The sequence below is a fragment of the Aythya fuligula genome, chromosome 16 (genome assembly GCF_009819795.1).
Source record: "Aythya fuligula isolate bAytFul2 chromosome 16, bAytFul2.pri, whole genome shotgun sequence".
Taxonomy (NCBI): Eukaryota; Metazoa; Chordata; class Aves; order Anseriformes; family Anatidae; genus Aythya; species Aythya fuligula.
The window spans coordinates 439,499-581,886 of record NC_045574.1 but is presented as its reverse complement, the minus strand read 5'-3'; the positions used below and the strand labels follow the sequence as shown (position 1 = coordinate 581,886).

The 142,388-nt window shown below is 46.9% G+C and overlaps 1 protein-coding gene across 1 annotated transcript; it reads right to left on the bottom strand.

Annotated features, from left to right (window-relative positions):
• Window positions 1–26,439: 26,439 nt before the first annotated feature.
• Window positions 26,440–140,556, bottom strand: KCNB1 (potassium voltage-gated channel subfamily B member 1). Its single transcript, XM_032198089.1, has 2 exons — window positions 139,840–140,556; window positions 26,440–29,772 (listed from the first exon to the last, which is right to left on the bottom strand). The coding sequence occupies exons 1-2, from the start codon at window positions 140,404–140,406 to the stop codon at window positions 27,751–27,753; spliced, it is 2,589 nt and encodes an 862-aa protein (XP_032053980.1). The 5' UTR covers window positions 140,407–140,556; the 3' UTR covers window positions 26,440–27,750.
• Between the last annotated feature and the right edge of the window lie 1,832 nt (window positions 140,557–142,388).

Genomic DNA, 142,388 nt, shown 5'->3' with positions numbered 1-142,388 from the left:
TGAATTATTTGGACAACTGGACTCATATGTGGCTAAGTCTGAAATATCTGAAAGCTGTTCCTACCATTATGAAGAGAATCAATAGTGTTTTTTTTGTATGCTGCTTGTGAGACACCAACGACACTACGTCAGTAAGCATAAAATCATCTGTTGCTATGGTCAGTGACTTGTTGGTCAGGGCTTCCCTTGCTATCGCCTAATCCCTGAGAGCTGGGTAAAGGAGGACCTAACAAGAGCCAGTGATGGTGGCATGGTGGAACTTCCAGTCTTCTGCTTCTGTCACTGTAGCCTAGACATGCAGGCGCATGAAAGAATTAGCCCCTGAGAGACCCTTGTAGCAGCTCTATTTCTACCTCACTTGGTGAAACAAGACATTGCAGATGTCTCAGTGCATCAGCACATCCTAAAAAAGGCAGTGCAGTGTGCTGGCTTCCCCTCCACACCTCAGGTAACAGCAAACAAATTCTATTACTGAGTTCCTGGGGGAAGAAAGGAAAGATGCAAGTGTGTGTGAGAGAGAGTAAGAGTAAGCCTTTTAAGTAGAAGGTAATGAAGCTATCAGGTCACTTTCCAGGCAAGTGAAAATTAGTTCATGGTGTAGACAAATACTGAGCACTGCCTGGTTCCCTCTAGGGACTTTATCACCATCCATCATTATAATCTCTGTAATTTCTACAGCCTGGGTTTTGGGAAAGATAAGACTAATGGAAACCCAAGGCAAAATACTCCTGAAAATGGCTTTGTACAGCAAACCAGAAAGGCAGCCTCGCACAGTGAGGCTGTTCCCCAAGGATTACAGCTGTTCCCATGACAACGCCAAAAACCTCTCACCAGCAGGCACCAGCAGGAGAACATCACCCATGGCAAGTACATGAAGCCAGGAGCTCAGTCTTCATCTCTCAAATCATCCTGCTGGACACCGTGGGTTAGGATCTGCCAGTTGTGCATGTGCAGCTCACCTTTCTGGCTCCAGCCTGGCTTCGGATGAAAGGAAGAGCAAACAAATTCCAAGCACCAGTGAGCTGCATTTCTGTAAAAGTAAAATTAACCTCTACTAATGTTGCTAGAGGTCCCTCTGCTCTCCAGCTGAGGGATTTCAATTTTAATGATGAAAAAACAAGCAAAAAATCCCGGACATTTTACAAATCGTTTAAGAAGACCTTTGAAGAAGCCACCTGATTTGACTCATTTGCAGGGAAATCTCTCATTGTCTTGGGATGGAGATAGAGGGACGCCCTGGGAGAATTCTGCTTTTCTTCACCCTAATCCTTTAGTGTCTAGCTTCTGACTCAACCAGTTTTCTTCTGCATTTGAAGCAGAAGATGGTAAAAAAACATTTTTCACCATGTCATGTTCAGCGGGCTTGTCGGCTCCCTGAGTGTCGTGATATGTGGGGCTCAGCATCTGCAGTTATCTGAATGTATGAGGATGTGCTTCATTTTTAAGGAAAATGCCCTTGGGCATTTGGAAAAAAAGATATAAAATGTGCCCAGAAAGTTCAGGAGTCCAAGGTAAAGAGTGCCACCAGCAATAAAAATATTAATTTTATTAAAATTTTTGCTCTAAAGATAATGTTGGTTTTTTTTAATTTTGCTCAGTGGCCAGAGTAGTGGAGCATGTTCTGCTTGAATGGTAGCAGTTAGCAATGCTTTTCCATAAATGCTTTAGCTTTTCAGAGCCTTTTTTTTTTGGTCCTTCATTTGGAATATTTTGAGTAGTTAAATCACGGACTTCTCTGTTTTACTTATTTATTTTTGTTCTTCTTTTTAATTGTTTTGGAGGAAACTTCCCCAGAGTCCTCTCCAGATACATTAATTACTTGGTGACAGTGTGATACTGCAAGCGGAGGAGGAGAGGTGAGAAAGGAGAGCAGGTTCTGAACCAGCGGAGGTGATTCTGTTCCGTAAATATGCTTGCTGCAGCTTCAAACCACTAAAACAAAGTACTAGCAAGAGGGTGCTTTCTGGGTTGTTTTTGTCATTTTAAACACCGGTTCTCCCATTTCAGGCTGGGTGAAAAACATGCACTTATACAGGCTGTTCTGTGGGTCCCCACATTTTTAAATCCAGAAGGATTTGGAGGGCCTCCAGCTGCCAGTCTGTGGTACCCCTGTTTTGTTGTCCTGTGAAGGCCGTACTCAGTCACTGTGGCGTTAGTTGGGACCAAGACATGTTCAGGGAGGGATGGGCATGGCCTCATCTTGTAAACATGTCAGATGGATATTGAAAAGAGAGAAAGCTGGAACCATGGTGCAATTTGTGCACATCTGCTGGTAAATATCACAGTATTGCTCTTTTTTTGTAAGCACACACACAGCATCTGACCCCACGCTCTCCCTAAGCCATGACTTCCATACCTCGGCCCATACTGGAAATGGGGCATGAGGTTTCTCTTTATCCCCCTTCCCTCATCCTCAGGCTGACGAGCTGCTCCTGAACATGGCCCTGTTTCTGTGTGTTGTTTTCTTGCTGTTCCTGGATGTGCTTTGGGCTCGCTCTACATGAGGCCTGTCCCAGCCCCTCTGTGCCAACAGCCGTGTGCTCCTGAATTGCTGGAAGGATGTACGGAGGTGCCACTGCTACAGGCTTCAACATTCCTCTGTTTCATACCAGTCCCCAAACTAATGAACCAACTCCTGGGTTATTCCTTGTGCTTGCTTCACCCATTAACCCTTTACAGACATAGCAGAACCTGTCTGAAAAACAGGAATTGCTCAGCCCCTCCTGCTGGCGAGGAAAGCTGATGCTTCTCCGGCTCCTCTAATCCTCTGCTTTTCTGCTTATTTGTGAGCTGAGGCTGTTCTGTGAGCATCAGAGCTTGTGTCGGAGAGCACATCTGGACATCCTCCCCTCAGGGTGCAGGTGTGTCTGCAGCTGTCATGGGCCCCCCTGAAACAGAGCCTGTTACCCATGTCTGCATTGTGGGTGCTGGGATGAGCAGTCTGATGGGAGAGCATTTCCAGGGACAATTGCTGATTGTGTTAGAAGGATGCTAGCTGGAGAAACTCTGGGTTTCTCTGGGGTGTCAACAGGATGCTGTTATTGTTTGTGATTTTTTTTGCCTCTCTGTTTTAACACTGTCTAGCAGCTGGATGTAATACAGAAACAGATCTCTGAAGTGCTTTAACAAGAAGGGTGGCTTAAGGCTCGGTTGCAATTCAAGGGGATAAATGAGTGAGTAGTTTCACAAATGGTGCTCAGGCACAGTTCTGAGGCCCGTGAGTTACTTCTCCCACTCAGCTCCCTGCTGTGGGCATTGACAGGGCTCATTTGGGCACAGCAGTGTGAAAACTCAGCCTGTAAGCACAGGTGGAAGAGCTGGTCACGTGGAGTTGTAAAAGCCATGGAGCTTGTGTCCTGCCTGCCTTTTCCTGCTCTGTTTATCTGTCTGAGAGTGAATCCTGACAGGTACGTCGCTCTGTGTGCTCTCTGCATGCTGCCCTCCCAAAATTAATAATATCTGCTCAATATAGGAACCAAGTCATGAGGCATTCAAAAAACCAGGAAATTCTGGTTCCAAAACCAGAAAAAAAAGCCTAAGTATTTCCAAGAAAAGCACCACTGTTTATTATGCTGGGTAGAAGGGAAAGTTTTAGCTACACAGTGTCCTGAGGACTGACAGACAACCCAAAAGGACGTAAGCACATGGATGTGAGCCCGTGGAGCACTGCCACCACCCATGGTGACATACTTGTATGGCAGGGGACAAGTGCAGCACAAAAGCTGCCTCTTCTTACCTTTAACAAGGGAACAAACCTTGTTGTGAGAAAGGGAGAGCTCCCTGGGTACTGGGGGGAATATCAGGGCTTGATGCAGGAATAGGTTCCCCTGGAAATGAAGTTGTAACTGTCTGGGAGGTTGCCAAAATGAGCTGCAGATTTCCATGCTGCTTGAGTGTCTGTTGGACTGCTGGCACAGAATGACCCCTTACAGCCGCACGGCTGCTGCCAGCAAGGGGCTGTGAAATAATCACGCTGCTGGTGTCTATCAGTCACTGTTACTTGTTGTGTTCGGAGGTGCCATGCTGCTGGGAGGACGCGTGAAACCGCCCCTGTGCCCTGCCAGAGGTGCGGAGCTGCTGGCTGGCCAGGGCAAACCTCCCCAGCAAGCCCCTGCTGTGTGAGGCATGGTTCAAAGAGAAAAAGGCAGAAAACAAATGGCATGGAAAAGAATCTGCAAAATTTCCACCTTCTGCCATGGAAGAGTGGAGTGGGAGCTGCAGGACTCGGTGAACATAAACATCCCGGCTTCCAAAAACTGGTTAATCTTTTGCCATCAAACAGAGAACGTCAAAGCAGGGAAGTAAGTGTATATGGTAGCACAGGCAGCTCTCGCAGTGCCCCTGCATGTGTCACTGCGTCTTTGTTACCCACTTACACTCTTTCCTTATATGATCATTTTCTTTGAAAATACAATGTACTTGGAGAACAAGCAGGAGATCAGCTCTGTGTCCTATAATACAATGCTTGCCCTTGCGTTGCTGCTCCACTCCTCGCTTTAACAATGCCGTAGCTCTTTCCCCATTCTTCATTTTTGAAGGTCTCAGTGCAAATGAGTAGGGCCTCAAAACTGTAAGGAATTTCTAGCTACTCTGAAAAGTAGTCTTCTTGCCTGTAACAGGACAGCCCATGTTGGTAAAGCTGACTGTGTATCAAGCTAGCAGCAGCAGGGACAGGAGGTGGATGTGTTTGAAGGTCAGGTTGGGCAGTCTCTAATGACCATCAGTTATTCAATATTTATATTACCCTAAATCCACAGTGTATGGGTAGAACTTGCTGTGTGCTTCTCATCTCACAGGTAGCCTGCAAGTCAGTGGCAGACTTGAAAGATGGATCCAGGAGATATGTCTCCTGGTTGAGATGCTGCAAGTGGCAGAGGAAAGGCTGCGTGTGAGCCCTGGGGGGGCTCATGTAGGCGAGCTTTTTTTTTTTCTTCTTTTTTTTTTTTTTTTTTCCTTAAAATGCATTTTCTTCAAATGGTTTGATACTATCCCTCATGAACAACGGACCTACCTCTGTAAAATCATAACCAGGCCTTCGGTGCAGGTTCACAGGGCAGGTGTGGGTATTTCTCCAGCATGCCAGCTGTGTGGCTCTGTTTGCGTTATGACACAGCAATTGACTGATGGCAGATGGGAACTTTGGGGCTGAGGATTCAGTCTGCTCCATTAAGTTTGTTGTTTTTTTTTTTTTTTTTTTACATTCAGGCCTGCATTATTAATGGTGGATCACGACGTTTCCTGGAAACAGAGATGACAATTAAACACCACAGTACAATAAAATTGATATGGTTGTGGGTGTCAGAGGAAGGGGAGTGTTTACCATAACTGGAGTCAGTCATTGATGGTCCTCACATAAAAACGACAATGATTGACGTGTTGTGGTGCACTGCAGCTGCCCTCAGCTGGAGTTTGCAAAAAGCAGTGTAGTGCCAGCAGACCTGAATGCCACCTGCATGTCATCTGCGTGTTACCTGCATGTCACCTGCCTCCGCAGAAGAGAAGGGAGCACAACGAGGGGAGAAGCAGGGTTCAGGGTTCTTCACCACGGAACAGCCACATGAGCCCTGAGCTCAGCAGGGCACTGTAGTGCCCTGGGAGATTTGGGCACTGTCCTGTTGGGTGGCCAGGCAGGGAGGATAGCTGGTGGAACAGGCAGGCAGGGAAGGGCAGGGAAGGAAGTGTCCTGCTAATAGGGACAATGAGAACTGCACTTGAATATGGTGTATTTCCAAATGCATTTCCATCCGGCATTTCCAACAGCCAGAAATGGCTTCCAAAGCAACAATGCAGGTTGGTTGCTACATTTATGTGTTTGGAATGGTTTATTAAACAGCTGTAATAGTGCAAATGCAATGGCAAATATGTTTGCTTTATGGTAGCACATTGCAGTAAAAATGGCTTAATGAGTGTATTGGAGTCCTTCACTGGGAAATGTGGAAGCCATGCAATTAAGTAAATGCATTTTCCAGGATTATGATCTTTTTTTTTTTCCCTGTATATACTCAGTATGCCTGCACTGGATTCATTCACTCCTGTGTACCTTTGCTAAGAAGTGAATAGATGCAGCATAAATACAGCATTCTCCTTCTAGCTCATGGATATGCAAAAGCAGTTCTCCCTGTCTTCAGCCCAGAAAGTAACTTCACTTATAAGCAAAGATGTGTGAGAGGTTTAGATTTCTTTAAAACTACCCAAATCTTTTAACCCTCTCCACAAATGCACATCCTGGGGCCAAACTGCAGGGCAGTTGCATGGGCTCAGCAGCTTCTGTGGTGCTGGAAGGGAAAACATGGGTGAGACAGACTGCTGCAGAAGAGGCACCTCATTTATTTGTCTCTTGGGCTCTTCTCATTTGCTGTTTTCAGGATTTGATGAAAAAGCTTCAGTGTGTTTAGGGGCTCTGAGGGAAGCTTGGGGGGAGATGATTAGGAGAAGCAGTTTTTACCTAAGATAAGGGAGGAAAAATGTCTTGTGTGGAATTGACAAGTAATGTTCAAATTCCTTATTAGCTGCAGAGGTCTCTAGAATGGAGCAGTTTCTTCTTTCATGCTCTGCGTTCTGCTGTGGATTTCCATTTTAGATTGAATCCCACCGTTCTCAGAAGAATCCAAATTGCTTGGAGCAAATTGCTTGGGAGTGGATTTTCCAAAGGTGCCCAAAGGCTTTGAGGCAGATCAGGCTAAGCCGAGCATTTTGTTGTGTTCAGTGCTTTGAGCAGCCCAGCGCTGTGCAGACAGGACCCCAGAGGGAGGCACTGCTCTCCCCAGGGGCTGCGGCTGGCCATGGGTTGAATTGCAAAGGTTGTCACCTCCTGGACATGGAGGCAGCTGCACAGTGGGGTCAGCTCTGTCCACCCTGGATTCACAAGGGGTCTGGAGGGATATAACATGGCTAGATCCACAACAAAGCTGTATGTGCCTAGGATTAGAGAGAAATGTGACTTAGGGAATGGTTTTGTTGATGTGACTCTATCACCTGTTGATCAGAAGTGAATGAGAAGGGGCTCAGAGGTGATTTAGGATTCCCAAACTGCAATGACATCTGCTTGCGCTCTGATCCCAGTCCCTTGAGAACAAAAGGATGGGAATCCAAAACAGTTCTCCAAGCAACTCATGTTCAGTCTCCATCTTGCCCTCTGGCATGAGATGGTAAAGGTTAATAAGCAAATTACTTTTAGACAAGATCCTGGGCCTGTAGATAGCTGCGTTATAATTGACTCTGTTAATCTCTGTGCCTATTTTGCTCCTTTTTTAAATCTTTGAGTCTATTAATTATTGTGGAGCAGTTCTTACTGATAACTCCCCAGCAGTTTGCACTGTTTTTCTAAAATTATGAAACGATATAGTTGGCAGAATGGGTGCAGACATGCACAGTTAATTGGGTTTTTGCAGGAGGAAATTACACAGTATAATAACGTGCCTGGGGTGCCATGGGAAGTGCAATTTCTTATTGCTGTAGTAAATAAGATTGGGAGAATAGGATGTCTGGATCGTAAAGTGCCTTGGGATTTATCGTAAAGGTGCAGAGGGTTTGAAAGCCCCATCGTTGAGCTGCTCCTGTCCCTGTCACCACAAACCTATTGCTTCCCCACTGCTGCTAGGCCCCTGCAGTTTTTTTCTCCAGTTCACCAACTTGGGCAGTGGTTTCGCTGTGGAGTCCCTGGGCAGCAGTTTTGGTTGGGTGCTCACTGCCTGAAGTCACAAGAATCACAAAAAAAAACAAGTCATGGTCCTAATGAGAAGTGGGCTATGAAAACCCAGGGCTTTGTGGGGTGAAGCTGAGAGTTTCTGTTTCTCACCTCTTTTTTAGGAAGTGGGACTGGATAGAAGCAGTTGAGGACACATTTCTAAGTGAGAATGGTTGGTGAGAATTAATGTTTTTCATTTCCTGCTAAATGCAATTCTCAAAACCAAGGCTTTGTTGTTTGTTTCTTTTTGCTTTTTCTTCAACCTGAATGCACAAATTTGGGTCAACTTGAAAGGTATTGCACAAACTGGGTAGCTTTGGTTTCTGCAAAGTCTTTATTAAAAGTGTGAACAATTTGAAGACTAAATAGAGATTTAAAGCTTATTTCTAGCAAAAAGACATTTTCATTGAAAAGAACAACTGCCCCTCCCAGATTTTGAGTAGCAAATCTTGATTATCTGTTACCTTTGCTGGAAATAGCAATAATTTGACAGCTGCCTCAGCACTTGGATGTCTCATGAATGTTTCCAGCTATGGCAGGGCTGGGAGCTGGACCCCAAGTTCAGCTCCTGGCTCCTGCTGCAGCTCTGCTCCTCCCTGCTTCAGCTTTTCAGCCAGGGGGTATATGAGGGGTTACAAACTTTGCCATTTTTGTGAAGGGGTCAGAGTTCCTCAGCAAGGTGCCCTGGATGCAGGCAGCACACTCATTTCACCCTGTGTATACAACGTGCAATCCCTTCCAGCCGTCTCCACTAATCTCATTAAAGCTCTGTTTTTACGAGTTGGAGATTTGTAATGTTGTTGTTGTTGTTGTTTCTGCTACCACCGGTGCCTTGCATCAGTGCTCATTCTTATGATTAAAGTGACAGCTCTTGAACTAGGACGTCAAAACAGCACGACTGAGGCAGAGAAATGCTGGGAGGATCATCTTTAATCAGACAACAGTGATTCACGTTGAGTGGGGTAGATGGTAAGTCCTGTGGCTGGCTAGCTCGCAGTGAAGTTTCCCCAAGGACAGGGGGTTGTTAGAAGTTTTGAACAACTGCCAAGGCCCCACCACTTGGGCTTTTTGATGGAAACTCTTTAATATGCAGTTTCTTTCAGCATGTCAGCACAATAGCTGGGGAGCTGTGAACCCTAGCAAATCTTTTCAGACTTATTTTCTAGAAGCTGTATGGGAAAAAGAAATGTAAAGGAGGTGATCTTGGTTTGAAGCTCCCAGTGCCAAGCCATGCCAATCAGTTGGAAATTCATTGTTTTTTGGGAGTCCCAGCTCCTTGATCCCCAGAGTCTCCGTGTCCCACAGCCAGGTATGCACATCCAGAGCATCCCAATGAAGTCCCAAATGCTGACGATGTTTATGGCCGCAGCGACCCTGCCTCTTCCACAAGAATTGTGCTGTCATTCCCATGCTTGGTGCCTGCTCTCATTCTCTTCCCACTTTCTTTGCTGTGTGCTCCCCTAGCACTAGCCCATAGGCTGTAGATACTATAATATACATATTTATGTATACCAGGTTTACCCCTGTTCCCTGCCCCAGTCTTGTCCTCCTTTGCAAGTCCCGCTGCTCAGTGTGGCTGCTTTCCTACAAGGGTTTCTCTTTCCTCCATGCCTGGATGTGGGGCTGCAACCAGACAGCTGCAGTCCTTAATGCTGCATTATATTCCAGCTCCAAAGCAGCTGGTAGCATCCAGCTGAGAAGTATTTACCTTCACCTTTGTACTCTAGGGGGGGAGAAGTCCTGTCCCCACCACTAGGGAGCTGCTGTAAGATCCTGGGGCAGCTGGGGACAAATCATGGTACTGCTAAGACACCACAAGGGCTTGCTGAGCCTTTGGAGACCCTAGGTCTGAGGATAGGGGTTTAGCCTTGGGGCTGACACAGGGAAGACCATAGTCAGCTCTTGCTCTTTGAGGTTCTTATGTCTCTCAAGGTTACTAATGCTTCTTATTATGGATTTGCACCTGAAACTCTCCCCCTCCTTTGAATTTCTCTATCTTTCTGCAAAGGCTTTGTGAATGGACATATGGAAAATACACAAATCCCTGTGTGTTCAGCTGGGCCTGAGTAACTGATCTTTAACACAGGCCCATGGGAACTGGGAGTATTTTCACTGGACATTTAAGATGCTTTCTGACTCTGCACAGAGCTAGCACATACAGGCAGCCAGTATTTGGGGAAGCTTTTAAGTTTATCCGTCTAGTAATGGCTGCTCTCCAGATTTCTGTTTTTTAGGGTACCAGAACCCTAGATTAATGGTAATATTTTTATATTGCCATAAATAAACTTTTATTCTTGACCAGAGCCCTGTACTTCATTGCATTGGTATGTTAAACACAGTATTTATTGGCTGCACTATTCAGCCTTACAATAATAAGATCTGATGCTGCTTAAGATTGAGGATCTCAGGTTTCAAGAGCTGAAAGCATTCCTAGCTGGCAGGAATTGACCTGCCAGTGCTTAGATACCAGAGCACCAACCTGAGCTAAGGGTGCCCACTGGCACTGGAGCAGCACTGGCACTGGAGCAGCACTGGAGCTGCTGACCTTCATAAGAAGAGCATCGGGGTGTTTAGCCTGGCATTGGGCTGCCACAGCACCTTCTGTGTTACTTCCAAGACCACGCTCTTCCTCTCTCACTCTATACACATGAATGAAATCTTTGATTTCAAAAGCCCCCAAATACTCCTGTTTGGTAAATCTGTATGGTTTAAGTGAAAAAGGGGTGTAAGTGGGCTGCTGCTCTTCCTTATGCATGTGCTGCCCTCTGAAGGTGACTAGAGCGGAGTTTGGTCCTCAAGTGCAGCAGCTGGAGCAGTGCAGTGGGTGCACGGGAAAGCTTTGGGCAATTTGAGCACTGCTCAGATTGCTGCCAGAAGAGAGGCGAACATACATGCCACACTTGTGAATTGCTCGAGGAAATTAGTGGGTGGGAGGGGAAAGAGAAGCAGGGAGGTGGAGCGGCCTTTTTCTACTGCACTCATACAGTGGAAGCTGATGACTGGGAGCTATTAAATGCTTATAATTGTCTCATTATGGACAGAAAATGTAATTAAAAGGGACAGCAATCTTTCTCCAAATTCAAAACACTGCAGTCTATCTTTGAAAGCAATTTCAGCCATTAGCACAGGTGGTAATGGCCCAGCAATTGAACCCAATCTAATTTCAGTGTCAAATCGCTAAGGGGAAAAAATGAGTTCTCTTCCTGATGCCACCCAGCACCGCCACCGGGTCTGGAGGGAGGAATGGGAGAAGAGGCAGGGCGCAGAGCCAGGCTGGGAGTGGGGTGGGCAAGACTCCAAGACAAGACAAGCCTCCAGCATGGGGTGGGCACCCACCAACGAGCAGAGCACCTCATCTCTGCCGGGTCTGTTCCCCTGCCCTGGTGCTGCATGGCCCCAAGATGAGACTACCACAGTGGGCACGCCAAGCAGCGCACACTGCTGTCTGCAGATGGCATCCATCGTGCTGTTTTTGCTGGGGATGAGCCACGTGCTCTCCAGCACAATGAGCTAAAATCACTCTGGTCTTTCTTTGTCTTGCTTTTCGTAGATGTTAAAGCAACTCTGTGTCCTGGGAGAAAGACTGTTCCCTGAATTGGCCAGCAAAGCTGAGACACTCATGGGAGAGGCAGCTGGGTGGGAGCACGCACTCTGTGCTGTTTTAATGCGGTGGTTTCCCTCTCCTGCTAGGAGAGGGCTGGCTTCAGCTTTGTCCCTTCCATGCAGAAACAACATACATTTCTGCCAAACCCCTTTCTGTGGGCAGCCACTGAGACGTGGGGAGCACGCCTCTGGAAGCCAGAGGCCACTGCTGCAGTTTACCTTCTGCTCCTCAGTTAGGTAGGGACTGGCATTTCAAGAAATGTCAGAAAAAATGCCCATACTGGAGGAAAGTATTGCTATGGGAACTAGTGGAAGGTACCAGCTGATGGTACCTGGCCAAAACTCCTCTGAAATGTGTCTCCGAGGACTCTCAGATGTCGTGTCATGTCTTTGCAACCTGAAGAAAGGATGGGGGTGGTGCTGGAGAAGGCAGTGACTGGAAGGAAGAAAACAACAAGAAAATTAAAATAGCTAATTTTTTTTTGTTTATTATTATTTTTTGTTTCGTCTCCCAAGACTTGAAGGAAGATTTTTGCAGCTAATGAATTATTTCTGAAAACACTAGTAATAGCTGCAGGCAACATTAACTTCACGATTCCCAGTGAGCAAGCATCATTTATGAACAGATTTAAAATTCTAATGTATTTTCATTTGCAGTAGCTCAACTCCAACACGGCTGGGGTTCTGGATGGAGGCCAGAAGAAGTAGCCACATTGCTGACAATTCGGTAATCTCCTTAGATGCAGCAGTGGCCAGATCCTGTTGAAGCCTGGGGCAACCAATTATCTCAGCAGAGAGGTTCCTGAGCCCTTCGTTAGCACTGGGGACATAGGAAGTTGCTGCAAGCACAATGATGTTTTTGAGCTATGCAAAATAGAATAAAAATAAAAATAAATCAGTTGTGTCATAGGCTAAACAGCTCTGCTGCTGTTAAAAACCCAGGGTGGAACCCCAGTCCTGCTGAGAGTAGTGGAGGTTTTGCTCATGACTTCAGAGACACGAGGTTCCTGCCTTGTCTTCAATAAAGTCCCGCTGCTGATCTGGAATTAAAACCCAGCCAGGACCATGGACCGGAATACATCAGGCCATCGGTGTCTGATTCCCTCGCTGTCCCCACATGGGGCTGTGTTGGTTTGAAATCTCACCTCACAGCTGGAGCTGAGCTGGAGGTGATCAGGGGCACGGGGAAGAGAGAAGGAGCTGCTCCGACTAGTTCTCCAGGGTTTAGTTGGCATCTCAGTGGCACTGCTCAGTGACTGAGGGATGTGTCATCCAAGAGAAAATGGGAAACAGATGGTAGAGGGAGTTACAGTGGGAGGAAAACCCAATTAGAAGTCCCAGCATGGTTTGTGGTAGGGATATGGATCTTATACCTTGAGTAACAGCCAGGAAAAGAGTGGCACCCAGCTTTTTCACCCATGGCGGAGAAAATTCTTGTTCCAGGCAGAGGTTGATACTGAAGAAAAGAAACATTTGCAGAGCTTTTTGAGGTATTCTTCTCCACAGAGAGAGAATACAGGCAATACAATACAGAAAATGACAGACTTAGGTCTGGAATGCAGGTTCAGGATTCCAACACAGGTTGGTTTTATCCCCCTTTTTTTCCACCCTGGAAGGATGCTTAATATTTGAGACAGCAGCCTGGGAGCTCGAAATCTGTATTCCCAAACCCTTCTGACACGAACACCCTGTATCTCTGGAGTCCTTTGCTCTAGTTTGGCCACTAGGCCGTTCATTTTAAGAAGCAGTGAGCATTGGCCTGAGCTGGAGGTGGACAGCCAGCACCTCTGGGCCTCAGTTTATGTAAAATACCCCATCTGTGACAGTTTTTGCAATGGCCAGGTGCCAGGCACAAGCTGGGAGGTTGTCACAGTGCAGTTCACAGCCTCCAGTGTGGGTTGTGACCAAGCGAGCCCCACGGGCTGCCCATGGTGGGAAGCCCGCAGGGTGCTGCTGGTATACAGGCAACGCTCCTCCCAGGAGAGGTGGCACAGCAAATGCTCAGCCTCTCAGAGTGCACGGGCTGTGAAGAGACTAAAGAAAGCACAGTTCGTGCTCTCAGCACACACTGGGGGAAGCTGGACTCAAAAACCAGCTGGGATAGTGGCTGTGTAAGGAAAACTGTTGTGAACAGGGGCTCCTGAGGAGGTATGTGTACTGGGAGGAGAAACAAAACCCAAGCCCTAGCCAGTTGTGCATCTCAGTGTTATTTAAACTGCAAAATCCAAACCTGGCATTTCAAAAAATACCCACCCTGTGTCCTCCTGTGCAATTCTTGCCTTGTCATCGCCTTGCTCATGCATTAGGATGGAGCACGGCTGCTGCTCCCTGCCTCCAGCCACGCCAAGTGGCCGGGCAGGGGGAGGTACAGCTGCTGGAGGGAAGAGTGTCTGTCTGAGGGTAAATGGTTCTGTCTAAGGATAAATGGTAAAGGGTAAATGTTCTGTGAGCAGGCTGCAAATGAGAGATTGGGTGAGGAAGAGAGAAACTCTGCCAAAAGGGCTAGGGAATAAAGTTAGAAAAGTAATTCCCCAAAAGCATGAAATACAGCAGAAGTCTCATACGTTTGTTTATTCTTTATCACTGTGATAATTGCTTTCTTCCCATGAAACTATATTCCTTCTTGGTATTGCACTCCTAATTATCTTGCTGAATACATTATGCATTTTTTCTTATCAGATCAATAACTAATGTTAGCAAATAACTCCTCGCAATACTCTAATGAAATAGATATGGGTTTCCTTCCTACTGAAGAGTGCTCAGGAACAAAGGGTCAGAGTTAAATATAGGACTGGAGCTCAGGCTTCATCATTATGCTCAGGCCATCAAGTCATCCTAGATGCTCATAATAGCAGCAATAGTGGAAATGCATGTCCACACTTAAAGCTTTTTTGCTTTACATAAAGTCCAAGAAATGCTGTTCTGCGAGTTTATTCTGGAACTCTGTGAGAGTACCAATGGCACAGATTACTCGTTGATATAGGCATATATTAAGAAAAATGCGATACAGGATAGGATACTCTCTGTCCTGGAAATCCTCTTTAGGTGCCCAGTATGTCTGTAAAATCTTCTTACAGCTCTGGGTATGGTCCAGTCTAGCTCAGCTTCCATTCATCCACCCTGGCTCCAGAATGCTGAAATCATTTAGTGAGGAAACAGGCACTTGCAATATCCTTCCTTCACTTTCTTAATTTTTGTTATATAAATTCTATATATCCTGGAACAGAGGCTCTGAACTGCTGAACTCAGTCTGAAGTCAACCCAGCTAATGAGCTCATTTATGATAATAGGAAATCAACTGTTCCTTTCTGCTGGATTCCCAGGGGAACAGCTGGTGGTCTGCTTTTTTTCGTGCTGGTCTTCCTACTCCGTGCTGAAGTGCCTCAAAAATATTTGTTTGCTAGAAAATTTTAGTGGAAACCAATATCGCTGATGTGAAAAACAAGCACATGGAGAAAACCACAGATTCTTCTGGTCAATTAGACCTTTGGAAAATGGTCTAATCTTTTGTATACAATTAAACAGCTCTTAATAGCTATCTTCCAACAAACAGCCTCATGGCTTTTGATGACTAATCATTAAAAAAAGAAAAAGAGAGAGAGAGAGTTAGAGCTATGGTCACATTATTTGGCATGAGCTTGTTTTTAGGAGCTTGGGTGTAGCTGCTGAAGCATATCAGTCCAAGTTTTCTTCTTATCTTGCCCAGCTGGTCAGCACTAGCTCTTTGGGGATGACGTATAAGAAAGGCTACACTGGAGAACTTACAGACTAATTTATTCTTGGGAATTAATCATTTTTGCCTTATAGCAAAGGGTTTATATACTTTCTAGTTTATTGTCCTGTACTGTGATTCACTTCTCCATTTAGTTGCCTTTTTAAGCCCTTCCTAGCTGGGGGACACCCAGACCTGCCAGTGAGTGGGGACCCACCCAGACCCTCGTTACTGTTGTACAATGCTGGAAATCAGCCACGAAGGTTAGGGAACAGGCCATAGAGTAGCTTGGGTTGGAAGGGACCTTAAAGATCATCTAACTCATCTTCCTCAGCCTTGAGCAGGAGGTGCTCTCTTGGGCCTTGTTTCCTGCATGCCCAAGGCACTGTGCTGTTAGGGGGTCCTCGGGCTACCAGGTGGGGTGGCAAACTCAGTGACCCACTCTTCTCTTTGCCTCAGCTGTGATCACCTTCCTCGATGGCTCAGCTGAACGCCCGGCGTCACCCACATCATGTTGGCTGCACAGGGGCTGGAGCAATGCAAGGCAGCTGTTTCTATGTAGCCACATGAACACTGAGTGTTTCCAAAGGTTTGGAAGGTAAGTGCACTTTTCTGTAGCATTGTAAGTGTTTTGACAAGCTCTGCCTCACACTCGTGCACTTTGGGGACTTAAATTATTTTTTTGGCCTTGTCAGTCTCTCATGAATCAGAAAATAATGTCTCCAATTTATTGTATCATCTGGCTATTAAATATCCCTGTAAAGAGGAATAAAACTAGACCATGAACATCTATGGGAATTCATTTTTGTTAAATAATTTAAACTTACACTTTCTCATGCCTGGATCAATCTCATCTGAACATCCCCTCGCGTTTGCCTCTCCGCCATTCCAGATAATGCTAGAAGCTACCACATTACTGAGGAGGTTGTTTTTAGACTAATTATTATCAAGGCATGAAAGCAGCATTTTACACCACTTTTTTTTTTCTGTTCGGCACATAGACCAATTCATTTTAGTTTCTATTACTGTTAACTACATATCTGCCAACACTACAAAATGCCACTGGGTATAGCAAAGTGTAAGCCTACATTTAGATTAGAGATGCGGGTTCTTTGTTCAATTATATAGGAATTAAATTGCATGATGCTATGTTGTGCAAATTTGCTCTTCTTTTCTACAGCTAAGGTTAATGCTCAGTGCTTGTGTTTCTAACCAGAAACCACAAACTTTCGTTGCTGTGACACATTAGTCTCAGCTTCTGCTTGGATGGTTGCAGATGATACTTGAGGGCAAAGTTACCTCTAAATGCTCTTGCTTGCTGAATAATAATGATGTTGCATTTCTTAGTAACTCAATTTCTGTATGGAAGGTAGGAAGGAAGGTAAGTAAGCAGAATGAGACAGTATGGAAGAATCTACTCCATATTTTATAAGCAGAGATTTTCCTACAAAAAACCTTGTAAATTATTAAAATAATTACTGACTTTTCTGTAATGACCGAAACACTGAAAACCCGAACCTTTCCTTGTGTTCATCCGTGCTGAAATGCCTGAGTGTCCTCCTAGGTTTCAGTGATACAAGGTGGAGGTACATGGGAACAGAAGTTTCCCCAGAGAAGGCAGTGACATCTGCTTAGGGACATGGTTTAGTGGGTGATGGTTGGACCAGATGATCTTGGAGCTCTTTTCCAGCCTTAATGAGTCTGTGACTCTGTGATCCCTAGGAGAGAGGTCCATGCTGTTTCAGCTGTATTTTCAGCAGCCCAGCTTCCAGCACTGCTGGCCAAGTTAAACTCTGGAAAAACTCCACTGGCTTTATTAAGGAGAGAATTAAAAATAACATACAAAAGAGCCTGTGGCCAAAGCTCCACATGTACTTACTAGAACTTTGCATAGTATACATTTAGTACTTGTGCCAGTGGTTGATGTAGAGCACCCCACAGCCCATGATACAGGCCTTGGGGACCGCTGGTGTATGCAGCAAGGTGCCACAAGGAGGGTGCCAGCAGCACAGGGTCCCCAGCAGCTGGGCTGTCCTTCTGCACCACTCTGCCCTCGATGAAAAGAGCTGGATGAGCCCCACAGGTGTTCAGGGGGGCTGCTGGGGCCCTGGGACCCTGACTCGGGGTGTGTGCTCCTTTGCCAGATGGTTTTGTTTGATTAACCTTCGGGTTTATTGGCTGACTCGGTGCAGGAGGATGCAGGCTTGCTCTGGGTGTTTAGAGAAGCAGTCTTCGTTAAACAGATACAGTGTTGTCGTTTTTTTAATAGGATCAGAGGTTGGTGTGTAACATGGAAAGAAACAAAAACCCTGCTTTGTTTAACATATATAAGAAAAATCACAGGAAAATCTGCAGGTGGGGAGAGAGAGTGAGGTTAATGCCAGTGCAGCCAGGGATGAAGTGGGCTGGAGGCGATGGAGGACATTTGAAACGTGACAAAGCTGCTGTATTTCATTAATCTGTGTAAAGTGACACACTCTGTTGTTGGTAGACCAGTAAATCTGCTGCTGTTAGCCATGGTAACTTCGGGTTGCTGTGCCTGAAGGCTGAGGGCAGTGCTGAGCAGGCAGCAACTGCTGAACTGCCACAGGTCACCTCGCAGGGAGGGACCCTGCTTTCCTTGTGGTGCTTCTGTCTTGGGGTTTGGTTCGAGCTGCCAGCACATTGCTGGGGCATGAAGTATGTGCAAGTAATGGCTGGGAGTGATGTGGGCTAGGGGTCTAGGCAAAGCAAAGAATAATTTCTATAGTATACTTTAACTAGGACAAAAATATTTAATATCTGAATGGCATACAATAATGAAGCAGCACGCCTGAGGAGATAGATAGGCATTATTTTAATTTACTTGATAAAGTAAATCACTTCATAGAGAAAACCTCCTTGGACAGTATAATTACAGATACTGGATTATAATTCAGGAGCTTGCATGCTCAGTCTGGCAGGCAAATAACAAAAATCTCATTAGTAGAAAGTGGAAGAGGAAGACATATGTTGTAGGAATTTCTCCACTTTCTAGTTCTTCATTTGTAAACTTCCCTTCAAGTTCAGTGCCTTAATCTTATTAGATGTCATTGTCACTGCTTGTTATGAAACACTCAGGTGATCATTTAGATTTTCTGAAAAAGATCTTACTAAACTGAAAATGAACACAAGTAAATGCAGAAACATGCTCTGAAGAGGCTGTGCATGTATTTCTGTGAGGTTTGCCCACTTGTGCACTTAACTTTCCAGTCTCCATTTGCAACCATGGTGGCTATATAAAATAAGATGTATAACTGCATTTCTTAGTCTTTTCCATTTGCTTTGTATATGCAGTTACTCTGCGAGGTTGTGCAGCTTGCAGAACCACGCAAACAAATGGCCAGTCCACGTAGAAACATGTGCTTGCTTGTTCTTTCTACATTTTTAAATTAAAGTGTTTGAGTTAACTCCGAATGTCTCCATAAATCAGGGGGTTCAGATTAAAGCTTTGAGGACTCTTACATAAACTGAATTCCAGTATTAAAAATAAAAAATAAAAAATTATGTAATCAACTCAAAGAAAATACTCCTGAGCAGTTCAAATTACTTTTGCTCTGATGACTTTCATAATTTAACTAGCCCGCTACTTAATCTAATAGAGAAGAAAACTGCAGTGGCTCTATCAGAAACTCCAAGTTTTTGCCTCAAGCAGCAGCAAAAGCAGCCTGTTTATCTACTTTTCACACCCAAAGCTCTTTGTCTCCAAACCTCGGCTGTTCTCCCATATGTGTCTGGTTCTGCATCTGCACGCTCTCACGCCTGAGATGCCGAGGCAAAGGCGCCCTGGAGGTGATGGGCACCTCGCCGCGGCTGCACGGCACAGGGCAGCATACGGGGGGCTGGCAAATTCCCCTGTCCCCGAGCCTGGCCGCAGCCACGGTAGGTGAGGGTGGATCTCGTCCATGCAGGGTGAGGGCTGAAGCACACAGGTTTGTGCACTGAATCCATCAGACTTAAAACAGGCGGTGTCTAGCTCAGCACTGCTTTCCTGAATCACGGCTTTATCCGTGAGCAAATAACATATGTCTATACCTGCTGTCAGCTGCAATGAGCTAAAGCAGAAGCTCAGTGCCAGCTGATGGTAGTTATATTTTTGGCCAGCAAATATGACCATGAAACAGAGCAAATAAAGGCTTTGGTTTTATCCATACCTTTTTATTTATTTCTGTAGTCTGTAGTAAGGGGACCATTGCTTAAAATCCTCAGACATTTGGACATATTTTACAAGACAGTACAGTTTCTGAATGTCACACATTGATCACAGTTTCGTACTACTACATGCATATAAAGACATTGATTTTTTTTAATAATTTGTTTACGGAAACAACTGGAGAGGTCAATAAACTTCAACAAAGAATGACTAAATCAAAGTTACAAAAAATGTAAGACTCTAGGTACACTAGTATATGGCTAATGTTGCTGTAATCACCCCAAAATGCCAGGGGATTGGAAAATTGCTTAAATGAGGAGAAAACATCTGCCGATGCATTGCCCCTTGGGTTGATCCAATATAACCCAAAGATGAGATTGTGCAAGATGTGCAGGATCTGCTGGGCTGTAGGCAGAGGCAGGAGGCTCTGCCCATCATTATATACAAGCTGAACTGGGTTCCCCATTGCTTCCCCATTGTGCAGGGTAAAACATAAGTGAAGTGCGAGGCAATGGAGAAAGCTGTCATGTATTCTGCCCTTTCTCAAGCTGGGTCACAGTTGGTTTCAGCTTCCAGATACAAAAGCAATTCGATCCACACGTACTAGGAGAGTCACAGGAAACCTGCATTTTCCAGTTTTCTATTTGTTGCTGAATATCACATTTCTCTTTGAAAGGAACCCCACAGCTTTCTTACCCTTTAGCAACTATGGGTGCTCTGCCCTTTGGAGCTTTCACTGGAAGCACTGGCTGGGGTTCGAGGGCTGGTGGGGCAACGCACGTCAAGCGGCCGTCCTATGCTTTTGGAGAAGGAAGAGCTGAGGCTGCTCCTCAGCGCTGTGAAACGCCGAGCAGCCATGATGTGCAGCACGCAGACAGCCCGCCTGGCACTTGTCTGTGGGCACAGAGGTGTCCTGGAGCAGCATGCGCAGCGCTGCCTTGGGTGGTGTTTTCTCCCCACTTAAGAACTGTTTCACTGGCCTGATGAAAAAGCAGACTTTTTCTGCATTAGTCGGGGCTTTTTTTTTTTTTTTTTTAATGCTAATCTAGTAGAAAAGCGAGTTTGGTTGGTAGCTGTGGATGGCCTTTCTGAGTGCAGTATCATGGCTTCAGAGTTCAAAGGAAGATGGAGATGCTGCCTCCCACCCCCCAAACTCACCAGTGGGGAATGTTTCAATGCAAAAACAATTTTGTGCGCCCACCACCAAAGAGCCAGAAAGAATGGGAAAAAAAAAATGTCCTCTGTCTTGCTCACAAGCCAACAAAATTGGTACAAACAAATCCCGTTGATAGCATGAGCCAAAGTGTGGCTAATGGTACTTGGGAGTAGTGAAAAATAAAAGGATGAGGAGGCAAAATGGGCAGAGATCCTAAATGAAATGCAGTGAGTAGAGGAGAACCGATGGATCCTAAAATGGCCTTAACTGCAGATTGCCGGTAAGACCAGAGGTTGTGACACAGTTGAAGGATGGCCCCTCAGCCAGTATTATCCTCCCAGCATCAGCAAGTCCCTGACTGAGGGCTGCCAGGGTTTGAACTGTGGCTGAGCTTGTGGTGCTGCTGTAGGGACAGTCATCTGTGAACCTGGGGCACTGCTTGCGGTATCAAGCCCACGAAGAGTGAGCTGATACAGAAGGCTGCTCAGTCAAGGCCAGGATGATGAGGATGGTTATTGTCCTCCTGCATGAAAGGATTTCCTCCTTTCCCAGGCTTTCACTGACCTGGTCTCTGTTCCCCATTCCCTCACCCCACCATTTTCCTCTTAGGTGCTGTGGACAGACACCTCCATCCCTGAGGTTCTGCAGAGCCTGTGGTTTTCCATTAGCTTTTAAAGATAAGGGTCCAAATTCTTTACTGGGCTAAATTGGGCACAGCTCCATTGACCTCAATGGGCATTTATTTATAGCAGCAAAGAATTTGGCATTTTTTTTGCAAATTTGGCTCCCTGGCTTCTCTCAAGGCTCTAGTTTGGGCAGATCTTTGCATTGAGCCCAGGTGGATAATTATTTTTTGAAGGTAGCATCACTACAGTCTTGAAAAGACCCCTTTAAAAATGTTAAAGGTTAATACTTGCTCAGTCCTACTGAATAACAATAGCATTATTTCTGTTTAAAAAGAAAAATGAAGCTTTATTTTCTAAGTCTCTAGACTGAAGACTTCTTGTGCGATGAAACCAGAATCAAGCAAAGCAAAATTCTGAGTAGTATTTACAGATATGAACACTTGTGGCACCCTACCATTGGTGTCAAAGGACACTTATTTGTGGCTCGGGTAACACCAGCAACTAAGGGAATACACATCCTGAATGCAAACGTTCAGTTTCCCTAAGGTTTCCTTTGTCTGGCCAAGACAAAGTTTCAGTGCAAGAGCCTACCTCTGATCAGCATGGGGTGCAAAACATTCTGAAAAATGATCATCTCTTCTTTGATGGGCTGGTTTGTATTTGGGGCATTTCTGTTGTGGTAGGAGGGCTACCTACGGGGGCAAATTTAAGACTAACATGATCAGAAGGTTTCTGTGGTATTGTTGAATATGCTCAGACAAACTTACTGATATGGAAGGTGCCTTTTGAAGAGACTTATGGGATCCTTGCTAATAAATATCATGAGCTATTGCAGTAATTGTGTTAAAAATAAAGAAAATAAAAAATAAAAAATCCCACCCAGTTAATAACCTTGTGTAAATGGCTATTGCTGACACGTAATCACATGCATACCAGTGTCTGCTGCTTACACTGCTCATTTGGGTGGTATCCAGACTTTCTGAACTACGTGTTTCCAAATTAATTCCATTTCAGATTTACTGGCTGGTGTTGTGAGCATGTAAGAAAATCACATAAGGAAATTGCTTTGGGCTAAGAAAAGGAAGTGGGACCAAAATTCCATCTTTGGGGAAAAAAAAAACAAAACAACACCTTGTCACTGACCAGACTGCTGGGCTGAATCAAGCTGCAAATCTGATGTGGAGTTTCAGGAGAGTCTGAATCTTTTTGTCATGCTAGACTTCAACAGGCCATAAGATAGCTTCAGTATGCATGTTTGTCTCATGGATGTTTTATTCAATTTATGTGACGGATCAACTATGAAGGAACAAGAGAGATTACTAACAAGGTACACAGGTAGTATTTACCTTAGCCAAATTCAGATCCCGTCCCTTTCTGAATCTTTTGTTTTGTTTTGTTTTTAATATTATTTTATTCCCCGATACTTTTTTTTTTTTATCATTTCCTGATTTTATCTGGGACTGAAAGTAGAAATAGAAGTCTCGACCCTTCTGTTTTAACCCAGGGAAACCTCCCCTGGATGTGGGAGCTTTGGATGGACCTTTGCTAGGTCACTGCCCTTAAAATAAGAGTCTGTCTTTTCAGTTTTGATGTTTATCCCAACTCCAAATAATTATTAGGACAGTCAGATTCAAATCCCGTCTCTTTACACTCTCAGCTTAATTGATGTAAATCTGGAAAAACTCCACTGAAGTCCAGACTATGATTAATGCTGGAGCCAGTGGCACTGGCTGGCATTTATGCTGCCATAACCAAGGTCAGAGTGTGGCCCACTTCTTTGTTTCTCAGAAAGAACATCTTAATTTCCATAACCAATCCCTGGTTATTTTTAAGTACCACAAACAGGAAAATACAAAAACACGACAACATCAGACAAACTCAGTGACCTTTCACAGACACACTTCCAGGAGGGATGTTGCGGGTGTTTTCAGAATGAAGGAAAATAATGACAACAAAAAAGTCAGGGGATCAGCTATGTAAATGAATAACAAGAAAGCATCTAATATATTATTCTGTAATACAAAAAGAAGAAATCTGACTTGATTGCCCTATTATAAATTTGCTAAAAATACAGATATATATTTATATTTATATATATATATAATTTTTTTTTATCTGAACAGAAAAATAGACTACTCTGGAATGCATGAAAGTCACATGACTTTTCCATACATCAGATACTTATAAAGCCAACACAATGGCAAACAGAAGGTACAGAGGTAACTAAAACATCTGTACTTTATTCAAGAACTATTTAAAGCCATATTCTCCCCAAGTGGGTGATCCTAAAACAATCTAAGGTAACACCTGTTCAGTTCGATTGCCGTAAGCAGAAGTGACTGGCCAAACATGAGCGCTTTGCTGAAGAAGTTGGAGCTAATTTGGAGTTGCCCCAGAAGCCCACCTCCCCATCTCGCTCCCTACTGAGCTGCACGGAAGGGCGCCAGGGCCACACGGTCTCCATCGCTCTGCTGCTTTACTCAGTAATTCTACTATTTGCTTTAAAATGAGGCGTTAAAAACTATTGGAGATCATGTTACGTGGAGCTTACCAACAGAGAGAGAACTTGGCTTTAGAAACCTTGTCTTTGTAATGAGTTTTAAATACCCTTGTTATTTACTATAAACTGTACCAGTCATAATTCTGTCAAGACATAAATATACAATAGGTACAAATATTAACAATACATTACAATTTTACAGAATTGTTTTCCTTAGAAATGTGTATCTTATTAGCTGCAAGGGAAGAAAAGGCTACAGTTTATCACAGCCATAGTTGCCAAAGAAACCAACCGCCTTGGATTCGTTCCTGCATGCCTTGCACAGACATATATTCCCTGGCATTTGACACACGGCATGTTCAGAAAGGGAATGTGCGTTCCACGGGTTTTCTTTTCCTCGTTTTTCTTCTTTTACCTTTAAAGACTCTCAAACCTTTCAGTAAATGTGGATTTCACAGGAGACTGTTTTGTTTTGTTTCATTTTTCCGTAAGTGTGCTTAGGTGAAGTTTCTAAGAAAAGGCACTGAGAAATCTACTGCATTAAGTGACTGCTGTTTTCCTTTGTTCAAGGCTAAAACTCAAAGTATCTTTGCCTCCTGGTTAAGAAAACTGCACCCATTCCTTCCGCAAATATATATATTCTGTATATATATTTATATATATATATTAAAAATGGTGTTGATGGCGTAAGATACAAGCAAGAGCAGACATCACATGTACATAGTCCTTTCAGATACGATGTCTTCTGCAGCAGCAGGTGGAACTGTCAGCTTGCTCGATACACGATACACAGTAAGTTCACAGACCTGAATGCCAAATATCAGTGATTAAACTGCATACTTTAGCTTGATGCAAGAGATATTGCATATTTTCCCCTACTTTTATGTGTTTTGGGAAACATGTACCAAAAGAACTATAAAATGAAATTGCCTTCTATTATCTATAGGATTTGGTGAGCATTATGTTTTCAAAGCACTGCCTTTCCTTTTGTAATGAGTACAGATTTAGTCTACCATAGCTTTATTTTTAGAGTAGATTTCCCAGTGCTTACATTATATATATGTGTATTATGTACACACACACATATATAGATACATACTTCATATTCAGACTTTATTTCATTAAAATAAATTAAACATCCTTTTTAACTGGGCACAAAATGAGAGCTACATCTTCATACACAAATAAATGCTCTTCAAGCATATTATATGCTTAATTTTAAATTATTTGCTTTCTATAAGAAATCTATAGGACTTTGGCTATTCAGACTTAAAAGGTAGATTTTTAATGATACTTTTGAATTTGGCTTTCAAAAGTGACTCAATAAAATGCTACTTTAAAGGTAGGACTAAATAGATGATATAAGATGTGTGTCGTAAGTGATCACACAAGGCAGACAGAGGACCTTTGGTTACAAGGAGAGTTGCACCAGTTGATTATCAGATAAAAAATGATAGAATTGTCGATCTATACATTTTTGTCAGTGCCATCTATAAACCAAATACATCAATTTGGATGAAAAAGTGTGGTAAGTACTATACTATATGGCTATATTTAAATATGCTCACTTTTGTGATATGTAAAATATGACTTTTTTCCACATGAAAGCATCAGCTTTAAAAATATTTAACTTGGAAATCACTATTACTTACTTTATCAAAAAAAAATTCCCTGATTTTTTTTTTCTTTTTACATTTGTGCTGATGGCAGACATGAATGATCACCGAAACATAGAGATTATGTTAAGACTGTTCTCTTTAAAATTTCTCATTGCCGCTCTATGGCCTTGGGAAGCCATAGAATAAATCAGTATTTAAAGCTTATCTGCTGGAAAGTCACTTTACTTCTTCTTAATGACTCAATCTTAACTAGCATCTCAGCAATATGTCAGTTCCTCTAAGTACACTTGTATTTACTATGGCCAAATCCTTAAGTCCTTTGCCAGGCAAAGAGCTCATTTGGACGAATGGTGGTTTTGGCTGAGTGAAGACAGAGTAAAAGCTGAGGAACCTCAGGAATTGGCCCTGCGTAAATACTCTGGAGAGTACAGTTTGCTCGCACAGATACATCTAACTGATTTTGAGTATCTTCTGCATAGCTCTCTGCATGACATGAGGTCTCTTCTGCTGCCAGCGGGCGAATTCGTGAGGTGGTGGCTCAGGTCTCACTTGCGCCTTCCCCAGGGCCTGGCCTTGCAGGAGGCAAGGAGGACTTCTGAGCAGGTGCCTTGGGCTGTGTCCCACTGCCAGAGGACCAGCGGGGACCACTGCTTCAGCATGTGTGCAGGTTTGTGCCAAGGAGAGACCTAACAAAGCTATCATCATAACCCATAACAGTTCCTAAAACAGATATGTGCTTATTGCTTTTGTCCGTACATGCTGCATTCACTATTACGGATTACAGACAGAAGTACTGTACAGCGTGGACGGAGAGACAGTTACATTTAGGACTAACCAACGGCTTTTTCACAGGGGGAAGGAACAAAACGCAGTGGACTCGCGTGGTTACGGTCTTCCTCCAGCGTGCGCCTCCGCTCCTGAGTCCCGTGCCTCTGCACACCCCAAGACCTGTTGCATGCAGGTAGCTACACGCCCCGGCAGGTACTCCAAAATAGGTCAGGAAACGCTTATTGACAGAGTTATTTACAACTGAGTTTTACAGTAGAAACGGATAACAACAAAAAATATTACCATCACAGTTATCACAGGACAGGTTGTGACTTGCTACCAGCGTGTAACAAATCACAGTCATGACAGGAGGCACAAATTAAAATAGTGCTTTGTTAAAGTGCTTGATTGTTACACTCTGCTATCCTACTCCAGCATCGCAACAACAACAACGAAAAGTCAACGTAAAGTGCTTTTCCCCCCCAATATTAAAAACCAAAGACAAATTATTTCCTACACAATTTGACATAACTTTATTGAAACAATAATATTTTAAAAACCTAGGCTGGTGGCTGCTAGTTCTGTTCACTTAAAATGTTTTTCCTCGTTTCGCTTAAAAATGAGTGGATGCTATTAAAACATCAGGCCTGATCCTGCTGTCTCTGGCAGCCGCCCTGTCCTGCCACCACGCGCCAGCGTGGCAGGAGCTGCTCCCGCCCGACCTCCTCACAAGAGAGAGCACGACCAGGCCCGGGATGGGTAGCTAAAGAATCCCTCTTTTTGCATATTTATGTAACGCTTGCATATCTTTCACCACGCCATGTGGGCGCGAAAAGCTTCAGACCAACTGGTTCCTCTCCTACGCCAAGGGCGAGACTTCGGCCGAGGCCTGAAGTCGGGGCGCGGGCGGGAAGGGGAGGCCTGAGGAACAGGCCCATGCCTCAGGGCTGGCCGCTGCGCCGGGCTGTCCCCGTGGGGCAGAGAGCTGCCACGGTGCAGAGGGGGGAAAGAAGAGGAGCCGAGCTCCCCTTTCAGCCCCGTGCTCCCCTGCTGCGGGAAGGGGCCTGCGATGCCGCCGGAGATCCCTGCTTCTGCATGGCTCCTTCACACCTTCCCAGGGTGGGCTGTGGGTGCCCCGAGGGCCACGCGCTGGCCCAGGGGCAGGTTTCAATTTTAGCAGAGGGTAAGTGCGAGTTTCACTACATCCTAGGGGGTGTTTGGAATTAGATACAAGTGGTGCAACTCACCCTGCTGATGTTTCAAAAGAAAAGGTCAGGTCCTACAGGATATTGTATTGTTAAACACACACAGAGCATTTTAATAATTGGTCTCTCTAGACTGCTATTTGTTTTAAATGGTTTTCACTTGGATTTTCCAATAATGCAAGTGTTCCCTGTTACCTTTAGACATAATATCCATCAGAGAAAGCTGTAGATGGGGAACAGCTGCCCTGAAGCAGAGAGCATTGTGTTTTTGATAGCTTTATACCAACCCCAGCAATTTATTCCAGAGTTCAAATCTGGCTGCCTCGGCATCCTTTATGGAACTAATGCAAATCAGGTGTTAGTATTTCCAAAAGGAGCTCTAGCGTTCAAGGGGAAAGGATGGATATTTGGTCACATTGGCTTCACTGGACAACATGAAAGGAGATCAATGTGTGATCATGATTTGCAATCCTTATTTTTGACTGATGTGGGCAATGTCTTTAAAGTTGTTTCAGAGAAGGACATTTTCACAAACCCACACTGGACCTCCCCTCAGACTTTTAGAAACATGTGGCTTGTTTCAGCCAAGTTCATGCCATGCAGAAGCTCTTTTTTTTTTTTTTTTTTTTTTTTTTTTTTTTTTTTTGTGTTGACTGTAAAAGACACTCCTTTAAACTTTCAGTAAGTTCTTTTGGAGCCTGTCTCAGATGTTTTGATCATGTGTGTTAGCATGTCCTCCGCTGCCTGGTAATACATGGACTTCTGGAGAAATGTGATTTTCTAGTCTGACAGTCTCCTGATGGCCCTGGGTTCTTCCAGTGATACCTTCCATAGAGTAAATGCAGTTTTGCCCTATCAGCTTAGGGGAGGTGGGTAAAGCAGCAGCTTCTAAATGGTTCTTCTCTGTTCTATAAACATTGTCCTTTTGCTTTAGATAACCACTGTTTGTAACATTGTACTTGGGACTCACATTTCCGGGAGGACTCGAATCGTAAAGCAGCTGACCTTCATCGTCAGTGTCAGCATCTATGTATTTGTGAATACCAGCATCGTGGAAGTTGAAAGCTATGGCTGTCTGTGTCTCTGGTGACTTTGGGGGTGTTCTCGCACTCGCCGTTGTGTAGATCGAGGTTTCTGGGCTCATGAGAGATCTGTCAGAGAGTAAGGAAGTATCTGTGGCAGCAGCAGCAGCTCCCCTGCCCTTGAGAGTGTCTGGATATATTCTCAGGACATTTGATGCTGGTACCAATGTGCTGGTGTCCTCTTCCATGAAGTTGACTTTCAGGGATCTTAGTTTTAAAGGGTTACTGGCCTTTATGGAGCTTTTGGGACTTTCTATGAAAAAAGCAGAATGGTGGCTGCCTTCAGAGCTTGGGTTTATTTCCACAAATCGGGTACCACTTCCCTCCCCTCTGCTCTGCTCCTGAATCACATTAATGCCACCTTTGCAGGGAAGGGTAGCGAGTGGGCTGTGGGAAAATCTCCCAGAGTCGGGGAACTCGGCAGCACAACTTATGAAGCTGTCGATGCTGGACATGCTCCTCATGTCAATGATCCCATCAGCACGAGTTGTCAGCAAGGGCACCATAGGGCCAGGAAGGGTCTCCATTTCTAGCTCTTCCTTTTGCTTTCCAGGCTGATTCGACTCTTTAGTGTTCAGGTTTGGCTGCGACTGAGTCTTTGCCATTTTGTTATACATGTCCTCTAGCTGTTGGACATTCAGGTGCTGGGGACTTGACGATGACCTGGCTTTTTCTGGAGATCCTTGTTCCTTGGTTTCAAAAGATTTACTAGAGCTAGTTTCAGAGAGTGTTCTCTTGGTCCATTTCCATTTGCTGGGAGATAAATGATTGTCCTGAACCTTATCCTTTTTGGCTATGCTTTCTCCATTCTTTTCAACCACAATGTCCATGAGTTCTATACTACGGGCAAATGCATCCTTCATGTTCATGGAGACAATACTACCATTCCTTTTTGCTCTTTCAAGAGCTTCTCTGCGCTTAATGGCTTTCTCCTGCCTCTTCTGCTCTTTGTAGAACTCAGAAAAGTTGTTGACAATAATTGGGATAGGAAGAGCAATCACCAGCACTCCAGCAATACAGCACAGTCCTCCTACTATTTTACCTAAAAGTGTTTTGGGGTAGATGTCTCCATAGCCTACTGTTGTCATGGTGATTGTTGCCCACCAGAAAGAAGCTGGGATGCTCTTGAATTTCGTATCGTCCTCATCCTTTTCTGCAAAAAATACTAAACTGGAAAAGATCATAATGCCCATGGCCAAAAACAAGATGAGTAAGCCAAGCTCATTGTAACTCCTCCTCAGTGTAAACCCCAAGGACTGTAAACCTGTTGAGTGCCGGGCGAGCTTTAGAATCCGAAGTATCCTCATAATCCGAAATATTTGGACCACTCGTCGTACATTTTGGAACTGAAGTACACTTTTATTGGATTCTGTGAGGAAGATAGTGACATAATATGGTAAAATAGCTAGCAAATCAATAGCATTCAGTGGGCCTTTGAAAAACTTCCATTTCTTAGGCGAGGATAGGAACCGCAAGAGGTATTCCATTGTAAACCATGCAATGCACACTGCTTCCACGTGGGCAAGTTGGGGATTATCTGTTGTCTGCCCAAATTCATCCATGCCTTGTAGTTCAGGAAGTGTGTTAAGGGACAAGGCAATTGTAGATAGTACAATAAACATGATGGAAATGATTGCCAAAATCTGGAAAGGAAAGAGAAGACAGTGAGTTCGGCTCAGAATATATTACACTATCTACTGTCATCATTAACACATGGCTTTATTTCCATTTACACATTTCAAGAGTTATTCTGCTCTTAGTACCTGGAAATCAGATGACCAATGCATCCTGAAGTGATTTTATTTTGGAAGCTACTCTTAGTTGTATCAGATGTATAGAGCAGATAAAACAATTACTTCAGCTCCTGTCCGTTCCTCTCAGTGTATTCAAGGAACATGTACCAAGCAGCTAGGATGCCAGGAGGACTGTGAAGCAGTTCACAGCAGGAGCTTTTGATTTGCTGCTAATTAGGTGCCCAACAAAGCCCATCTGGACAACAAGCTCTAAAATCTAAGCAAGAAGGAGAGCAATTGCAAATGCAAGATTCAATCACAGCAATGTTGACCATTTAATGTATGGCTATATCTATAAAATGGGGTGCCTTTGGCTAATTATAGACAGACATGTACAATTCTACTACATATAAGCATACAAGTAATACACTCTTTCTGAATGACTCATCTCTAATTTGAAACTTGACAGCTATGAAAGACGTGAAAACTTTCCTAGACTTTCTAAAACATCTTGAACTCTGAGCTATTCTGCATGTGACCAGCTGGCCATCCCAGCTCCTCAACACAGCCAGGAGAAAAAACAAACTGAAACCAAATTGCACAGTAGTGAGACAGTCAAGGCAGGGCAGGTCCAGCCACTTAAGAGCTCAGACACCATTAGAAACCAGGTCTTCCGATCCAGAGTGCAATGAGACAAGAAGGGTCTGCAGTGAGAAATTTAAACACATAAATCTGATCCTGGGCCACTGACCTTATGCAGAGCTGGAAAGCATAAAGTGCTGGATTAGTGTATTTGCAGTGTTAGATGCTGTAGGCAGGCTGTCCTTCCATATCTGTTTTATATAGAAATTAATTCTATACTTTCCAGCTTCCCTAATTACATTTTCTTTTAAAGTCATTTGAGGGAGGTTTTGGAGCTGACAGACACTTTGAGGATTTTTTTTTCCTACTGGTGGATTCTTTCTCGAGCTTGTTAATTGGGTAGGAATATATCTAGTTTCTTAGGTTACTGCCAAAACACAGGAATGATTTCAAAACACATGTATATGTGACTAATGTATTATGTATTCATTGCAGTGTAAGCTGGTCCCTTATGCTTGCTTTTTTCTGCTTGATTGAAAAGAAGCATAAAATCAATTGCAACATGTGTGTGAGATGACTAAATACACAATATGCAGCAACGGATTATAAAATGTATGACGAGTTCTGCATCGTGAATTGCAAATCTGACATGCTCTGAGTCCATGTCCTTCCTTGCCCATGTAACTAGATTTTAGCTTTCCTCACTGTGATGTTTCTCAGCCAGTCTCACAATACCACTATATTCACTGTTACCACCTGGGGCACTGCAGAAAGAAATTCTCACAGGACTTCTTTTCAGCCAAGCCCAGCACTCATATCCTAACAGAGCTCTGAAGGGACAGTCCCTACAGTGGAACAAGCCTTGCTTCCTGCAAGAGAAGCATAAATATCCAATATGGTTTGGAAACAGCCTGGTCTTCTCTGGAAGAGTCTCAGCTCTGGAAAAGCTGAAAGGCAGAAGTATTCTGCAAAGGTTGGAAGCTTCACTTGAATTCATATAGTAAGCCTAAGCTATGGTTTTAGGAGAGAAGCTTGCTCATACACCTTCAAAAAATCCAAATGTAATATAAGAGTTTCAACATTGATATTTTGATTTCCAAAAGTGTTTTAAAATCTACTTGCAGTTTAAAACAACCTTGCAAATCAATGTAATAAAAACATTTACCTTCTAACTCACTAAAAGTGTACTATATAACTTTGATTTACACATGACACTGCAGACATAGTAATTTAATCTGAAGAATGAAATCTAACTAGAAACAAACATTACCTCCATTAACAGTCTGGTTTCATTGCTTAAATTGGATTAAATAGAAAAAGTGAATGGTGTAAATGGCCTCCTGTGCAATTCTCTAATACTAGGATTTTTAGAATATCATCACTTTCAGTTACTTAATTCTTACTAGGAGAAATGCTGAGAAGATTCCCTTTCATTTTTAAAGAGATTACTTAAAAGAAAGTTTATTGTTAGCAGTATAAAGAAGCATTCACAGAAGACAATCCACTGATAGGAAACAAATAACCTCAAAATGAAGCTCTACATTTAAGTGAATTGAATGTTAGAAAGAGGTCATCAGAAATACAATCTGACTCATGAGCAATCAGAAGAAACAACCATTTAAGCTTATTCATGGATTCTGTATTTATTTGGCTGAAGGGAAAGGTGAAAAATGAGGCAAAACTCACAGAGATATTTTGATATGGGACCTAACCCTGTTGGCTTGCAAAGTGATTAGGAAATGAACCCCTACTGATAGAGAAGCTGTTACTTTTCCCTGTCATCCCCTGCATGAACTAATGGTTTCAAAACCAAGAGAATAAAATGAAAGTAAAGTGTCTCATGCTGAAGTGGTGGGAGAAATTTAGCTGTTTTCAGCACAGTTGGTTGTTTTAGAAGATCATCTGAAAACTAGAAAATATCCCCCAAAGCAGGGAGTCTGATTTGCTTTCCTAGAAGGCTCTTTCAGTGTTTTTTGCTGTGATTTTGTTTACAACCCAAGATGTCTGAAGGTGTTTGGGATGTTTTCAATAGTGATTTCCAATTTCTTGGTGGTTTTTATCTCTGCCTGCTATACACAGAAGGGCTTATTTGTAGACTTAGATGTACCTAGTGTGTTTTATCTCCTTCAATTTCAGTGTAAATATTAACACTTCATCGTTATTCAGTGGATGCCATCCAGCAGCAGTAATTGGTGTCAAACCTTCTGTTTCCTTTGATATACTTTACTGCTTTGAAGATCAAGGCAATGCCAGATGAACATAAATTTGAAAACTAGTAGATCTGAGTGTAAGTTTTGTTTTTTGGTTTAGCAGATCTAGCCATGAAGCTAAGCAATAAACAGAGAGAAACGTTTATCATTTCTCCTGCAAGTTGCAGCAAGATGTCACCTGTGCACCTGAGGTACAGATTTTCCCCCTTATTGATCTACTGCAATCATACATCTTTAGAAACTTGTCAGGTTAAGAAAAACTTCTAAATGTGGGTTGACTGCCCTCAAGTACTCAAATCACTTTTCAGTTGGAAAGTTCCGAGATGACGGAGGTAAAAACATCCCCACAGGGTGTTTAGAGGGTCCTTCTCTAAGGTATGTCTTATCCTGGTAGCATCCACCACCCAAAAAAGCCACTCGAGGAGCAGTTCTTTGCAGCAAACTGCACCCAGCTGCTGTTGTTGCTGGGCACTAGCAGTGCATTCAGGGGCACAGGGCTCTACTCTGATGTATTTACAGTCTTGGGTTTCAGATTACAGAAATCACCGTCTGTCCTTCTAATAGGGTTTTCTATCAGAGCCATACTGATTCTCTGCCTTGGCAGCTTTTGTGTTTTCCACTGGTGGTAATGAGGGACAGGAAGCTGCAGGAACGACTCAGACTACCAAGAGCACCTCCAGAGATGCTGGGTGCAGGGGGCAATCTTTCCATTCGATTCCCAGCCCTTCCTCCTTCCTTTGCTCTTCCAGGCTCACTTGTGACCTGTGTGCTTCTGGTCCCACGGTCCTGAGAGCCGATACCCTCTGTCTTCAGCAGGGATCCATCAGAGCTACTGACAGGAGCCCTGGCAGGCCAGGCCTTACTGGGCAGCTATCCACAGCAGAGCACCACACATGCTCTCTAAACCACCATAGAGCTCATAAGGTTTAAGACCGGTTATCCCCTGCCCAACTTCCAGACCATTTCTTCTAACAGATTGCGTGAAAGTAGCTGGGTAAGTTCTCTTTCTCTGTTTCGGCATTTGCTCTCACGTTTCGCCTGCAGCAGCACACCATAAATTGTGAAATTCCCCCTCAGGTGCTTTTCCAGGTGCCTTGCAGAGGATATTGGACTGGCTTTGAATGACAGCCCTGGCTTGGAGCGCACGCCTCAGTATGGATAGGCAGGATTCCAGAAAAAACTTCTCGTCCACCAAATCGACTGATTCGCAAAGATTTGTATTGAGTGAATCTGGGTTGCTGGTATGGTTCCTTTGTGGAAGCTAAATAACCCAAGGGCAGGCAGGGCAAGATTTTGAATGAATTTAAAGCATTGCCTCGAAGTGATTAGCATGATTGTACATACAGCCTGGTTATTACATATGCAAATGAGACAAGCAAGCTGATTATGTGAGTAAGTGTAGCCAGTTTGTGTGCAACTGCTGCTTCCTGAGGCAGGATGGATGTGCCAGGCTTGCAAGACACTAACTCCCACCTCCTCCAAAACCCCTCAGATTAGGCAGGTAACAACCACCTTGCAGCAGGAGCTATGCTCCTGCGCTGGGCCTGATCCTGCTTGGGGGATGACAGTGGCCCTGCGAGTCATCCTTGGTGTCAGCAAGGTCTTTGCTTGCCCGTGGACAGGAGAGGGCTCCACAAAGGAGCCAGCATGCTCAGGAATCTCCTGCCTCTCTTCAGAGCGTGACAGCAGAATTCTGTGGGCAGCAAAACTGCGCATGCTACCTCCCAGACAGCTCAGAGTGGGGTAAGTTTAAGGCAGCATTCAGGGCTCGTAATAAACATTACTTGATTTTCTGTTCTTTGCACCGCTAAAGACTCTAACTGAGGTCAAGGCATAAGACTGGAAATTTTCAAAGTCATTAAAACTAATAAGAGTAGGCCGTTCAAATCCCATAGATGGCTCTAAAATCCCAGTGTAAGCATCTGAGATCTCTCTGCTGATGGCAACATGCCCTATACTTTTTCTGTCTTCATGCTCAGTAACGAAGCCGATATAGCAAGGAGAAGGGGTGGTGTGTGGGAGAGAGTGGGAGGGTGTTTGAATATAGATTCAATATTCTTGGAAATACGATGAGGAAATTGTTATGTAATCAAGAAGTTCAATAATGGTTTTGTCTAATGCACTTTTTTAGCTCCATCAGGGTCTTAAGAATAAACTTGGCATCAGCACCAGGCTTCATTCATATGCTCCATTTACCGAGGGATTTTTCCTTCAGCCTTCCTATTTCCCTGAGTGAGCAGTATGCTTTGAGTCAGGCTGTCCAGCTCCCTCCTGCCATGCCTGAGCCATCCCATGTCTCCCCAGGCCCCGAGGAACAGAGCACAGTTTATTTTGAGCACTATCCCACGTGCTGTGCGGTGCAGAAACAGATGGAGGGTTCCTTAATCTCCTCCCCGCTTCCCTGCACGTGGGGTAATGGCTCCCACTCATGGCAGGTATTTATTGACAGGGACTGGCTTTAGGAAACACCTCCTCACTAGAGAATGCCTATCTATTCATAAACTGAAGCAGTCTGCAGAAAGTAGCCACTTCTGATGCTGTGATTCTGACCATTTGAATTGTGTTTTTTTTTTTTTTTTTTCTAGAGGCCGTAGTGAAATGTAGCACTTCTTGGATCATGACAAGCAGATGAGACCTAACTTGGGGATAAAGAGGCACAGGATGCACGCAGAACCTTTAGTCTGCTTTTTTTTTTTTTATGGGGAAGGATGCTAACATGCAGCCAAAGACCTTGAATCTCCACAGCCCCAAACCAAACACCAAGTTCCCCTAATTTCTGTGGAAGGTAAGGCCATGCACAAGAGTTCCCCTGATCAGGCACTTTCCGCGCCACTTCTGCACCTTGGCTTGAGGAACCCCTTGAGACCAGCTTGCACCAGATGATCTCTCAGGATCATCTGAGAGGAGATCATCTCAAAGGAGAATCTCCATCCTTTACTGGATGTGGGGGGAAACTTAGTTACAAGAGATGAGGAAAAGGCGGAGGTGCTCAATGCCTTCTTCGCCTCAGGCTTTAGCGGCAATACCGGTTGTTCTCTGGATACTCAGTACCCTGAGCTGGTGGAAGGGGATGGGGAGCAGGATGTGGCCCTCACTGTCCACGAAGAACTGGTTGGTGACCTGCTACGGCACTTGGATGTGCACAAGTCGATGGGGCCGGATGGGATCCACCCAAGGGTACTGAGAGAACTGGCAGAGGAGCTGGCCAAGCCACTGTCCATCATTTATCAGCAGTCCTGGCGATCGGGGGAGGTCCCAGTTGACTGGCGGCTAGCAAATGTGACGCCCATCTACAAGAAGGGCCGGAGGGCAGACCTGGGGCCTGTCAGTTTGACCTCAGTGCCAGGGAAGCTCATGGAGCAGATCCTCTTGAGAGTCATCACGCGGCACTTGCAGGGCAAACAGGCAATCAGACCCAGTCAGCATGGGTTTATGAAAGGCAGGTCCTGCTTGACGAACCTGATCTCCTTCTACGACAAAGTGACGCGCTGGGTGGATGAGGGAAAGGCTGTGGATGTGGTCTACCTTGACTTCAGCAAGGCTTTTGACACTGTCTCCCACAGCATTCTCCTCAAGAAACTGGCTGCTCTTGGCTTGGACTGGCGCACGCTTCGTTGGGTTAGAAACTGGCTGGATAGCCGGGCCCAAAGAGTCGTGGTGAATGGAGCCAAGTCCAGTTGGAGGCCAGTCACTAGTGGTGTTCCCCAGGGCTCGGTGCTGGGGCCGGTCCTCTTTAATATCTTCATTGATGATCTGGACGAGGGCATCGAGTGCACCCTCAGTAAGTTTGCAGATGACACCAAGTTAGGTGCGTGTGTCGATCTGCTTGAGGGTAGAAAGGCTCTGCAGGAGGATCTGGATAGGCTGCACCGATGGGCTGAGGTCAACTGCATGAAGTTCAACAAGGCCAAGTGCCGGGTCCTGCACCTGGGGCGCAATAACCCCAAGCAGAGCTACAGGCTGGGAGAGGAATGGTTGGAGAGCTGCCAGGCAGAGAAGGACCTGGGAGTGATGGTGGACAGTCGGCTGAATATGAGCCAGCAGTGTGCTCAGGTGGCCAAGAAGGCCAACGGCATCCTGGCTTGTATCAGAAACAGTGTGACCAGCAGGGCTAGGGAGGTGATCGTCCCCCTGTACTCAGCTCTGGTGAGGCCGCACCTCGAGTACTGTGTTCAGTTTTGGGCCCCTCACTACAAGAAGGACATTGAGGTGCTTGAGCGAGTCCAGAGAAGGGCGACGAAGCTGGTGAGGGGCCTGGAGAACAAGTCCTACGAGGAGTGGCTGAGGGAGCTGGGTTTGTTCAGCCTGGAGAAAAGGAGGCTCAGGGGTGACCTTATTGCTCTCTACAGGTACCTTAAAGGAGGCTGTAGCGAGGTGGGGGTTGGCCTGTTCTCCCACGTGCCTGGTGACAGGACGAGGGGGAATGGGCTTAAGTTGCGCCAGGGGAGTTTTAGGTTGGATGTTAGGAAGAACTTCTTTACTGAAAGGGTTGTTAGACATTGGAACAGGCTGCCCAGGGAAGTGGTGGAGTCACCATCTGTCGTGGTTTAACCCGACCGGCAGCTAAACACCACGCAGCCGTTCGCTCACCCTCCCCCCTCCCTCTCTGGGACGGGGGAGAGAAATGGAAAGTGAAGCCCGTGAGTTGAGATAAAGACAGTTTAATAAGACAGGAAAAAAAAAATAACAAAATAATAATAACAATAATAATAATGATGATACAATGGTGATAATACGAAAGTAATAATAGTATGTACAAACAAGTGATGCACAATGCAATTGCTCACCACCCGCTGACCGATGCCCAGCCTAACCCCGAGCAGTCCGGCCCCCTCCCCCCGGCTAGCCACCCCTATATATTGTTTAGCATGACGTCAGATGGTATGGAATACCCCTTTGGCTAGTTTGGGTCACCTGTCCTGGGTCTGTCCCCTCCCAGCTCTTACTGCACCCCCCAGCCTGCCCATTGGCAGGACAGAGCAAAGGCTGAGATGTCCTTGGCTTAGTATAAGCACTGCTCTGCAACAATTAAAGCATCGGGGTGTTATCAGCACTCTTCTCATTCTAAGCCAAAACACAGCATTCCACCAGCTACTAGGAAGAAAATTAATTCTGTGCTAACTGAAACCAGGACACCATCCCTGGAAGTCTTTAAAAGACGTTTAGATGTAGAGCTTAGGGATATGGTTTAGTGGGGACTGCTAGCGTTAGGTCAGAGGTTGGACTTGATGATCTTGAGGTCTCTTCCAACCTAGAAATTCTGTGATTCTGTGATTCTGTGATCTGCTCTGTGGAGGGGCAGGACCCTGCACACACCAGCTCACTCACATCCCTGCAGTGCCCCAGGTAGCTGCATCCTCAGGCTGGGAGAGTTCAGATTCCTGTGCTCCTCTGTAAGCATCACTGTATAGCAGGAAATCCATAAAACCAAAACCATGTCTATTTTGCTTTGTAATGCCTGAGATCTCAGTTTTGTCATTGCCTGGCAGGGCCCTGATTGAATATTGGTTAATTATTTGATTTTAGTTATAGCTGTAATAATTTTATCTGCTGGGAGAGTAAGTCTATTTGGTCTAAAAGGGAGTACAATACTTCTGCTGATCATATGCCAGTGCTTTGTTTAGCTGAAGGCACCCAGAAAGCTGCTGCTGCAACGGCTGCTGACTAAGCTAAAGTGGGCAGAAAAGTAGCCTTCAGGCATGGCTGCCTGTAAATTCCTTGGTGCTGTAAAGAACATGTTCAGTTGTCAGAGAGCTATCAAGCCTCGTTAAATGATAAATGGTGTCAGTCTTCCTTCTGAGCAAAGCCCAGATGCAAATGGTGCACAGGAGAAGAAAATGATAAATGAATGAAAACACTGAAAAGGCAAACTTCAAAGACATACACTGCCTTGAGACATCAGCACAGTGATAGTGCTCAAGAATGGATGAGAGGGGAGCATCTGTCCTATTTCTGCTGCTGGGGAAAGTTAAATAAGAAAACAAACACATGCAAGCTCAATGTTCCCATTTTTTTCCTGGCCTTGCCTTTTGTCCGGAAAGACTGCAACGCAGCAAGCAATGCTTGTGCAAGATGCCCAGCCCCAGATATCATCGGACAGACCCAAACTGTTTGCACATCCAGACCTCCTCCCCAGACACAACCATCCCTGGAGCTTCATGCTCCCCTTTCAGGTACCTCTCCCGTCCTGTCCCGTCCCATCCCGTCCCGTTTCTATCTTGTATTCAGTTGCCAATGGTTTGAATTTGGAAAATAAAATAAAATAAATAAAAATAAACAAATCAATACCGTAACTCTGAGCAGCAGTGAACACCTGGGAACTGCTCCTCGAGGTGCTTTTGTGCTTTAACCCTGCACTAGGGAAACAAATGCTCATGCCCAGTGTCCCAAGCAGTGTGCTCAGCCTCAGGCACTATTTACAGAGTGTGCTGAGCTTAAATTGTTGGTGTTCACTAGTGTACTTGTGGGAGGTGCTTTTTATTTTATTTTAATGACTGAATTCAATCAGTAATGTGCCAAGATAGCACAAAATCAACAGAATGTAATTAAGCAAAAGCTTGATTGCTAAACTAGTCTTCCTCTCATGAATATGCATGAGAATAATTGATATTAATTCTTTTCAAATCTCTGACACATACCAGAGTGTGGAATTTTTTTGGAAGACCAAACCACCGCCACTTCCTCACCGAAAGGTATAATTAGTTGTGCTGCAGGGCGATACACCTCGTCACTGATACCACACTGGGTTATCACCTAGTAAGGAAATTGGAACGGTGCTCAAGTGATATTTTAGCTGCAAAAACTTAACAATTTTTCCAGAAATGCATAAGAAAAAGCAGCAAATCTGTTTTTCAGCATCAGCCATGCTAATAACATGAATAAACAGAGTACCCTTCAATGAACAGCAAATCCCTGCAGATAAAAAGCCGGTGGAAATATCCTCTGCAGCGGTCAGCAGGTGGTGAGCAGCTGTAATCTGCATCACTTGCTTTGTTTATTCTTTTATTTATTTTTTAACTCATTTTCTTTCCATTTTCTTTCCTCCTCTTTGGTATTAAACTGCCCTTATCTCAACCCATGAGCTCTTGTTCTTTTCAATTTTCTCCCCTACCCCACTTTGGGGAGGGGACAAAGTGAGCAAACGGCCATGCGGTGTTTCACCATCTGCTGGGTTAAACCCAGCTGGGCTCCTCCTGCAGCACACGGGAGACTTCTCCATCAGGTTTCAGAGCCTTTTCCCATTCAGTCTTGGGACAAGGACACAACATTCAGGCTGAGGCATTTCTGCTGCCTTACAAGCTGGGGAAGATGATAGACTTCAGCGAGACAAAGCCTCTTGTACGAGGGCTGCAGCCCTAGCCGAGGCTGCCCAGAGCTGCCCACACACTTACAGCCTGATGTAAGAGGAGCTTTAGTTGCATCTCCTGCCTCAATGAGTAAGCTTTGTGCTCACACAAGGGATTACAGATGATAAGCATTTATTCCTTGCCAGTAGCCTACAAATAAGTTGAATACTAGTGCCCTTCTTTTTGCAAGAGGGGCATATGAAGGCCCCAGGTGATAGAAAATATCACTGCAGGAGTTCCTCCAGGCTCGCAGCACCTTCCCCATTCTCAGTCCTTTATTCTCTTGTTTTCCTGATCAGGTTCTCTGCTCTGCCTCACGCCCACCCCCACTTTGTGTTTGCAGAGAACAGGGCTTTGCTGTGGACACACATCCACGTGGGGGTTCATCCCTCCCAAGCCAGGGCTCCCAAGGCTTCCCTTGGGCAGCAGCAGAGCACACAGCCCTTTCAAACACTTCATTCAAGTTGTGTTTGCAGTCTCCAGCACAGATGATTCTTCCCTTTGCAAGCGCTAAACACTGGATTAGATATCACATATTTAATAAAGAGCAACAACTGTATACAAATCAAAGCAGCTAAAAACTAATCCTTGGCAATTATTCATTCACATCAATCTAAGATTAAGTAGTAAATAGAGACAGTAGATACAGAATCTGTTTGAATGCAAGAGAAAAGACAAGGCAGCTGCACATCAGCATCTCAACAAGAGAGTTTGATCTCAGCTCAGTGAGACAGTTTTGATGCATTCAAGTTATAAATATAGGAAATGGATCCGAGGTGCGGAGATGTATATATATATATTTAAAATTCTCTTTTGAGCGCAAGAAAAAGCTCGAGCTCTTTGAAGTGTCAGCTGGCAGTCTGGAGGCTCTCATTACTTCTGTGCTCACTGACTTCTGGGAGCACCGGGCATGACACTTACACAACAGTAAGCCTTTCCTAACCAGACGAAATAAACATCTTCCAGTTTGGATAGCCCTAGGCTTCCTGATAGTTTCAAAATCTCTATTCATAGCCTTTCCTGTGCTGCTCCATCATGACATACCCCCAGCAGAGGCAGTCCAGCAGCACAAAGCACTGTGTCCTTTTTGGATAAGGAGCATACTGTTCCTTAGGGATTTACTTTTTTTTTAATGTCTGTTTTATTGATATTTTGCCCTTCACACTAATAAAAGTCACCTGAAACTGTTTGAAAAATGCAAGTGTGCTGCCTCTTAGTGAATGTCTATTGGAGAGGGGTAGGTGGGAAGAAGAGGCAAGGTTTGCTGTAAATGGCAGCAGAATGGTGCCAGGTGGTCCATCGTGTGTTAATCCACTTGCAGAATAGCAAAGACCGACACTGAAGATTAAGGGGAATGATGCACTTCACTGTTTTTTAGCATGTTTTCAGTTGCCTGTTCCTGTTCAGGATCTCTATGTTAATATTGGATGATACCACACTACATACTGGCTGGCAGGAATTAATCTTGTCATGAGTGTACTTCTTTGAGTGGCTGAGCCTTCCTGAGCTCTTAATTTGAGCTGATTTGACTGTTCCATTATCATAACAGCAGATTTTGGAATAGCAAAGTTGAACCTTACTCGAACTTGTTGGCTACATGAGCAGTTTTCCCTTCTCCTCCCCACCTCCAGCCATGAATAATAATACCAGTATCACTTTTTTTTTTTTTTTTTTTTTTAAATGCTACTGAGGCCTCCTAGTAACTGTTTGCTAAATAAATGCAAACTAAGATGGTGTGCTGGGGGAGCGGTGTACTCAGCGGGAGTCTGACTTCTGTTCACCAAAGATAGAACTTGGCATTCCAGGGAAATGCTCGCTTTCAATGTCCTGCGAAACTTGGGCTTTTCTGTCAGGCATGCGGTGCCTTTATCTCACACGTCGACTGGACTGTGAGCATGACAGCTCCATGGTTTGCAAAACACATACCACGTGTGGATGAGGGCCAGGTCACTTTGTGTTTTTTGTTTTTTGTTTTTTGCTTTTTTTTTTTGCCCTGTTCTGAAGTTTGGTTGCAGCTGAGCTGAGCCGTCCCTGCCTCAGTCTGCTGTTTTCATCTCTCTGCTTGCCTCAGCTGTGCCAGCTCCCTGCTCGCTGCTGGGCTGCAGCCCTGGGATTGTTTGGATGTTTCCATTAGGACTGCACTTGGCCAGCAGAAAACAAGCTGTCCCTGTACACACATGGCCCATGACTTGTCTAACCATGCTGGTTCCTGCAGCAGGGGCATCCGTCCTGCCTCTCCCCGATAACGCTCCTTGGCTAGAGTGCGAGCGGCCGAGAGCTGCTGTGCAGAGCCATGCCTCCGAGGGACACCCTGCGATCCAGTGCAAGGTCAGATGAAAGCCACCCCGTGGGCTCATTTAGCCACTGGATAAAGCTCTGTTTCCGATCAGGCTGCATTATCCCTAACAAGCTCTGGCAGACACTTCAGCACTCTGCTCTTCCAGGGAGACAGAGCGGTAAGACCCACCTTCCCCAGGGCAGCGCTTAACTCTTTCCATGTACGCTTGCTGGCCCATGGGGAAGCCCAGATGTTAGCTGGGTCCTGAACAAAGCTCCCATGTGGCTCATGCCAAAATGCCAGAGCAACACAGCTGACTGCTGAACTGGGGATTTACCCCATGGACAAGTGTGAGCCATGGTCTGGTTGCTGCAAGAGGCATTCCTGGGGTCAGCGAGAGCTCAGCATGTCTGCAGAAATGGGCACCTCCTCTTCTGCTTGGCCTCTTGATGGCTACAGCACAAAGTGACAACAATCCCCAACAGAGCAAGGTTTGACAGACATCCCAGCTTGCTCCTAAGTGAATTCAGCATGTTTAGAAATGATATGTGGAAGAAGCCCAGCCCAAGGAGACACACAGTGCAAAGTGGGAAAAACAAACCCAACCTACACTGAGAAACATTTACAAAGGACAAAATACTGAGGAAAAAACCTCCTCAGTATGCCAGGTACATATGTTTACAAGAACAACCAAGGAGATCTAGGAATAACCTTTAAATGGTTGAAATCAGGCACAGAACAGCTGTGAATGAAAGTCCCCAGCAGCTGAGGCTCTCCATGGAGTGAGCTGGCAATTCCCAAGGCAGTCCCGGCCAGCCAGCCTCATCAGGGAAGCTAACATTGCCTTATTGTTTTCCTTTTCCTCTTAGAGAGGAAAAAACATCCCAACAGTAGCTGTACTGGAGCCGTGTGTCCCAATTAACCTGCTGCAGGTAAGGTCAATCTGCTCTCTCCTGCGTCCCCTTCAGAGGGCACAGAGCGTGTCTGTTCCCATGGCCACTGTCCCCTGGGAAGGAGAGGGAGGAAGGAAGGAAGGTGCTGCTCTATTTACGAGATAGTTCTGCTTTATGGCGCTGCCCTTCCTGCTGCCTGGCTGAACGGCCTTTCTATTTTTTTTTTTTACCCTTCTCTCTCATTTCTCTGTCAGTTGATTGCTTGCTGCCAGAGGGTATTATTGGCTTCAAAAGGTTCATTTTCTGTTTCCTGAACTGCTCATCTTCTCCTGGCTCATTGCTGCTCTTGGAGGTGAGATCTGAGTCCCGGAGTCATTAGGCTGTTTGGGTTTGACCTTGAGAGCTTCCTAAGCTTGCCCCATCACATGAAGAACACCTTTGACAAGCCACTTTGATCACTTCAGACACACAAAATAATCTGATGACCAGAGACTACTTGATTATTTCAGTGGTAGGTAGAAATAAGCTGGAAGCACACCACTGCAAGGCAGGTTTCAGAAATGCCAATGTCTGGGGAGCATTTGTGCACAGCACACAGCTCAGCTTGCTGTAGAGCTCGGAGGCTCTGAGAGCACCCCGACATCCCAGCACATGTGGAAAATGTGATTCAGCACTTACGATCTGGTCCCAGCTTTTGCTATGGGTTAATTCATTGGTTGCAAGGTGCAGCCCTGCAGTTTGCATGAAACCACAGCCTGTCCTGATACAGGCCTCTGGGGATGGATTTCCACCTGGACTGGAAATTCCCAAATTCCCAAACTGCAGCATTCAGTGAGCTTCTATTGAAAACACAGAGGAAAAACAAAAAAAAAAAAAAACAAATTCTCCATCGGATAGCAACCTTGCTGGCTATGCAGAATTACATCAGCATGAGGGAGATGACAAGCGGGTACGAAACACTGATAGAGCCTCAAAGAAAAGTAAGAGAAAAGAGAAGGGAATCACCAAGTGGTGACAGGTTACCTCGGCAAGGATGTGGGTCTGTTGCAAGGTGGATGGGGAAGAGGAGGGCCCTGCCCCTCACTGCGGGGGGAATAAAGTGGCTGCAGAACTGCTACCACTGCAGCTACGCGTGGCTGAAGATGCGTGGTTTGGGTTTGTCACTGTTATCTCATTTCCTCTAATGCTGTGTACCTCTGTAGAAAGAATAAATAATGCTCTGCTCTGGATGGTCTCATCCTGTGCCACCGCAGATGTGCCAGGCAGGATCCCAGCTGGAGGCTGTTAAAAGGAGCCCCAGACAGGTCGGGTTGGGTGTGTGCTCCCACTGAAGATGGAGGTGTGATATGCACTCTGTGAACAGTGGGGCTTCAACATCCCCCTCCCCACAGGCTGCAGATGTTAGCTCAAGAAGGATACTGAAGAACTAAAGCCACGAGAGAGACTGTTCTCCTAGGAAGCCTTTTATTTTCTACCAAAGCAGATTTAAACACTGGATCCTGCCTTTGCCACTGCCCTGCCCCACCACCCTGCCCCACAAGACCAGGGAAAACTTTCTGTTTGAATTCTGTTTTTGGGCAAGTTGGATGCCAAACCAGACAGAATTAGGACATCCTGGCTGAAAACCTGCTCCTTAAAGCACAAAGAGCAGCTCAGGCTGCGTTAAAGCTGCGTGTAAGATATGATGCTATTGAAAACCAAATAAAAAATCACAAGTACTTGGTAAGCAGCAGCTGCTTGCTTTTACCCCGGGCAGTTTGGGAAGGGAAGGAATGGCTATTTAAAGATGCCTTAATCAAATCCCATCCTGTCTACACCTCTAGATTTTGTTTCAAAATCCACTTAAACCACTCAGCTAACAAAGACCCCAGTTAGTAAAGAGAGAAGAAAACGAGCCAGCAACCCCATGCCTCTGGATTATTTCACTGCTCTGCGGAGGAGCACTGAAATGCTGACAGTTTACCTTTCAAATCCCCCGAATAAAACAACTCTTGAAAATTCCTAAAATACTATCAACAGCACCAGCAGCATGTCAGCAGGGTTGCTTTGTCAAAGTGGTAGCAGGGGCCGTGTCCCTGCTCACTGCCAGCAGTGGCATCTGACGGCCGTGCCGGGAGGGTTTTGCTGGGGGCAGGGGGCAGAGCCTCCCCGTGCCACTGCACCCCTGTGGGTGGGGGATGGTCAGCCTGGCTCCCACACTGAGCATGCCACAGCCTGAGCAAAACTGGGTTAAACACGGGATTTTTCAAAGATTGTTGTATGTGGTGCAGCAGATCTCCACCTCTCAGTTCGGTCTTTGCACCAAAATTGCACCAAAAAATAATTCTGAAAGCTTAACAAGCTTAAAACTGGTGTGGGAGCATGATCCCTCTGAAAGACAGCATGGAAAAAGGGGTCTGGAGTGCCTGTCGTAGGGTTCACCCATCTCTTCCAGCGCTTCAGGTTTGGATGCCCAGAGGAAGACACGTCGGACCCAGTATCCTTCCAAAATTGCCGTTCACAGAAAGTCAATTTGGCAGCCAATTTATTTTTATGTGAAGATGGTGCAAAAATGTAGAAGAAATGGGGAATTCAGAAGGAACTATACTCAAAGAGAAATGACAAGTATAATTGCTAAAAAAGAATCTTTTGAAGAAAAAAATAACAATCCCCAGCTCCCTGTGTTTGCAGCACATTATCTGCTGGTTCAAAATCAGGATCTAGCTGATGTTATTTTGGGGGATTTAAGCCAGACTCTTGCTGTCACCATCTCAACGTTCTTGGCCTTGTTGCTGTTTCTCTGTTTTATTATTCTGAAGAAAATAAGTCTTTTAGGGTGTTCTTTTTTTGGCAGATGAGTGGCTGCGTGAGCACCGAGTGGACAGACTCCAGGTGGCACAGTGGCTCAACGCATCGGTTGCTTCCCACTGCTCCAGTCAGGTGCAATGTCACGGGGATTTCCCTCCCGCAGCATGGGGCTTTATGGGCTCTCAGGGTATATCCCCGCATTAAGCACCTGCGCTGAGCTCCAGGCCTGTGGCCAAATCCTGCCAGCAGCTTGTGCAGCCTGGATGTGGCCCCAGGGAGAGGGGAGGTGCACAGGAGCAAGTGCCTGGGTGCACGTCCCAGCCATCCCTCCACCCCTCGTGGCTGGCCAGCCTTCATGAGACCTAGATTTCCCCCCAAAACAGACCCTGTGTCACATCTCAGGGTCCCTCCGTGTACATGCACAGGGCTGCTGAGCCTCTCCCTCACCTCCCACCTGCACAGGGCACTGCAGCTGCTAGTGGGAGCAGAAACTGTGGCTCTGCATGGTGCGAGCACATCCCCGCAGCAGATGGGACTATCCAGAGAACAGGCTGCAAGCTGACCTGGCTCCAGCAAGCTGCTCGTGGCATCACCTGTAAGAGCCTGACGGGGAGCCATGCATGTCCCCTCCCTTGCAGTTTCTCTCCTTTAAGCCCTTATTAGCTGCCCACTGCTGCAGCATAGACCAGCGGTGTTCATGCGCCTGCCTCCGAGCATGCCTTAATTGCCCCCTGAAAGCCTCAGGCCCCACAGGTACCTGGATAATTTACAGGCCGGGTTTCCATGCCTATATTTAAAAAAAGTGACCCTAGTTTGAGAAAGCATTTTTTGGGGAGGAAGGCAATCTGTAATTTGGAAAGGTTTAAACATGTTTTTAAGCAACCCTGCAAAATAATGTGCTGCCAGGCAAGAGCTTTGGGTTAAATTATACCTCCACGAAAATCACAGCATGTAAAGCCAGCTGCTGGAAGTTGACAGGGCCTTAATTATGGCAGCCCCGGTGGGCGATCCAGCAGCAGAACAATCAGCTGGAAGACCTCTGCTGGGAGGCCACTGGTTAACCCTGCGTGCCTTGCACACCTCTGCCTTGCAGCCATGCTGCTGGGGCTGGTCGCCGGGCTCCCACCTCATCTTTGAGGGAAACAGCTTCAGAGAAGCCTAAGGTGCCTGTCTGCTTGCTTGGGTAGGCTTCTGTGTTTTTTTTTTTTCCTTATCCTAGTTCAGGCTGCTCCAAAAAATAAACACAGAAACTGCTCTGCTCAATGTTTCTTGACACAGAGCCACCGCTCTGCTGTTTTGCTTTGCGACAGCAGCCCTGTGAAATGCATGCTCCGTGCGCTGTTCTGTGCTGACATGCCCAGCTTGTGACTTAAAAGTTGACATATTCCCCCTCCCCAGCCCTCTCCCACACCATCTCCTAGGGAGCCAGGAGTGTAGAAACACTGAGGCTCATTGCTAATGGCCCAGGCAAACGATTTAATCACAGTGATGTAAAAGGAGTGAGGAACATGTAGGATGGAAAAAATGCTGGGTAGACAGTAAGACTAATGAGGTAATGTGTAAACCCTAGTGCTTTCTAACAGACAGAACGTGGTAGAGCTGACATGTATATTGAAAGGGACATAAAAATGTAGACAAAACAATAGCCGTGGTTGGCCGCAGCCTGCTTTACGCAGTGGAAATATTTTTTCCTCTGAAGGCGAAAGGGAGAAGCACTGAAGGCTCCTCGAAAGCTCCATTCTTGGTAGTACAGCCACGGCATCGCCATGGGAGATGCAAAATGCTGGTGCACAGGCAGAGCAGCTCCAGGGGCTGTGCCATGTGCCTGTCTCACAGCCCCTGGTGTAACAAGTGTGCCAGGACTCGGCAGGTTGGTCGGCATCTGTCCTCGTTGAGCAAGGGGACCACATGTGTCCCCTTTCGCTGTGGGCTGGGTGAAGAGAAAAGCCAGGAGGTTTGCCTGCTTGCTTTTACTGGAGAAACCCCTTGGAAATTCCTGGGGGTGTCTGCAAAAAAACCCACCAAGCAATAACTGGAGTCACCTGGTTCAAACTGCCACAGCAACTCCCCCTGCCAGCCTGCCTGAGCCACTGGGCTCTCATGCCTTTTCTCCATTTTCGAGTAGCCATGGAAAATAAAAACAATAATTCCAGATGATTGTTTATGGCAGATACTCAAACTGCAATTATTTGGTCAAATTCTCCTATGGCTGCAGCACAACTTGGGCTTTATATCATCCAGGCAGTAACATCAGCTACAACCAGGCAGCATGCTCTGCCTGCACTGCCATGCACCCTGAGCGTGATTACACAGCTCAGTGCTCTGCAGTAGCTTAGCCAGGGCTAAAAACATAAGAATTTAGTTATTAATGTCATTTCACATTGAGATAGCATGTGAAATCAATCTATCATGCTAAATCTACAAACTCCAAACTGTATACATAGGGTATATTAAGGGATTTGGAAAGCTTAAGAATAGCTCCTAAGTGTCTGCATGTGTGTATAAGCACTGGTTGTTCTATCTGTGAGTTACCTGCCGCTCTGCAGAAACAGCACAGATAAGAAAACCACCCCGCATCGGCCCAGCTGGGAACGGCATTAGCAGGATGATTTGCTTGTCCCTGAGCTCTGTTCCTGTGCTTTGGGGCAATGTGAAAGCCTTGCACAGCATGGTGCTGCTCTGCAGAGCCAGGGAACCCCAGAACCCCCCCCGTCTCTCCACCCGCTGGCATTTCTCCATGCCCCTGCCCCGAGGCACTGTGTTGAGCCTGGCTGATCCCCAGAGGATCAAGGCACCCCCACATTTCTGCCATCTGCTCTTAGCCTCCTCCTCTAAGAGCTCACTGAAGCATCAATCAACCTGACATTAAAAAAAAAAAGATGCTAAGGAGCGGGCTGAATGTTGTGGTGAGCAGAGCCAGTGGGAAGAGGTCTCCTGCTTTCCGTGGGTGCTATAGATGCCTTCTGGCCCCTCTCCACCAGTTTGGTGCTGCATCCTGATCTGCTAGGGTGTTTTGGTGTAGGCTTTTCAAGCTGGCAGCTCTTTTAAGGACCATAAGGACAGCCCAAGTGAGAGGTCAGCACTTGGTGCTTTTAAAAACATGTCTTGTATTAAGTGCAGCGTGCCCCTTTGTGCTCTGGGGGCATCTCCTGCAACTTCCCCCAGGAATGCAGCCATCGCCTCCTCCATCCATGTTCACTGGAGCTCCAGCCCCAGGATCAGCTGCAGGTGAGGTGACTAAAAGGAAAGACCATGCCACAGGGCAGCAAGCACGACTAGCACCCTCAGTGGGTTTTGTGAAGCCCGTGCTATTGCAGAGCGTTCACCTGGGCTGGTACTGGCAGACCGACATACAGAAGGATGTCTTTCCCCCAAACACTCATAGCGTGCGTAACTGTACAGTTTATAAAAAGCATCCTCTGAAAAGATTTTCCTACAAGGTAAAGGCCCATTATGAGGACTTCCTGGCTTATGTGGCTGTATATAGCAGCAGCAATCCTATTATGCTTATCCTAAACCGTCCTCCACCAAACAGTGAAATGAACTTTACAGAACACTAGAAGCTTAATTAAGCCTCCAAGCCTGCTGTGAGAAGCACAATGCCAGTAAAAACTAGCTGGGTCGCAGCAGCCCCGGTGCTCCCGTGGACCACTTGTGCTGAACATCAGTGCAAGCCTTGTGAGCACTCGCGTGCGCCGAGAGCTGAGCAGCTGTGTCCGGCTGTACGGGGGATGTCAGGGCAGATCTGAATGTCCCAGCCACTTTGTTTCAGCTGCATACAGCTAGGTGACAAAATCCATGTTTCTCACCTTTCCCTTTCCGCACATGTAAGCCTTGACAGCCTTTGAATTGCTCTCCCAAAAGCCAAACGCCAGTGGAGCTCCTGGGCAGGAGCCAAGGGTTATGCAGGAGCGCACAGGCTGCGGGGCTGATTGTCCTGCAGTCGCACAAGAGTCTTGCTGTTGCTACTAACAGCATAAATACTGCTGTAACAAACCACAACACAGCTCACAGGGCTCGGTCCTGCAAGCAGCTCACCTCCGAGTGCCACAGCAGTCTGTGTGATGCATGCCCAGCCCCGCACAGGATGAGCCCCGACCTGGTTACATTGCAGCATGTTCAGAGCGCACCAAGCGGTGCTGTACCAGCCGGTGCATGGCTTAGCCACTGACCCTCACCAAATGTAGATTTTTGTGACCTTTTCAGGCCTTTTCCCTGCCTTTTCCTAATGGAGGGTGCCTCTGAGGTTTAGCTGTAGAAATTAATATCTCCAGATCCTTGCTTTTTGCTGTAACAGACAGAGACAAGTGAAATATTTTGTGTTCTTGCCTCGCCTGCCTGGTAACCCAGATACTATTAGCGAAGCACAACTGGGTCATGCGAATTAATATTAGCATCTGCGTTAGCTGCTTTATTTACATCACTGTAGCTGTCAAAAGCTGTAGGTAGCTTAAAGGGGATATGGTTTATTTATGTTGACACGAGTAGGAAAATAGCTAGATCAACGAGGCTGGCTCCTCAGGACCACGGGGCCGGGCAGAGCCCACAGGAGCACAAGGCCAAGGGGGACAAATGCCCAGGGAATGGTCTGGGCAGTGCAGGGGGAGGGCAGAAGCCCATCCCAGCTCACATGGGCCAGTAGCACAACCTAATGACATCTGCTGGTATTCTGTATTGTCCCAAACCAAAGTGTTTTAGAAATAACAGGATGGGGGGAGCCTGATGTTCCAGAGACCTGAGCTCCAGGTGAGCCCCATGAGCACCATCTGGGTTCTGCTGTGTGCAAGACATGAACTGCCTGTGTCCTTTGGGCTGAGCAGGGGGGATAGAGGTGGATACTGATTTCTAAAAGTGAACTCTCATGCTTCCTAATCTACTTTCATGTATTCCGGGTGGAGATTTAAGTTGCTCCAAGACATGGACCTGGCAGGTCTGCATCAAAGTTCAAGTTGAAACTTTGCTTGATGGCTTTTCCATGGCTCTGGGTGCTGCTGTCACACCAGGGGTAAGGACCCAGGCCTCCTAGCTCCTGCTGCAGCCCATGGGGAAGGAGGAGGCTGCCCTGCAGCCCCCAGGGCACCCACCAGCACTGGTGCCCTGCCCTGGGAGCTCAGATCCTCTCCCAGAATCTCCCTGCACTTCACCAGAGCTGTGCCAGGGCAGGGGCTGCACTGGAGGCATCAGGTAGAAGAGGTTAGTTTTTAAACCTCTGATCACTGTTTTAATGTAATTAAGGAATTTAGGAACATTGCAGCTCAGTAATTATGGAAGCTTCAGCTGTATGAAGCAGTGCCTCTTTCCACAGGTCCCTGTGGCTCTCACAGAGGTCAGTGTCTGGTCCCATTATAGCAGACAGCGATGGGCTGTGGTGTCGGTGCTCAAAGGGATGGCACATGGCATTTGGGAAGAATAACATCTCTGCATCCAAGATGAGTGCTGAAGAAGCTGTCTGTGATGTGTCCTGGTGCCCACCTAGCTGAGTAATCACTACCAGGGCCCATGCAGCAGCACGTAAGCAGCATTCAGCTGGGCAGTCCTGGTAAAGGGGCCAGGGCAGGCTCAAGCGGAGCTTCCTACATCTCTGCAGGAGCTGCAGCCTCACCCGCCAGGTCTCCTCCTGCAGATGTGCCAGGCCTCTGCTTCCACCTTAGAGCCTGCTGCTGTGAGGAGCTGGGGCTGTCAGCTGCTACACCTCCTGGTGGCTTTGTGCCTGAGGCCACTAACACCACAAGTGGGTGCCCTGCCGTGTTCTGTCCCCTTTCCAAAACCCCCTGTGGTCAGGAGCCAACCGTCCTGGAAAAAAAAAACAACAGCCCTGGACTTTCATTTTATAGGAATTAAGGCAATTAGAATTTCTGAGTAACAGAAATCTCAGCAAGGTGTTATGTAAGTAACTTCTGGTAGGGTGCTTTTTATCAACAGAATTCTTAGAAATTCTTTTTCATATCTGTAGAAATTGTATCACTTTATTTTTTTCCAGTCTGCTCAAAAAACTAAAAGTTTTTCACAGACAGACTTTACTGGGCAACAACCCTGTTAATGCCCAGGGTGCTGAAACTCATTTTAAAACAGCAGAACAAACTTTGAGGGCACCACAGAAGCTTCTCCAGACAGGCAAGGAGGTCAGATTCTGGTGTTGCCAAATGGAGCTGCCTTTGCAGGCAAGGGTCTGTAGGGTGGCAAGAGCTCAGGAGTTCCCGTTGCAGTGCCACCCTGCAGTGAACATAGCCTGGACCCCCTCAGTCACCACAACCAGATACTTTATCCTTTCACTGCCTTGATCAGAGAGATCCCCCTGTTCCAAAGACCCGCACCAGAGAGATGCAGTAGTTTGCTGGCTGAAGAGCCCAGTTATCAGTGAACTGACCAAAGCAGAAATGGCATCCTCCCACACAAGCCAAAGAAAACATTATTATAATCCTCTTACATTCCTGTCTTGATTGTTACATGGATAAATTCTCAAGCAACTCTATCACAACAAAGGCAACTGCTATTTCTTTAAAGCGACCTAACAAAAGGAATCAGGCTGTCCTGGAGCCAGAGGTACAGTTCTCTGCTGGATTTGGATACCAACTGTATTGGGTTTCCCTCTGCCTTCAGGAAGCACGAGTAGCTGTCTGGAAGCTTCAGCAACACGCAAAAATTGCAGCTATAGTTGTCCTCGTTCAACAAAAGTCAAAATCTGTCCCCAAAAAAGCAAAGCTCTCCCTAGGACTGAGGATGTGGATGCTCCCCGGGCCTGTCAGCAGCCAGCAGTACTGGTGGGAAAAGAAATTGTGGCTGCATGAGAAGCAGAGGGGAAAGCCCCCCTCTACCCAGCTTTGCTGTGTGCTGTCCAGCCTGTGTACTGACCTTATTCCTCTGGCAGCCTGGGCTGGTTTCTGTATAAAGATTCCCCGGCTACAAAATCACACAGCGAGAGGCCATGGCTCTCTCTGAGCGCATTTGTTGTTGGTGAGGTGCTGCCAGGCCGTGGCCCACCTAAGGCTGTGCAGAGAAGAGGCAGATGCAGGCAGCTCCACCCCACTGCCTCACCCTGTGCCTCTGTGCTCCAGGAGCAGTGTGGGGACACCTGACCAATCAGTGGGATTGCTCTGAACATGACCAGGCCAGAAATATTACAGCAACATTTGTCACAATGTGCTCATTTATCAAAGCAGGAATATTCTGGGAACAAGAGTTGGCTTCTCAAGGTCTGGTTTAAAAACACATGCATATTTTTGAATGTCCAGAACTCTCCCTTTCAACGGTGTTTAATGAAAAGTTCCCCTTTGAGCTCAAAATACCTTATTTTCCTAGATTTATTAATTAATTTTAAATAAATCAGGATTTTTATTTTTATTTTTTTTTTTTTGAGATAGAGTGGTCTGAAAATACTGAAATAAAATGTCTTGAATACTCAGACTCAAAACATAGGGTCTGTGGGGGAAAATCACCCAATCTGGGAAAGGATAATTTTCAAATCCTTCTATAAATTATTTCAGACAAGAAAAGCATTTCCTGCACCTCCTCACTCTTAACAGCTATGCCATAAGGATATTGCTCCATTGCCCCCACAGACTCCTCTGCCTTCAGGTGGCTTGGTGCCCTTCCCAACTGGACAAGACCTGATCATGCATGTACCTAGAAATGTAGCTCCTGGGTGACACATGGTGCGTATTGTCTTTTCTTACTGTGTTTGAAAAGCTACGTTTTAAATGATGAAAATTTTAATGCAACATGAAAAAAAATTTTTACATTTTTGGGAACTTAAATTTCTATGGGCAGCTTTCAAGAAGACTCAGGAATTACACGGAAATTTCCAAGTTTCACCCCAATTAGCATGTCTCCCAGCAGCCTTTTCAGCCAACCTGTGCTGTCACGCTGTGGGAGCTGCTGGGACTGCGCTGGAGCATTGCACTGCTCCCTGCTGCAGCATTCCCATGAAAGCCTACTGCCTCCAGACTGCGTCTCCTTTTTACTTCACTAATAGCAAAAGGCAAGGCTTTTTTATCCTTAATCAGCTCCTGGCTTCATAGGTGTTCCCCCATCAGTCATTTCCAGCAGTAATCGCAGCATTAGCCTCTTCTTGCCTCACACTAAATCTAGACAATTCCCTACCAGGCCCATGTCAGCTTTGCTCTTTGATCTCCAAGGGAAGCCTGAAATAATTATGAAATTGTGCTTTCTTTGCTGGCAGGTTTAATAACTCTCTGACTGCCTCTTTGGATGCCGTCCTGCCAGCTGTCACTCATACTTGGTAGAGGCGAATCTGTAAATATTGCCTCACCTTGTCTAAAACCCCATGGAGGATTTTTTAGTGGATGATTTGTTGGTGTTGGTTGCAGAGCCCTTTCCAGCAGAGCCCTTTGAGCTGACTCCTTAAGAGAGGACTGGAAAGGCAGCTTCTGAGTTCCTGGCTTCATCTTGTCTGGTAGCACCTACCAGCCACTGCCCCGGGAAAGGAGAGGGCACTGGTTCTGGAGCTAGTCTGATTTATCTTGCTTGTACACATACCTCAGTGTAAGACACCAGCTATACAGTTTGTTCCTTGTCGTCTTTCCAGAAATCCCACCCCACGTGCCCCCGATTGTCCTCACAGGACACTGAATGTATGTGAAGAAGAAAGTCCAGCAGATACCAAATCACTGTGCTGCATCACCTCCCAAAGGCACCTGCAAATTCCACCCAGCAATTACACAAACCTCTCTCCCAGCGCTAACAACTCCCAGGAGTGCAAAGTAGATGAAATTGGTAGGCTTGCGACTACCAGCAAATGCTGCTCCTTATCTGGGGAAGGAGTTGGAGCTGTTTTGCTGCTCTCTGCATTGCTGTTGGGGAGCCAGGCATTTGGTTTGGGGGCTGCTCTCCTTGTCCTGAGATCCATGGGAAAGAAAATGCAGGGAGAACAGGAAATGTATGAAGAACTGGTGGAAAAAAAGAGTCAGCTCTGGCTGGTTATTTTTGACCGAGAGCTCTGAGCATCTGCTGGCTTTAGTTTTGCTAACTGTACTTTTTAATTTTGGCAAGGACGCACGGAGCCCAGGAGAGGAATGCTCTGAGTATAAAATTATAAATCAAAATATAATGCAATAAGTAAAATGAGCACTGAAAAACACCACTCACTAACCGTATATGCCATCTACCTAATAGTTCCAGGCCATGAGTCACCACTTGAATTAAAGAGGTGCAGCGAGGCCGAGGGCCAGCTCCACACAGGTAGTCAGGCTCTACACCTGCCATTGCTCCTACCGCTTGGTGAAGTCAACAGCTCCTAGATCCTAACCCCCTGGGACCCTGTGCTCATATATGGATGTCACACCTGGCTGCCCCGTCATGCCAAACTGTGCCTTCCAATTTCCTGTGTTATACAGGCACAGGGTTAATGGGGTCATGGGCTTGACTAGGCATCAGCAAAATGAACAAAAGAAATCCTGGTCTAGGTTAGGGCTAACCAACACTGTAAAAGGCAGCTGGAACTATCAGGAGATGGACACCTACACCATGGCAGTCCTTTCCTACAGAAAAAAAAAAAGAAGAAAGAAAGAGGAGCCCTGAGGGCTGCAGCACATGTTTGGGACCAGAAGAGCCAGCCCAAGCTCTAATCCCTGCCCTTCCAGGCTGGGGCAAGCCTTGCAGCAAGAGAGATGATGCCTGCTGTTGGGCTGCAGTCCTGGGGTGCGGGAGGCTGCAGGAGCAGGGTGGCTCTTCAGAAAAGGTGCCTGCAGCTGCATTTTGGAAATGTCCACTCAGTGCATTAGTGAATGAAATGTGAGGGTGAGAGGAGCAAGGATGCAGAGGGGAGAGATTTCTACTGCTAGCCTTAACACCCTGAATGCAAGATTAAGTTTCCGTGAAGATAAAGAGCAGGAAAGTGGTGTAAGGGTTTTTCACATGCACATAAGCACTGATTATCCCTGGTGTAACAAAGCACCCAGCTACCTAGCTGTAACGCCCAGGCAAAGCCACAGACCAGGGCTAGACCTTCTCTCTGCAACTTGCACTTGTGCAACAGGAACTTACAAAAAAGAGCACTGCAAAATAATTCAGGACTGCTTCGCTGTGAGCTGTCAGGGTCCCGTAGTAATAACTCATGGTGATTTCATAGCAGCTCCAAGCCAGACAGTTTCCATACTGCTGGCAAGGCCATGTGTCCTTGCCTTTGGGCTGCTCTCCTCCCCACTGGAATTCAGCCACCTCCGCACTGGGACACTCTGGGATTTTAATCCTGTAAATGAGGGCACCAACCCTGACCTCAAGGCTTCCCTGGGAGTGAGGGACTTGCTGCAGCATCCTTTGGTTTAGTTTCCAGATGCTCAAGTATTCATGGGAGTTGTTAATGATTAAGAAATGAGCTGGCTTTGGTCATTGTTACTTAAGTGGAGTGGCTGGCAGAAGGTAGGTACCTGAAACCTTAAGCCAAAAGGTGTGAATATCTCATTCCTCTACCTGTGGTCTGTGGCAAATGCACCAATGGCACAGTCTCTTGCTGTTCTGACTGGCCAAAAAGATAAAAGAAAGCCATTTTGTGACACGTTTTCCTTTACAGACTTCAAGAGAAGCTCTAGGTCTTTTTGAAACATTAGCAACAACTTGAGAAGGCTTCAAGTATTTTCATCCCCGTGATATTTGTTCCTTAAGTGCTTTACATTTCTTATGTTTGGTAAGGGCAATAATAACCATTAAACCTCATAAATCTGGGAGCGAGTCTCCTACCCACCTTGTGTGTAGCTTAAACGAAGCAGATTTGTTTACGGCATATTAAGGGCACTGGGAGGTTGGAACATTTTTTGCCAGCTGCTCCTTGTGATATTTTGGCAGCTCTTGGGACGTCATTGTCATTCCCAACATATCTCAAGATGGCTCTCAGAAGACCAAGAAAAGGCAGCCAAGCACATCTGCACACTCCTGTGAGGTTCAGAGGGCCTTGCACACCCCTTTGTGTCTGCTAAAGGAAACATGGCTTCGCTGTGCCTTGGGGCAAGGAAGGTCTCCAGGTCACAAAGCTCCTCTCCCTGAATGCAAGCTGCAAAACCAGGGAGAAATAGTACTTTTCTATTTTTTCTTTTTCTTTTCCTTCTTCTTCTTTAACATTTAATCAGCCTAAAGTCTCTCATTGGAAGCTTTTGAATTTCTAGGAAATGGTGTTAACTGAGATGCTGGAAATACAGCTCTTTGCTTCCAGGCTGAACATGCATGCGGGCTCTGGAAGGTCTCACTACACACCTGGTTCATGCTGATTGCCCTCTAGTTACTGCATCTGGCAAAATTACACCCTGTGCCTGTGATCTTTTTATTTACATGCATTTTCTTTTGCAGGAAGTTAACTTCTAACCCTGGTGATTGCTCCTTCATCTGATAGACCTTTCTGCTTTTCCTAAGACCTTCACCACATCCAGGATTTCATTTGGCTGCTCCCTGTCTTGCACATTAAATTCACTTCTGATTTGATTCTGCAAAAATAATGCCAAAATGTTTTAAAAGTTTGATAATGTATTTTCTTTCCCGACTGACAATGCCTCACAGAAATGTGGCACATTCACCTGCAGACTTTGGCAGTACACCGTGTGTTGTGTCCTGTGAAAAGCCTCACCCTGATAAAGCACCACGGAGTTAGAATTGACCAAGATACTGCTGACGATCATTTGGATGTATTATCTGCTCTTGATGCTTTCACACTTGATTACAGGCAAAAGGGCCCCTGGCAGGGCCACCAGGACAACCTGAGTTATCTCCCACTTCGCCCAGGCAGCTGGAAGTGCACAGGACTGAAAGACTTGAGTGTGGCCACAGACTGAGCTTATCTCTGGCAATTTGGGCTGATGAAACAATCAGTTCCACCACTTTACAGAACAAGCTCTTAAAGCCCTGTCGTTATTAAAGGTTAAAAAAAGCTGTAGTCTCTCAGGCAGCTTTTACCAAAGCCAAGTAGAGCACAAATTAGTATAAATTGGCACCTCAACACAAGTGTGTAATTTACATTTAGACTACTAAGAGTCAAATGCAAATCTTACTTTGCCAGACACAATGCTACGAAGCTGACTGGTTTGTGTGTACTGGAGCACTGCTGAGTCAGGAAGGCAGAAGTGGGATGGGTATGAAATGAGAAAGGGTCCAGAGAGGGGTGCAAGTGGATGACGGCATGCCCGAGGAAGAGAAAGTCACAGCCAGGAGGAAAAATAGCACTTGCTGCTAAAGCACAGGAAGGAGAATCAGGCATTCTGGGTCTTTTTCCTAATTATGGCATTTTGGATTTGTTCTGTGACCTTGGGTAAATAATTTATTCTCTTTGTGCACAGTTTCCCCATCTGTAAAATAAGGTTAATAGCTGCTGCTCAAATAGGTTGGCTTTTCTTGGCTTGGGCAAAGGAATGAGTCAGGGGAGACTTTGGCACACAGCAAGCCTGTGACGTGCTAAGAGACCACAGAAGTGAGAAGAGCAGATAGTTATTGCCTCTTTTACCTGAAGTAGCTGCAAGCCCCCGCTGGACCAGAAGAGCTGCAGCCAGGAGCTGCCAGGGGGCTCCAGGTCGCACCGGAGTGCACTTGGACCAGCCTCTGCTGTGGCTTTTGCATTTTTCTTTACTAGAGAAGCAACATAGAATGAAGCGAAGTGGGCTCTGACAACTTTAGAAGCACCATGAGAGGAATAGCTATTTCTCGCATTGTGCTGCAGCTTCCTCTACCTTCATTTCCACCCTTCATCTTGAAACCCATACTGCTATTTTTGAAAGTGAAGATTAATGCAACATTGTACTTCTCTGATTTTATTTTTTTCAGCCAGCTATAGGGCACAGTAGATGTATTCTCCTTGGAAACTTGCTAGCTGGCTGCGAGCGATGTGAAAACACATCAAATGCAGCAGCTTGGGTCTGTCCGTACTCTCAGTCCCTTTTCTGCTGAAGCTGCCATACAACACACCTCCCCAGTATGGGCAACACAACTCCTTATAGAACTTTGTTTGTGTTTTAGAGCCTTGCAAAACTGGTGGCTTAAATGGATTTGTAGGATTAATGAATAACCATCCATACCACAGCCCAGAGCATCTACTCATCTCGGTAACGTGAGAATCACGCGGTGAAATGTGGAATATTCATATCAAATCCAATGACTTGATTAACACCGTGGTTGATGAAGCTGATAGTACGGTTTGATCAAATCACTGAATTTCTGTGAATACTCAACATTTGCACCAACATACCCTAAAAGAGAATTTAATCTAAAAATTATAAGAAACCCTTTTATGACAAGCTATAAATGCTCACATTCTGTGTAACTTTATATTCCCTTCTTGGTTTCTATAATATTGGTAAAGTACAGAGTCTCTTCGAGGTAGGTCCCAGTAGAACATCAACTACAAATTAGTTTTACTGCGCACCCAACTATTTCTTAGTGGTTTTAAAATGCAGCGCCCAACTCATTCATACTATATTAGTGCTGGCCTGAATCCCTGTGAAACTGCTTATTTTAATTTCAGTGCACAATCAAAAGAAAATTCAAGAATTGCACAATTCAGGAAAATTCAGCAAGGTGCCAACCTCCAGCGTTCTCCGTTCCACCAGCAGAAGCAGAACCGCACGCGAGGCAGCTGGGCTGGCTGGGGGCCAGCGGCAGCAGGGACCTGGCTCCGGTGGCATGGCGCAGCATTGCTCCCTGCTCTGTTTGCTCAGAAAATAAAATAACCGCTCTGTTCCCCCGCAGGGCACAGTTTTATGCACTGCTAAGGTGAACAATAAACCAGCCTGGACAGCAGATCGGTTCTCCTGGCCATATAACAATGAACAGCATCCATATATTTTTAGTGAATTGCCTGGATTTCTCTATCTTTTATAAAAAAGAAGTGATGTGCACATATAAGGCAGCTCACCTTTTAGGAGTTTCCTATTATAGATGTCATTCCCAATGGTTAATAACTCATCTGAGTATGACTTGAGTAGCCCACATCATCAATATTAAATGTGACATTTACTATCAAGAACAAAGTTTTGGGGCTGCTGCCAGCCCCACTCATAGAGCTGTAAATATTTTGATCATTGTACAGGAAGAAAGAGGAGATGATCAGCCTGTGCTCACGCCTGATCCAGCGGGGAGTAAACGGGAGTAAACGGGTGTTTGCACAGAGCTCTGAGTGGCTCAGCACCTGCAGGAGTGCACCTTGGCAGGAGCATCCCAGCAGTGAGTGGAGCTCCTGTGCCCCCCTGCCCAGGCTGGTACCTGTGCTACGGAGACTGGACTGCTGCTGAGGCTACAAAGGGGTGCACGGGGAGAGAGGAAGAAACCCCTCCAGGGTTTTAACAGCACTGCAATTGGGAACACAAATGTTCACGTAAACTGAACACTGCACAGGCTGGGAACTGAGCAACCCTGCTGCCCTGGGGAAGACCTCCTGGCCCCACAGCCACCACTTTCCAACAGGTCCCATGAATGGGATCAGTAGCACATCACCTTTCCTACTGGAAACCAGCAAGTAGGATGTCTGGCAAGTAATTCATGCAATAATTTCACCCTCTTGTAATATTTTGCAGCTATAGTTTGCTCATGGCTGTATTCAGCCTGGAGCTCCAGTTGCCCAGGATGCCTAAAAATCAATTAAATCACATGTATCCATTTCTGCCCATAAACATTTTGGTGCCTACATTTTTACTATACATTGCTGTTGCTATAGCTACTTCATGGTTGGATTTGTTTGTTGCAGGGCCATCACTGCTGAATGTTACACACAGGTACAGACCCAAGAAACTGCTGTAGTTTGAAATGCCTTATCACTCTGTCACTATACTTGGCACACAGCTATGACACCGCAGAGCTTACAAAAAGAAAAACCCTCGGGAGGGTCCCCCACGTTAGAGTTTCTTCCTTGCATTTCACCCTTCCCAACTGAAAAGGCAGCAAGGGAGGCTGAGCCTTCGCTCCAGCTGGGAGGTGGGGATGACAGGAGCAGTGCTGCTGAATAATGGACTGTTCAGCTCAATGAATGTACTGAAAAACAGCACTTTGGCTTGACCCAAAATATTCTGCTTTGCCTAAAGAAAAAATTTTGTTTTGTTCTGGATTACTGAAATTAGGCTTTTATTATTATTGTTGTTGTTGTTGTTACTGTTGTTACTATTGTTGCTATTATTATTTATTTTCTTAACAAGAAAAGTTACCTTAGTACTATTTCAAAAAAAGGGAGGAACCATTTCATTCAGAAAATATCAGAACGAACCACTTCCTTTCACAACTGTCCAGAGAAAATGTGTAGACACCCCTGAATCACACATCTCATTGCTGCAACCTGAACAACTCCCCGTGGCTGCAAGCTGGGCAATGCCCCCAGCTCCTCCTGAACTGGAGTGTTTTGGCAAATACACAATTTGCTAAAAAATGTCACTCAGCTACAGCAGTAAGAGAACATCAAACAAATAGCAGTGAATTGTTACTTTGATTTTTTATTTTTATTTTATTTTTCTAGAGACTATTATATTAAGGGGAAGGATTTCTGGAAGAGCACCAAACATGTTTTCATGACTCTGACCCTCTAACTACAAATGACAAGTAAGTATGGAAGGTCTCATTACTATGGAATGGCACTGTATAATACAGACTGCAAATAGCAAACAGCCTCATTACGCCCATTATCATCTTTTATCATTGTTTAATTGTGTGTATCAATTTTTAATAAAGAAACTTCATGTGCCTATGAATTAGACCATACTGAGAGGGGCCTTTATTGATTGCAGAAATATCACCAGGCTAGCTGGGTCATCTGGATTCAGAAGCAAGGTGGAGCAGAAGAAAGCATCTTCGTTATTCTGGGCTGCATGATGAACAGAAACACTTGTTAAACTTTACTCAGTGTCACTTAACGATATTAGCCCTCCTGGACCAGAGTGATTTTACTGCTCCTCCAAATAATGACAAATGGTGCAGCTGGACAGAGCTGAGCTATTCACTCCAGTTATAATTGTTGCACAATGATATTAAAGAAGCATTCACCGAAAACTTCCCGGTTAATGATGTTTAATTCATTATTAAATGCAGCTCATTACTGTTGGAAAGAAGGCCATTTAGCAGCCATCAGCTTTGCTAATATTGCCGAGTGTCTTGCAATGGCCAGACAGCAGGGGGAATGGCATGTTTTAAAAATGTATTTTCACTTCGGAGTAAAAATGGAAAAATTTCTGGCGGTGTTTGGAGAAGAATGTCGGCCACCATCAGAACCGCGTTTCCCTGTACAACCAGAGCAGGCAGTTGTTTGCTCTGGGAACTAAAATCTCCTTTACTCAAGGTATGAAAGGTGTAATTGCACTGCAGGAAAATCTCCCTGTGGTGGATCTGTGGCCCTCTTGGTGCCCAGCAGCTTCCCTGCACTGCAGGCTCGGGCACTATCACCATGGCCTGGCTGCACGGCCCTCCTCTCTCCAGCCCACGTTTGGCACTGAATTACCGTGTTTCTCTGGGGATTGGTGGTCCTGCTCCCCCAGCTGCTCTCCCCAAAGCAGCAGCCACCCAGGACAAGGCTCAAAGCGCAAAGGGCTAAGCCGTGCGAAGGGCCAGGACACTTACCCCCCCCCCCCCCCCCCCCCCCCCCCCCCCCCCCCATTCCCGGTGCAGCTGAGCACCGCAGGGTGCTGACATAACCCAGGCTGAAGGTGAGGCCAGATGGTGCTCCACTTTCAAAGCTCATTAGGGGAAGGTGTTTGGTGACTCATGTCTAATTCCATGCTAATGTTCCTGCAGGTTTCGATCCCAGCCCCTCTCGCCTGCTGGAGTTCCATTCAGCCCCCAATTGTTGTTGCCCTGAGAGTACTTCAGGTAAAGAACAAGGCTGCAAGATAAGCCCTGAGCCTGGAGAATAAAAACAGCCAGGCTTGTAAACTCTCCCAGTAATGTGTCCTTGAGACTCCATTATCACAATGGAGCAGCCATCCTGCCACCACAAACTGTCACTGCTCCTTACAGGGAAGAATGAAGGAGGGGCTGGGATGCAAACCCCCTTCTTGGGGTGGCCGCAGGGGCTCACTGGGGCTGGGTAAATTCAATGGTTTTTGTGAAAAATGGATGCGCTGATGCTGCTCCCTCCCTTCTCCCATAACTCATCCTGAAGCAGGTGGAGCGCGCCGTGCGGTCTGTTGCTGTTGTGCAAAGCAAATAGCGGCTGCCCCACTGATGCAGCTTGGGGCTGTTCGCCATATGTTTGCAGCAGGGCCTTCCTAGATACTGCACAAACACTGCTTAATTAAACATCAGGTAATTCTCCTGGAAGAACCGAATAGTGCTATTATCATCAACAGGTGCAGACACGGAGCTGGGAGGTAAAGGCTATCCCGTATCTGCTCAGGGCTGTCTGCAAACACGGGTGTGTGTCTGTGGGGATGGTGGGGACAGCTCCTGAGTCCAGCACCCCCTCCGGGTCACAGCCGGCCCCATGTGCTCCTCTTCTCATTTCCCCATTCTGAAATCTGAAGCTTTACCCAAGGACTTTCTCCGTGACAAGCTGAGATAAGTAAGTGATCCAAACGCTCTTATCCTTAGCGGTATAAAAAAAGACCATATAACATTGTCTCTTTGAAATCTTTTCTCCTGTTTTTCCCCTTCTCATCCTCCCAGAAGCCAGATTCTAGAAAGCACTTGAGCAGGGTACAAGCTGTGCCCAGGCATTGTCCAAAACCACTCCAAAGGCCAGAGGACGCAGTGTGGGCAGCCTGCTGCACTCCCTGCTGCTCCCCAGGGATAGTCCCAGCTCCCTCACCCCATGCCTGGGTGCTGAGGTTCACTGCCAGGTGGCAGCTTAGGATGCAGAAATGTGGTTAAAGCTAACAAAACAACCATTAACCCACTGTGCTGTGAGCAGGTTAGGAGATAGATCTGGTAGTCTGCAATACAGTTACCCAAAGCAGCCATACAGCAGCACCAGAGACACTGGGAAGGAACTGGACTGTGGTGGAGAAGACAGGTTTTGCCTTGTGTGATGGGCATGCCTGAGTGCTCTGCTGGTTTTGGAGCTCAGCCCTCCTCAGACAACCACGTTACCAAGAGTTGAGGGAACCAAGGTGCCAGCTTTCTCCAAGGAGGTATCTCAACACTAATTCACATCTTTGGAGCTCAGAAATTGTACAGGGCAATGTCAGGTTATGGAACAGGCCGCTGATCTGCCCTGGTTTAATTAAGATAATGAGAAGTGTAGGATGATGAGCTATGGTTCTAGACAGCAGGAAAAAAAGGAAGAAAAGAATGAAGAGCAATTACATTTGGAACAAAGAAGCATCTACAGAGTTAGGGGCTGGGGAACAGGCTGTGACAGAGGTGATGTCTGTGGGAGATTTATGGGGACCCAAAATAGACCAGGGCAGGACAGGGCGAATGGATCAGCTTGGTAAAGCAGAGCCTTCTTCATCCAGAATGCAGGTAGCAATGCAGCCTGCCGGGCCTCTCTGAGGGTGTTCAATGTGTGGAGGAAAAACAAGCAGGCAAAGCTCAGCACATTTCCCAGCAGAGACGATCAGAAGCTCAACCGTCCTATGAGCCTGGGGAGGTCCCTGCTGAGGGACTCCTTGCCTTGCTAGCACCACCACACTGCCACCTGCTCGTAAACCTTGCCCAGTGTCAATGTATGGTTTCCAGAGGTGAGGCTGCCAGCTGTAAGAAACCCCAGAGTACATGCCACATGTTGAGCAGACCCATGGGTCTCTGACAAACAGCTCAAGAACGTGTTTAAGTCTCACAGATTTCAACAGGACTTGCGTGGACCCAGCCTGAAGCATCTGTTCAAGTGCTTTGCTGAACTGGGTTTATCCACCTCCAGTACCTGGACACAAAATGGAAAATTTCCTCTTTAATGCAAAATGCTGGGAAACCCTGGATAAAATCAGTCTTACCATGAGGTGTTATTAACTCTGCTCTCTTTGGACCGAACCAGCAGAGGTTCAGTACCTTCTAGGTTAAACACAGTCAGTCTCATTTCTGTCCCAGCCAGGAGACCACCATGATACAATTCTGATGAATACGTCTGCTAGAGAGAGCCCTGAGCATGTTATTGGTATTTCCTTAAAAGCAGTAGTGACAACAACAATAATGATACCACCACACTGGCACCACAAGTGGCATGCCTGCACGTCCCATTTTGTAGCAAACACTGCTTGCTCTTCCTTTGCCTTCCTTTCAAAACATTGCTTTGAAAAGAGCTCCACACCCCAGACACAGCCTTTCCCTGCAGCATCCCTTTGAGGGCAGCTGAAAGGTAGATTCCAGGAAATCCAGATCACATGCTGCAATGGGAAAGACAGAAAACTCTGAATGGGTCTCTGTGTGCAGGCTACATAATTCACCAGCACCATAATTAATTCAGATCACTTAGTTTTACAAGAAGTCCTTCAGCAGTGTAATTAAGCTTATCAGTGATCAAATTGGGTCTGACTTCAGCATTAGAAGAGCAGCCAGAGAGAGAATCAGTAACAACAGGAGCAAAGAGGATGGAGAGTTTAGACTAGAGACAGTTGGTCAATATCTGGGTGACGTGAGACTCATTATATACCTCCTTAATAAACATGCATTTAATTTCTGTTCCACTGTGTCTAATTCACTTCTCTGATGATGTATTATCCTGTATTTCTATGCAGTTTTTATAGGTTGAGTCCCAAGAGCCATAATTTATTGACATTAATTCATAAATCTTTAAAAGGGCAAGAGAGACTGACTTAATCAGAACGAATCATTTCCCCCTTTGTTTGGACTTGTTTAAAATCAGTTGCTTTCTACTTGATGCAATTTAAGTGACTAATTATGACTTGATTTTCTCCCCTCCCTATCCTTTTGATTCATAATCAGCGCTTTCAGCTAATGAATTTCCCATTCTCAAAGAGCCATTAAAGACTTGGTCTTTTCCATGAATACTCTTATTTATGCAAGTACCCCATCGGCTTCAGAGAACATCAGAGTGATTAATTCACAAATAAGTTACACAATAAATGTTGGTTCTTCTCCTCCCCCTCCCCACCCTTGCAAACAGCCTGTGGGTGAATCCGAAATTTCTCAATTGTTCATTATTCAGAGCTACTCATGAATTTTTGTCAGTAAATAATTTTTGGCCCCAAAATTGACTGGACCGATTTACCTATGTGAACACATTTTGTGTTCTGTTGGTCAGCTTCAGGAGCCACACAGCCTCACTTCAGCTCACGAACTGGTGTTTCAATACCTAACCGCCACAGAAGCAATGGAGAACTTTATTTTCTGACATTCAAAATGACAGCTAATTCTGTATTATCTTTAATTATTTACCTGTGAGCCCACTTTGAAGTATTTTAGGCAGGAGTTACATAAGAGTGAAGTATTGTTATTCCTTCACGTGCCCTGCTTTTCCCCAGGACGGTGCTCCTCGCTCCCGGGTGTGCAGCGCTGCAGTCGTAGGCATATCATACAATCATCAGGGTTGGAAAATACCTCTAAGTTCATCTCATCCAACCATGCCCCTACAACCAATATTACCCACTAAGCTGTGTCCCTAAGTGCCAGGTCCAACCTTTCCTTGAACACCCTCAGGGATGGTGACTCCACCACTTCCCTGGGCAACCCATCCCACTGCTTGACTGTTCTTTCTGAGAAGAAACGTCTCCTCATTTCCAACCTGAACCTCCCCTGGCAAAAATATTTTGACTTCTGCTTGGGGAGGGGATGGGAGTGCACTGCAGGAATGGCCTCAGGCATTGACATGGGAGGGATTAACTTGATTTCAGAGAGCTGTTCTCCCCCAACCCCTTCCTTCCCCACTTCTTGCCATGATGCCCAGGACACTGCACGCCTGTAGTGCTGGGCACACAGAGACTCCCAGAGCCACTCTTCGCATCTTGGGTACTTGAGCCCTGGCAAAGCGAAGATTTTATTAAAGGCAGGCTGTTGTGAGCATCTGCAAGGCCAAGTTAAGTGGAGTGCATGAGCTGTAAAGAGAAGCTTTTTATTTGTTGGGAGATTGGATCATTATCTGACAATGAATTCCAGGCAGCCACTTACTCTCATCTTTCTGTGGAGGGCTTTTCTGCTCTTTGGACTCAATATGTAAATAGAATTGATTTAGCTCCTGAGAAGACGCTCCTCCAGTGAAGGAAGATTTGCTAGGACACATGCCACATCTGTTCTCGAGCAAGGGGCCCTTTTCATGCAAAAATCCTTCACATGCAAGGCTTTCTGGTGGCTAATGGAGCCCCATCTAATGTAACAGAGATGACTTCCTCACTTTGTCTCTCTGACCTTGCTGGTTGCCATAGAAAATGGGCAGATGAAACACAGAAAGAATTTAAAGGAGAACTTACTTAGCTAAATTGAAATTTTAGCTATAGAACCTGTTTGTCAGCCTGGGTTTGACACTACGGATGCTGAGTTTTCTTTGCTGGCCTCACTATTAATAATTGAACAGTGGTATTGATAAAGCATACATTACTAATTGATTTAAGTAAAGGGTCAGATGAATGAAGGCAGCTTGGCAAATGTCACTTTGGTTAGTTACAGGCTCTGTAACTCAGCCTGCATTTAAAGGGCTGCTGGCATCTCCTGGGTGTATTTCCACTGCCCTTCTGCTGTCACTTGTCCCTGACAGATGTAGGGCTGCTCTAAGGGCAGTCATGGGGACTTGAACCAGATCAGCCTAGTAGCAGAGAAAAGAAAAGAGGTCTCAAAGACTTATTAACATGTGTATGGGTCTGGGGGTTTCCCATTCCATTTTATGGCCCCTCTGGCCCTTTCTCCACTTAAAAACATTGAAAAAAAAAGTACATATCTATTATGCATCAATAACCTTGTTGCCATAACAACAGCAGTATCTGCAAGCACTAGGAGTATTGTGAGCTTTTAGGTAAATGAGAAGTGACACCCTGCTCACAAAACGGATCTCCTGGGTTAAGCAGTTGAAGAAGAGCTCATGTCAGCCGCCAAAGGGCAAAGGGCTGGATAGATGTGTTTTCTTTCTTGAAAAAAAAATCCTAATCACAATAGATATTTTATCACCATGCCTTTGGAAAGAAACCAGCCTCTGAGGTGTCAGCTCCATGGGAGAGCATGCAAGACATGCGCCAGTGACAGAGCAGAGGCAGCACTGTGCCATCCATCACAGCTCTTCGACTATCTGCAGCTCACTGCAGTGCATGCCATATGTCTGTCCTGTCCTCATGTCTGCTGCAAAACCAGTCAGTAGTCCAGGGCCTCATTTTCCTAAAAGATTTGGAAAGTTTCCAAGTGCCATTTTTGACTTTCATGAATGAACGGTGAACAATGACTCATCTACCGCAGCGAGAGCCAGCGCGTAAGCACGGACACGAGCACAGACATTCCCCTTCCCAAGGGGTCAGCTGTGGTCCATGCCAGCATGGATCAGTTACACAATGGATCATCCGAGAGGCTGCGTTTGTTGTCAACTCCTGGAACAATCAGGAAAAAACAAGATCATCTGAGGTCTGTACACTTCTGCCTTTCATTTGCAGTTAGCTGCCTTTTGCTTTTCAGCATTCCGTGGAAAGGCAGAAAGGGAGTGCTGCAAGAAGTCAGGGGGCTGCTGAGACTTTGTGCTGGGAGAACTGGCCTCTAGAATCCTTGGTTGTTCATCCTTCATCCATTGTGTGTGTGTGTTTGTGTGTGTGTGTGTGTGTACGTGTGTGTTTATCAAACCCTACACCTTCCAAAAGCAAACCAGAACATAAACACTCAGAAATATTGCTCTGCCTGGTGCACAGTACAGCTGTATCCTGAAGCCTGGATGCTGTTTTTGCCTTGGTAATCCTGTTTTTGAAGTCCAAGGAGCAACAATTTGGGATTTAGTTTGACAAGCTCTTCCCAGCAAGTGGAGGTCTTCTTCCAGCTCAGGTAGCAGCTGAATGCAGGTACCACTGGGACTGGGTTTCCCTTGCCTTCCATACACAGCCTCTGTCTCCAGACACACACCTAATGAGCTTAATGACCCTGATTACATCAGTGCTGATCTGCTATTCAGTGCTGGCAGCAATAGCCGTGTTATCAACCAGCACCAGGAAGAAATCTCCCCTTTATACTGCATGTGAGCAAGCAAGGAAGAAAACACACCAGAGGCTCCCCCTCATCTTTGAAGCTTTGTTTCAGGGATTTTTTCTTCAAAACATTTTTTGAATAGGAGCTGCAAGTACTCAGTCCAACCAAGATTAATGGCCTTGGTTTTATCCCAAATATGCATTGCTCAGTCTCAGTTTTGTGCTTCTGGAAAAGGATTTCTGCATTAATGGGAACTCTGCAATGTTCCCTCCCTCCATCACCGCTCTCCATTACTGTGGCTGTTTCCATGACCATCGTGTCGAGCACTGGCGAACTTGGCCAGTGACTGCTTACAAATTTATTTTTAAAAACCATTTTGCACTGCATGATCAGTGCTGCCAATGTAAATCTCTGTTGGTGCCAGCTGGGGGACAGAGGCCATGAGGTCATTCCTGTCCTCGGTGTGGGATGAAGAAAAGCCCCAACCCTTCCTTCACTTGCTTCGCTGGCACTGCTGTTCCTGTGAAAGGCTTTGCTGGTGGGGAGTGTACACGTATGCTGAACCCTGAACGTGACCCCTCTCATGTGAACTAATGATTCCCATTTTTCCCTGCAAAGTACTGTAAAAAAAAAAATAAAAATCCCTTGCTGACCACTTCTGCCCTCCAAGGAGCAACTCCAAAAATGTTCCACTGAGCAGAGACCCTCAGAAAATCCCTCTCTGGGAATTACTGAAGTAACTAGGAGATATTCTCCCCAGGGAAAAAACAGAGGCTTTTTTTTTGCTAAACCATTTTTAATCCTAACAGAAAAATGCTCCACAACTTGAGTCTCAAAGACAGGGTGTAAATCTTTCTTTTGTGCCATCAACTGCTCCGTGGCTCTTCTTACTTTTCCAACAGTTTCTTAACAACCCAGCCACTGTAAGAAAGGGAACCCTTGGTTCACACCATCTGGATTTGGAGTTGCTCTCACGGCATGCCTTGAGAGCCATAGCTGGATGTGGCTCCCCCTGCTCAGCCTAAGAGCCCAGCACAGCCACCAGGGGACCAGGAAGATGTGCAAGAGGGAGCCTTGGCAAGGAGCTCTTATAGCAGGAGCATGTGGAGGCCTTTGCTGGCCTTTTTGGCCAGTTCTGGAAAGGAAGGGGGATGTGGGTGCAATGTCAGCCTGTAGTTCCCAGCTTGGACATTTGCACTTCATTTTACTGAAAATTGGTGATTGCTGGTACTTTAACTCTGAGACATTTGCGACGCACGCCTCTGTGCTGAGCAGCATGATCCTTAGTGCTACTGTGAGCAATTGGTTTTACAAGACTTGCTTGGGGAAGACAGAGAGAACAGTATCACCTGACTGCACAAAGCACAGACCAGTATGTCCATGGGGATGTCCTACTCATTCCTATGCCTTTCTGGAGCATGAACCACTCCTGAACCAATGAAGAAATGTACTTTCCCTTATTTAAGACAGAAATAATTACACTGACTTAAACACAAAATCTCCAGGATGCCTTTTACAACATTAATATCTCCTTGTATAGGAGATAAAACCTTATTATAGCCAGAGATAAGTGACCCCACCACAGCGCTGGCCTTGTTCAGGTTTGTCAGCGAGTATAAGAAGATTACTATATACATCTTATTTCTGTTGCGATAAGTGGCTTAGACAATATGACTAAGGGTCACTCCATACAATAGCACTATGTAAGTATATATAATTTTCTGGTGTGCAGTGAAGTGAGCTGAAGGTTTCCAGTACGCCACTTCATGTCTTTGCCATTAACCAAGCAGCTCCACACTAACACTAGAGCGTTTCGAGAGGCAGGTTTTTTCATTTCCCACAGGAAATAAGGACATTTTGACATTTACTACCTAGTAACATTGCTGAAAATATAATATGTTTCAGATAAATAAAAGCATTTTGAGAATAAAATTTGTTCCAACCATAACCTTAAGAAATGCTGTGTTACCATGGGTGACAGAAAATATGATGCGCCTTGGAAAGAAAAGCCATTTGAAAGGTGAATCAAAGTTGTATTACCTCAACTTCGTCAAGAACAGTATCTCCCTTCCTGCTTTCTTCTGAAAACACATCCCCACTGACATTCCCCCTCCAGAAGAGGTGAATACCTCCTCTTAGCCCTGGTGCTTGCACAGGGAGCAGACCCCAGCGTGGGCTGCCCTCTAACACAGACCCACATCCCCCAGCAGAGCTAACCAAACTTAACCAGGGTAGTATCCAAGTATTTTAACAAAATATTTAATATTTTAATCCAGGTATTTTAACAAAACATGAGCTTCTAGAGGCAAAGCACTTTATTGGAAATTACCTGGGCAACTCCGAGACATTAAGTACCGCTGTGGAGCTGTTAATTTCCTGGCGGGGAGCAGTCAGCATGGCTAAACCCACCTTTCCCTGTGTGATCCCTCTGCAGGGGTCCCAGGGAGCTGCTGTACAGGGTGTGATGTGTGGCAGCCCGAGCACTGGGAGGCAGTGAGAGCAAAGCCACAGCAGCATGGGCTCAGTTTTGGCACAGACCCTATACCTGCCTCTTCATGAGACAGAGCAGCCCGAACTGATCCCCACACGGGGAACCACAGGACTTCAGAAAAGCAGTGCAAAGCTTGCCTTTAACATGAACTCGACAGGACTGAGCAGAGGTTTCCAGAGTTCTGTAACTCCTTCACCCAAACCCAAGGAGCAGCCAACAGCCCCTGCATTTCAGCTCCGTCTCTGAAGTGTGTTATCACACCACCAGCTTAGGAGTTTTTCAGAGCTGTGCTTTTATTGTCCAGGAACATTTGTGGTCCACAGTGAGATGCATTAGCAAACAGGTCAAAATGCCATTTACTGAATCTGCCAACGGAAAGACAGTATGACATTAAAGAATTCAATAGATAATGCGTCTCAGGACTCAACTGAAAGTTAAGTGACCCATGCTCTGATTTTGTGAACGCTTGCAAATGTCAAGTTATAGGTTGCAAAAGGAGAACCTGGGGTATTACAAGTGTACCAGCAATTGTCCTAATTGAGGGATTCCCTCAGGTCCCTTAAATGAGGTAGAAGAACCACAGAATTGGTTTTGGTTATAATGAAGGTAAGTACTGTGCACTGCACACCCACACTGACCCCTGAAAATCCGCTGCTCACCCACATCCAGGCAAGTGCAGGCATAAAGAGCAATGCAGGCACCCAATGAACAGCCTAATTCACAAGCAGGATGATACCTGTTTAACATGCAGCCACTTACAATGCACCCTAGCTCGTGTAAGACAACACCTATGTGTAAAGCTGCACCTTCAGAAGGGGAGAAGGAGCAAATTCCTCTCCACTTCCCACCTGCTGCAGGCACGAAGACTGCACCAGGAGCTCTGAGGGACCCAGCAGATCTTGGTTCAGAGGTGTTTGGCTGGTGGGAGCCCTGTGGAGATGCCTCCAAGGAGAGCTTCTCTGGACTGCTGAGCACAGAGCCATGCCTTGCCAACCTGCAGTTTCCACCTTTCTGCACAGGACCCAAAACCTGCTCTGCCTGTGAATCCCTCCTTTACAGGGCAGAGCGTGATGGAGCATCTCAGGGTCCTGTGCTTGTGTTTCTCGCATGCCCTGCTCTGAGCAGACAGCAAATGAGCAACCAGACACGCAGTGCTCCATCCCACGGAGAAGAGAGTTGCAATGTAGAAAAAGTGCCATGCAGGGAAAAGTCACACAGGCCTCCTTGGACAAGCTGGCGAGATACTGGGATGTGTTTTTGCAGGCGTGTCCTGATCATTGGGCACACCACTTCAATAACAGCTGCAGGTAATGAGAGGAATGAAGCCCAGAAGAGACCCCAGCCAAGCAACACCTTCGCAGCAGAACTGGAGCACATGTGGACTGCACAGGCTGCTGGTTCGGAAATACTCGGCCAGCACTTCCAGATGCCATGACTCTGACCAGTTCCCACGAGCCTGTAGTTGACAGGGAGGCTGGGACAGGGTGGTTGGAGCCCCCTGCTCAGCCCCGCTGCCCGACAGGGGCAGGAGGTGCTTCTGAGGAGGGCTGGGGCCTGCCCTGCACCCGCCCAGCTGCAGGCCCAGCCCGGCCAAGCCAGTGGCTCTGCAGCTCTTGCCATCCATGGTATAATTACACACATCATGCATCATTCCACGCAGGTTCCTTTTGAAACCGAGAGCTTAATTGTGACCTACTTTTTAGGCACCGAACTGTGGAAGTTTTCTGAAAGGCCTTTGAAATCTGCTATGCTAAATGGCTCCATGCAGGAGAAGGGAACCCATCTTTTCCATTTTGTTCTGTTCTGCTCGTGCCCTACGTATGACTTTTATTCTCAGCATTGTGTGTCAACATCCCCTTGCATAAAGCAATTGCTAGCACAGGGCTGATGAGGCCTGAGGCACCCTGGCATGGAGCTGAGATGGGAACCCCCCAGTGCTGCCCCATGAGAGCCCCCATATGCTTGGGTCCATGAGGTGCCCCTTGAGCCTGGCCACTTCCACACGGGTCCAGGGGTCTGTGAGGGGTCCAGAAGGGTCCGGGGGTCTGTGCCACAGCTGGGGTGGGAGGACAGAGGCAGCATGTGGCCAGTACAGTGCTGGGGCTGTGGGAAGCAGCGATGTATTTGGATTTGGATTTGCAGGCAGCCTATTCTCACCGGGAAGGGGACCGTGTCATTGAGAGGGAGCAAGAAAGGGGAAAGGAGATCATGTTTTCTCAATGCTCTTATCTGAGGCAAACCCTTAATAAGGATTGGGATGAGCTCAGATAGAAGGAGGACTGCTGCGACACAGTGAGAGGCCAGGGGCAGGCAGGGGGCGCGGGGCTCGCCTTTGCGGGGCAGTGCTGGCATGCAGCCCCCCGCCTCCACTCATATGTGCGTGCTGCAGGGCAGGCAGTGCTGAGAGTTTCTCTTACAAACACTGCCTGAAAAGGGAGCAGGAACACGGGACATTTGCAGGGAACCCTGCAGGATACCAGACACTGGACCCAGCCACCCCAGGAGAAGACACTGGGGTGAGGTTTGTTTCTGGCACCATGCACTCAGTTTTTTGCCTCACCCCCACAGCACCAACAGTTAATAACCTCCTTGAGAGCCCAGATTGCCCTTTCAAAGTCTCTCAGGAGGAACTGTGCTGTGCCTGACCCACGGAAGAGAGCTTTAGTAGCAGTGTTAGTGGGGCACAAATGGGAACTGCTCTGCTCGTCCCTCACCCATTAGCGGCTGCTTGCAAAGAAGCATGGAAAGGGAGATTAAAGGATTGAAAACTCACTGGGTATTAGAGCTACAAAAATACTCACAGTGCATGCTGCTTTGGGGAGCTAGGTGAGAGCGGTCGTCGTAGGGCAGCACAGAGCCTGGCAGGGGTCTCCATTCCTGGGTCAGCCTCTGGGGGATTTTGGTCTCCCCCAAAGTCGCCTTCCAGGCTGCTAAAGCCCTAATGCATCGGGAAACATCAGTCATGGCAGAAATTCCTCTCTGAGGGCTTGGAGAGCTCTGCAGTGCCATTATTTCCTTCACTTAAAATGACTGGTAATCAAAAGTCTTGTTTGGAAAGCCCCATTTGTGCCTCGCGCAACCCCAGGCTCTGATGTATGCTAAAATCCCACTTTAATTATGCATGAAATGTACATCTTTGGCTTTTAGGGACAGAGGAAACAGTTTTGTCTTGGGAATAACTGAGGATTATTTTGGCCTGGAGTCAAGAACACACAGCCCATTTTTTGTTCTTTTCACTTGGTTTTGGGTTACTTTCTAAGTGCAGGCAGCTGTTTGACGAGGGCCCAGTTCATGCAGAAAATAAAAGTTTTTGTGTTCTCGGCAAATTCTCTCAATGCACCATTTCACAACCAGAGCAGTCAGCTCAGTGCCTCGCCCCCAGCCCCAGCACTGTTGTCCCTTGGCTCTGGGGGGACTCCAGACGACACACAACCGGTCCTGAGCTGCAGTCCATCCCTCTACACCTGAAAATCCAGCCATGAATCCTCACATTTGGGGACCTGAGTGGTTTTTAAACAGCCACGCAGCACGGCATGGAGCAGCTTGCAGCCCTTGCTTGGATATGGAGAGCCCAGCTCTGCTGAATGTGTCCGTGCTCTCCTTCTCCTTTCCTCTCTCTTCTCCTCCTTCTGGAGGGTAGTGGGACCTGGGCCAGGTGGTAGCAGCGCTGTGAACCTGCCACCACAGTTCACGGGGACTGAGAGGGCCACCAGCACCACGCATAGGAGCACACGTGTTGAAGCTGGAGGGGGGACAGGGCTCGATGCTTCAGGGTTTGCTTCCCTGGGAGGGAGGAAGAAGGAAATCTAAGCACCACAGCGCACTGCTGCAGGAGTCTTGCTCACAGCTTGGCTTTCAGCTTCAGGAGCATCCCAAGAGCTGCCTATTTCCAGATCATGCTTCCAAGGAAGAGCAAACAATGCTGAGCTGCCATGATATATTTAACAATGAATCATTCTCTTAAAAAATTATCAGCTGTGAAAGGCTTTCACCACTCTGGGGATAATGCAATAATGTATTTCATGTGAATCAGTGCAGTGCGTATCCATGGCAACCCCAACCCAGCCATTTGCCAACAGTTGGGGTAACCAGCCTGGAAGAGTTGCAGAAAATAAACCTGCATATTGTGTTTTTTTTTAGAGGAAAAATTGGTCCTGTTTCGAATGACACGTGGCTTGGTAGGCATATTGTGAGACCTTCAGCAGTGCCAGTGTCTGGGGAGGCAATCCATCCACCCCAGGCAGGGTCCATCCTGCAGAAGCCGCTGGGTACGGAGTCCCACAGGTGCCCGCACAGGCGTGCAGTCGGCCACGATGCTCACAAGCTGGATTTAGAAGCCTGCAGCCCACTCTCAAGATAGGTGTAGGCACCGCGGGGCAGATCTTTGTATGGCTATAGGCAGCTGAGCTGGAGAGTGGATCCAAAGCCCACCCTGAGGGTGCTGATGAAGCTGCAGCACAGATCTCACCATGGGTGCAGTCTGTCTGCTTGCCAGTGATTTGGGAGCAGCTGAAATGCTCATGATGTGATCAAAGCTGTTTCTAGTGGGTACTGCAGAGCCTCCAATGCTTGGGGAGAGAGCAGGAAGCACATGCCTCACCAAGAGGTCTTGATCCCCAGGACACACTTTTTGACAGGCTTAGAGAACGTCCTGAGGTGCTCCCCAAGGCAATGTCAGCTCTGGGAGGATGGTTTTTGTAAAACCACTGTGCCTGCCTCCCAGAAATGTATGTGGGGTTGTACTGAGCATCCTCATGCCTGCCTTACTCAGGAGCTGAACTCTGAAGACCATAAAGCTGTGCTGAAAGTCTCAGAGGAAAACATACTTTCCAGTTTGCCCTTTGGCTCTAGCACAGGTTTTAATCTCACAGGTTCAGTAATATGAATACTATTGAAAGGAAAAAAGTTGAATTGTTTTTTATGATAGCAGGATTTTCATGAAGTTGACTAAAAAAGGCATCCTGTGAAAGAGTGCCACGGCTTGTTAACCCTCATCAGGTCACTCTGGGTTTTGTGTCAACAAAAGAAAAGGTAGAGAAGGGCAAATTCCCTTAAGGAATGAAATGGCTGTTTTGACACAGATGCCTGGGCAGCAGTGGGCTGAGCTGGAGATGTCTCCTGTGAGCTGAGAGCAGAAATGATCAGCAGTGGGGCGAGCAGCAAGGCTGGAGTGCCTGACCCAGGTGCTGAGCTGCAGCCCACTTCCAGTGCGAGGAGGTGCTGGGACTTGAGCTCTGCTGAGCTCTGCTCTGGGCGGACAGCTAACATGCTTCATGCCTGCTGTCTGGAGCTTGAAAATCCAGCCTCAGGCAGCATAAAATGTGATTTTGCCCTCAGCATTATGTGGTGAGTGAATCCAGCCCATCTTTATTTTCTCTAAAGCATTATGAAAGACTAAACACTCCAAGAAAATGGCATCCATTCACAGCACGCCAAGGGCCACCGGCAGTGCTAATAAAAATTCTAATTGCAAGAGGATAACTATCAATCTCTCTGACTCATGCTAAGGAAGATGCTGAAATGGCACTCATGTTTTCATCTCTCCGGCACACTGTCACAACAATGGCGTCTTTATGATAACATCTATAAAGCACATGCAGTTCTTAATATGTTTTCTAATTTCACTGAACATATCTTTTATATTTCCCCATAAAAAAATAAGGAGAAAGTAAAGATAAAAGGGATGAAAGGATGAAAAATGGCAAAGAGAAGAAAAGAGATGGAGAAAATTGGACAGGGGAGAGGTAGGAAGAGAAACAGTTCAGCTTGTGCCAACCTGAGATTTTTCAGTCTTCTAAAAAATTAAAACTAAATATTTATCATTTTTACAGTGTTTTTTCCTCTGCAGAACTTCAGCATCCTGCATGCTGCTGTGCCCAGCCCCTGTCCTGGAGCCCAGCTCCTCTCCCACCCAGTGGCCCCAGGCCAGTTGGCTGCAAGCAGTGCTCGGGAGGACTGGTCCTTCTGCCACTTGGAGAAATTCCAGGATGCTGGGATATATCCGAAAACACACCCAAACCCAGTTCGGGGAAGTAAATTTAAGGATGCATCCATTATCATATTAATCCTCCTACTAATTTCCAGCCAAAAGCGTTGTGTCTTGGAACAGGCTCGGAGCTCATGAGCCAGCGCACGTTGTCAGCAGCAGTGCCCCTGCCTCAGCCAGGAGCAGACAGTACAGCGCTGAGGAACAAATGTGAACAAAATCTAATTTTCTGCTGGATCAACCTTAATTGTAAATCAATGGTTGACTTTTTCATTGTTTTCCAAGGTGCTTCTGCCCTGGCTAGGATTCAAGTTACGTACAAATTCTGGTGCTGAGCCTGGCACAGGTGGCAGAGCCTGCTGGGCCTGCAGGGCTGAATGGACTGTAAGTACTCAAAGCTGGGAAACTCCTTCTGTGGGCAGTCACTACCCACCCTACTGCACCATGATTATGAAGACAGGTATCCCAGAGAGGCTGACTGTAATCTGAAGAATGTAAAATGGCAGAAACCAGTGTTCTGAGATGTACTGGGAGACACAAATCCGTTCATCTCATGACTACCCATGGCACCTAAACCAGGGAACAGCTCCTGGTTGGTTTTCAGCAATGCCTAGACGTGAAGTGTCTGTCTAGAGAGGGGAGAGAACATAAATTTTTTAAGGCTAACCTGGGTGATGCTTCTTCAGTTGCTAACATGTAAAACCTGGGGCCAGACTCTGCCATGTGAGTCTTCAGTATTTACCTGTATGACATGTACTGTATGACATGAGTAGCTGCACAAGCTCGTGTTTGAAGAAGGCTGGAAATGTATGTGTATATAAATGTCTGGTTTCAGAAGAACAGAAGGTCAATCATGCAGGCCATAAGGGGGCTGCAGCGTGCTCTGTCCATGCTCTAGGCCTGGACAATGGCAGAACCAAGATTTCTAGCTTTCCCAGATCCTCTTACAAATGACACAGTCTGGATGTAATTAAAATGATGTGGCAATGCCAGGTTAGAGCCCAGACATGCTGACCCTCAGCATTCTGCTTTGAGGCAAGACTACTCTGGTCCAACTGGGACAAGTGGGTGACAGAGCAGAGTGACAACGACCTGCAGCCAATGTGCCCAGGTAGGTCCAGGTAAGAACTTCGTGATTTCACACTGAATGAAGGGGACGTCACCTAGAAAACCACGCTGTGACTGGCCAGCTCAGCCCATACCTTAACACAGCCCTCACATCAGGCCCATACATATCTTGGTGTCCAAGAGCAGCAATATGGGACCAAGCTGGCATGCCTGGACCCCCCAGTACTGTGTGTTGGACAAGGAACCTGCAGCGTCCAGACCCACTTCAGAGAGGCTCAGAGGCTCCCTCCCAGGTGCTGGGATGCTGTGTGTTTCTCCTCCTCCTTCCAGTAACACTTGGCTATCTCCATCTCTCAGCTCATGCCCAAGTGCTATCGATAAAAGCTCGGTCACTCCCACAGATAGCTCAAGAAGTCTGGCTTACAAAGAAGCTTCAGCCTTTTTGATTTCACTGTAGCTTGTTTTTTTTTTTTGTCCATTTTCTCTCTGCACATTTCCTGCAGCCTCAGCTGGACTATGCCTGTCAGCTGGGCTTGGTTATGCTAATGACCAACAGATACACTGAAATCACTCTAATTAGCAACAGGATCTGCAAAGCATTGCCTGTAATTAGCACCCTGCTATCGTGCAATGGCAGTCATGTCCAAAAGGACACATTTTCCTTACCCACATCTGCCAAGAACCATTTTACAGCCTTTTTGGAAGCAAAATTAAATCTTGCTGAATAAAGCAGGCCAGGAGACATAAATTCATATGGAGCAACGAAACTTCACTCTCCCCTCCTACAATGTCAGTCCTTTTCTGCAGAGGTAGGGTCAGACCCCTGGCAATACACATATACATAACAGGAATGTGGTCAACGAATCTCTACCACATATGATAGAGTGAACAGAGACTTCTTGGGGAGGGAAAGAGAGATACAGATTTTCTGAAGCCTCAGTCTGCTATAAGGTTGGCTAGTACAGCTGGTATCACCAATAAAAAGAGATCTTACTGACTTTAAGGAGACTCTGCAAAGCACATTGTGATGCAGGATGGGGACCTGCGATGCTATTTTCAGTGCTGTGTTCTTTTTGTATTTGTGCCGTTGGTGAATCTGCAGTGTACAGGCAGGCAAGCCACACAGCGGAGGTTAAATGTATGTTTTCTGAAAACACAGCCCTAATACCGAGTACTGAATGTCATCCTGTTCAGATAAGCAAACTGAATATGCCATTCTGATAACACTGGTTTGAAGAGGTGAGTTTCCCTCTGAAAGCTGCCACCCTGTTCATGCCCCGTGTCTGTGCCCTACCTCTCATCTCTCGCACTTGGCATCACCAAGTGGCATCTGCGGCAGAGAGAAATTGGCCACTGCCCCAGTTCTGCTGATGGCACCGTGTCTTCCAGGGGTTAAATGGCTTTATCAATGTCCTATTAATAAAGGAGCCATTTACTCCTGATTGCCTGCTTCCTTTTGGGTATCCTGAATCCTTTATTTCTGCCTTGGCTGAGAGCAGAGCCCCCAGGTCCTCAATGCTCAGCTGCCTGGGCAAGCACCGAGGACCCCCTGGCCTCACATTAGAGCAGGCATTAGGTAATTTAACAAAAGATTAATGATATCAACAATATCCTTTTACTGTGTTGCCTTAGTGGCCTGCATTGATGGCTGCAAAATACAATCATGTCTAAATCCCAACTGCTTTTTTCTTTTTAATCCTTCTGATTTTATTCATTTCTGGGCTGTGTATGCACAGGTTGTGTAACTGATTTCTCCCACTGACCCACTGGGAATGGTTGAGCAGAGCCCAGGGGTGCTCTGGAGGAAAATGGTCCAGGGGCCTCCATGTGGTCCTCACTGTCACCAAAAGCCAAAACTCTCACGACTTTTCCAATGCCTTCTATAGCCTGAGCCCTGGCAGCTCGAGAATTATCCTTTTCCTCAAAAAACAACTTATGAAAGAAATCATTTTGATAGGTGGCAGGATAACATTGTCCTGTTTTGTAGGAATTTATGTTCTCAAGTGATATGAGTTGAGTTACAAAGTACGGAGAAAACCAGAAAGATATCCACAAACAAATTTACATGGTTGGTATGACAACAGGGATGTATTGTTTAGATAAGGCTGAAAGGCCTTGAGGGGAGAATGAAAGAATACGTACACTCTAAAAAAATGCAAATCTGGAATGGCTTCCCTGAGCTATATAAGAATTTATTAATAATTTCCTTCAGACAGGAGACAAGGTTGGCACTCTGGAGAATTAACCTGAGAATCATCAGCTAGCAATGAGCTGAAACCAAGTGGTAAACACAATTACATTACAGCTGCATCTGGGAGGGATATCTATTTATTAATTGCTAATCACATGAAGAAGTAAATTACTTTGCCTTCATTAACAACACTCTGTATGTCTGCAGGAAGATGTACAGGCCTTCAGCACTGTGTGCACTCAGACCCTCCCAATTCCAGCTGCCAGTTTGTACATCCCAGGAACCTCCAGAAGTCCCGGTTTTCACTGGTGGAGCCCCAGAGAACTGCTCTCTCTCACGGAGAGGCAAAACCTGGGGAAAACTCACTGCAGGCAGAGTCCCACACTGGAAGTGCAAGACAAACAGGCCACCGTTTGTGCTAATTTTATTGATTTTTGTTTAAAAGCTCCTACAGGGACCTCCATTTACCTCACAGCTGCAGAACTCCATGGGAACTGCTGCCATTTTCCTACGTGGCATTTGCTTAATGCCATGAAACTATTCCCTGCCTGAGACACAGGCAGGACCGACTGCAAGGATGGACAGGTGGTGGAGGAGGCTGTGAGAGCAATGCCTACCTGGCATGGCAGGGGCTGTGCCATCCCAGGCTCCAATAAAACACAGCATGCGCAATTGAATGTCCCCATTTCTTCCCAAATTGCAGCTGGATGGGGCAGTCATGGTGGGATGGCCCTTTGTCCCATGAGTCAGGCTACTTTCCTTTGTAAAACTACTCAATAGCAACAGAGCTGTAAGAAGACAGTAGTTGGGGAAGCTGCTAGCAGAGAACCGCAGAGCATGAGGACTGGAAATAACAGCACATCCAAGTTCAGCTTGAACCAAGAGCCAGCCAATGGCAGGATTTAAAATACTTGTCCAGGATCATTCAGTTTTCCTATGCACAGTAAAGGAAAAAAAACAGAACATGCTGGTAAGCACTTCCCCCAAAGGGCACACTTGCTCTGATGGGGAAAGAGGAACAGCAACAGGCTGCAAATACCCCACTGATACTTCTGAGTCTGTCATTTCATGCACAACAGAGCTTGCAGTTCTCCAGACTCACTGGGTATGATGTTAGATTTATCTCTACGTTAGCAAAGCTAATCAGAAAAAAAATGTTTTGTGGAAACTTTGGTAATCTAGAGCCGTCATTTTCATGTTTTCTCTGGAGTAACAGAAAAGTGAACGTGAGATAGCATGCTTTGATAATGTGGAGTTGTTTTGCTTTGATGAGTTACGATCAAACTTTGCTAAAACTGCAGAGTCATAAGCCACTATAAAATACTGAAGAGCGCTTGTACCTTATACTTTTACAAATTCAAATTTTAAAGGATGCATTTCCATCTGACTCAAAAGCCTAAATGACACAAATTGAAATGATCAAATCAAAGGGAACCATTTTTACCTGAGCAAAATGAAGCACCTTTGATGTTATTGAAATTAAATAAGGAAGTCAAAATGATTTGACGTTTCCCATGAAACATTTCACTAGAACTGACACAGCTCTGTGAAATATTTCTGATATGAGAAGGGTTTGGGGAGGCCCCCGACATTGCATCCCTCCAGCACCAGCACTGCTGCTTCTTGCTCCCTCCCCAGGGTGCAGGGTCTGCACCCACTTGTTGGAAATGTGTTATGCCAGTGAAAAATGATGCAGGTTTCCCAGCCAGGACTGATCCCAGAGGCCATGTAGTCTCCCAGAGGAGCAGAACATCTCTACTCCTTCTGCTGGTGTGAAAAGTCATTGAAGAGCCTCAGTGCTTCCCAATTTCATGTGAATCCCTTCCCGTGGCACTCTGTCCTGTCCTTCCCTCTACAAAAGCCTCTTAGAAATCCACAGGGACAAAGCAGGCCGAAGTCAGTTCAGTTTCTGCGGGTGTTATCTTAAGAACCCGCAGGCCTCAATAAAAAGTTTATGGATAGTTTTATGCAGGAACTTACAGGATTCAATTGAGAATTATACTTCATCTAGATCATCTTAGATTCTGGTTTAAGACAGGCCATTATCCTTTGTAAAATCATACAAGAGTTTTTATGAGAGACTGTTAAGGAAAGAAACAAGATCTCCATATTCTGATTCATTCAATACCTAGGAAATATTTTAATAAAGAAAACTAGAGAACAATATAGTCCATAGTGGAATACCCTAAACACAATTCAGTGCATGGCTTTCCCAGTACAGATGGAATAAAAAGAGAAATTAATTATAAAGGTCACTTAGAAAGTGATTTTACTCCAAAACATTTGATATTTCTAGATCTGCCCTTTAATATTCTAGGGAGAAGAAATCTTAAACCCTGATTTTTGTGTTTTGACTTCAGGGAATGTGTGTTTACCACCTGCTTATGGAGTGGTATCTGAGCCACCCAATTATTAAAACACCTAATTATCAAAATAATTTCAAAAAAAAAATTAGAGACACCTAATTATCAAAAAAATAATTAGAGCCACCTAATTATCAAAACAGAGACATCATCTGTGACTCAATTAAGCTGTTTCTGTATCTTTACAACCCGAGACATCTCCCTCTAGCTCTGGGGGACTTTCTCTCTCTATCCAGTCAAAAGAGAAACAGCGTAGCCCAAAGTAATTTGCTGTGCCCCTTCCAGCCAACTTGCCCACAGGAGAGGAGAGGAAAACTCAATTACTCATTTATCCTTTCAAGCAGCTGAAGGCACCTGGCTGGAGCCAGTACACGGACCAGCCATGGCTGTGCCTGGTGCTAAAGAAACCACCAGTGACCAAAAAGCAGTAATAGCCCACAGCAAGCTGGGCATCCTGGTGGGAGACAACAGGGGCCGAGTGCTAGGGCTCCACTTGGACCAAGCATCCCAAAAGCTGGACCTGAGGCTACCAACAGCACATGGCTCACCCACAGCATCTCACTGCAGGAGGAAATGTCCTCGTGTCTGTCTCTGTGCCTTTCCCCTCCCTTCTCCCATGCCCAGGCTTCCCCAACAACCTCCTCCACATCTTTCTTTCCTTTTTCCTTTCCATCCCCCTGGGGCGGGGAGATGCTCCTGGAGGGATCTCTGTCTCTCCTCCCTTTGACCCCAACCCACCACCTCCCTGTTCCCTTCCTGCAGTGCCCAGAGGCTGAGCAATGGAGGGCACTGCTCTCCTCCTCACAGATGACAATATCGCCTATCTTCATCCTCTTGGACGGGGAACAGCATCAAAAATTAATCTCATTCCATACATAGAAGCAGACAGACCCAGAAATGTCACCCAGCCGAGTGTGCAGCCTGGATGAACGTGGCCGGCAGCTTCCAGGTTTCTCAGAGTTCTCATCTCACTGACCTCAAAGCATTTAAATCAGCTAAAACCACGGGGCCTTAACTGCTGGGCACACCACTTGCAGAGAACTTGTTTACACAGCAAGGGTCAGAAACAAGGGATGGCAACTCTAGCAGCATGGGAAGTGAAGTAGGGATGGCATAAGAAGGGAAAATTTGGGTGCTTTTTAAACGAGGCTGGTTAATCTGATGCAGGAAGGGCAGGGGAAGTTGGGTGTCTCGCAGCAGGCAGTTGGAGGAGCCTCCCCTGCCTGAACCAGAGCTGTGTGTTTGTGCTACAGTGGGGTTTTACACACGGGCAGGAATAAACTCTGAAAAGACACAGACCAAAATGAACTCCTGATGTAAGCAGGCAAAGTCTCCAGTGCCAGGTGCTCACATATCCCAGGCTTTGTGGGGGGTGGATGTAGAGAAGAGGCAGGGAGGAATTTTCCTTTTGCTCCATCAGTTTCAAAGAGATGTAATGAAACTTTGGACAACACTGAAGCAGCCATGGTATGTTAAAAAACCACCTGCCCTGTTGTTTGTTAAAAAGTTGGTTTTCAGGGTATTGCATGGAGGTAGGAATGATACATCAATATTACAACGCTGTTTATTTGATGATAAGTTAGACAATATGATACCAGTAGCTGGTAAGAGGTGCTAACCTGAAGCTACTCAAACACATGACAAAAAAATACTTTAAAATAAAATGGAAGAACTTTATGAAAACAAGCAAAGTTTTTAATAGTAGGATTATGGTTTATCCCGGACATGCAGTTTCTTCATGAAAAGTCTAGGCTGCTGGAGAACTACAGGACAAACCACCCACGCTGAGTTCCTTAAGTACAAGTGAAACTTTTGTACCTCCTTGGCCTCTCCCATATGCCATCAGCCTTCTGAAAAGAACCTGTCCATCACCCCCATGTTAAACTGGACGCACCAGGCGTTGAGTTCAAGGAGTAGGAGGAGACAGGCTCTTCTCTGCAGAAGAGTATTGTTCACCTGAGTTCACTAAAAATATTGAGGGAGAGACAAAAATTTATCAGCAGTCTCCATATAACCCCATCCGATAGACTGTGGTGGAAAGAACTGATCCCGAAGTACCGAATAATTACAGCAGATCTATTCAGCATTCAGATTCAGAGGAACAACCTCCAGCTTAGTGTGCTCATTTCTGTTGTGCTTGGTCAGATTGCTGCCTCACTGCCAACTCCTTGCCAAATCTCACTGTTTAGCAAGAGTTATTTATCCCTTTTACTCCCACAAAAAACCTGACCCTTTATATTAACTGTCCCTCTCAACTTTTATGATGAGATGCCTCTAACCCTGTGGGATCCCAAGGTCTGACGTCTTTTGCAAGCACCTCAATGGGTTGCAACTCAGTTTTATCTGCATTTACTGCTTTGAAGAGAGCAGGGCATTTTATGTCTGGCAGATCCATTGGAGTTTTTACTTCAAACATTTTGCAAGATAAACTCAGAGCAAAGGGTTGAGTTATACAGCTGGAAACATGCTCACAGAAAAAGATCCCACAAACATAAAACACATCCGGAGCTAATTGCTTTCTTAGGGCATCATTTTGTGGTCTGAGACAGCCACAGAAGGAAGTGATGAGAGCCCCATCCTTCCCCAGGCCCTTTTCCACTCGTTACCCTTATGAGTGAGAGCTGCCCAGGCAGTTCTCTCCCCTCACTAAACAGCTCAAGGAAACTCCTCACATTTGTGACTTGTCTTAGGAGCAGACATCCGCGAGACTGCAGATGAAATGCTGCTCAGGCTTGTCAGGTTTGGCATGCTATGGGACCTTCGTGGTATGGTGATTTCTCCCATCAGACTCCTGCCAAGGAAGCTGACTGAATGGCAATGTTTCTGCCTTCTCTTGTCTCAGAGAGCATGACTTGAATTGTGAATATATTCATAGCTCCAGAGTAACTTATCATACACATATATTTCAAGCCTTTATTTTTTCATATCTGTACATTTCAATGGTCATCCTGTCTGAGAGCCCGATGGGATCCCTTAGAGGCCACATGTGCTGGACTAACACCACCGACAGATTTAGCACTTTGGGATCCTCAGTCCTTTCCCCCAAATTTACTCATCAAAGTTGGAAGCTCAGGCTGCCACCACGCTCCTAGCTAGACAACAACCGATTCAGCACTTTTCATTTCTGACCCCAAAACACTGCAGAAAAAAAAGGACTAGCAAAATCCCAGACTGACAGAAAAGAGGACTTTATCCTCCTGTAGGATAGTTACACGGTAATTTGGACATCAGAAGAAAACAGCTTTCACGTCTTGACTCCTAGGGCCTTTGGCACTGTCCCATATTCCTTGTCTGTGGATCAAGCAATAAACCAAACAATAGATCGGTCCCTCCTAACTACATCAAAAACTTCCTGATGTTTGGCAAAAGGTCACAAAGGAGGGAGTGGGGGATGACATATTTTAGATGTCTTTGTCCTGTAGATTTGGCTGATCTGAGTTGGATCACCACAGTCAGTAGATGTTCTCAAAGCTTTTCACAGCCATGTTTGAAAAACAGGCATGCTGGGAGTCTTATGGGAAAAATGCTATTCCAAATTTGAAGATTGTTTTGGAGACGTTTACAAGAGCAAGGTAGTGATCCACTGGACAATTTTCTAAAAGCAACATTTGGATGCTGGAACCAACTAAAGGCTTGGCCATTCAAGGTAGCTGAAGGCAACTTGATATCAGCTTGGGATAAGGTCTGAAGCGATTCGCTTATCATTTCCATGAAACCAAGCAGGACTGACTGTGCTGCAGTTAACAGGAAAAGGGTAGAGCAAAATGGGTGCAACAGTGAGGTCAGAGTCAGACCTTAAACCATTGTTAGATAACGAGCCATGCAGGCTTTGTTAGTTCCTTTAATGACACATGAACTATGGAGGTGTGGGAGTAGAAAATGAATATCTGAAAAAGCCAAGATTCAAATGAAAACATTTCATCCAGATAAAGATTCCTTTCCTTTCTTTGACAAAGCTAAAAAAAGAAGAGGGAAATATCCAGAATAATTAGCCTAAATAATGCCATTAATACTAAGCAGAAAAATACACTTATACTGCTTGCATCCCTCGAGTAGGATGATAACATTTTATCCTATGCAGTGTAGTAATTTTCCTTGTTTATTTGTTGCACATTGTATGCTCCTCTCCTAACAAGCAGCAGCCAGTTTCAGTGCTTCAGCAGAGCCTACCCTAAGCATTCATATTGTATTCATCCGTGTTCCAGATCCAAATGCTCTAAATAATCTAGCACTCAAACTTAGTATTATCATGACTGCCAAAGCCAGCTGCTCTTCATGCTTAGCATCCTTTTTCAAAGGAAACACATTGTTTCTTCCAGCTTTGGGTCTCCCCTCACACACTAGAGAAAGCAGGAACAGCTTGTAGAGGTGTAAGCTTGGGGCTTGTATGAAGGAATTTATTGCTGTCATGTTGTCTGCTTCCATAACTCTCCCAGCCTCTCAATCCAATGTGCTCCAGTTGTGCTGGGGGCTGTACAACATCCTTGCAGCATCCTCAAAACAAGCCTGTTTTGTTTTCTCTCTCGTTTATTTCATTTATGTGGGTGCTCCTGTGAAGCCGGGGGCATGAATACAACGTGTGATGCTACTCAGACCTTGAAGAATTACTTGATCTTGAAAAGGACAGTAAGAGCCCCACCACCTTAAATAGGATGCTTCTTATTATATTGTTAGCTGCTCCATGATCAATTCACCCTCGAGACAGAAGGTGAGACGATGAGATTTACCTCCCTAGAAGAAGGTTTGGGTCTTATCGAAAGATCTCCAGTACAATATATGTTGCTTACAACATCTGAATATTTCATGCACCTTGCAAAGGAGATGTGGAAACAACATGATGCAGAGAGTGGAAAATACATGACTTTACAAAGCAAACCCCTTTCCATGACATTTTTTTCACCTGCTAAGTTTTGCCTTCTTTTCACACATGACCACTATTCACCAAACAACAGGGTCCTGGATAACAGGATTAGAAACTGGGAGCTGGGAGCTGAGCTAAGCTCCAGCGCTGCTGCAGGAAAACAGCCTGCAGGCTTGGAAGGAGACAGGGAGAAGGAGGAGGAGAACTTCTGGAAAAGTGCAGGGAAGTCCTGCAGTGCCTCCCCCCTGAGGAAATGCCAAATGGGGCTTTGCAGACCTGTCGAATGGCCCTCAAGCTATTTGTGGGCATTTTGATTTTTAGCAAAGGGCCTCACTGAACATGTTCTGGGTGACAGAATGCAGTCAGGTGGGTTGGCACCCACAGCAGTGGGTGCTTCCTGCCTCCCTGAGCAGTATCTGCTGGGGTATCTGCTTGTGTCATACAGGCAACATGACCAGCAAGGGCAAGAGGGCAAGCGGTTGTGACTTGTGAAGAGTGGACCTAATGAAGTGGCTCTGCTGGGGCAGGAATGGGAAATGAGCCTGGTGCTTGAGCAAAGTCCCCCAGAAAATGCCAGGCACTTGTCTGCTCTGTCTGACCACTCAGCATGAGACACTCCTGCTACACCCAGAGCACACGTGGTTTGGAAGGCTTGCAGAGCTCCAACAGCATTTGCACCAGGTGCTGAGAAATTAAATTCATCAAAAGAGGGAGAGGAACATTCTGGCATCCTTTCAGTCTGCCTGCCTCTCTCTGCTGCAGCGATGCTCTTTTGCAGAGCATAGGATGTCTCTCACACCTGCTGCTTAATGCACGCTCCGCGTGTTCATCATGCAGATTGCCAGTTAGAAGCTTGAAAAGCAAAAATTTTTGATTTATTTGTCTCACTTCAAGGTGCCTGGAGGTAGTTCCCTGGGCGCATGCACAACACTGTTCACACATGACATCTACTGGATATTCAATAGATTATGGGGCAGGGCAAGGAAATGAAGTTTGTTCTGTAGCACTAGCTCACCTCTTCAAGCAGGCAATGAAACAAGGGGACTCATTATCGACTATTTCAGCTCACTGCTGTTCAGACTAGAAGAGGTACTATAAGATCATAAACCAGTCACAAGCCTGATGCGACACCCTGAATTGTTCCTAGAAATGAGTGGAAGCTGATGTATAGACAACAGGCAGACAGAGGTGAGGCCTGGGTTTCCCGTTCTGTATACAAAAACACAGCTGGGACACACAGATCTAGCATTAAAACCAAGAGCATCCGCAGTGACCACTGGTAATTGTGCTCATCCCTTCTGATGTCTGTGGAAGGATACTTCTGCTCATTTGATGGCTTTTCAGCTGTGCCAGACATCTTCATCTTGGAACACAATTTAACACATTAAGTAGGATATAGGGGCTTAACAGAGGTTTTAAGTGAGATTTCCTGAATATCTGTCTGTTTTCCTATTTTTTTTTATCATGAGCTGACTAACACTGCAACCCTAAACTCCTCGGCTAATGCATCTCCGAAGCATCTAGAGTGTTATGACAGAGCCTGGAGTCTCTTGGTTCAGGTTTGGGGCAAAAGCAACCACAGCACAGCATCAGTAGCTGAAAAACTTCACTCCCCTGTGACCTTTTGTCATGTCTGTCTATTTGTTGCATCCTTTCATTGATCACTCTTCCCTCGTTTGTTCCTGTGCTGGCACTGCTGTGGCGTTGGACGTACAGCCTCAGAGCTGCAGCCTCCAGCCCCAGCCTCAGGGAGGGAAGCAGCCCTGGCACGGTGCTCCCGCCCACAGAGGCAAGGTTTGGATTCACTGGAAGTCTGCTCTGCAGTATCTTCCTTGCTCTTATTATCTGCACTAACTACATCGGAGATAAGCCTAAGCCATGCTGTGGTCCCCATGGAAACAGGTGCAAAGAGCTTCGGTTGATTATTAATCAAGGTATCCAAATGCCCTTCCTCCTTCAAAGGTCTTGAGGAAAGGGCTGTCACTGGGGGCCCCTGGAGCAGAGGGACTTGCAGCAAGACATGCCCAGGAGTGCTCAGTCTGGGGCTGGTGGGGGATTTTGCTTCCTTTTCCTACAGCGGGTGGAAAGGAAGAAACCTGCCTGAGTCTGCAGTGAGCCCCTTTCCTGCTACCCCACAATGTGCTGCGAAGAGACCGCTTAGAGACATGAAGTCACACTTTGTCTCCTTGGTGCTTGGAGGCCAGCAGTGGCATTTCCAGGACTGGCATTTGGGATGATAAAGTGTTTGCAAGCAGGGGTGAATCATTTCCCTGAGGACACCCTCAGACTCGCTGCAGCACATTCAGGAGGAGAAAATGTTCTGCCTTTGGCCTTGACAGTCTTTTAGTGTCTTTGAAGTCCACCTGTCAGACCTGCAGACACACACACACGAGGCTGGTTGTGTCTGTGACCTTAGCTGTCACTGTTGCTCCTGCTAAGTCTCCCTGAGCAAACACAAGCCCCTTGGGAAACCTTGAGCTCCACATTCACCAGTGGGCATGGCCAACAAGTGTGCAGCATTCCTTGGGTGCTGGGAGCCCTGCCACTTCCCAGCTAGCCCCGCTCACCAACCCACCTCTGTGCTACGGGAGGCTCTCCACGATGGAAACTGAAAGTGGTAGGAACCACCACCAGCACAGCTGGAACTGGAAGCTCTTTGCCATTTCTGCCCAATTACACCTTGGTAGAGCACAGCTTCTTCTCTGGGCCTCCTAACACTGAAACCCCTGGTTCCCCGAGGTAGGCACTTGTCCTCCGTTCCATGCTTGTGAGCCAGGGAACCATATGGCCTCTCCCATCTGCCCTTCCTAAAAATGAAAGCAGTACATTTTCCTCCTCCCTCACCCTGTGTATTTTCTCACATAAAGCATGCCCTGAGGGGCGATAAGATAAATTTCTTCTCTGCCACTTTCCTGACTATCTACAGTCGTATTTGCTCACGAGTTGCCACAAACCATATATACAGGCTGCCACAGAAATATGCAATTAGAGCACGTCTACACCAAACATAGTTAAGAGTCCTGGGAGTTGCAGGATAGGAAAACTTTTGCACTCAGACCCAGGACAACAACAGAAGAAACCAGACGGCTGGGGTTGTGGCCGAAATGCTGCTTGTTGTCCCCAAAGCTGCACTGTGTGCTCTCTGCTGTGGCAGCAGGAGGGGGCATTGAATCCATTGGAAACTTGGTGGGATCTCATTGTTAGCTCGCAGTCCATTTCTTCTGTGGCTCTGGGGACAGCCAAAATGTTACAAGATGGCAAAGTCACTGATCACATCCCTCTCCTGGGAGTTTAGCAAGCTTTAAGTGCTTAAAGCAAACAATACAAATAGAGTTGCAATTATGTACTAGAAGTTTCCTTTTTCGACTTGCATTAAAGAAAGCCTTTTTTCTCCTTTTTTCTCTCCTTCTGCTTTGGAAGATTCAGGATCCTGGGGAGGCATTGGAGAGAGCTGCACACCCCTGCCCATGACCACAGAGGGGTGCAACCATGATGGCCCAGGGCCATCAGCTGCTTGGAGGTCACACAAAGAGCAGGACAGGGACTTTAATCCCTAAGACTTCTCTCCAAAGTCTTCCCAGCTGCCAGAATTCCTTCTCTGAGCCATTAGCTGTTCTTTAAGCAGTGACACTGAAAATAAGACTGTGACGGGAGACTCAAAGGGAAAATATCAATTAATGCCAAGGATGTTCCTTCACTTGGGTTCAGAAATGCCTGCTCAGAAGACACACACAATTCCTGGATCTATCCTCCAACCAAATGCAAACAAACTCTCTGACCTCCAGTGGGTGACTTTATTTAGCACAGTTTCTAGAAGAACTCTGAGCTAGAGGCCTTTCTACAAAGAAAGGAAAAGTCCTATCACCATCTCGTGGACCAGAAATGGAAACCTGGGCAGTTTTGTGAGTATGCAAAGACCAGGGTCAGAACAGATCCATGTGAGTTTTCTATTTCTAGTCAAAAGCTTCACAGAGTAACTCTGTGCCAGCAGCTCCCATAACCTTCCTTGCATGGAAAGGGCAATGACCTCCTGACATGCTGAAAAATGAAAACATCCAGGGTCCTTCTGACCTCGTTCCTTCCTCGTAGAAGAAAAAAAGGCTGGGGAGAGGGAATGGAGATGGAAATCACAATGCCCAAGGGGCTTTCAGGATGCCCTGTCTCAGCAGCATGACCTCTTTGCAAATGACTCCTGACTTCAGCCAGGCTCCAGCTTTTCACTGCAGCTTCAGCACAGTCACAGTGAAATACAGGGGTTAATCCTCAGAGACAGCAGCTGAAATAACTGCAGGTCAGACAGCCAGATCTGTCCTGGTATGTTTTACCCTTTCTGAGTCTTATGAAGTTTTCCATAGAAAGAAAATGCTACATGAGTACCTGTCTTGGCCAGAATTAAGGTGCCCTGGTCCCACCTCACCACACTCTGCAGGCAGCCAAAATTGAACAGATAGGCCAAGAAACATCTAAATACTCAGATTAGTAATTCCCATTTGGGCTAATAGATATGGGCTGTTAGGTATTTGCATATGCATTGAGAGCCTTAGAGTTTTGTGAAACTGGACTTAATTGTTTTACCCTTAATGAACCAGGAGGCATGTAGCTTCATCATGAGAACAAATCACACGAGAGCTGGCCATTTTCCACTTCACTGCCCTGTCCCTTGGGCACTAACAACTTTGAAAATTCATGGGAAAACACACATAGAAAATCACTTTGGGCAAAAATCTCCTGCCTTAAAGAACAGACAGCAGTAAATGATGATTTCAGCATGACCTGAGAATGTTTTCAGCTTTTCTTGCCACAATGATGAATTCACAGATGAACTAATACAGGCAGTGGACAAATGGTTAATGTTCCCCTGCTGATGGTCACAGTTTATTACTATTATTACTATATTATTAACATAATGATCCAGAGAGTGACAGAAAGACCCTGATTAACGGCTCAAAATCTCTTGGAGGTGAATCTCACTTTTCTGTTCCTTGAGAACTTTCTCTTCTTTAGAGCACTCTAATTGTTATTCCTGCCTGTGCCAAGAGTCCTCCATAAAACTATGGGTATCATTAGCTTGCCTTGCCTTAAGGAAACACAAACTGGAACTTTGGGGTTTGGCAGTACCAGTGCCAGTGTCTGAGTTTTACAGATGAATTGATGCTCAGGGCAAAGAAGCTTTTGTGTAAAATTACTTAAGTTGTGGTCTAATTTCTTACTCCAACATCTCAGATGGCATCTTCCCTGACTTTCCCCATTCCTTGCACAGTATTTCCTCCTAGATTTACTTACTTGACTTTGAGCAAGGCAAAAGTTCGTAATACAACCAAGGAGCACCAGGAAACCTCTACGTGTTCATGGAGGTAAGCCAACCACTGGGACACACAGGGGCTATTTCCATTGCTGCCAACAGCCAGAAGAGCACAGGGATCTGCGAGCTACAGACACCGAAAGCAGCGGTGCTGCCAAGAGGGGCACAGGCACCCTCCGACTTTGCAGCCACAGCATTGGACGGGACAGACCCAACGCCAGAGCAAACCAGCAGACACCATGCACATCAAAGCAAAGGCTCTGACACCACAGACTTAATTTCTCCTGCTCCATTACCTTCCCATTAAACCCAAATCATGCCTGATACATCTGTCTGCTAGAGACGGGCAGCCCGTGTCCCCAAACAGCTGGCCAGCCTCTCTTAAGTGAGCAGGCAGATGGACCATCGGCTTGCACTGCATGACCCATTCAATGACATTCAGTGTATTTGCCATATTGTCTCCAGGACTCCATTTGTTGCATTAAGAATAAGGAGGAAACAACATGCAAAACAATAAATAAAACAAAGCTGATTTTTAGTGCTCCAGGGATTTCAGCTTGGTAGGACTGTGTACAACAAGTGGCCATAAAACGTTGCATTAAAACCAGATGATATTACAAGAGGGTATGTTACAGGATAAGAGCAGGAGATAAAAAGCCAGCTGTAATTTTAGCAATCTTGTCCATAACATTAAAGCACACAACAGCACTCCTCAGACTCTGGAGGAGCATGATGCATATTTTACAGCCATGTTTTTATTGACTATAATTTATACCCCGAAGTATTATTGCCTATGTATGAAAAGAGCAATTCTGTTTTCCAGCAAGCCACCAGCTAACCAGAAGGTAACCAAGTCCTCTGGAGAGAGGTACACGCAGCAAAATGCTTAAGGCAGAGTGAAGAATTCACTGCTGGACCGACAAAGACTACGACCTCGTTTGCCAGGGATCTTTGCTGAACAATGTCAATAAGACATAAATGCTTGAGTGCCTGACAATCCGCTGCTTGAATGTATATTGTCTGAGGGAACAGAAAACTCGCTTTCCATGGAAAATAGGATGCATCCTCTGCAAACACCAACTCTTCCTGGCTGCCATGTGTGATGGCAGACCTACACAATTGCACATGCTGCTCTTACTCAACTGAGAAAGCCCCTGGCATGCCAGGAGAGCTACTGCTCTCCTGCTCCCCTTCATCATCCAGGGTGTGCTTCAGCCCCCCCAGGAGGTCTGTCCCCTGACCTTCCCATGAGCTTTGTGGGGCCAGGTGGAAAGAGATCTCCCCGCATACATAATGGCCACGGGGTGACAGGTGAGCAGCATTAGGGGATCCTAGCCGAATGGCTCAATTAAAATGTTCACCTGCAGCATAGCAAGACAAAAGAAATCTGCAGAACCCAAACCAACCACTTTTTCCCCCAAGGCCCATGGTAAAAATGAATTTCTCTCACATTAATTGTCCAGCCCTAATAAGCCATCTGAGCTTTTACTAATAAAGAAGTGAAAAACTTTCATTTCAAATACTCCTGTTTCACAAAAATGCACCTAATTTATGTGCATTTAATTACTGCAATTGCAGAACAAAACAGCCCTTGCCTGTGCAGGCAGGGTAATTGCATTTGAACATTAGCATAATCTATGCGTTAAGGAGCATCTTAATATTCAGTGGTTAAAAATAGTGTCAGATCTGGAGATGGCATAAATGAATGGCTACAAAGCTGTCACAGTTTACTTTCAGCAGGCATTGGTCTGTAATTTTTCTCCAATCAGCGCCTTTTCGGTTGACAAATGTTAACTGATATGTATCATGTTGCCTTGTGAGGCTGAAAATAGATTTTGCAAATATGTTTCTGGGTGCGGAGGTGGTTCATACAAGTGAAGCCAAAGATGAGGAGAGAAAAGACAGACACATCTTGGTTCCCAGGGCTAGATTTGAGGCTGTCTCATCTGCCCGTGTTCATTAATCAGTCCAGTAAGGAAACCGATTGTATTTGCAGAGTGCACGGCTTGTACTCAGAGCAGAGAATGGAGCCTGGCAGTGACAGGGATACACATTCATACAAGAGGATACAGCAGAAACGTCTCCTAACCTGTCCTACCATGTGACACTGTCAGAGAGAGAAAAGAGCAGGCACTTGCACACAGATTCTTACAGGCACATTGCAGATGAAGTCCATGGGATTTTCCAAATTGCATTGACCAGTGGTTGAAATCTAGAGGCTAACGGGGAAATAGCTAGAAGAAAGTTTGAAAACAATCCCTTTTGTTTGCACTTACATTCTGCACATATGAAAAAAAAAAAGGAGAAGAGCTCTGCTGAGGTTTCCCACATGCTCACAAGTATGACTCGGTCGGACTTCTCGCTGTCTGGGTGGCTGCAATCCTTCACTCTTTCCTCTGGCTCTGGGCACTGGGTCCTGGAGAAAGTGAGCATGGAGCCGGGGGCAATGCGGCATTTGTATACACATGGAGGAGGTTGAGGCTTTGCCTCCCATCCTCTCTGATCCCTGAACCAGCAACACCATGGCACATACTGGCACCTCAGGATCAAAGTCCTCGGCCAGAGGGGCTGCAAAGGGTGAGGACGGAGGGCTGAAATGCAGGCCACCAGCACCACCCAATTTACTGTCCATCAGCAGCCCTAAGTGCTCAGAAATCTGGTATTTAAGGCATATGCATCTCAAACCTACAGTTCTTAAAACTTAATTTTCAAGGTAGTACTAATGTTCACCCAACTCAAATGGAAGCTGCATGTCTGATTGGTTTTTAAGTGGAAGACAGTTTGAGGATATAAATCTCCATTACCACTTAATATTTTTGTCATTCTCAGTCTTTTCAGTTCTTCTAACAGAAAAGAGCCACTTCACTGACTTGCTCATTCATTGCAGGAAGAACGATATTTGAGATCTCTGAAAACTGTTCAAGAGCAACTTATCTGAAGAGCTGTAACAGCTGGGGAGGAACCATTACTTGTCCAAAACTACAATTTGCTACAACCGTATGATTTTTGGTCTGGCAAAATAGAGTAAAATCATTGCATAATAAATTACTTACAACTGACCTATTTTTACTTAGAGCAAGCAGACAAAAAGTGTCTGCAGCTCAGCTGGAGGAGGAGGGGCAAGAAGAAAAGATACAAGTAAAACAACGGCCAGTCTGTGCCTCAGGGGCAGAGGTGGCCTTCATGCTCAGGAGGATGAGGATGGGCACTTGAGGGTGCCTGCAGCACGCCAAGTCCAGATGAACCAGGGACGGGGGGAGATAGTACTTGCATTAAAAATTCAGCTCATGAGACTGGCATGAATACGGCTGTTTCAGGCTTTTCATTCACTTTCTGTTTTTTTAACCTTTAGATTTTGTATCTTTAGGCTTTTTTTTTTTTTTTTTTTTTTTTTTTTTTGGCATTCATGAGGACCTGAGACCTTCTTTTTCTTCCTTTAAACAAAGCTGAGACCTCCATATACTCCCAGTTTTGGCAGGGGAGGCTTTAAGAAGAGCACAACCAAGCCACAAGACAACATGCACCAAAGTCCTGTCTGTTTATACAGTCACTATAACGTTTGGTTTGCTGTAGTTTGATAGGTTGTTCCTTAGCTGCAAAGTGCCCACCTTCTTGCTACCAATATGCAGAGAGAAGAGAGCTGAAATACATTCTGGAGTTATCTGCCAGGGATATCTGTGCATGTTTCTAAGTTTTTATCTTAAGCAACCACATACTGTTCTGTCCCTAAAGGACATCTACACAATGAATCACAGTATATGTTCTCAAATAAAGCAGCAATTTTCTCCCTTTCTCCTGTTACTCAGACTAATATAGAATCTAAATGAACATTTGTAAAATATCTTAAAATTGCCCTGTTATTCACCAGCATCCACGTCTGCCTTTTAGCTTGGCTTTCCTCAAGATCAAAGACGATCTTAATCCCATTGAAGTCAAGACAAAATTCCCATTTCAAAGGCTGGCATTACATCCTTTTTGCTTACTCTGCCAATGTGATAGGAGCCGATACAATACAAGAGGAGGGAAGATATGTTATGCCAAGAACTATCCTGATGGGAAATATGCCTTTTCAAATACAAAAAAGGTTAAAGAAGGTAAAATTTTACCCAAACATCGTCCACTGAAAAAAGCTCCTGTTCATTTGATTTCCAACAAAGCCCAGTGCTCCCATTCACTCAGACTGCTGCACAGAGTCACCCATGGTATACCGAGTGATAAACTCCCACAACGAGAGCAGTAACACAAAGCAAGCTGACACAAGATGAGACAGGTTGTCACAAGAGGGCTACATCAAAAAGCTGGGGAAAGGAAATACCAAGAGACTCTTTGCAGATGTCTGGACTGAGGTTTGGAGGCATAGCTGTTTATGTGTCACAGGGGCAAAAACTCTTAATCAGGTTTGTACAGAGTGCATATCCTTCTATTACTGGCAATAATCTACCAGAATTAGATGTGCTCTTCTCCATGGCTTCTTTCTTCTCCTGGGTATTTATAGCCCCTTTCAATGCAGATAATGTGGCTGACAAAGCAGGATTGATTTGATTAGCATGTAAATAAAGCCTCGTTGCTGCTCCTGGCTTGTCTGTCATGGTTATGTTTTGATGGGATTTCTGTCTTTTCTATTTACATCTGCTGCTTGCTTGCTGTGTTTCGGAGCCCATGTGTTCAGAGGGCTCAGGCCTCCAGGAGCTCCAGCTGGAGCCTCCTTGTCCAGCAGCTCCACCAGGGCTGTGGGATACCATCGGAGGGAGATCCACGACCCAATCCCACTGGGCTGTGAGCCACCAAGGGCATGGTGGCGCTCAGCACTTCCCCACATCAGCCTTTACCGGTTTGGTGGGGAATGAGCAGGGATCAGCCAAGAAAAGCGTGTATGAAATGGAGAACTCCAGGACATGGCCAAGTCTGGGAACCACCTAGAAGGATGCTAAAGCCCTTGGGGTGTTTTACCCAGGGCCTGTGGACACCTGGACACCACAGAGGCAGGAGACACGTACAGATGTATCTAACCAGGCTGGCCTCAGGAAGCAAGGAGTGACTGAGAAAATGTCTTACACCAAGATAGGCCTCAGCTTTCAGCCCACAAGACCACAAAATGTATTGTTTTTTGCCTACTAGCCATGAAACTGGTTTGGTACCATCTGTGTGCAGCAGCTGGTGTGGGAACAGCCTGGAAAACAGCTGGACCCCAGCTTAGCCGCTCCTGTTCTGGTGTCCCAGCAAAAGGCTGGTGAGCACTGTGCTCCAGTGGGTCATGCACAGCTCATGCCAGGGACACATGATGACTTCTGGCCATGCAGATGACTTCATGGCCCTTGCACTGCCATGCAGGATCCCACTGTTTTTTTGGGGGGCTGCTCAGCCTCAATTCAGAGCAGAAGTCCCCATCGAAGAACGAAAGGCTCCATCCTGAGCACATGGCACTTGCTCCCGACATGGTGGCAGGAGCAGGACTTCATCAAACCCATTCTGCATCTCCCTCCTCATCAGGGAGCAGAAAATATCTCTATAGTCTCATCTCATTTTTCAAGCAAAACAGATCTGGACAGCTTATGGGAGAAGGAAAGAAAGAATTCCAGCACGCTCCACTGAAGCCTGGGCCATATAACAGTGTGCAGCTCCAGGAACAGAGCAGGAGTTGCAGATGGAGAGACTCCAGATTGAACGGTTCAAGTAATGGTTAAATTTTTGTTCCACAGAACCAAACAAACACATCCCAGGTCCAAATAAATTCTACCACTCCCCTGTCACTTAACAAGAGGGGGCTGTTTTCAGTCACTCTAGCAAGGAGAGATAAATCCGCAGAATTTTGTGCTAAAGGTAACAGCTACAGGACTGGGTTCTGACAATGAAAGATGTGGTGCAGTAACACGCTAACAGGAGGCATCATCCCAATAAATGAAAGTGGCAGAAATTCACAGTACAAAGTAACAGACTGCAAGCTAAAATTGATCGCCAGATAAATCACTACCATCAAAACAGGACTTAAATAAACATAGAAATCCCATTGCACAGCTAACCAAAGAGCTGCCAGGTGAAGGATGATAGCACATATGTAGGCACATATATATAAGGTGACATGCACAAAAGCCTGGGTGCCTATATATCCATGTGTGCAAGAGCACAGGTGTGCACGCCTGAATTTATGGATTACAGATCTGGTGCCTCAGGGCACCAACATCCCAAGGATGCACCAGGGATGCTCACACACCTCCAGTAGCACAGAGCCACCAGGCCCTGATGTCACACCATGTCAGAACAAGGGATAAGGTTGCCTTCAGCCAGGAGAAGTCCTGCTTTCCCCAGAGTGCACGCAGCAATCAAAGGAGGATTGCTTTGCCTTCCCCTGAGCAGACCAGAGCAGAGTTTTGTCATGACACAAGGCTGCTCATAGGATGTTCCCTTTGCTTCTCAAGATGAAAACCTATCTCTTTTGCACAAAACGAGCACAGGGAACGCAGACGGCTCGTTTGAGGCCAAAACATCCATTCAGATCTGAGGCGTGGAAGGCTTGGCCCTGACAAAGTGGTGTGCCCCTCTGATCTCCCCAGGCTGCCATCAGACAGGAGCGGTTCTACTGATATTCAGATTTTGATCTTGTGATAGTCCTGGAGCACTGCAAGTATATTTGGTCATTCATGGCAGACAAGGAGAATAATGCTCCCCCGATGGCTGTCCGTTGTCTAGGACAGGCCTGTCTCTGGTGATGGGCCCCTGGAACTAGGCCTGTGGACAGCCATTGGGGGAGCAAGGCTGGCTGGCCATCTGAGAAAAATGAGAAAAAGACATTTTTGAAGTTCACCACAGGCCAGAAATAAAGAAAAGTTTGGCTAGAGCAATGCCACATGGGTTTGTTTCGCTGTGCTGAAGCAGCCAAGGAACCAGCAGGCCACAGCACCATGCTGCCAGCACCTGCACATCAAGCCTTCTACCTCCCGGACGTGTTTCATCAGCACATGAACAAGAGAAGCGCGAAAATCTAATTGAATTGATGTCTCACTGCATTAATTCAACAAAGCTGTGCCTTTGGATGGAGGACTGTTCTGAGAACATCTTTGCTGTGTGTTTAAAATGCCTCCCTTGCCACCAGGGAAGAGGCAGAGGGGAAGCCTCTGGCCCCTCTCTGGGTGCCTCCAGTGGCCTGGGCAAAGCAAGTGTGGGGACCATGGTCCTCCCAAAGGTGGGATCATGGCATCCCTGTGGGGAAATCAGTTCAGTCATGGACAGCATGCAGCAAGCATGCTGCTGGCTGAGGGCTGAGGAACCTTGGACCTCCATCCCCTGAGCTGCTGTTAGCAGTGGCTGGGCTGCCTGCCATCCCGCTTGCCTTGCTTCGGGGATCTTCTCCTTTATTACTATTATCAATGCTCTTTAGAAGCTTTCATTTTTGTCCACATTCTGGGGCTGAGGAAAGTAATGGCATTTTTTTTTTATTTTAGAAGCAGAAGCATCCCTAGCAGGGTGCTCCCTGCCCAGGTGCAGGATCAGTGCCATGCCTGGTGCTCCTGACCCAGGTTTAACAACCCTCACACCACAGCAGCTTCCAGCTCTGCTGTATGAGCCCTCAGAAACTCTGGATGCTGATCCGTTTTATTATGAGATAAATGCCAATATATCAGATGAATCCCTCCATTCGTGGCAGTGGGGTTAGACTGCGGGCTGACAGGCTGCACAGTTAGATCATATTATGCAAAGGAAGCACCATCCAAACGCTGTCTAATTTAATTTTCCCACATTAGGAGCTTATTAGTTATCCCACTGATAGGGCTGTACTATGCACGACACCCTGACACTCAGCGGCATTTCAGGGGAGTATTTACTGCTTGAATTTATGGGAAAAGGGAAAAGATAAAGCTCATGATCATGAATGCAACCTGTGGTTTTGGCAGAGCATTATCACCTGCTGAGCTGCAGGTGATAATGTTCTGATTATAGGAAATGGTGTGGTAGGGCACAAACCCTACACACGCAGGACCAGGTCCTCTTTGCCCCACTCTGCCACTCTGGGTGGCTCCAGCAGTGCTGTTGCTGCAGAAATAGCACCCAGGACATGGCTGCAGCAGTTTTCTATTGAGCCATGTGGGCAGGAACCAGAATTTCCATCTGCAGGAAATCCCAGTTATTATAGGTTTTTGCAACACAATCCTTCTGCCTTGCAAGAAAAAAAAAAGCCTCAAATCTTGAAATGTGCTATGGAATGGAGAAAAAGTCAACTCACTGAAATGCTATTCTTTAAAGAGATCAATACACTCGATAGGATTATTAACTCTAATAGAGAAATTATAGCTATATATAATACATGCATTTAACAAAGTTAAACAAAACAAGACCATGTGTTCATTTGGGTTGTTCCTGTGGGGGATTCAGACAAAATTAACATGGCCCACAAAGCATTTTAATTCGACCATGACTGAAATGTTGTTGTTCTGCTGGGAGCTTTCTGAACAAAACCCAAGTTTTTAGCTTTGTGAAGTGGCTTTGATGATAAAACCCCTTTTCCTGGGGCACAGTCCTGCCCTAGCAAAAACCCTGATGAGATGTGAACCCCTCCAAGGCCCGGGGCTGTTCCCGGCTGGTGGGGGCATGGCTTTGCTGCCCTGCAGCCTCCTGGGTGCTCGCTGAGCTTGCAGACACTCAGCAAACCACCATCTTTAAGCAAACACTCTCCAATTCCTCTCCAGAATCTCTTCTGCTCTCCTCCCAAGGGACTGGCACCACTAATCACTTCCATGTTTTGAAGCCCTCCTTTAAAAAGCCGAATCTTCCTCCCCTCAGCAGCCATCTGCCAGAGGCACTGCTCTCATAAGGCGCAGGACACAAACCAGGACACCAATTCTTTGGGCAGGCACAGCTCTGTCTCTCTTCTATCAGCTATTTATACCCATTACAGAGATCTAAAAAAAAAAAAAAGAAAAGAAAAGAAAAGATATATATATATATATATCTTTTTTTTTTTTTTTTTTTTTTTTTTTTTCTCAAAAAGTACTTCAGGAAAACAGAGGATCTGCCCTGAATCCTGCAGTTACCCCCAGCAGCTCAGCCCCCCCTGTGTCCCCAGCCCCTTCCCCTGCTCAGCAGGGCTGCCCGCGGGCTGTCCCAGTGCTTGTGTGCCCAGCACCAGGCTCTGCTGTTCCTCTGCAGACTGTGCTATCAGCGCGCCCCAGTGCTGCTTGCCATTTTTGGCAGTCGAGCCCAGAAATATGCACGAGACATAAATAATTCCTTTTTAGAAGCTGGCCAAGGGGATGCAGCGCTGAGCCCTGTCAGCAGCATGCTACGGGCTGGGGTGAGCCTGCGCCCGCTGGAGAGGGGCTGGCATGTGTCCCCTGCTGCAGGAAAGCCACAGTATCCTGCTCCCCCCAAAACAGGGGGCTCTACCTCCCTTTTTGTGGGTGATGGGAAGGAGAGGAAAAGGGAGATCTGGTGGCAGCCCTCAGGCAGGACGTGGTTTTAATGCTACTTATTGCAAGGAGTGCAGGGGGAGCACAGCAGAGTGCTGATCCAAGGGCTCTGCAGGCACCGGATTGCAAACATTCCCTGCTCTGAGGGGCTTCCAGCTCGGGTATTGGGGTTACTGTGCCCTCCTCATCATTGCCAGCCTGTTTTATATGGAGGCTGCTGGAGCCCGGGGCAGCTCGCGGCACTCTGCGGGCAGCATAAGCTGGGGACTCAACACAGCAGCGTAAAATGCACAATCAGACCCATTCTCTCCTTACAGAGAACCCAAGTGAGGATGTGGCAGGAGTGATCCTGAGCAGAGCTGCATCCTGCAGGGCAGGACAGGAGCCCCCGAGCTGCCTGCTTGTCTCCTGCACTCTGCCCAGGCTGCAGAGGTGCTGCATTGCCCCTTGGCTGATCACTTGGAAATTCCCCCTACAGCAAGCATTCTGTACCTGGATGCTGCCATCCTTTTGGTCCTCAGCTTCCCTGCTGCTGCTGCCAGCCAAGAGCCCACAGATCACAGGCAGCCTTATTGTTAAGACCCGCTTACTGGGGAAACAACAATTTCTCAGGCACGTTACAACAGGGCTGAGTCTCACAGCAATATTCAAGTGTTGCCGGTCTCCTGAGAGTTTGGGAGCTCCATTCCCCCTTTGTGAGGCTGCTGACTCCACCACCCAAAGAGGAGCCCTGCAGGCCGGACAGAACCTCTGCGGCAGGGCTCAGGACGAGGTTTCAGCCCTGAGGAAGAAGAGCAGAAGCCGTGGCAGAGGCCAGGTTGGGCAGGAGGCCCTCTCCCCACCGTGGGGGTCCTCTGCCCAGCAGGGCTGTGCTCCCCTTGTGGAAACTGCCACTGGTGTTAGAGCTCATCCTGCCTCAGAAAGGTCTAAAGAGAAATGTCTGAGCAGGGTCAATAAACCCGGCCTGTGCGCCCGTCTCCTACTGAGAAACACCCTGCCCCCTTGAAACACTCTGGGATTTCATCAGCTGACAAACAACCTGCCCAGCAGAGTCCGCAGCACCGAGACAGCTGCTTTACGCCAGTAGTTACTTCAGCACTCCAGCTGAAATTAGAATAAATAAATAAATAAAAAATTTAAAAGGCTGAAAAATTCTCCCAGTGCCCTGAAAACAAAACACGCCAGAGTTCTGGCACCAGAGGCCGACCCTTGGTAGGAGGGGATTTGCACGGACTCCAGCTGAGCTCTGCTCTTTGACATCAGCGCGAGAACTCGCCTGTGTCTGCAAATGCCACGCTTATGCAATGCTGCTAAATCCATCCCCACTCCGCTACTCACATTGGCCTGTAAACACAACCCACCCCAGCCGCCCGGCTTGCTCGTTCAACCAGACAGCACCATGTGCTGACAGGTGCCCAAAAGGTGGCTTTGGTTCTAAAAATGCATCCTATTCTCTGTAAAAGGCCCTAAGAGGGCTTTTCCCACCTCCTGCTTGGCAGCATGCAGTGAAGTGCCAGTTCCCCCTGTCTGCGCTGAGCCTCTCCCTGCCCACCAAGGCCTCACAGAGCTGCACAGAGGAAGAAATCTGAAGTCTAGTCACTGCGGGTGGAAAAATGTTTGCTGGAGGGCCCTGTTTAATAAATAACGAGTGGATAAAAAGGCTCCAGCAATCCCAGTAAATCTGCTTCATGCTCAGTGCTTCCTTTTTTTCATCGCAATCTCTGCTCTTGCTGGATGCCACTGGCACTGACAGACTGCTTTGCTTCCTGTACAAATCGCACGTGATCGTACGCTGCCCATGCAATGGATGTGAAATAACTCAGAGACACAGGGGGGAGGGATGCTTGGGGCCCCCTTCCACCCCACGCAAACAGGGATTTCCCCAGCCTCTTCTAAGGGAGCGCTGGTCCTGCACAGTGCCCCCGTTGCTGGTCCTTCCTGCTCTCCTGCTGCAGGCAGCTCCCAAGGCTGCAAATGAAGGGGGTGCCCGGGTTTTCCTTCTCGTGCTTTTAGAGCACCCCCAGCCGCAGCTTGCAGCTCCAGCAGTGGGAATCAGCTGCCATGGAAACCTTGCAGATGCCCTTTTCAAACAGCAACTGCCTAAAGCACAGCTGAAGAGCATTCCCCCTCCCAAGGAGCACCACACTGAAAACACCCCTGCTAGCCCTTACGGGATCCTCTGGGCACCTGCAATGTTAAGATAAATGGTTTGGAAAGCTGTCATGGAGCAAATGCACTGCAAATGAGACTGGGCACAAAAGCCAGAAACTCAAAGGGATTCAGAAATGCACCGCTACAATTCAGCCTCATCCTGTGCTAATGAGATTCTGTCGATGGCATCCGCCGCCACAAAGGGTATTTCCTGGCGCTGTGAGGCTTGCAAGGAAAGAAACAGTTCCGTCTCCGGCAGGTAGACCGCAGCTCAGACCGTCTCCCATCCACGTCTCTTCCATTAGGGTATCGCACCTCCAATAACCCACCAGCAGCCCAGCTGGGTGAGCGGACGGAGGCACGAAGCTGTGCTCGGCAGGGCTGAGCGGCAGCGAGGCGGTGGGAGGCAGGAGTCGCAGAGCCTACAGCTCCTGCAGTGCTGCTGCCAGCGTGGGCTTGAAAGAGTGTGTGAGCACCCCGGAACACGAGCGCAACAGAAACCCCACACACTGCCCTGACTCACTGAAAATTTAAGTGGTAATGAGGCAGCTTGAAAGCTACCAGCCTGGGAATGTTATTTAAGAAAAGTCATTTATTTTAACCCGATGCCCGAGGTTTTGGTGCCCAGAAGCTGTTTGGAATCTGGCCTAGAGTTAGGGGCTTGGAGTGGCAGGAGGCTACCGGTGGCACAGCGGCCAGCCTAGATGCCCATCTCCTGCTCTGGACACAAAAATGCTCCCTTGAGGGGTGGTAGGTGACCCAGAAATGCAAACACCCAAACCTTTCCCTGTCGTGGAAGCCTCCTGATGGCATCCCTGCTGCCAGAGCTGAGTTCTTACACCAGCCACGCTGACTCCCAAGTTGAATTTCCCATTCTGCTATTTGTTGTTTTAATAAGTTTCACAGGGGAACGAAAGAAGAACGGCAGATAAGATCTTTGCAAGTTAACTTGAACAGCCATTAAGGGGAATTTTGACAAACCGATAAGTGACTAAATGTAATTCTTGCAATGAGAGCTATCAGACATTAAAGATTAAGCAACAGCACCAGCCCCTGGGAGAGAAGCCTCCAGAGCTGCAGGACGCTTCCAGATGACAGCGTGCCACATCCAGGGAATGCCAGACAGCAAAAACAGGGACAGAGGTGGGGAAGGAGCAGTGGCTACAAGCCCTGTACAGGTCATTCGCTGCCCAGCTAAGCTTTAGGCTTCCTCTGCTTGCTATTCAGGCCATTTGACTTGCCTGCTTCTCTGATGAGGGGATGGAGGGTGTCACGAGGCACTAGACAAGATTTTGACCAAAACCACTTCAGTGCTGCCTCAGAGCATCACGGAGAGAGCCAAGGGGGCTGGAAGGGAGAGGAGAGGGCTTTGTTCACTCGCTGTGCTTGGCTAATCCATCTTTACTTGCTTCCCATTATCTGGCATTCGAGCAAGATGCCATTTATAGGCTCTAATTGCCAGGCTCCTACTAGTTTTTCTTGCCATAAAGCCCTGGTGCTGCCAGTCAGATGGTGCCTTGTTGTAAGATTGCATCTCTTAATTTCGCTGTACAGAAAGACAGACCTCGTGCAAGACTGGAATTTAATTACCAGAAAAAAAAAGAAAAGAAAAAAAAAAAAGTGTTAATATCTCTATCAAAGTACGGTTTGACATCCAGAATAACCACGGCTTAGTGCCCCCTGGCATTTCACCACATTACTACATTACAGCCCAAGTCTGCAGGTCCTGGACACCAGCTCAGCTGCAAGGAGACATTTCCCACCCTGTACCTGGGAAAAACCATCACTGTCCCTGCCACCTCCGGCAGCTAGCCCTCACCCCAAAGCTCTCAGTGCTTTCCCAGAACAGAGCTGTGCCTGCATTTCCCCAGCTCTACCCCTTTTCCCTGCAGCTTGTCCCACGTGGAGCTGAAGCAGGGACGTGCAGGCAGCAGTGCCCTGGCCAGCTCCAGGCGCTGCCTGCAGAGGGAAGATCAGGCTCTGCTGCAAACCCCACTGGCCTCCCCATCACAAAACCCAACCCAGCAAGCATCCCCTGGTCCACGTCACTTGGGAAAGCCCCCCTGGAAAAGTCAGGAATACAGGAATTCACCCCCTTTCTAACCTTCAAGTCCTATATCTGTGTTCCAGTCAGTGCAGCTCAGCAGCCCGGGCCTGCTCGAGTGGAGATGGCCTGACCTTGTCCTCGATGCCTCTGTGGCTTGGCAGAAAGAAAAGTGCAACAAATTCCCAGCCTGGAGCTCCTCCAGGCTCCGTTTCAGCCAGCGACTGATCTCTGCCTGCTTTGTTTCTCTTTTGGAGGTGGATTTTCAGCCCCTTCATTCTTGCTGCAGCTCCCCTTGGCCGACCCAGCCTGCAGACTCCCCTCCTGCCCAGCCACCTTGCGGTGCCACCGGCTGGCTGCTCTTTGTTCCTCTGCCCAGCACAAGTTTCATCTCTGCCCAGGGGAGGACATCTTGCAGCCTCTCTGGGAAACTTTGAGATGTTTGTTTAACTCCTTCATTTATTTATTTACTTACTTATTTATTTATTGAGTCTGGTCTTGGTCTTTTATTAGAATTTGGTCTAATCGCATTTTAATTCCTTTTGCAAAGTCTCTAGCTGCTTTAGATCTGCTTTAATTCCTTTTGCAAGTTCTCCACCTCTTGTTCTAAGCCTTCATTTAAAGTCTTTTGGCCTAAGGTCCTGGGCTGGGTGCACAGCTGAGTTATTTGCTGTTGGACTCAGCAGTGATACCAGTGCAGAGCTTGTTCCTCTGAGGCTGGGTCCTGCTCCCGACATCTCGGCTTGTCCCTGCGTGATCTGCATCAAAGTCTGGGGCACCACTACATAGCCCAGCTAATAGGAAAAACTGACAAAAGGACTTAGGCATTTCTCTGATGAAATCCTACTACTTATTTATGCATAATGAGCGGCCCTGGCTCCCTGAAACAGGAAGGAAGTTTACTTTTTTGTACAGCTCCAGCACGCACCAGCCAGGATTTAGCCCCCTGCTGCCCATTTGCACTTCTCTGGGACCCCCTGTCCTAAGCCAGGAAAGCCCTCCTCCCCTCCTCCCCTCCCTGGCCCTGTTTCTCCAGCCTTTGCTCTCCTGAGAGATGGAAATTCATCACAGGGCTGCCAGAAGGTCCTTTCCCCAGACTGCAGCAGAGAAAGAGTGCGGATGTGTACGGGAGAAGAGTGTGTACCAGAGGCAGAAACAGAGGGGTTGGCTCCTGCTGACCCTGTGGTTGCTGCTAGCACAGCCGGGGCTGTCGTTTGTTCTCTTTGAATTGCGTTGTCCCATTTCTGAAATGAGGGCATGACAAAGCAAGCCATCAAGAAAAAATTTGCCCCGGCTCAGATGGAAATCACAGCCTTGGTACAGACACAGCCTGCCTGGCACAGCAGCCCCGGCAGAGTCCTGCACAAGCACACATCACTCCCACTGCTTTGAGAAGCTCCACATTGCTTCTAAACCCAGAATCTCCTCAAAACATCCCTGGCTGCCTTTGCCTACTGCCCTTTTTGAGCTGGAAGGGGTTGCAGGGTGAGCCCAGCCAACCTGCTGCTGTGGGAGCTTAGAAAGAGGGGAGGAAGGAGCTTGTTTTTTCTGCTTGTCATCTTTTGGAAGCAAAACCAGTGGGAATAAGAATTGCATTGGCAGACAGAAAGATAAGTTTTCACTCTTGGTAAGACCTTAAAAACCAATTGTTTATTTAAACTAAGCTGAGGTCACAGAGATGTCCAGCTGGAGGGACCAATTTTTTTTTCTCCCAAATCCTGCATCTGAAATTGCTCACAAGATGAAGGAGGACAGTATGTGCACGTGACTCCTCCTGATAGTGGGAGGGCAAAGGAGGACTGGGGAAGATGCTGGAATCTGAAGAAAAGCAGAAACTCTTTGTGAAAGAGCACAGAGCTGGGCAGCATGGAAAAGTCAGTGCTCCCTCCCAACAGGAGCAAATCAGAGACAGCCAGAGGACTTCATGGTCTCTTCTAGTTTCAGAAAAAAAAATATCAACCTCTATCTTTTGATAAGGGAGGATTGAAACTGCATTTCCTAAGTACCAGAGCATATTGTCCCGGTTCTATTCAGTGACAGAGGGGCTGGGCACTGCCATTGCTGTTACAACTGTGGCTGTAATGTGTCCGGGACGTGGTACGTCCCTCAGAGGTGTTCCTGAGCAGCCAAGGATCAGCGGGCAGCCAAAGACAAACCATTCTTGTGATCCCATGGTTCACCCGAGCCTGGGGAAACCATGGCATCCCTGCATGCTGTGCCCTCCTCCTGTACCTGTGCAGGGACACAGGGCCTCTGGCAGCGGTGCCATGGGCAGAGCTGGCTGCCTGGGGCACGGGCATGGGGCCAGCATCCAAACGATGGATAGATGGATGGACAGATCCTGTCCTGGTTTGCTCATGGCACCGAGCACTGGCAGCTCCTTTGCTGGCAGCTCCAAGCTGGGTCTCAGATCCCATTTGATGCAAGAGGCTTTTGAAGATCCATAGAAGTGCCACATCTACAAAGCTGGCATCTCCATGGCAGGAGGGAGAAAAGTTGGAGGAGTCACCTGGCAGAGAAGTTGAAGCTGTTCTGTTTGAAGACACTCCACCTGAAGTGTCAGAACGAGGAGGTGCCTAGGGACAGCTTTGAAATTCAAATCTTGATCGTAAGCACAACCACAGAGAAGGTTTATAATATAACAGAAAAAAACAAAACTGTCAAAACTCTTGAGATTCATGGCCACTTGAAACCACCTCCCAACTATTCTCTAAATTGCTTCTCTCTGAAGCCAAAAGAAAGCTCGGTCTGCAGAGACTTTGTTGAAGAGCAAAATCACAGTACTTGGGATTTAATTCTGCTTTTGTTTTCTCTGGGATTGTGTGATATTTTTCACCTCGTCCAATACAACAGCAATTGATTGAAGTCAATACCACAGGAAATAGAAAAGCCCGGTTTGTAAGAACACAACATTTTTTCTCAAGCTCCTTCCAACATGCATTCATTGGCCTGTGACCACATGCCCAGCTGACCAGGGTTTAGTCACTTCTCTGAGTCTGCCCTGTGGGTAAAATACCTTTTCCATCCTGCTTTTCCATGATGCAGAAACAAAATCTCCTGACAGCTGGCAGGAAGCAAACAGGTGGCTCAGTACCCAGATGAGATTCCCACCCCTGGGGACACCCCACCCATGGGCAGCACACTCCTGTGGTGCTCCCAGCCCCATGACCAAGCCCTGGGGCACCTCCAAAAACACTGCTTTTGTTTTGAGACCTTTTTGCTCTGCTTTTATGAGGGTGTGCTTCCCATAGTGCTGCCTGTGCTGATTTTCATCAGGAAAGACATGAGCAGTCCTCACAGCGCACTGCTGCTACACCGCGCATGCCAGTCAAAGGCAGAGAAGACATGAGAGGTTCCCAGCCATGGGAGGGTGAAGGAGAGGGATAATTAAAAGTTTTGGAGCCATCAAGTCTCTCAAAGGTGTTTCATATGTTTTCAGGAGAAAGCAAAATTATTCCAAACTGGAAGTAGTGATGCATTCTCTTGCCAAAGACCATTTGCAGTTTTGGACCCAGCTTTCACCTACGTCTGGTCAAATATCCCTCTATATATCAATCTGCGCTTGCAGCTCCAAGTGGCTCTGTGCAGGCGCTGTAGAAGAGCTTGTACTTACCAGGTAGGTCTAGGGGGTGAAGAGAGCCCTTGTGCCACAGCTGGTCAGCAGGCATTTGGTACCTGCAGATAGGGGCATTATACATGCACTACACGTGCTATTTTGTTCCTATGTGAAGAACCACCTCAAAGCAAGCTCCATTGTAAGAAGCTTAGGAGATGACCAAGACACCCAAATTCAGATGGACAGAATTTCAAGGATGGTTGGGTTGCATGAAAGGGAATGTGTAAGCAATTTCTTCTGCAGTCATGATGCTTCATAGCCTGCAGCCCCAGGGCAGCAGAACCTAGAGGAGAGGTGTTTTTTGTCATGCAAGTGACCAAGAGGGGGTGAATCAATTAAGGGCACCTGTGGCTGCCTCGGGATCCTGCCCTGCTTTGGACCAGGGCTGCTAGCTCAGCAAAATGATATGAAAAACAAACAAACAAACAAAAAAACCTACAACAACAAAACCATCTACAGCTGGCCATTTTGGTGCAAAAACAGGAATTGCAAAATCTTGCTGAAGACAGGGTGAGGTTTGCTTCCCCGCTCTGTCCAGTGCTGTTGGAGACACTGAAACTTCCTAACCGGGAACCACAACTGCTTCATTTTCCAGTCCTGACCTCTCCCAGCCTTTTGAGCACTCCCAAGAGCCACACTCCTATCGAGATCACAGGGGGCTTGTGTTTTTCATCCTCATGCGATTAATAAATTATGCGCTACAGATATTTAAGCAGCTTATGTTTATTTTTCCATCAATGGAAAGAGAATGTTTACGTGTTCTGGGAATCCTATTTTCCATTGTCTGAATTTAAAGTTCAAAACAAAATTTGCAGTCATTGGGTGATTTATTTGCCTCGGGATGGGCTCTGCTGAAAATAGCTCAGCCTGCTCTTGTCAGCGAATCTCCCCTTTTGCTGGGCTCCAGTATCCCAGCAAAGCAATGGATGAGAGAGCACCAGGATTAACTGGTAACACCAGCTACCACTGGGTTTGTCATAAATGCCTCCTGCTTTAATCTTCATTTCTGGATCATGGCTTCCCAACCAATGCATGGTTTCCTCTCCTGATAAAACACACAGGGCATCACAGAGGGGTTTTCTGTCCTGGGAGTTCAGGAGTTCAGAGCAAAGGGAAAGGCAGGGATGAGAGGCACTAGACTACAACTCCCAGAAATCGTTGCAAAACATTTTCAAAACATTTCAGTGAAGAAAAAAAAAAAAAAAAAAAAAAAAAAAAAAGCAAATACAAATTCAAAATAGCCTGTGGGAAAATCAAAACCAAATGCTGGCAGAAAAGAAAATCATTTTGCTGAAACACAGTTTTCAGTCAGAAAATGGCTTTGCTGGAAATGTTTCCAGCTCTCTCACCATAGCTGAAGGGCAATGTGTTCATGGGCCCTGGGAGAGGAGAGCACAGGAGCAGCCCATGCACTGATCTGATGCCAGCAGGACGGAAGGCATGGGCACCGCGGGCATCAGCCCCTGCACTCTCCTGGGACACAAACTGGCAGTGCAGGTGAACTCCTGCACGTGTGGTCCTGCTCTCTGTGGGGCCAGAGGTAGGAACATGGGCTGTTTGGACAGGCTGACCTCTCTCACCCACCGGTAATACCCAAATGCTTCATTCACCTTGATGTGGGGAGCTGGAGCAAGAAACCCTTAGTTCCTCCCGTGCAAGGCATCCCCTCTGCTCCAGGGTGGCTCAGAGTGCTTCTCACCTACATACCATGGCTCCTGTGTCCTGTCATGCTGAGCACACCAGTGTTGGAGACCTGGCAGTGTGCTGCAGGGATGGCAGTGAACTGCCAGAATGCTGTAGAGGTGGCAGCACCAGGGGAGCACCACAGCCAGGCACTGGCCACACAAGATGTGTCTGCCCACGCTGCCCTCCTGGGGAGAGGATTTACTTTCCACTGTCCCTTCACTTCTCTAATCCCCTTCTTGATGCAGAGAGGCAGGAGCTGTGAAATGACCAAACTTACACCGTGCCCTGCCAGGAGACAGAGAAGCATGGGTGTGCACAGCCCGGGGCTCCCCAGGCAGCACAGAGCAGCAACCCTGGGTGCACACACAGCTCCCCAGCACCCAACTGGGCTCCCCAGGCCAATTTTCTGGGTAAAGAGCAAAAGGACAGCTGGTACTGACAGTGTAAGCGAGGTCTCTAAGGTTACGACTTAGGGGATAAAGGATGAAAAGCAAGTAAACCAGAGCCCATCAGCAGAGTGGACAGAGCCAACGCAGGAAGAACAAACTTTGGCTGTGCTATATAAAGGGCTCAGAAGGGAAGTGCTGGGATCAAAATGGTGCTGGGAGGAAAGACCAGTTTGCTCAGGTGGTGGGACCACTGCCCCATGAGCCACAGGCTGCGCTTTTCTCTCATGGGGATGCTCAACAGGTCTTGAGGGGGTTCAGCTCCCACCCTGCTATCTCCAAAAACCTGTCTTCATTGATACCAGCTCCTTTTTCCTGTTGGACACCTAATGCCATGGTGACAGGGCTCCCATCACACCAAGTCATTGCTGCAGGGGTGGTCAGACCCTATACAGGGAGGGGGATTCAGCTGGCACTGCCCAAGCCATCCACGAGCACCCCAAGTTCCCAGCTCTCCTCAGTGGCTCATTGCTGGAGCCCGTTGCAGAAGTATAATTAAGGAGCCCTTCCCTTCTGGTGGAAGTCTGCTTGTGTCAACAGAGAGACGGGATTATTTAGCAGACTTCTTGTTTTTCCACTCTGCTAATTTTAGCCCCTTATATAACATTTCTTTTCAATACAACCCAGTTTCCCTAGCCCACTGAAGGAACGGCACTTCTCATTTGTCTTACACCAGCGCCTAAAATACTACAAAGAGCCCGAGGGCTCCCTGTGTGCTCTCCACTACACAAGGCTGAGCTCTGCCCACTGGGCAGCGGGCACAAGAGAGGAAATGTCCCATGGGGGGGACAGAAGGGGACAAAGCCAGTTCCCCTGTGTGACCACAGGGCCACGATTTTGGCTCCCTCACACATGAAGACCAGCAGAAAAGGGCATTGCTGTGCAACACGCCACCCACTGGGGATGGAGACCCCCTCTCCAGCTCTGCACTGATCCCAAAGCTCCTGCCAGGACTGGAGGTGGCTGCTCCATGTGCAGGCTACTCGGCTGTTGGCCTCTGCTGTGAACCGTGAAGCCTACTTCCTGGCCTGCCACCAGCCGTCACCTCTGCCACAGCATCACTTGCCTTCCTGCACAAGCATGTTGTATTGTGGTGTCAAAGAGTGTGTCAAAACCACATCAAAATAACTCAAACTGCCAAGACCACGTGAAATTTGCAATTAGTTTTTCAAAGCCATGATTGGGCTTGGAAGGGAAAGGCAGGGGAGGAGGCAGCAGATGCCCAGACCCATCCATCAACCAGCTGATCTGTGCCAAAGGCTGGGTAAAAAGCCTCGGCCGTCCCGGCTGCTCGGCCACCACTGCAGTCAGTACCTTTGCATGTGTCCTGTGGTTTGAGCTCTGTATGTGATTTTTCATGGGAAGTTTGGTTAGCAAGCTCTGCCTGGCTGGGCAGCCTCACAGGGCATGGGAAGAACACAGCCACAACTCAACAGGGCCCCGTTCTGTTAACTGGTTAAGGAGCGAGCTGCATTCGCTGCCACGAAGGTGAAAAAGCAGGAGCTGCCTGCAACTTACATGTATGTAGATGCCACCAGCATGACAAGTGTAAAAACGGTGTCAGCAGTGGGAGCATTGGAACCTGCAGTGATTCCCTGTGCGAGAGCAGGACCTGGCACGTCCCACATGGGGAGCATCCATCTGTCCTGCATCCATCTGTCCCACGTCTGACCCTCCCTCCATGCAGGGAAGCTGCTGCGGTCCTTTTCCTTTGAGCTCAGTGCTAAAGCAGTGGTTCCTCCATCCTGTCAGGTCTCTGAGCTCAGTATCCTCCAAGGATTTCTAGTGAAACTTTGGATAAATAACGAGCACCTTATTTCGCTTTACAGTAATTAACCTAGGGGATAATGTACTAATTTGCCAATGCTGTAGGCATTTGTCTTTTCCTCCCAAAGAATTTTTGCTCTTAAAGTTTTACTCTATGCTGATAAAAACAGGTCCTGATTCCTGCCCCGTGCTAACAGCAGGTTTGGGCACCTTGAGAGGTAACATTTTCTGTGCAGCATGGTGCTGTAGCCCACCCCCCTGCCCAGGAAAGCCAAAACCCCTCTCTCTTTTCCAGAATCATCTATGAAGACCTGGTAAGAACAAGACCACTCATGCTCTCCAGTCATTGGCTACAGCCGCTGCCCTCACCCATTCCCTTCTCTTTGTCCCAAAAGTGATAGGAAAGCCCATGGGCGTCTGCGCAGCACCCAGCACAGCAGCTCCTGGCACAGGACAAGACCTCCCAAGCACTGCCGCAGTGTAAATAAATGTGATTCATAAGCTCTAACTTTAAGTTTGGCAACTGATCCTCCGAGCCAAGCTGGTGAGTAAAGCCCTGAAGAGGTGTAAGCAGCTGCAGCCTGCATGGCTGCATTAGTCAGTACGGAGGGAATCATGTCGCTTGCTCCAGTGTGTGAATTCAGCGCTGCTGATCTCAGCGTTGGCAGAAAATTATTTTCTTCATAGGCTCGAACCATTTGACCTTCTCATTTAAAATGATACCAAAGAACATTTGTTTTTGGCTGCCCTGGTGCCAGATCCTGAGCTGGCACTGATCAGCACAGATCCAACCGGCACAAGAGGGCTGCAGCAACCCCAGCCCACTGGGAGGCTGCGCCGCAGGTGCACAAGGACGAACTCGGCAGGGCCAAACGTCAGCGTCTCCAACACCTCGTGGGCCAGAATTAGAAGAAGTGATAAAGTAAGTGTGGCTTTTGTGTTAGCCTACCCAGTTTTGGTTCAAATCATGGGTAGCGTGTTACATATTGCTGTTAATAGCTGTAACGTAAGCACACGAATGCAGCCATCCCTGAATATTTGGCACCCGGTGTGAAGTGCTGCCCATGGACCCAAGGGAGTGTGGCTGGTTAGGTATGGGCACTGCGATGGCTGGGCTGGCTCAGCCCATGACGAAAAGTTTAGTCTTTGGCGTGGTCTGCAGGGCTTCTCCCCAGGAGCGCAAATCTGGGAAGTGTGGGGCTTGGCCTTATCCCAGACCCTGCCAACTCTCCCTCCTTTCCCTTGGCTCAGGTAGGGCTTGGGATGCCACAGATATCTGCAGGGCAGCTTTCCTTGAGACACTCACTCCTAGCCAACATCAGAAACACCCCCGCGTCTCCTCTACTCATACTCCTTACATTCCTTGAGATCCATGTCCTCACTTCCTTCAGGCAAAAGTACCAAAATCTCCCTGGTTCCTTGCTCTTGCAAAACCAAAGCAGACATACCACTGCAGAGTACCTCTGCCCTTGGTAGAGCAAAGCAGCCTCATGTGGGAGGCTCATGGGGATTTGCTGTTCCCAGAGGAATCGGGACAGGCAATGGCAGGGACCTGTGCTGCTGGCGACGGGTGTCTTGAGGGCAGAGGAGCAAAAAAAAAGGGGGAGAAATTACACCCAGGGCAGAAAGCTCTACTCACAGCATGAAAAAGAAACAACTCTCATCTTGCAGCCTGAATGGTGCGAAGTGCTTCAGTCAGGCTTCTCTCTCACCTTACAGCAATCCACCCCAACCTTGAACACAATCCACCTGTATTTACATTCCTATAAAGATCCCCAATCCCAACCAGCTCAGCACAAGGTAGCAAAAAGAGTCTCCCCCTTACCCAGGTCCCACAAGAAGAGGGGAGGGAAGCTCTCTGTAAATTTGCATTGCCTACATTTTATACAGCAAGAAGGAAAGAAATATATGCATTTCTCCTTACTATATATATCAATGGGAAAGGAGGGAGGGAGGGGGTTTAGGAGCCTGTAACTGGGGAAAGCACGGCACAGTTTTAGCAATGCTATTTTGAACAGCCCCATGCGGGTGTCAATGAAAGGAGGTGGCACCAGATGGGGTTATGGGAGAGCAGCCGATGTGTGAGCCAGGAGAAACCCCTCGCCAGGGGGAGGTGACCGTGGCCTGGGCTTGGGAATGCCAAGATGAAGGAGACACCAGTGTGGGAGGGTTGTGAGGAGAGCCAAGGGAAAATAAAGGAGAGCACGGATAGGGGAGTTGGCAGAGGGGATGCGACACAGCACCAGCCGGAGGCTCAGGCTAACCGTGGCCGATTTCCAATCCTAAAGGGTTCAGACAGGGATCTGAAGGGGATCCCCCTTCAGGGTGGATGTGCTGGAATCGCAGCTGTCAGTACAGACACCTCTGCAGGGAAACCCCGCGGGGCCGTGCCTGCGCAAGGCAGGTCACAGCGCTGGGGGGAAGCCGCTGTGCTTCGTGCCTCTGCCGAGGTTCCTATTGTGACAAGTGAATCATAGGGAACGAAGCTAACAGAGATAGTGTCGCAAACTTAACAGAAAAATTATATCCCTCTGGATACGTGTTATATTTGGAGAATAAACTGAAGAACAAATCATTCTGCAGCTTAAGCCATCTCCTGTGTTTTCCTGGGGAAAAGAAAAAAAAAAAACAAAAACCCTACAAGCCTCGTCTTCTCATTTCCAGGTAGCTTGCCTTTCTGAAATCTGAAAAGAAGACAGCCCTTGTTAACCTTGCTCCCTTAGGAACTTTCAGAAGCACAGTCTGGCTGTGGATTTGTTTTCTCTGCCTCCTCAAAGAGCTCTCTTGGAAGGGGTGCAAGGTCCAGACTGATGTCACAAAGCTGGTGCCATAAATCCCACTCACCTGAGGCTTGTGACCTCAGTGACCAACACACTCCTTGCACTGCTGCAGGTCATGTTCACTTCAGCACCTTTCTAACATTCATCCTGGGGCTGTTGGTCTCTTCTGGCCATTGCACACAGGAAACCAAATGTGCTCTGTGCTGGGGAGCCAGGTTTCAGCTCAGCCTGAAGGGGCAGGAGAACCCCCAGCACCCTCAGATCTGGATGTGCATTGTCACATCCTCCCTTTCCCATTGAAAAGGAGCTCCAAAACCCAGGGCTTTGTGTGCCGGGATGCCACAAATTGCCTGTGGAAAAACAGCTGGCTTACTCACAGGGATTGAAGAAGAATAGGATTGCAGGGGGCAGAGCAGGAAGAGCCCAGTTCCGTGGTGAGTGTTTCTGATTTCCCGGCCGTGTACCTCACCACGTGCATGTGTGCAGTGTGCCAGGCAGCCCTGCGATGCGATGGAGGCGAGCACAACCACAGACCCAAAGTTTCCATACTCTAGGAGTCTTATGGGAGCTGACTTCAAGCCTCACAGCCCCTTAAAGCTCCTTTAGCCTCTCCCTTAATATTTATGTGGCTCAATAACTGTACTCAGTTCTGCACAAGGGGTGGACAAATAAGCACCAGGTCCAGAGGGAGCAGCATGCAGGGGGCAGCTCTTCCTCCAGGTGCAGGAGGGCACCCATGTGGCTGCCCCCATAACCACACAGGCTGAGAGCACAGGAGGCAAAATTTCAGCCCTGGGCATTTAATTTGGGCTCTGTGTACAAGGACATTGGCATAACGAGATGGCAGGCAGGATAAACCTCTGGGCACAGCAGCTGAAAAACACTGCCACATTGTTAATACCAAAATCCTGGAAATCAAGCCAAGAAAGTGGACGTCAGGGAAAGATCAAAGGATAAGTACATCTCAGCAACTCCTTTCCTTTCCTTTCCTTTCCTTTCCTTTCCTTTCCTTTCCTTTCCTTTCCTTTCCTTTCCTTTCCTTTCCTTTCCTTTCCTTTCCTTTCCTTTCCTTTCCTTTCCTTTCCTTTCCTTTCCTTTCCTTTCCTTTCCTTTCCTTTCCTTTCCTTTCCTTTCCTTTCCTTTCCTTTCCTTTCCTTTCCTTTCCTTTCCTTTCCTTTCCTTTCCTTTCCTTTCCTTTCCTTTCCTTTCCTTTCCTTTCCTTTTGATCAGATTTGCCAGGGTGGAAATGCATTTCCAAGCCGAGAGAACAGGCTGCCGCTCCAGAGGACTCTGCCCTGCTCCGGAGCAGCATTAGCTGTGTCTAAAAGAAGGAGCCGTGGCATGACTCATACTTTCCAGTCCCCATAATCCCTCACAGTAGGTTTCAGATTTAAGAGTTTTCCTCTCTCTGACTTCACTTTTGCTATAATTTATGCACCTGCTTTGAAGAAGCCTTTGAAAAATCTGACAGTGGAGAAAAAAGAGCCTGTTTTATCTGTCTGATGGACAGGCTGCAAGGAGAAAAAAAAAAAAGAAAAAAGAAACAACACCACCACAGCTGAATTGTGTTACCAGGAAAATAACATCTGCATGTATAACTTTCTACCAGGCTGTGAGCAATCAAAAATAAACTACTAGAAACCCTTTGTCAGAACAATGGCAGGGCTTAAGTGAAAGAATAAGCAGTTCAGCAGGCAGAAGTGCACGGCTGACATAAGACAGAGCAAATGTGATCTTAAAAAACAACAACACACTAATGAATTATGTACGAATGCAAACCGAGGGCCGGGATCTCGTGCCCGGCTCCTGGGGACAGAGCGGTGGCCGCGCTGTGTCCCCGCACTGCCTGAGCCCCCACAGTCAGGTGTGAAGCTTGGTTATCCTGCAAAGGATTTTTTATGGAGTTTTGGAAAGATCAATAAATAAAATATATACTTTGACATGCCTATTATTTTAGAAAATGTGTTTTTGTCCCTGCTGCTTTGGAGCTGCAGTTTCAGACACAACCACAGACTGTGTCTTGGGACACCCAAAGCCCTGCAGTGCCCTGACTGCAAGCCCTGCCTCATCCCTCCCCAGCTCTGCACCCTGTGGGTTCTGCCCCCAGCTTTCCATGCCTGTCCCACACACTGCCAGCCCCTGTCTATGTCCCCATCAGTCACCCTCTTTGCCTGCCTGCCTCAGCTGGCATCTGGCACTGGTGCTTTCAGAAGTTAAAAACCCCTTCCTGGGCTCAGATGTCTCCTTCCTGCTCTGTTTCCTTTTCTGCACTGCACGTTGCTGCAGAAGGGAAAATACAAACAGTCTCCTTGCTGGTTTCCACAAGAGCTGAGCTGCTATAGAGGACAGATTTCTGTGCTCCCATCCCATAATACAGAGCCACGGGGGTGAACAAAGCCGCCTCAGACTCACAGAGCCAAGAGGTGATGCCTGGCTCTTTCTGCAGGACCTCCAGACCCATCACCCAGACCCCACATCACTTTCCTGCCTAGCTCCCTGCTCAAAGGTCAGTAAGAAAAGCAAAATCAGAGGAAAAAAAGTGTCAGGCTTTCACCAGGAGCTGCCTGGGTGTATTCCCACCTGGCCTGCATTTGGTGTCCTGGCTGCAAAGAGAGATTTCAAAGTTTGTGCAATGCTGCCTAGCACACGCCCTCAAATAAAATCCTTCCCTACAACCTTTTCTCCCTCACACCTAGGACACAGCTGTAAATTAGGAAGATTTCCTTGGATTACTTTTGTTTGTTTGTTTGTTTTGTTTTACAGCTCTAAGATCTAAGTCGTGTATTTTTTTAACTTCTCCTAGATTGCTCCCTCCAGAGAGATGGCGACGAGTGCATGGCGTGTGCTGGAAAAACAAACACTTTTACTGCTGTGTTTTGGGAAGCTTTTGGTAAACAGCTGCATCTGTTTCTAAGTTGACTTCTTCTAAAGTGGTGATAGTATCTACCTGCCTGATGTGGCTGCTAATTAACAACACTGAGTTTTATTGGTGTTTGTGCTTGTGGCTGCATTTTGGGTGTATGAATGAATGGTGCCCCTGAGGAAAATTTTTATTTCTGCTGGCATGCAAAGCTTAGAAATATGTGAATAATAGAGACAGACCCTCTTAAAACAGCTCAGATTATCTGATGCATTTCTAGAAAGTCATATTAGCCAGCTGAGAGTATAAGGGATGCAAAATTGCCAGGACGTTGAGCTATCTCAGGATATTCCAAACCCCAGTGATAATATCTCGGTACTCCTGTGATGGATTTATCTCCTGGCAATCCTTCTGCAACCCCCCTTATTCTGCAGTCAATGACTAGCTCTGCTCAGGAAGGCTCAGGAGCCTTTACCATCCATCATCTTGATGACTGCAAACATCTCTTTAATGGTGTGAGCAACAGGCATGATCTGCACCTCTATGAGCATGAAATTTTAAGAATGCTCCTTCCCCTGGAGCTGCCCTGAATGTCAGTAGTGGGAAGGAGATGCTGGGGGTGTGAGAACTGGTTTAGAAGGTGGCTGGTCTACATTTAAGATGAGTCTCATAGTAACATCTCCAGCTTACCTATGAGCTTCACCATTCATTGTGCTGCTAATACAAATGCCTTACTCCATGCAAATCTTTTATCATTGAACAAATTAAAAAGGAGCAAATTTGATCTGCCTGCACTTTTAAACCCTTCCCTCGGCAGTGGGGGGAAGCATTCACCTGGAAATCTCAATTATACCGCAGCTGTCAGCTCTATAATTAGAGCAGTTAGGTCATTCTGAGCATAGTGTGTACTACTCACCTCCAGTGACAAATAACCTGCCACCTGACGCACACCTCGTGCACCTTTCCAGAGGCTTACAAATACACAGACAGTCCAGCTGCCTGCATGCTGCCATAAAATGAACCCCTGCTGCTCTGACAGTCCTGGAGTGGAGAGCTAGTTGTGGGTCCTGCATCGACAGAATTTGCTCTTACCCCTCTTACCATCTCACATGAAACCTCACAAACCACCAGAGAGCTCTGTAAATGGCAGGGAGAATACAAACAAGGCCAAATCACATGCTGTAGCCTAATGCTGGTATATCCTCAACTTCTGAACACCCGCTCTCCCCTCCCCATAAATCCCTTTTGGAGGCACCAGACAATCCCACAGCAACCAGCCTGTCTGACTGACTGGCATTTGGCTGATACAGATGAAGGCGTCAATCAGAAAACCAGGCCCAGTAGCCTAATCTATTTCTTTAAAAAGAAACAATTTGGGCCCTACATATGCTGTGGAACTGCCACACAGCCAAGTTATTTGGGGATATTGTGCAGGAGGGTCACAGAGCACTGGTGATACACTGTTTGCTACAAAATCCTTTCTTCCAGCCACTGGTGACTAACCCTGATGACAAACACGAGGCAGCCTTTGCCATCCACAGTCTCCATGGCTTCAAACACACAAATCAAGGAGTAAATTTGCTTACAAGTAGCCCCCACAAAAGCACCCTGGTGGCGAGTTAGTGCAAAGCTGGTGTATGTTAAACTCCAGTCCTGGCTTCCAGCAACCCAGCATCTGCACCTAGGCAAGCTCCCAGCTAAGCCTTCCCTGTGCCTGAGCTAATACAACCACTTGCTGTTGAGAAAATAACATAATTGCACACCAAGCACTAAGCCTAATGAAACCGTATTGATTTTGTTGTTAAGGCCTATGTTTCTAGGATTGCTGGGCTAACAAAATATGTTTTCTGAGTGGTACAGAGACAGAAAAGTGCAAAGAAATCCCATTAACGATATAACAAATAACCCGGCCAAGCAACAGTCCTCATTTCACATTCAAATCCTAGAAGTGATAGGTTTTAATGTGCTTAGTATCTTGCCTTCTGCTTGATGACGGGTAGTTTCATATGGCACTAGGTCACTGGGCATTAATCAGATAAATCCTTCATAATGTAACCTGTACCTACAGCAGAGGGAGGGGGCTCACAATACCAAAACTCTGTAAATGAACGCTGTGACTGAATGCACAGAAAGGGGGAGGACAGTGAAGAGGGAAGAGCTGGCGTGTCAGGAAGAGGAAAAGTGTGGTGCTGTGAGAAGTTTCTTGCTAGAGCTGGATGATGTTGAGTGGGGATTTCCTAGGTGGGGGGATGCCCAGGCTGAAAGCCTGTGCCCAGATCAAATGCTGGGATCATGATCCCCCAGGACAATGAAAAATAAGTTTGTCTTCCATTTCTGTTTTTTTGTTTTTTGTTTTTTTTTTTTTTTTCTCTTTAATTTATTAATTATTTCTCAAAGTTTTAGAGTGCAGAGTTGTAAAGAAACATGCAGAGCTGTTGCAAGAAGAAGACCTGAGTGTGAATGACAAATAAGACCTACCTGAGCGTGCAGGTAGCAGCTCCAGGGGTGGCAGCTCCTGCACTCACCTCTGGGTGCAAACACCTGGAGGAGGACAACGAAGGACACTGGTGTCCTTCCAAGAAAAGTCCTCAAGAGGAAGAAATAAAATGGGACTTTAGCCAGCACTGGAGGACAGGAGGCGAATGGAGGCAGCATGATCTATTCTCATCTGGTCCCTTGCTTCTCCAGAGCACAATGGGACCCTGCTGCCTGCCCTATTCCTAGGAGGCTTTGCTGGTAATAAATCTCATGTCCTCGCCCTTCTGTGTCACCACAGCACTCTGGATTGCCCAAATAGAAACCTGGCCATCCCATGGCACTGATCTGCTTCAGGAGAGCACGAGCACACCCGCAGCCAGCTTTGGTGGGATGTGAGCAAGTTATGAAAGTACATGCTGAGAGTGGAGCCTACATTTAAATGCTCTGCTGAATGAGATGAGTAAATTAGCAGCAGAGAAATTGCACTGAGAGGTTTGGTGTAGGTATTTGTACCTATGGGGAACAGCTGTCATGTCTAAAACTCCCACAGTGGGGCAGGGAACTGGAGAGTACCTTACTGGAGAGTAAGCAGGCAGCAGAAGGTCTCTCCAGAGAATTCTTAATCTCAGTATAGGCAGAAACTATTGCAAACACTGACTGTCCTTGGGATAACCACTGCCCAAAGACTCATTGCCAGCTACCTGGAGGCTTTAAGCATGCTGGGGAAGTTCTACTCTCACAAATTTGGCCATTCACCATCACTTCCATGCAATCTGCAGGGCATTAGCTTTCCAGCACAGCCTCCCCAGGACAGTCTCTTCCCTCAGAGGATGGCAGACTTTCATGCTTGCAGCCTAAAACATAAGCGTGCAAGAGTACACTGTCCAGAAGGAAAACAGAGCCCAGGATGCATTTTAATTACTGGTGGCATAAAGCCCAGGCAAGGTTGCTGCTCCATAGTCAAGCCATAAATCTGTCCAAATAGGATTCTGACTACGTCTGCCGTGTTTATATTACAGAGTTTTATGGCCATGTGATTCTTCACCTGGAGAGGAATAGTGTCGCTGTGCAGCCAGTTAACGAGGAAGATTTATTAACTGGTGACGAAGACCTGGCTGCTGCCTGCATGTCTAACTCCGTGTGGCCTGGCGGTGTGTGCCCCCAGCACCGGCTCCATGGGGAGGGCTGGGCACTGCCAGCTTGGTTTGGGACACATTTGCCTCTGCTTCAGACCTGGACTAGAAAGCTGCTAGTGTCTCAGCGTGCCTCAGTTTCCCTGTGGGTGTGGAGGGCTGGAAGGGAGTGCTCGCGGAGTGCTCTGTGATGCCCTCAGGAGGAGCCTGATCAGAGCAGCGGGCTGGTTTCCCCTGTTCTGAAGGAGCTGAATTCTGAGAGTAGAGGGGAGAAAGAGCCCAAACTGACAGCAAAATAAAACACAGATTGTGGAACATCTGTTCCACAGAAACAATCTCTCCAGGCCTCTCAGATGCTGCAGATGACATATTAACCTTAAGCACCAAGGAATTCTAACTGAAGGAGGAAAATGTCCTTATTTTCATGGAAACGTAGCTAGCAGGTGCTTCCAGCCTTCTCGGTGAAATGGGGCTTTTAATTGCACAACAACTCACTCCCTCTTTGCTATGAGCTTTGCGTTAACCAGATGCTTATGGCTCATTGACTTGAGTGAGGCCGCTTGCATGCTGGCAGCGTGCACGTGCTGAAGCCTTCCACCCGCAGCAAGTTTTCCCCTTGCTTCTAGCCAGACCCAGTGGCAGGCTCTGGCTGGATGTGAGCACTGTGTACACCCCAAGGCAGCGAGGGAGGATCAGCTGTCTGTTTTGATACTCACCTTAATAGAGAAATTTTAAAAAAGGCGGGGGAAGGCATCTCCTGTTCCTTGTTCATGCACCGACATATAGCTCCCCAAATCTCCCTCCTCTACTTGGTCCCAGAGGAAAATTTTTGAAATAATCCATATTCATTAGAGTTTTTAATCCCTCACATGCCAGAATTCAGCGGGCTGCTAATGAAGAAGACAATTATACAGCACTTCAGGAAAAAAAAAAAAAAAAAAAAAAAAAGGCAAATCAGAACAGGTGCAAAGATCTGGAGCTCTGCCATATTCGCTCTCTGTTCTTTGGCACAGTGCATCATTATTTTACTTAAAATGTATTGAAACATCTAAACAGTTTAAGGCATCAGTCTGAAAGGGAAAGAGGTGACATTTAAGATTAATCATTAGCTGTTGACCACCTAAGACACTAAATCAAAAAGAAAACAGCTGGCCAAACTGAGCTTTGTGTTCCTTCTGAAGAACACAAGCTCCAGTGACGGTGCACCAGCAGAGTGGTAAAAAGGCAGATTGTGTTTGCTTTGCCCCTTGAATTATGGCTTTAATGTACATGTACAGAGCAAAAAAAAAAAAAGTGGTGCCTGAAGGATTTATGTCCTGCCAAAGACAGCATGGGAAAAGCAAAGAAAGATTTTCTGCCTTTTACAGATGTGGGCCAGGGGCACAAGAGAAAAGATGACCTTCATGAGTCTGCGCAGAAATCTGGGGGCAAAGCCATGCCCCCCATGTGCTGATACCAGCCCTGTCACTGACAACAGACTGCCAGCTCTCAGCTTGGAGCTTTCCTACCCAATTTGGGGGGTGGGAGCACACACCAGAGCAGGACAATGCCACAGGGCTGATTTCAGGAACAGCAAGCTGAATTTGGGCTCTTTGGACACACCAGAAACACTTTGGGAAAGACTGCAGCGAGGAGGTCAATGGTGAAGGACGTTGAATGATGAAGAAATGGTCTGTGAACGATGAAGAAATGGTCTTTTAAAGAAGGGTCCTTTTGGTGCAATGGATCATTCTGCAGGCAGGAAGATGGAGCCCATTACCATAGTTATGGCTCATTCCCCCAAAAATAATAAGGAAAAGAAACATCCCAGCAGGTAGGTGATAACGTGGGGAATAAGGGATGAAACAACAGCAGAGATTTAAGTGGAGCTCAACTGTTTAGGGACATGGTGGAAAAATAAAAAAATAAAATAAATTTAGGAGGAGATTCAGTGTTTCATTTCCTTTAGGATATAAATTCACAAATTACCAATAGAAAGAATCTGACCTGCTGACCATGTAGACATGCAGCCACACCACGTGCAATGACACATCTAATTTGCACACTATTATCCTGTTTTTCCACATGCAGATTGAGTAATTGCTTGTATCAACTGCAAGATCCATTTGCATATTCCAGCTGCCTGCTTTGCATGCTAAATCACAGCAAATGCGTGCACAAAATTGAACTGCTCGCCCTGCTCTGCGCACACGTCTGCCTGAGTCTGTTCAAACCAAACCCACGGATTATGTCCGTGTGGAAAGTATCAGCAACAAACTCATGTACTGAAACTGGCACAGGGCACCTGGGGGCTTGGGTCTGAGTTACTTTAGGATTAGTTTATAGCAACAAAACCCATGATGCAACCAGCTTAGGTAAATCAAGCAGGGGCAGCCAAAGGAGTAACTTTCTCTGCTTACTCCTTTGGAGGATGCTGCCTCTGTGGGGAGGGACAAGCAGGCAGGGCATCAGATCCCCGCTGCGCCTCACTGCTTGCAGCCCTGCCGCAGACTGGGATCCCAGCGAGTGCTGGGGAGGCAAGCAGAGCAGCTGCAGAGCAGGCAAAGGCAGTTGTGTTTGCTTCACTCTACTTCACTGAGCAGCCTAGCTTGCACCTAGACCAAGCATTGTGGATGCAGGTTGACCCAAACCAATAACGATGTTTCCTTGCCAAAGGGAGAGAAACATGTCCGGTTTCTCACTCTTTCCCTCGGCATCCATTGCTGTTTACCATCAGAGACAGGACACTGTGCTCAGAGGGATGCTTGGTCATACTGATTTGCACTGACCTGTCAAGAAAAAGGCCAGTCTGGGCAAGCGATTAACAGTGATGGAGACTAAACACCACACCTTTCAAGAGCAGTTTTTGTGTTCTCTGTGAAATGTATTTATGGCTTGTTTTGGGGTAGCATACATGAGCCGTGAGTCAGGGCAGTATTGCACTTAGTGGTATATAAACACACAACAAAAAGATGGAACTTCCTACAAAGAGTTTATGAATTCAATAAATTACACCTATAACTCCTGGAAGTGGCATTCTTCATGCCCAAGTTTTCTGGACCATGGAGCAAGTTTCTCAGAAGTTAGTGCAAACGAAGTATTTCACAGCCACTTTACAAGAAGCTCTTAAGAGCATCTTTGAAAATAACCACTAAGTCAAGAGGGATTCATTCATGGCCATTCATAGCCAGAAACTTTAACAAGTTTGTTCAGTAGCTTAACAGGCATGCAAAAATAATGGAATTACACCTGCCCTTGTGTTAAGCAGAGACAAAAGAGAGGGCAGGCATCACTCGAGTGAGACCTTTTGCATTTGCCTGGCACGATGAAAGTCTCATATTTCAGTAGGCAGATTTCATATGCTGAAGCTGGCTTTGGCCAGGGCTGCAGGTGTTGAATGAGCTCATTCCCTTGGGTTGCCAGAGCTCTACAGTTACTCTTATAGAATAACATTGTGTGCAAACACAGGCAGAAGGCACTAACGTGTCAATTAGCAAAATGAACTCTGATACCCAATGTGATCTAGAATGCAGAACAGCTCGTGTCTGGTGGAAACATCTCCGCACCAGTACAGGAGAAAAGCACCCTATGGTGTCCTGCTGAACCACCCACAGGACTCTGGAGTCAGGAAGGGATCAAAGTACACACAGAGAGGGCTGGGTCTGCTCGTGCCTTGGGAAGCAAGAAGGTCTCAGTCCTGAAGTGCTCCCATTGAGATCTGCTTCAGTCTAGCAGGCCCAGGGCACTGGGAATTAACCACACATGCTACACCTCATCTACTTTAAATTTAAGAAAGAAAATTAAGAAATAAAATAAGAATTAAGAAATTAAAAATTAATTAAAAAGAAATTAAAATAAGAATTAAGAAGTAATTTAAAATAAATTAAGAAATAAGAAAATTAAGAAATAAAATAGCAATAAATAGGACCCAATATACCTGGGACCAGCTTCCAGGCCCACAACAAAATAAACCAGAAGTGCGAGTTATGCCCTTGGGTGTCTCCTGCTGAAGGCACAGCAAGGGGCTGACCCATCTGGGAGCTCTCATGGTGCCAGAGGAGCATCAGCACTGCTGGGGAAGAGGGGCCACACCACCTTCATGGGGCGCCTCCCAACACTGACATAACCTGTCCTAATGCACTGCAAACACCAGCAGGTGATCAATGGCAAAACCCCAGACTGCAGCTGTGTGAGCCTTCCGTTCTTGTAGGAACAGGTAACACATTCAAAAGACTTGGTTGGATTTTTTCTCAGCTGAATGCTGCAAAACCTGCTGAGATCAATCAGACTTTTACCTGAGGAGGATTAGGGGCTAAGAATAGCTGCACGTTAACTGAGTTTAATTCTGCTCTCTGGCAACAAGTGCGAGGTATAGCTGTAAAGGCAGAGGACATTTGCTGCCACAACTTTGGCATTTATTTATTTCTAATCTCCATCCCAGCCTAACAGAAGCTATTCTTTCTGAGAACAAACTCATTCCTGAGTGACACCAGTCAAGATAATAAGATGCAGATGCTTGTGCAACACTTGGTCCAAGGACTGAGAGGGAAGAACTAAAGTGAGCTTTGTTGTCCACCCTGCCTAGGACTTCCTAAAGCCTTGTGCATGAAGGGACATTTGATGGGCAAGGGCTGCTCTAGGTGGGCACACCACTAAATCCCCTTCCCCATCCTGAGGGCAGCTTTGCAGAGGCTCGCTGTGAAAGAGGAGAGCAGGGGAGCCATAAGAGAAGAAAGGTCCCCACACGGTGACACCGTGGGACTGGCCATGCCATGCCGGCAGTGCTGGGTCCCCTGCACCCCCCTGGGGCAGGCATCGGAGGAGACCCCATCGCTGTGAGAGCTAGGACAGCCAGTGGGGTCTGCTGAGGGATGGAGAGACTTCCTGGGACACTAAATAAGCCATATGGACTGCACCTTGGGGACTGCCTCCTAACCAACAACAGAGGAAGGCTCTCTTGAAGCAAGGATCACTAAATTCCATCCCTGAGAATATTTCAGAGCAAGCTCCCTGCTGTCAGCTCCTTTGCTTTCAGCCAAGGACATGAGCTCTACTGCCAACCCCTTCCTCCCGCCAGCACTGATAATACCACTGTGGTCTAGAAAATCGCCTACCCATGGTCCTTGCTCTGTGCCCAGCACCAGCCAACCCCAAATATAATGGCACCTGTGCATTGACAGGCAGGTGGGTGGCTTCCCTTGCACAAAACAGAGTTGCAGAATTATGATCTCTGCTCCAGATTCCCTTACCTTGCTAGGCCAGGCTTGCTCTTGGCTGTATCTTGGGGATTTTCTTGTTTACGATTTCTTCTGCATTGTTATATTTAAGTGTAGATTGATAATAATAGTTACTGCACCAGGCAGTCTTGAGGATTACTTAATTAATGTTTGTGAAGCACTTTAAGATCCTCAGATGAAAGAAACTAAGAAATGCAAAGTATAATTATTATGTATTATTAATAAACTTCTGGCACATTGACAAGAGAGGAGACAACATTTTTTTTTCTTTTCTAAAAAGACTTAACTTTTATGCTACAAAAGACAGGTATACCAAAAAAAAAAAAAAAAAAAAAAAAAATCACAAATAAGTAGACAAGGAGCAACAGCTCCATAATTCCACTAGGATGGATTCTTCTGATGGCAGAGGGCAAAGTGCCTCCAAAAGTGAGCTACACTCCTACTTCCAGACACGTGGAGCTTTGCGAATAGCCAGATATGGAGAAGTACAGAGATGTTACAGCAATTTCAAATAGTGGAAGTGCTCAGATGCACTAGTGATGAGGAACAGGAGAGAGTTTCATGCATGATCACTACAATTAGTAAAAGCACAGGATACAAAAGGAATTACGCATGCAGAGCAATGAATGGACATTTGGAAATGAACATTACAGCTGTATGAATAAAGTGTTTCAGATCTGAGAAAGGTCCAGATACAAATGAGATTTCCAGAAACCTGAAAAAAGCCCTGATCTGAGATGGGCTCCTAGGCATTTTCAATGAATTGTTAAACCACAGCTGCCTCCTGGACGCTCTTGGCTGGGATCCAGCCGCAGCAGAGGAAAAAGCAGTGCAGGGATTAGGGCTGGCTTGGGGCTCTGGTCCTTGATGCATCACAGACCCTGAGGAGCCAGGCAGCCCCTCTGTACTTCTCCATGTAACTCAGGATAATTGCGCTGCTCTCCACAGCACAACCAGGAGGACAAACACATTGCAAGGCACTCAGATGCCACGGCAGAGAAAGCTGGGGACCAACAGATGACAAATTGTTGTAGATAAGGACGCAGTCCTGTTAAAGAGGCTCCTCAGAGAGCCAGGGAGCTGCTCCCGGTGCTTTGTGCAACAACACATTCCCAGTCCTGCTTTACACTCGCAACAGCCTGAGAGTAAACCCAGCAGGACACGGAGCACGTGTCCAGCACCTCCTCTGTAAAGCAGCCAAGGATGGTGCTTCCCGCGAGCACCCGGTGCAACAGCAGCATGCAGATGGGTACGAGGGGCTTGGTCGTGCTTATGGTCATTCCTCAGTGATTTGGGGAACAGAGCATTGCTAGCAGAGGAAATGTGAGAGCCTGTCTAGAACTGAGTGTGCTGAATACAGCCAGAGCAGGGAGGGGAGGGGAGGGGAGGGGAGAGGAGAGGAGAGGAGAGGAGAGGAGAGGAGAGGAGAGAACTCAGATATCACTGAAACCAGCCAAAGAAAGTGTATACAGCATGTGGAGAAGAATTCATGTGTCACGGAAAATATGCTTACTATAGATAATACTACACAAGATTTTAAGTACTGAGACTGCAAGATGTACCTCACTGCTCACATCTTCAATTTGTTCTTTTAACAACACAAGTTGTTTTTTTTTTTGTTTGTTTTTTTTTTTAAGAAATACCCACAAGGAATCTTATGTCTATAATAGAGTTTGGTAAGGATAATCATGTCATAGAAACATTTCATCCATCAGTACCAATCAGAGAGTATTTTTGGCTTTAATGCTGTTTATGTAATGCAAATGAGATTTAAAGCTTCATTTTGTTCAAAAACGAGCAAGAGCAAATGGACTTAAAACTAATCTGAGCTTTTGGCTAGAGACTCTGCATGAATCCTAGTCCAAACAGGTCTGAATAAGTTGAACTCATAACTGAAAATGATGGTGTACCACAGGAAAAATGAATTTTAATATATATTTTTTTCCATGACTGTTCACCCTACTTTATTGACACAAATTTCTGATTGCATTAGCTGGATGCCCAATGGATGTTGTGTTTCATCAGCATGATATCCAGGCACAGACAAGCACTTTGGTTTGTATCCTTTGCTACTGATTTCTCTTGTCCAAACCCAGGTCTGAGACGCCATCAAGAAGCAGGGTGGTGACCTAAGGCACCTTCCCTGCACTGCACCTCTGGGGAAGAGTCACAAAATGGTCATAGCTGGGATATTATTGCACCACAACGGCTGCAAGCTTCAGCAGGCAGCAGAAACGCTCACAGAGTTTATGAAATGTCTGGACGAGACTTGTGAACAGGGAAAGGGGCAACATTCATAACAGTGCTGGTGAGTCCTCAAGGCCAGGCAGAGGCTGAATGCCAAGGGAAGGGCTGGCTGCCATCGTGTTACTTGGAGGTGGCATGGGACAGGTCACAGGGTAGGGAGGGGGCAGTGGTGCAACCTTGTGCTCCCAGCAAGAAGCAAACCATGGGGCCTCCCCTCTCCAAAAATCCACATGATGCTGCAGGGGCTGGACCCCTGGGTTTGAAAGACGCATTCAGGGTGTTTTGGGAGTTTCAGTGGGGAAAGAGGTTGCTGCTCCCCTGAAGATCCCTATCCATGCAAGAGCTTTCCTGCTGCTGCCTAAAATATGTTGGAGGAAGATCCCAAAGCAACAAAAAGCCCATGCTCTGACCAGCTACTGTCCCTTGTGTTCATGTGAATATTGTTAGTGCCAAAGGCAGCACTTGCTTTGTCTGAGGAGATATTATTCCTGTTGAGTAATGCTTGAGTTGCTCACTACATTTTCTGTATTTGTTGAAGAGAGGAGGTGGTTGTTAGGACCAGTTCTTAACTGCAAACACCTTCCTTCTACAGGGTAATTTTGCTGCAAAGGAATTTCCATACTTATATGTACATACATATAGATATATAATGCATTGGATATTTGGTATGATGATATCATTTCACTGTATAATTATATATATATATATTGCCTAATATTGGCACTCTCTTGCTTTTCAGTACATTTTACCAGAATCCCTTTCCCACAGTCAGAACTGCACCAGAAATTGCCCCAGGCCAGACCTTGTGCTTTTAGACCTTATGGAGAAAACCTTTCCACTTTTCTGTAACCACTCATTCCTCTAACACGACAGAGCTCTCTAGGACCTTCCCACACAGACTGGGCTCATCAAACAGGAATACCCCTGCTGAAACAAAGAGGTTTGGTTTCTCACCCCAACCACTTCAATAAACTGCCGAAGGGCTGCCAGCCCCCTTTGCACTGTGATGAAATGTTTGTTACAGGGGGAGCAGGCAAGGGCAGCTGGAAGCTCACCTCCAGCACAGGAACACACCAATGACTTGGACAAGCCAGGGTCATTCCCCCCAGCTCTGCCCTGGCCTCCCTCACCGACCTTGGGCAATTATCACCTCTTCACTTTAAGATGGGGATAATACATATACTGCAGGTTTGCCCTGGCCTTAAGTAATCCATCTTTTCAAAGCACTTTGAGAGCTTTGCTTGATGAGTATAGACATTATAATACTCGTCTGTTCCCATTACATTCCATGGGAGTTTTGCCCTCCACAGAGGCAGGGCTGGGGCTGCCAGTGTTACTGTGGGATCTAGAAAACAAACATGCTTGAGATACTTGAGTGTTAGCATTTTGGTAAGGGGCTATAGCAGGTATAAAGGCACAGTGCTTGCGTAGGGATGCTTGAAAATCTTATAGAGTTGCTGTAAATGAGTAGATTTTTCCCATTAAAAAAAGTCAGGAGACCTCATTGACACCTGCTGGTAAACACGCTTGGCTCATGCCAGATAAAGGAGACAGGAGAGGCCAGGAAGAGCTAGGACAGCAGAGAGAAATAAACCAGTCAGACCCAGGAAGAAGCTTACTTCCAAGGTTTGCCCCTACTGTACCAAGTGGGAGAGTGTGTGCAGATACCTCCCCAGGGACTAACCTAGGAGCAAGGTCATCCTAAGGATAAAGGGTGCCAGAGCTAAAGCAGCTCAGGTCCCCAGCCCTAAGCAATGGGGCAGGGATCCCAGGGCTGTTGCCAGCTTGTAGGTGCACAGCCCAGAGCAAGGTGAAGCCGCTCTGCCCTTGAAGCAGCTCAGCACCATCAGGCCAGCAAGCTCTGTGCTACTACAACTGCGAAGCCAACCCAGCCCATGCAGGGAGCAAAGTGGGCAACTCTTGTGGCAACATGATCTCTCTGATCCCTGCCTGCCTCCATTTAGTAGAAGCAGGGACAACATATAGCTTCTTCAGGGAAAGCTAATATTAGTGCCTTGCTCACATTCACTGGCCCCATCATCTTTTCTGTTGCTGCCAGAGATCTCCATGGAGTAAATCATATTGACTGTGTTTATTATAAGAACTAAGCGATCGGCTGTGAACTTTCTTTGACATAAATATTTTGCCATTAGTAGTGAAAAATAGCAACGCTTGTGTTGTAAAAGTAGCATTGGATTGTTTCTCTCAGTGGGGGCTTCATGTTGAAAGAAATCAGAAGGAAATTGTGAACTGCAGGATCAAGAGGAACAGACAGAAGGAGGAACCAAGAGCTAAACACCCCATTCCCTCCCACAGGTTGATGGCCAGGACACTTATCCCACTGTATAAAAGCAGTTAAAAGAAGAGAGCATTTATAAAAAAAAAAAAAAAAAAAAAGGAAGAATTGTTTTTTCACAAGACTCTGGAGCACATCTGCATAGCTAGCTCTGGCTGCTGCTGCAGTAGGTGCACCCCAGTTGGGGACAACGTGCCTGATGCTGGCTTTGTTTGCACGTGTACCAGCTGAAGCTTCACTCACGCTTTGTGAGCATCACACCATGCCTGCATTTCCTGCACAGATCAGGCCCAGCACTTGTCTTCTGAACCATTATTCCTAAGCCTCTGCAGTTACAGCTGAAAAAAAAAAAAAAAAAAAAAAAAAAAACAAACAGGGATTTTCCGTTCTTGCACCATTTCCTATATTTTTGACTGGTGATGTTGGCACCTTAAATCATATCTGTTCACAGGCTGAGCAACTGAGAGGAGGGGAGAATACTGAGCAGCAAGTGGAATGAATCTCAGACAGATTTTTCCAAGGTACAAATGAGAGTTGGTGCTTTAAAAATAAAATCAACTATACCTCCACAGAATTCATCCCGAGCATGGTAGCTTGTCGCTTCCCTCCTGAGGCAGGCACTCTCATACAGATGTGGATAACTGCCCTCAAGGAAGACCACAAACATGGTCCAGGCTCTCCTAACAAAGTTACAAATAAGCTAAAAATGCAGCGGTATGCCTACACACGTTTATCTACACCATACAGTTCAAGAAGCACAGTATGTACATCAAGAGGACTACTAAGCTTAACAATTTTAACTTTTTTTTTTTTTTTTTTAATGCTTTAAGAGACTGCATGCCTGCAGGTTTGTGTGTAAGCTGCTGAACCCAAAACATTATGGCAGCAAATGCCAGGCAGCTGTCTGCCTGGATCCTGGGGGTGCTCAGTGATGCAGTAATAGGCCTGGAGAAAGGATCACCTTTGACAGGCGAGAATCCCACCTGGAGAGCTCACAATAAGCTTGCTGTTGGCAGATGTGCACCAGGAAATAACAGGAGATGTTGAGTTGGGGATGTGGGAGGCTGAGAAGCTGGTGCCATGGTGCCTCCTATGCTAGAGGGATCATTGACAAGATTCTTCAGAGCCAACAAAGAACCACAGGAAACAGCTGCTGACCTGGCAGCATTATATTTTTTTTTGCCCTAAAATGGGGGCTTAGGGAGGCTGTCATGCGGGGGAGTTTTGGGAAGTGGTGGCACAGCCATACATTGCAGAAAGGTCATCAGCGAGACAGAAGCAAAGGACACACTGCAGGGAATGGCTGGAGGAATTAGGACTCCCCAGGCAAGAGGTATTATAAACTCACTGGAAGGACAGGCACCCAGAAAAGAGCTGCAGGATGAAATGAGACTGATACAGAACAGCAATTGTTTGTGTATCCACAGGACAGTGCTGTGCTAGAAACCCAGCGATAAGCTATAAACCAAAGTGGCAAATCCCTCAGCCCATGGGAAAGGCTTTGGAATGAGGCTCTGCTTTTGATGTTCTCCAAAGGCAGAAGTTTACTTTGGATGAAGGGACTATTCTCCTATATGTAGCAGGAAAGCCAAGGCAGTAGTTGCATCAGAAAAAAAAAAATGAAAGAGACAGCTGCCAGCAAAATGTGGGTAATCTAGCTGTAACAGTCACAGTCAACACCTGCCCTGAGATGAGAGTCTGAGAGACAGAAGACACAGCTGAGATGCAACCCCAACAATTAGGGAGAGGGGTTTCCTCTGCTGAATGCCTTGGAGATGAATGAAAATGGCACGCCATAAGGGAGAGACAGGAATAGAAAGCCCATGTGGGGGAAGAACGCTCTAGATGTAGCAAATGCATCTCCAAGAGGCTTTATCATTCTTATTTTGTCCCTACTATCAATAATAATAAGGAGAGAGCTTACAGAGCAACCTCTTCAATCCCTAAGCAATGCTCCCAGAGATTAGCAGCAGAGAGCAGCGGGCAGCTCGAGAAAAGCTGTTCAACAAATGTAGAGGCATGCATAATAAGATTACTGAATTGGAGTTGCATGTTTTCAAGGATAAATGTGATATTGAACTGGCAAAGGCATTGTTGGACCAGGGCAAAAAGATGAGAAGTAGCCTGCCAGAATGGAGGGACTGCTGCAGCTGAGCTCCCAACGAGACAGGAACAAGCGAGAAGTGGAAGCAGCCCTCCAGAGCAGAGAGGAAGTGCATAGCCTACTTGACATGCAGATATGCAGAGCAGCTTTTTGCAAAGTGGATGATGTCATCCTGTTTTTCTCAGCCTTCAGGACAGCAAGAGAAAAATAGATGAACCCAGCACACGCACAGGAGTCTGTAAGACAAGCAGGCTTTTCCCCTCCTGTCCCCCACTGTGCAACAATAATTGCTCAGATATTGATCAGGAAAATAATTTGTAAGAACTCAAAGTAGGAAGGATTTCTTTTCTCCCTAAGATGCAAAAAGGGTGATGCTGGATCTTTCCAGCACTTCTGCAAGTGATCAGAGGATTTCCAATACCATATAAGCTAATTAAGGTGTTGAGTGGCTCTGATTTGTTTTGTGTTTATACCAGAAAGCAGGAAACAACTGCAGCCTGGGATTTTTCAGGATGCTCTGAAGTCTACTTGGATTTACAGCTAGGCTGGCTGCCCCAAGGGACATGAATGCCTCTCCAGGCAGATAGACCCACAGATCCTAACTAGTTTCACTAGTAAAAACAACAGCTATGGGAAGGACTTGTACTCTGGAAATCCAGGGCTGCTAACTGGGTTGCAGCTGGCAGAAACCAGCTGCTCAGGCTTAGCCTTGGTGAGGGAAAGGCCAATTCAGATAAACCCCCAAACCAGAGTGCTGGAGAGGCACTAGCCACTGCTGCTCCAAGACTTATACCAAGTCCCAAGGAAAAGCAGCAGCAGTTTGGCTTCTGGAGAGCTGATTTCCTTCCCTAAGGGAACTACAAGGGAAAACAACCACACAACAAAATGTAATAACTATTCCAGAAAATATCCATACTTGTCTTCTTCAGAAGTAAATCCAGACAGAAGTGAACACTAGAGTCCTTCATGGTCAAAAATTGATTTTGTGAGTACACCAAAGTACAGGAGAAATGTTATAAAAACAAACAAACTACTGGGAGAATTACAGAAATTAGCAGGAACACACAGAGACAGCAATCACAGGAAGAGAAGGAAGCATCCACGTAGATTGCAGTGGGTATTTCACAGGGATATACAGGCAAGTAAAGTCACAGAAAGCAGGATAAACTGATCCTTTGTCTTGTGAGGTAAGAAAGGGAGAAATGAGTTTAATTAAATTAATGTCTACTCAATATTTTTTCATTTGCTATGGAGTCCCTCCTCATGCTGAGTTTTGTGCATGTGAGTTTCGACACTGAGTGAAGTGAGCTCAGCAGTGCAACAGAGCCTCAGTGTCAAGCAGCCCAGTGGGTTAGAGGGCTCGTGTGCCTGTGGCACTGCCTGATGCCAGGGAAGGGCACTCTATGTGCAGGGATGATCAGCCAGAGTACTGCCATGCAGCCCTTCAGGCCCTCTCACGAGGACAGTGCAGCTTTGGTCACAGCCACGAGGGGATGAAGTGTTATAGGGAAGGAGCAAACACCCCTCTGCTAGCACAGGCTGGTGACAAGTAACCCTGGGGCTTCAACAGCCATCTAATTCCTCGTCTGAGAGATCTGGAGGCTCTCAAGGAGTGGGTAATACAGGATCTAACAGAATGTTCTTTCTGGTCACGTACAGGGTGTAACATCGGACATAAATAAGTCAGTACTTGCCATGAGGTGGTTAGTTTAAAAGCCAGACAGATAAGTCAAAAGGTACAGGCAAATCCCCACTGGATAACAGAGCAACAAAAACGATGGGCTGGGGGATTCTTCTTCCCTTATTTTAAGGCTGTTTTCCACCCTGAGGTACTTCACCTATAATTCCTTTTTAAAACAAATAAGACAATGACTCGCCCTCTCAGGATTTAGTTCATCCCAGTATCACCATGAGAAGTTCTGCAGCAAGCTGTTATGGAGGGATCTGGTTAGGTGTTGTGCAGAAAGTGTTAAAATACAAACAATGCTGACAGCCAACAAGAAAACCCACCTTGCCAAAGCAGGAGTTAAATAATGGTGCATGGCTTACTAGGACACTGTGCTGGGTTTAGGGAGAACATGCATTTGTAGCCATTTTCTAGATTCCTTACAGAGAACATGAAGGGGGCCTGTACGTGTTATATTTAAATGAGAAAAACAAAACAAAACAAAACAAAAACAAAACAAAAACACCTTTTGCATTGAGTGGTACAATCTGGAGAAAAAGAGTAAGTGAAAGGAAAATAATTTGGGGGAAAATTGATACTAGGTCATCCAGTGACAGTCATTAAACCTCAGAAAGGGAACAAAGCATGCTATTCTATAGGAACAGTTGGAGCACCCAGACCTGGCAAAGCAGGTCAAATCTGGCTCTAGGAAAGATGACAGAAGTTCCTGGAGACCTGTAGTCTCAGCAAAAGTGCTCCACTGAACAGACAGCTTCTGGACAGCTTTTTTCAGCCATCAGGCTCAGATTTAGAGAATGCAGCCTGAAGTGGAGCCTGGGCACAGCTGGTTAGGTCAGATAACAGGTCAGGCTGCCAAGTCCCTATCCCCGTGCCCATCTATCAGAAGATGAAGACTGGGCCCAGCCTATTCAATATGTAGAATTCTCATGAAGGTGATGAAAGCAAAGGGCACACTCTGGCAGGAGAGAAAAGCTATCTACCAGCAGGGAGAATAACGGATAAAGAATAGGCTTACCAGCTCTCCTGTCCCTGCCTGGTAAGCTAATTGTTCATCACGCCCATTTTTCTTGCTACACTTGAAACGAGTCAAAATCAGTGCTTGAGAACTGCTGAAATATTTGAGGTCTGAGAACATACAGCAACCATTTTCATTACAGTAAAGAACCCATAGAATGGGAGCTTTAAATGGGAAGAATAATAATGCATTACAGTTCACTCTCAATTAATCCAGAGCCTGCAATTCCGGATGCACTTACTCCGAGAATTTTCTCAGAAAATGAAGCTAGAGTGTATTTCATTTATAAATCACAAAAGACACTTATTTGGCAAGGATGACCCCCTACTCATATACAATAAATCATGAACATCAACAGTCTCTAATGGATTTTGAGTCAGTGCCACAGACAGCGAAGCCTGGGGCCTGTGTTTCAGGATTCCAGGACTGTGCCAAAGGAGCCTTATAAATGATTAATGCATTCAGCACAGTGTCATCTGGAGAGAAAAAGACGTTCTGGGGCTCCGTTTGTCATTAAAAAAAGTGATAATCGGTTCAGTAGCAGACCATGCCTCTTCCTTCCCCTGCAAGAATGAGCCATTTAGCTCCACACTTAATAAAATACCTTCCCAAAACTTCATACATGCTCTCCATTCATGGTGTGCAAAATTTCCGGGAGAGAAGACAGGGAAAGGAAAAGCCTGTTTTCATAAGTAGCCCTCCAAACCCAAGCTTCCTGAGGGATGGAGCCAGGGTTTGCAGTTGCAAATGCACGTACAAAAGAGATAGGCCTCAGCCACCTCTATAATGTCACTTTCTACTTCTTTGCCAAACTGTGAGGATGCTGGTACATAGAAAATGCAAGTTTTGGTCCCTGCTGCTCAGTCTCTCGTGCTTTCCAGTTATCCATCCTACAGTTTTCAACCTCTCCCCCTTTACTTTTGTCCCCATGGTTACTGAATCACTGTGTTCACAGAGATTTTCCTCAGTGAAGAATATGTGACTAACATGAGACAGCTAAATTATCAGAGCCAACTCTGACATTGGTTTCTCCTAACGAGGATCTTATCTTCCAAATGCTTTCAAATAGATCTGTTGCACTGGCACCAACTTCAGAGTTGCAGCACTTCAACTATTGAGAGACAGAGCTGCAGCAGCTTTGTACAAGGAGACTTAAAATAGGCTGGAATCAGGTAAAGGAAGAAATTCAGATGCTAGCTTTAGCAGACCTGCAGCCTAAGACTATGTGATACACATATCTAGGAGATGCACTTCACAAAATTTTGAAGTCATCCTAAAAAGGAATGCATTATTTCTGAACTGGACCTGGGTCTAGGAGTTTAAGTAGATTTCCTCATTTAAAAACCAGTTTGGTTAAGCAGTAGGATACACACATGTTTTGGGCCCAAAGCAATCTCTGTTACACAATGCATCAGGACAGACCACTAAATAACAAACCTACCAACCTCCAGTCCCAGCAATCAGCATATGCTGACCCAGGACTCGGTGGAGCTGCTCCCACACTGACCAGCCTACGTGGCCCTCAGAGAAGCACAAACCAGATACCTTCCAAACTACCCAAAAAGCATATGTTAAGCCTCATTCACATCTGGGAGGTCTTTCTCCCCTTCGATCACAGCGTCTATTGAGCCACAATTGCCCAGACACTAAAGCAAGGGCAGGAGGGCAACACCTCATGTAACCATCACTGCAGTCATGAGCCAATATACACAAGACTTGAGAAGAGGTGGAGATCTTACCTTGGCCGCTACGGAGGAGTTGGGCTTCTCCAGGAGGTCCCAGAGCTTTTTCCTTTTGTCAGCACAGCAAGTGTTATCAAATTCCTCCCCTTCCCTTTCCCTCAGTGTCTCAGCTTCTCTCTTCAGCTCCTCATTCATCTGTTCCTTCTTCTGGTGGTAGCGGGCCTGGCAGCAGGACTCCAGGTAGATCTCATCCACCCCCCAGTAGTCCAGCTCTTGGCTGAAGGACAAGGCGCACATCTCCTCCATCATGTGCAGCTTGCCAGTACGGTAGAAGTTCAAGATTGAGGTGAATGCCCCGGGATGCCTGTCGAAGAAGTACTCGTTCTCCTCCAGGTTGTAGTCATCGCAGATCTCCATGAGGGAGTCATGCGTGTTGCAGTCTCTGAGCTTACCCAGCCTGGTCCGTGGCAACCTGTCCAAGGTCCGCCAGAGAACCTCGTGGGCCAACCCCCCCACGTTGAGCTTGACCCGGCGGGAGCAGGCCTTGCTCCTGACGATCTCTGTGGGGTCCGGAGGCAAAGAGGTAGTAGAGCGAGATCCATGCTTATTCATCCCCAGAGGCATCTCTGGTCCCCCTCAGGCTGGCTGCTCCAAGGCGCGGTGCGGAGCGAGGGCTGGCGGGGGAGGGAAGGGGAGGGGGGGCCGGCTTCTCCTCACCTCTCCTTCCCCTCCATGCCCCGGAGCTGTAAGAGAAGCCAACCATGGGGCCCGAGGCCGGCCTTATCCCCGCGGGGCAGCGCCCGGCCCCGTTAATCAGCTCAGGGGGCGCGGCGGGCGCTGTCCGCCCCCGTGGTGCTGAACCACGCTCCGCGCCCCGGCGGGCGGCCGCGGGCAAGCGCTGTCCGCGCCCGTGGTGCTGAACGCGGCGCCCGCGCCCACGTGGCCGCCGGAGGAGCCGCCGCTGAGCTCCCCCGGGTGGCGGATGGGTGATGCCCCCCCACCCCTAAATCCGTGGATCTGACTCCCCCCACACGCCACCCACCACCTTGGGACCCACGAGCTCTGCGGGAGGGTCGACTGCACGCGCGGTGCTGGGGGAGAGGAGGTAGGGCACGGCAGTGGTGCGGGTTTTTGTGGGTTTTGCTTCTGGAAGAAAGGCTGGGAATTGGTGGATTAAAGGGCTCTGCACGGTACTGCGAGGGGAAGCTCCCCGAAAGGAGCCGGACCGACAGCCACCAGGGGTACTGCCGCCTTGGCCCCCCATCCCGCAGAGAAGCGGCCCTGCCACCGCCGGCCCCCGGCCGCCCCTTGCGACCCTCCCGGGGCAACTCCCCTCCGCGTAGGAGCCAGGGAGAAGCTGAAGCTTTTTATAACTCCAGCCTCGCAAATTTTCCCGAGGAAAGCGCCGGGGAAGGGAACGGGGGAGTATTTCCAGCCACTCTACCTCTCCGGGCTACCCAGGGACACCCACCCCCCCACTCCACGCAGCCCTCTGCATAAGAGGGAAACCAACGAAAACGGGAATAAGAACCACCCCCGAGCCTTCCTCGCAAAGCCAGCGGCTTAGAACAGCCCCGAGCACTGTTGCTTACACAAGATGGCACGAAGAGAAACCCCGGCGCAGCAAGGAACGGCTTCTCCCTGCCCAGCCGCGCAGCTCCGGGGGGGCTCTGCCCCTCTCCCCGCCGATCTAGGTGCCCCCCACCCTGGCACCGAACCGCGGCCGCTGCTCCTCGGCCGGGGGAAGGCTCCCCTCCTCCGGGCCGAGCCCGGCCCGCACCTACCTCCTCCTGCGGGCTCCCAGCGAGGCGGTGCGGGGCTGTGCGGGGCCGAGGGCGGCTACATGGTGCAGCGGGGCGGGCAGCCGGGGCGGCCCCGCTCGCATCCCCCCGCGGACAGCCTCGAGGCGCAGGGATGGCGGCCGCGCTCCCGTCTGTCCGCGAAGCCCAGGGGGAGGGGAAGCGAAAGGAGGTAAATCGGATCCCTCGGCAGGAAGCTTTTCCGAGGCCTTCCCTCGGCTGCGGCTCCTCGCTCCTGCCCGCCGTCAACGCCGAAGCCGCATCTGCCCCCCTTCCCCCGCCCTTCTCCCGGCGAGGACACAAAGGAAAGCTCCGGTGCTTCCTTCTGCTGCCTCGTAAACGGAGATCAACAAGTCGAGGCTGAACCTCCAGCTTTTCCCTGTAATTCTGTCCCGGAGTTGTTTGGAGTGAATTGGAAGTTGGGGGTGGAAGAGAGGAAGGCAGCTCCACCGTGAGCTGGGATGCAGCATTGCAGGGAAGGTTAACGCTTTCCTGGCCTCGCCCCTCTGCCCCAGGCCGATTTGCAGCGGGGGAAGGCGCCCGAAGCAGCCCTAGCACCGAGGGGAGAGCCGCAGCATCCCTCCGGAGCGGGACAGGGTTATCCCCACCGTGCTCCGGCTCCCGGTGGTACCAGCTGTGAAAGCAGAAACAGGGATGGGAGCCAGGAGAAGAAGGATGAGCAGAGTGCTGATGAGCCCAGCAGGGCCCTCAGTGCTTTCTAGGCCCTGCTTGCTGAGCTAGGAGCAGCTGAGCTCAACGAGGCCACACATCAATCCGTGTGCTGGGGGTGAGCTGGGTCCTCATCCT

Bases quoted from the DNA above. Each gene is read 5' to 3' on its own strand.
- KCNB1 (XM_032198089.1), bottom strand. From the start codon at position 140,406: ATGCCTCTGGGGATGAATAAGCATGGATCTCGCTCTACTACCTCTTTG. The intron at 29,773-139,839 runs GTAAGATCTCCA...TTTCCTTTCCAG, and splicing joins ACTCCTCCGTAGCGGCCAAG to ATTTTGGCAATCATTTCCAT.